This window comes from Ranitomeya imitator, chromosome 3 (genome assembly GCF_032444005.1).
Source record: "Ranitomeya imitator isolate aRanImi1 chromosome 3, aRanImi1.pri, whole genome shotgun sequence".
Classification (NCBI taxonomy): Eukaryota; Metazoa; Chordata; class Amphibia; order Anura; family Dendrobatidae; genus Ranitomeya; species Ranitomeya imitator.
The window spans coordinates 743,977,384-744,121,562 of NC_091284.1; the positions used below are offsets into that span (position 1 = coordinate 743,977,384).

At 44.6% G+C, this 144,179-nt stretch overlaps 1 protein-coding gene across 1 annotated transcript; it reads left to right on the forward strand.

The window, feature by feature from the left end:
* The first annotated feature begins 5,423 nt into the window (after positions 1-5,423).
* MRPS31 (mitochondrial ribosomal protein S31) lies at positions 5,424-84,325 on the forward strand. Its single transcript, XM_069758911.1, has 7 exons — positions 5,424-5,596; positions 7,328-7,645; positions 14,129-14,287; positions 25,396-25,494; positions 61,922-61,992; positions 73,914-74,057; positions 83,932-84,325. Exons 1-7 carry the CDS (start codon positions 5,526-5,528, stop codon positions 84,162-84,164), a joined length of 1,095 nt encoding a protein of 364 aa, XP_069615012.1. The 5' UTR covers positions 5,424-5,525; the 3' UTR covers positions 84,165-84,325.
* The last annotated feature ends 59,854 nt before the right edge of the window (positions 84,326-144,179 follow it).

Below are 144,179 nucleotides of genomic sequence, written 5' to 3' on the forward strand. Positions count from 1 at the left end.
CAAGGATCATCAAGCTACGACTTGCCTACTTTGGACACATCATACGAAGAGTGCAATCACTGAAGAAGGACATCATGGTCGGAAGAATAGAAGAAACAAGGCGAAGATGAAGACCAGCAACCCGATGGCTTGATACTATCAAAACAACGGTGGAGAAGACCCTGTTGGACCTATCTTGGCTTGCACAAGATTGATCCTCCTACAGATCATTGGTCCATCAAGTAACCATGGCTCAGATCGAGCCAAAGGCCGATAAAATAAGAATCTCTGGCTCTATGAAGCCAGAGTTGTTAATCAAACAAGAGGGGAAAAAAGAAAGAGGGAAGGTGTATTAAATGATTGGCAACGAGTGGTGGTACTTAGTCATCCATGTTAACAGAGTCCCTGTGAGGTGGTAAAGACCATCAGCATTTGGTGTAGTCATGTCTGGATTATTGGGAGTGCACAAGAGACACATGCTCTGAACCATCTATTTTGGGTCCTTTTTACCACCCACTCTTCCTATCCAAGCTAATTCTTACAAATTAGCTGTTTGATCATAGCTGGATCAGGAGAACTGGTTGTTCATCGTGTGCTAAGGCGCCCATCATACACCTTGTAGGCTGCAGCTCATTCCCTTTGATATTCTATAATACGTCCACTTTCTACCAGGCTAGCCATGCAGGTCTTGCAATCTCTCTTTAGGCATGTGGGTAGTGTATACCCTGCTTATCTCAATAAAACTGGAGCCACCTTATACCCATTGATTCTGTCCAGCCAGAGATGGAGAGATGACCAAACATACATCTGACTTTGTCCATTGAAATCCAAGGTACTTGCTGGCTGTTATCTCTTAATCTCCCACAGACTCCTGTATAGCGGGCCACATGCATAAGCAGCTACCTCTTCTATATGTGTGGGAAGGGGCCCAAACTTTGATCGGGATGACACCGAATTTGTAATTCTGAGGGTTTCAATGAAACTTAATCTGTCCCTCTGTTCAGTGTTGCAAAAATACTGGAAGTCTGTGTCACTGAGTGGGTCACAAAGAACTCGAGGGTAACCAACATGGTTATTTGGGTGTGATTAGGTTTTTAAATGGGTTTAATTATGGGTAATCTTAAAGGTTTTATTAGAACTATTGGCGGACATTTGTGGCACATCCACAATGTATCATAGCTTCTGACTCCCAGTTTCTTAGACTATGAGGCTGCGACATCCAGGAAATGATTAGATGGAGCGATAAGACTCCAAAAAAATCCCAATGGGTTAGTCACCACCTGTATAATGGCGTGCTGACCAAACCACATGTAAAACATATGCAACTAAAAAAGAAGGAAAGACAGGTTCAAAAGAAAAGAAGGAAAGACAGGTTCAAAAGATCAGTATACTTTATTATATAGCAAGCACTAAAAACTAAACAGGACAAATAAAAACATTTCAAAATGTGCACATTGCGTCGGAACTAGTGATGAGCGAGTATACTCGGTACTCAAGATTTCTCGAGCATGCTCGGGGGTCCTCCGAGTATTTGTAAGTGCTCGGAGATTTAGTTTTCAGAGCCGCAGCTGAATGATTTACATCTCTTAGCCAGCATGAATACATGTGGGGATTTCCTAGCAACCAGGCAACCCCCACAAGTACTTATGCTGGCTAACAGATTTTCAACATTTTATTGGGGGTTCAGGTTTGTCAGGTAAGTTATGTGAGAAGATAACTGACTTAAATCTTAAAGTTCTAAACACAGATTTTTATTACTTGATCGAGAAAAACTTTAATCAGTAAAATTTTAGGGTACCGTCACACTGAAACGAAGCTGTAGCGATACGACAACGATGTCGATCGCTGCAGCGTCGCTGTTTGGTCGCTGGAGAGCTGTCACACAGACCGCTCTCCAGCGACCAACGATCCCGAAGTCCCCTGGTAACCAGGGTAAACATTGGGTTACTAAGCGCAGGGCCGCGCATAGTAACCCGATGTTTACCCTGGTTACCAGCGTAAACGTAAAAAAAAAAAACATTACATACTTACATTCCGTGTCTGTCCTTCGGCGCTGTGCTTCACTGCTCTGTCAGCGCCGGTCAGCCGTAAAGCAGAGCGGTGACGTCACCGCTGTGCTTTCTGGCTGGCCGGCGCTCACAGCCAGTGCAGAGGAAAGCACAGCGCAGGAGGACAGAGCGGCCCTGGGTTACTAAGCGGCCCTGCGCTTAGTAACCCGATGTTTACCCTGGTTACCCAGGGACTTCGGGATCGTTGGTCGCTGGAGAGCTGTCTGTGTGACAGCTCTCCAGCGACCACACAGCGGCGCTGCAGCGATCCGGATCGTTGCCTATATCGCTGCAGCGTCGCTAAATGTGACGGTACCTTAAGGAGCATATGATGTAAATTCCCTGACAGCTTCACCCATATAGGTCAGGGTGTCAAACTCAAATACACAGAGAGCCAAAATTAAAATCTCAGACAAAGTCGTGGGCCAACCTTGATATTTATTACAAAAAATCTTGAAAAATTGAGGAAGTTTTTCCTTATCATCAAATATAACTATGAACTTTTTCATGTGGAAACCAACTTAAAGGGGTTGTCCCATGAACAAAGTACATTTTAATTAATAGATCTTAAAATACAATATAGGAAAAATATGTTATGTTTCCTAGAAAGCTCCCAGGCTCGAGATCATAAGAGGCGCCCTCTGCTGGTTGTCCTCATATGAACTCGAGCCAGGGAGCTTTCTAGGAAAGTTCCCACGATCTAGGAACAGCCAGCAGAGGGCGCCTCACCGCAAATGCAGGTAAATATAGGTCAATGACCTACTTTACCTACATTCTCGGGGGTTTTGCAGACATGAGCAGTTGCATTAGCAAAGCTCGTGGCTGCAAAATATTTTAACCCCTTCAGATGGATTTACATCGTTGGACGTGACAGATCCTCGGAAGGTATGTATATTGTTGGTTTATTATTTTTTTTTTCTTTACAGATCAAGGGTCTTCAGTGAGTGGATTGAGAGTAGAATAAATTATTACAACAGCCTTTGTGATTTTTTCATTAAATTAATTTTTAATAATGTGTTTGTGCATTTTTTTAACCCTTTACTAGTATTGGATTAATAATGGATAGGTGTCAGAATTGACGCCTCTCCATTATTAATTTGGCTTAATGTCACCTTACAATAGCAAGGTGGCATTAACCCTTCATTACCCCATATCCCACCGCTACACGGGAATGGGAAGAGAGTGGCCAAGTGCCAGAATAGGCGCATCTTCCAGATGTGCCTTTTCTGGGGTGGCTGGGGGCAGATATTTTTAGCCAGGGGGGGCCAATAACCATGGACCCTCTCCAGGCTATTAATATCTGCCCTCAGTCACTGGCTTTACCACTCTGGCGGAGAAAATTGTGCGGGAGCCCACGCCAATTTTTTCCGCCATTTAACCCTTTAATTTACTAGCTAGAATGGCCAAATTTTGCATAGACACACTACTGACATTAGTAGTGTGGAATATGCAAAAAAAAATGGGGATATGAGATGGTTTACTGTATGTAAACCAGGTCTCATATCATGTCGGGTTTAGGAAGGAGAAAGCTATCTCGCGCTGTATGAAGTAATAATATATATACATATATGTGTCTACTGACATATATATATATATATATATATATACCTATTCTATGTGTACACAGTTATTCTACCTATTCTACTGGAAGCTGTCAGTGTGATTTTACTGTACACCGCACTGAATTACCGGCTTTTCTCTCTAACAGCGCTGCGTATTTCTCGCAAGTCACACTGCTGGTCCGTGTGTAATCCGTATTTTTGGGGCTTCCATAGAATTTCATTGACGTTTTATTTGCGCAATTCGGTGACAAGCGCAGCATGCTGCGATTTTCTACGGCCGTAGAAAGCCGTATAATACTGATCAGGAAAATACGGCAGATAGGAGCAGGGGCATAGACAATAATTGTGCCGTATTTTATGCGAGTTTTACGGACGTAGTTTCTGCGCTCTTACGTCCGTAAAACTCGCTAGTGTGAGGCCGGCCTAATAAAAAACATATGGCCCAATGTAATAACAAAGAATAAAACCTTGAATAATACAGATTATAAAGTATGAAGAAAACAAAATTGTACCCAAAGTATGATACGGTACCTCCAGTTTCTCCACATGCATGGTATGATGACCCTACTGTACCCCCTCTCAATCCCCCCGACAAAGAAAGGTGACCCCATCACAGTATGATTCTCCATCTGTAATCCCCACACAGCCCTCCATACAGTATATTGGCCACAAAAAGTGTTCCATTAAGAATAATGATCCCCACATAGTGCTCTATACTGTATAATGACCCCCACATAGTGCTCTATACAGTATAATGGCCCTCACATAGTGCTCCATACAGTATAATGGCCCTCACATAGTGCTCCATACAGTATAATGGCCCTCACATAGTGCTCCATACAGTATAATGGCCCTCACGTAGTGCTCCATACAGTATAATGGCCCTCACATAGTGCTCCATACAGTATAATGGCCCCCACATAGTGCTCCATACAGTATAATGTTCCCCAAACTGTATAATGGGCCACATTATGCTCCACACAGTATAATAGACCCCACATTTAAAAAAAAACTTCTCGCCTTTACCCGTTCCTTCGGTCTCTTTATGGTGTCCCCAGATCCTCTGTACACCTCGGTACAGTGAGTGCTTTGTAACGCCATAGAGCCCGCTATGCTGAGGGGTCAGACGCAGAGGGGGAAGGATGAGAGAGGAAGCGTCTGCTGATGCCTCCTCCTCCATCATTGCTTTCACCTGTCTCGCCATCTATGATGTTGAATGTGTGATGTGAGGACCTGTCCGGCATCGTGGGCCAAATATACATGGGGGACCTGTCCGGCCTTGAGGGCCAAATAATATACTCACCCAGCCGGCCAGAATTTGACCTATGTGGTACAGGGGGAAAGAAGTGAGCGAGCAGTAAGTTGGCTGAATGAGCATGGTGGAATGTGGCCCGTAAATACACGTCAAGAGTCACAGGTTTAACCCCACAATGGGGGGGGGGGACCCATCACTAATAACTTGGCTGGGGGCATTCACAATGCGTTGTCAAGGCAACAACTGCATCCACCAGGTACCAAGACCCAGCTGAGAGGCATTATTGGTGGAGCAATTACAGGTGGTGGGCAGACACAAGGGATAACATGAGGGGGATCCTTTCGCAGCCACTATGTGCTGTGTGGGGATGTGTGGGCAGCTCAGCGTCCTGCCTCCTACCACACAGTACTGTCTATGTGGTCATGCTGCAGGACTATCCTGTGCTTCCATCATTAACCCTTTATAGGCAATGATCGTGAAGGACTTGTCGCCCGTATGAGCCTTTTTGTCGCCATCCTGAGATGCGGCGTCTCTCTCCTGTGCCGTGACGTGCACCATCCCACAGGGGGAACCTTTCACCGAGCGCATGTTCCCAGCCGGGGCATCCATGGTGCAGGACGCGTGCGCTCTTCTTTGTGTTCCCCCAGGTCAGGGTCACGCTGTGTGCAGTGCGGGCTGGAGATGTATCGGCGGGCTGTGCTGTCGCTGTACGGAGGCGGCATCATCTCCTGTCGGCGCCTCACAGGCCTCAGGTAGGAGCCTCCATGACAGCAGCCCCGGGGGAGGACGGCGGCGGGGTGCAGGGGGCTTCTCTGAACCCAGGGCTGTGGATCATTGGAAATGATTGTGTTGCATTCAGTTATTCCCTGTCACTTCGTTTTTAAATTCACCATTGTCTGTGAGACTCATATCATCAGGCCATGATGGTGCTGAGAGGAGTGCAGTACACAGAGGGTTAACCCTGTATCCCGCTCTGTGGCCTCCATAATGTTCTGAAAATCAGTGAGTCCACAGTGAGGAGTAACCGCAGTGTGGTGTGAATGTTACCGCGTGCATTGGGCAGTGTGGCATGTACGAGCTGGCGCCACTGAGACTGCTGCTCGGTGTGGGTGCTGGTGCCAGTGAGCCCGCAGTGAGGGGGTTTCTGGCACTGGTGGGCCTGCAGTGCGGTGTGGGTGCTGGTGCCAGTGAGCCCGCAGTGAGGGGGTTTCTGGCACTGGTGGGCCTGCAGTGCGGTGTGGGTGCTGGTGCCAGTGAGCCCGCAGTATGGGGGTTTCTGGCACTGGTGGGCCTGCAGTGCGGTGTGGGTGCTGGTGCCAGTGAGCCCGCAGTGAGGGGGTTTCTGGCACTGGTGGGCCTGCAGTGCGGTGTGGGCGCTGGTGCCAGTGAGCCCGCAGTGTGGGGGTTTCTGGCACTGGTGGGCCTGCAGTGCGGTGTGGGTGCTGGTGCCAGTGAGGCCGCAGTGAGGGGGTTTCTGGCACTGGTGGGCCTGCAGTGCGGTGTGGGCGCTGGTGCCAGTGAGCCCGCAGTGAGGGGGTTTCTGGCACTGGTGGGCCTGCAGTGCGGTGTGGGTGCTGGTGCCAGTGAGCCCGCAGTGAGGGGGTTTCTGGCACTGGTGGGCCTGCAGTGCGGTGTGGGCGCTGGTGCCAGTGAGCCCGCAGTGAGGGGGTTTCTGGCACTGGTGGGCCTGCAGTGCGGTGTGGGCGCTGGTGCCAGTGAGCCCGCAGTGTGGGGGTTTCTGGCACTGGTGGGCCTGCAGTGCGGTGTGGGTGCTGGTGCCAGTGAGCCCGCAGTGAGGGGGTTTCTGGCACTGGTGGGCCTGCAGTGCGGTGTGGGCGCTGGTGCCAGTGAGCCCGCAGTGTGGGGGTTTCTGGCACTGGTGGGCCTGCAGTGCGGTGTGGGCGCTGGTGCCAGTGAGGCCGCAGTGTGGGGGTTTCTGGCACTGGTGGGCCTGCAGTGCGGTGTGGGTGCTGGTGCCAGTGAGCCCGCAGTGTGGAGGTTTCTGGCACTGGTGGGCCTGCAGTGCGGTGTGGGCGCTGGTGCCAGTGAGCCCGCAGTGTGGGGGTTTCTGGCACTGGTGGGCCTGCAGTGCAGTGTGGGTGCTGGTGCCAGTGAGCCCGCAGTGTGGGGGTTTCTGGCACTGGTGGGCCTGCAGTGCGGTGTGGGCGCTGGTGCCAGTGAGCCCGCAGTGAGAGGGTTTCTGGCACTGGTGGGCCTGCAGTGCGTTGTGGGTGCTGGTGCCAGTGAGCCCGCAGTGTGGGGGTTTCTGGCACTGGTGGGCCTGCAGTGCGTTGTGGGTGCTGGTGCCAGTGAGCCCGCAGTGTGGGGGTTTCTGGCACTGGTGGGCCTGCAGTGATGTGTGGATGCTGGGGCCAGTGACCCTGCAGTGCAGTGTAGGTGCTGGCACCGGTGGGCCTGCTGTGTGGTATGGGTACTGGAGCTTGTACTGTTATGACTTGCATGTTCCGGTCTTGTTCCTGTAGATTTCTGGATCTGGCCTGTAGACGACTCTCTGTTGGCAATGTCCTCTGGTCTGAGAAATCTCCCCCTGAAGACAAAGGCACAGGCAAGCCATCTGATGAAGCTGAGAACAAGACAGCGCACAAGGATGATTCATCCAAACAACCCGAGCCGAATGGCCTCGCTGCCCTGCTAAGTGGCATGAAAGTTGAAGTGACCTCAAAGAAGACATTCCAGGCGTTAAAGAAGAAAAATCCCAAACTGCAAAGTCAAGAGAATCCAGACAACATAGAAAGCGCCAGCAGAATGTTCCAGATGGTTGCAGAGGAAAGTCACCCAGAGTAAGAGATTTGTCCTGATGATGCTTCTGGTGTAGAACTATGAAGATTAAAGGGGAATTCCCATTTTGTTAAATTTACGTCATAAGCACAGGATTTGCCATCAACATCTGATAGATGTGGGTCTCACCAATTGGATCCACTTCTATCTAGAAAAGGGCTTTATTGTTCTATGAAGTAGCCGCACATGGGAGCGCCGAACATTGCTCAGCATAGAAAGTAATGGAGAGCGCTTTCCTTGTTCGACCACCTCCGCTCTGACAGTGGTATGTGACGCCGTAGTTCTAGATCTCAGCTGTAGGACGCTCATCTTTGATGCATTTTTGGCTTATCCGGTGGATATGCATCAGTGTTAACCCTTTAAAGGGCCTGAATTACATTTTGAGCTGGGGTGTGTTCACAAGTTCTGAAATTGCACATCTGAAATGTAATTTCTTTATGCTCCGTTGTTGCACTCCTATGCAGTAGTGGACCGAGGATTTCGAGACTTACTGCAGCTTTTATTTTATAGTAGACTGACAGGAGAATTAGCCGCATTAACACTAAGGTGACTAATCATTGGCTTTTTCATACAAGATTCACAGTATTGTGTAGCATGCTACTTATTTCTGCAGCATTTTTTTTGTAATGGTGCACTTAAAAATCTGTGTGTGAATTTTCAGAAAGATGTACCGTATATACTCGAGTATAAGCCGACCTCCCCCTAATTTTGCCACAAAAAAACTGGGAAAACTTATTGACTCGAGTATAAGCCTAGGGTGGAAAATGCAGCAGCAACCGGTGAATTTCAAAAATAAAAATAGATGCTCCATACCGTTCATTATGGCCCCATAGCTCTGCCATATAATGCTCTGCACCGTTCATTATTGCCCCATAGATGTACCATAGAAAGGTGTGCCATATAGTGCTCTGCACTGTTCATTATTGCCCCATAGATGTACCATAGAAAGGTGTGCCATATAGTGCTCTGCACCGTTCATTATTGCCCCATAGATGTACCATAGAAAGGTGTGCCATATAGTGCTCTGCACCGTTCATTATTGCCCCATAGTTGTGCCATATAGTGCTCTGCACTGTTCATTATTGCCCCATAGCTGTGCCATATAGTGCTCTGCACCGTTCATTATTGCCCCATAGCTGTGCCATATAGTGCTCTGCACTGTTCATTATTGCCCCATAGCTGTGCCATATAGTGCTCTGCACCGTTCATTCTTGCCCCATAACTGCGCCATATAGTGCCCTGCACCGTTCATTCTTGCCCCATAGCTGTGCCATATAGTGCTCTGCACCGTTCATTCTTGCCCCATAGCTGTGCCATATAGTGCTCTGCACCGTTCATTCTTGCCCCATAGCTGTGCCATATAGTGCTCTGCACCGTTCATTCTTGCCCCATAGCTGTGCCATATAGTGCCCTGCACCGTTCATTCTTGCCCCATAGCTGTGCCATATAGTGCTCTGCACCGTTCATTCTTGCCCCATAGCTGTGCCATATAGTGCTCTGCACCGTTCATTATTGCCCCATAGCTGTGCCATATAGTGTTCTGCACCGTTCATTATTGCCCCATAGCTGTGCCATATAGTGCTCTGCACCGTTCATTATTGCCCCATAGCTGTGCCATATAGTGCTCTGCACCGTTCATTATTGCCCCATAGCTGTGCCATATAGTGCTCTGCACCGTTCATTATTGCCCCATAGCTGTGCCATATAGTGTTCTGCACCGTTCATTATTGCCCCATAGCTGTGCCATATAGTGCTCTGCACCGTTCATTATTGCCCCATAGCTGTGCCATATAGTGCTCTGCACCGTTCATTATTGCCCCATAGCTCTGCCATATAGTGCTCTGCACCGTTCATTATTGCCCCATAGCTGTGCCATATAGTGCTCTGCACCGTTCATTATTGCCCCATAGCTCTGCCATATAGTGCTCTGCACCGTTCATTATTGCCCCATAGCTCTGCCATATAGTGCTCTGCACCGTTCATTATTGCCCCATAGCTCTGCCATATAGTGCTCTGCACCGTTCATTATTGCCCCATAGCTGTGCCATATAGTGCTCTGCACCGTTCATTATTGCCCCATAGCTCTGCCATATAGTGCTCTGCACCGTTCATTATTGCCCCATAGCTGTGCCATATAGTGCTCTGCACCGTTCATTATTGCCCCATAGCTGTGCCATATAGTGCTCTGCACCGTTCATTATTGCCCCATAGCTGTGCCATATAGTGCTCTGCACCGTTCATTATTGCCCCATAGCTGTGCCATATAGTGCTCTGCACCGTTCATTATTGCCCCATAGCTGTGCCATATAGTGCTCTGCACCGTTCATTATTGCCCCATAGCTGTACCATATAGTGCTCTGCACCGTTCATTATTGCCCCATAGCTGTGCCATATAGTGCTCTGCACCGTTCATTATTGCCCCATAGCTGTGCCATACCATATAGTGCTCTGCACCGTTCATTATGGCCCCATAGCTGTGCCATACCATATAGTGCTCTGCACCGTTCATTATTGCCCCATAGCTGTACCATATAGTGCTCTGCACCGTTCATTATTGCCCCATAGCTGTGCCATATAGTGCTCTGCACCGTTCATTATTGCCCCATAGCTGTGCCATACCATATAGTGCTCTGCACCGTTCATTATGGCCCCATAGCTGTGCCATATAGTGCTCTGCACCGTTCATTATTGCCCCATAGCTCTGCCATATAGTGCTCTGCACCGTTCATTATTGCCCCATAGCTCTGCCATATAGTGCTCTGCACCGTTCATTATTGCCCCATAGCTGTGCCATATAGTGCTCTGCACCGTTCATTATTGCCCCATAGCTCTGCCATATAGTGCTCTGCACCGTTCATTATTGCCCCATAGCTCTGCCATATAGTGCTCTGCACCGTTCATTATTGCCCCATAGCTCTGCCATATAGTGCTCTGCACCGTTCATTATTGCCCCATAGCTCTGCCATATAGTGCTCTGCACAGTTCATTCTTGCCCCATAGCTGTGCCATATAGTGCTCTGCACCGTTCATTCTTGCCCCATAGCTGTGCCATATAGTGCTCTGCACCGTTCATTATTGCCCCATAGCTGTGCCATATAGTGCTCTGCACCGTTCATTATTGCCCCATAGCTGTGCCATATAGTGCTCTGCACCGTTCATTATTGCCCCATAGCTGTGCCATATAGTGCTCTGCACCGTTCATTATTGCCCCATAGCTGTGCCATACCATATAGTGCTCTGCACCGTTCATTATGGCCCCATAGCTGTGCCATATAGTGCTCTGCACCGTTCATTATTGCCCCATAGCTGTGCCATATAGTGCTCTGCACCGTTCATTATTGCCCCATAGCTCTGCCATATAGTGCTCTGCACCGTTCATTATTGCCCCATAGCTGTGCCATATAGTGCTCTGCACCGTTCATTATTGCCCCATAGCTCTGCCATATAGTGCTCTGCACCGTTCATTATTGCCCCATAGCTGTGCCATATAGTGCTCTGCACCGTTCATTATTGCCCCATAGCTGTGCCATATAGTGCTCTGCACCGTTCATTCTTGCCCCATAGCTGTGCCATATAGTGCTCTGCACCGTTCATTATTGCCCCATAGCTGTGCCATATAGTGTTCTGCACCGTTCATTATTGCCCCATAGCTGTACCATATAGTGCTCTGCACCGTTCATTATTGCCCCATAGCTGTGCCATATAGTGCTCTGCACCGTTCATTATTGCCCCATAGCTGTGCCATACCATATAGTGCTCTGCACCGTTCATTATGGCCCCATAGCTGTGCCATATAGTGCTCTGCACCGTTCATTATTGCCCCATAGGTCTGCCATATAGTGCTCTGCACCGTTCATTATTGCCCCATAGCTCTGCCATATAGTGCTCTGCACTGTTCATTATTGCCCCATAGCTGTGCCATATAGTGCTCTGCACCGTTCATTATTGCCCCATAGCTGTGCCATATAGTGCTCTGCACCGTTCATTATTGCCCCATAGCTGTGCCATACCATATAGTGCTCTGCACCGTTCATTATGGCCCCATAGCTGTGCCATATAGTGCTCTGCACCGTTCATTATTGCCCCATAGCTCTGCCATATAGTGCTCTGCACCGTTCATTATTGCCCCATAGCTCTGCCATATAGTGCTCTGCACTGTTCATTATTGCCCCATAGCTGTGCCATATAGTGCTCTGCACCGTTCATTATTGCCCCATAGCTGTGCCATATAGTGCTCTGCACCGTTCATTATTGCCCCATAGCTGTGCCATACCATATAGTGCTCTGCACCGTTCATTATGGCCCCATAGCTGTGCCATATAGTGCTCTGCACTGCTCATTATTGCCCCATAGCTGTGCCATATAGTGCTCTGCACCGTTCATTATTGCCCCATAGCTCTGCCATATAGTGCTCTGCACCGTTCATTATTGCCCCATAGCTCTGCCATATAGTGCTCTGCACCGTTCATTATTGCCCCATAGCTGTGCCATATAGTGCTCTGCACCGTTCATTATTGCCCCATAGCTCTGCCATATAGTGCTCTGCACCGTTCATTATTGCCCCATAGCTGTGCCATATAGTGCTCTGCACCGTTCATTATTGCCCCATAGCTCTGCCATATAGTGCTCTGCACCGTTCATTCTTGCCCCATAGCTGTGCCATATAGTGCTCTGCACCGTTCATTATTGCCCCATAGCTGTGCCATATAGTGCTCTGCACCGTTCATTCTTGCCCCATAGCTGTGCCATATAGTGCTCTGCACCGTTCATTATTGCCCCATAGCTGTGCCATATAGTGCTCTGCACCGTTCATTATTGCCCCATAGCTGTGCCATACCATATAGTGCTCTGCACCGTTCATTATGGCCCCATAGCTGTGCCATATAGTGCTCTGCACCGTTCATTATTGCCCCATAGCTCTGCCATATAGTGCTCTGCACCGTTCATTATTGCCCCATAGCTCTGCCATATAGTGCTCTGCACTGTTCATTATTGCCCCATAGCTGTGCCATATAGTGCTCTGCACCGTTCATTCTTGCCCCATAGCTGTGCCATATAGTGCTCTGCACCGTTCATTATTGCCCCATAGCTGTGCCATATAGTGTTCTGCACCGTTCATTATTGCCCCATAGCTGTACCATATAGTGCTCTGCACCGTTCATTATTGCCCCATAGCTGTGCCATATAGTGCTCTGCACCGTTCATTATTGCCCCATAGCTGTGCCATACCATATAGTGCTCTGCACCGTTCATTATGGCCCCATAGCTGTGCCATATAGTGCTCTGCACCGTTCATTATTGCCCCATAGCTCTGCCATATAGTGCTCTGCACCGTTCATTATTGCCCCATAGCTCTGCCATATAGTGCTCTGCACTGTTCATTATTGCCCCATAGCTGTGCCATATAGTGCTCTGCACCGTTCATTATTGCCCCATAGCTGTGCCATATAGTGCTCTGCACCGTTCATTATTGCCCCATAGCTCTGCCATATAGTGCTCTGCACCGTTCATTATTGCCCCATAGCTCTGCCATATAGTGCTCTGCACCGTTCATTATTGCCCCATAGCTCTGCCATATAGTGCTCTGCACCGTTCATTATTGCCCCATAGCTGTGCCATATAGTGCTCTGCACCGTTCATTTTTGCCCCATAGATGCTCCGTATAAAGCTCTGCCATTGCTGCTGCTGCTGCAATAATAAAAAAAAAAATGCCATACTCGCCTCTCTTGCTTGCAGCTCCTCAGCGTCTCGTCCCGGCGTCTCTCTGCACTGACTGATCAGGCAGAGGGCGCCGCGCACACTATATGCGTCATCGCGCCCTCTGACCTGAACAGTCAGTGCAAGAGGACGCGAAGACAGCGGCGTCGGGAAGATGGAGCAGCGCCCGGCGGGTGGAACGCGGACAGGTGAATATAAAATACTCACCTAGTCCCGGCGCTCCTGACGCTCCCCCTGCCTGTCACACTGTCTTCGGGTGCCGTAGCTCTTCCTGTCAGCGGTCACTGGCACCGCTCAGAGCAATGAATATGCGGCTCCACCCCTATGTGAGTGGAGTCCATATTCATTTCTCTAATGAGGGGTCCCACGTGACCGCTGTACAGGGGAAGAGCTGCGGCACCCGGAGACAGTGTGACAGGCAGGGGCAGCGTCAGGAGCGCCGGGACTAGGTGAGTATGCCTCAGCGCCCTCACCCGCCGATCCTGCCGCCCACCGTGACTCGAGTATAAGCCGAGAGGGGCACTTTCAGCCCAAAAATTTGGGCTGAAAATCTTGGCTTATACTCGAGTATATGCGGTAAACAGGGGTGCTGAAACCTCATCTACTACATGTGATGCAGACCGATGAGTGTGCAAGCTGCGCTGAAATCCATATTGTAAAGTACTTTTGTTTTTGCAACTTTTGTAACTTTTGTTTTTCTTTTTTTTTTCCATTTACATTTGTACAGACTTCAATGTGACCTGATGCTATTTGCCTCTTTCTTGTAGGGAGAAGCCAGGGAGCAAAGAACTATCGGATGCAGCATCTGCAGTGGCATCAACCTATCCTTCCCAACAAAAACAAGTGGAGTCTGAACTGCTGCAACAGCTGCGCCTGCACAAGCAAATGGCTGAGGAAATCAGAAGGAAAGGAAGTGATAACATCAGGTTAGGAGCTGATGTGTTTGTGGCAAATTCATATTTTATGTGGTGTCATATGCGATGATGCAAATCTGACATATGTAGATATGTTTGCTAGTGAGCTGGTGATCATTGGTGACCTTGTAAGCTTCACGGACCCTTGCAGATGTGACACAGGGTTTGGGAATAATCGTATTTTGTGGATAACGTCAGAGAATATAAGTCACAGGTCCCAGTTCATCATGCTTTCTGTTCCTTTTGTTGGTGTAACAGTTTGCAGGCATTTTTATTTTTTGTTCTAATTTCATTCTGGCTTTCCTATCATTTGTTTTTCCTAGCTTTCTTTCTGTACTTGTAATTTTTGGGGTTTGTTTTACAATGTGAATGAGTTTCATTATCCAGATGTTTCTGGTTGTTGCGAGGCATATAAATATCTTTTCATTTGTGCCATTTTCCTCAAACATCAACGAAAATCGATGAATTTGGCTCAGATTTCACCAGCAAAAACAGAAAAGCAAGATAGGAAAACAACCTATGAAAAACAAACCCCCCCAGAGCTGATGAATTGGGGTCACAGTTTATACAAATCATACACTGTTGTAACCATTGAGTTATAAGGGTTCTCTTGTGCCACTCCCTCATCAGAAGGTGATTGGCGCAGATTATTATTTATTTATATAGCACCATTAATTCCATGGCGCTGTACATGAGAAGGGGTTACATACAAAATACAAATATCACTTACAGTAGACAAGTTAACAATGGTAGACTGCTACATAGGGGAGATGACCCTGCCCTTGCGGGCTTACATTTTACAGGATGGTGGTGAAGGAGACAATAGGTCGGGGGGTTGCGGTAGCTCCGATGGTGTTGAGGTGGCAGCGCGGGTCAGTGCAGGCTGTAGGTTTTCTGGAAGAAGTGGGTTTTCCATCTAAAGGATCCAAATGTGGTAGATAATTGGACTTGTTGGGGCACAGAATTCCAGAGGATGGGGGATATTCGGGAGAAGTCTTGGAGGCAATTGGGTGAGGAGCGAATAAGCGTGGAGGAGAGGAGGAGGTCTTTTGAGGACTGGAGATTACATGAGGGCAGATGATGTTACGTTGGTAGATGCTAGGATATGTGGATAATCGGCAGGTATCATACAAATCTTTTATTCTAATGAAGAGGATGGGCCTAATGCAATGATACTGGTGTCCTGGCCATGCAATGTCATCAGGGCTGCCGAGTGCCTTGCAAGCCTAATAAAAGTCCATCTAATAAAAGTCCATCAGAACTCCTGCTGAGGCTGGACTGCTCTCCCACTCACTTCTGTGTTAGGGCTCATTCACACGACCGTATTTTCAGTCTGAGTGCTGTCTGTAAAAAAACAAACAAAAAAAACAAACAGTACTTGGACCAACTTTATTCAATGGGACAGTGCAGATGAGCCATTTATCTTTTCTTTTTTTACTGACCCAATCTGCGTGTGAAAAAAATTGCAATATGCACTAGTCTCTTACTTAAATTAGATAAGACTCATCTAATCAATTCTATGGGTGGTCAAATCGTTATACACTTTAAACACCAGGTGGCGCCATAATGTCAGAGAATATCTTGTTCATTTACTGATAGTTTTGGGCAGTTATCATGATATTTAATAGTTGGCATGGAGCGCCCCCAGACACAGGGCCACAGGTTACTCAGTACCGGTCCTTTCTGTCTCGGTTCTGGGGTTGCCACGGTGGCTGGACCCGGTCCGTGACCCTGCGAAGGGATGTCCAATAAAAGGGTGATGGTAGTTTGTCAAGGTTTCATGACGCCACCTGTGGTGTTCGGTCAGGGCGACCGACGCTGCCCGGGGTCCGCTGGGGTGATGTGATGGCAGCTAGATGGTATACCTTCCCACAGGTGAAGTATGTCCCCAGGGCTTCCCAGTAAGGTAGATGGTAATGGTGTGAGGTGCAGTCAATAACGAGGACACAGGGTTGCAGTCTCTTTACCTCTTTACTGAAGACTTCAGGATCTTCAATCCAGAGCACGCTTAACAGGGCTATCAGAGACCGGCCGGTCCAATGGGCAAATCCAGAGTTCCCTTTGCAGGTGGAAATCGTTGCCTACCACTAGCGCCTGTGTGTTGTAGTGCTACCCTGCTGAGCATTCGGAATAGTCCTCACAACTTCTGTTCTCGTTCGTTCGTTCTTTCTAATTCGTTCCAGACCTTTCTAGTTCTCCGTCCCCCAGGTATGTTATGGCTAGGACGCACCCGTTTGACGGGACCCTAGAGATGCCCCTCTCCACGCGTTGCCCCCTATGTCTGCTTAGGTGATGTAAGGTAGACAGCCAACCTATAATTAACTGTCCTGCGGAGTTTGAAGTAAGGCCTAGAGTCAGTTACTTCCTCGGTGTTCCGGCCACCGGCTACGCGCCTCAGTAGGATGTTGCCGTTCTCCGGGCACGACTCCTACTGGTTCTCCTTTGTGCTTGATCTCGTTTCTCACTGTCTACAATATCCTTCGCTTCGTGTCTTTCTTAGGATACCGCCGCCGGGTGTGCAGGCGCGGTTCCGTAGCGTTCTATTCTGGTCGCTAGGTACCTGCCAGGTTCCCACGCCTGACAGGGACCCCCCCTGAATCTTCTCCCTGCAACACCCCCTGCCACGGGATGTTGCCTGAATCCAACCCAGTCAGCTTCTGACTAACTGCCTATCCAACCCCTAGTTTTACCAGTGTGAGGAGTGGCCTAATAAATAAAACCTTTTTCTCCCCCTAGTGGCCGGAGTGTGAAGTGTAATGTGTGCTGGTGAGACCTGATCAGAGAACTCCTTTAGTGCCATCAGACGTACCATCACTCCCCTTAGCGGCAGAGCGTCATACTGCAACGACCAGGTCTCTGGGGCGCTGCAGGGACATCCCCTTTAAACATGCTCATAAGGTAGCCATCAGCTTGACAAGAAGTATATCCTCCAAGTTCCCAAACCTGGATTTTCATTTAGTAGAGTTGTACCTGGAGTAAATGGAGTGCACCTTCAGGACAATACACAGAGGTCATTCAATCTGTAGGTGATGCAATCGCCCCTGTGAAGCTATAATGGCTTCTGGTAGTGGTTACCACTCTGTGCTTGGGGATATTATGCATTTTATGCTGGAGTTTCTTTGTGACTTTTTGTAGAAATGGATGGGTATCCTCAGGGAGCCTCAAGTCTATGGGGCCACAGAGGATTCTGAGTACAGACTTTCACGGTTCAAAAGGCGTGAACTAGCCTTAATGCATGTTAGAGACCAAATAATTCAGAGACTGGCCATCAGTAGGGATGAGCGAACGTGCGCGGTGATACTCTACTATCACTTGAGGCCCTGGGGCCTTCAGGACTGCACGTGCAGGTTATGTATTACCTCCATTTTCTCCACCCTTAATATGCATTAAATGTGGGCCATGGCTTGCTGGTAAGCCTTTTGTGCACAGCCATATCTTGATTACTATTAACTGTTCACTGGCAGCTATGTAAGCTTATACAGCACTAAACACTTTATTTATTGTTCATTTTTTGTATCAGTCCATGTTTACTACAATACTGGGTACGGAGACCCCTACAAGTAGAGATATGTACTATTGATTATGGATTGATCTTTAATGACAATTTGCACTACTTTGCTTATTAATCCACTGTTTAAAGGTTATTTAACCCCCTCTGCATACTGATTTTATATATACTTCAATGGTTGTGATGCATGATCTGCACATCTGCAGTTTTATTTTGCATGTGTATTTCCATTTTTGGACGGTATATTTTTATAAAAAAGAAAGTGTTTTAATTAGTATTTAATAAAGCTTTGTTGTTTGTGTACCTATGACATTTGCTTCCATATAAATGCTTCCAACATGCTTGCCAGCACCACCCAGTCTTCCCCGCTGTCCATTCTCACCTGCCAACAGTCTGGATCACTTCATCTTCATCCTGATCCTCCTTTATTCCACCATGTTAAGTCCTGGTAGACCAGTGATCCCACGCTTGGACAATACTAGGAGCTCTTTACAATATCACTTCTTGATTGTGGCCTCTTTCCCTGCATGTTCCAAGAGGGACAGTAGAACATGCTGTTTAGTAATTGCACAAAACTTAGAGCAGCCACAAGAAAATGACGGTGAGGAATGACAAATTTTGTCTAAGGAGGTAGATAACGATGAGACACAGTTGCCACTAAGTCAGTTTGTCAAGTCAGAAGGACCAGGGTGCGGCGGTGGAAGACAAGGTGGTGGTTGACGAAGTCGCCAGCCCAACCTGGGAATCTGGCATGCAGAGCGAGGCCAGCAGCGCTGAGGGGGAGAGATCAGTAGCACTGAAGCAGGCAGGAATAGACAGTGGGGGAAGAGACTGAGAAGGCGGGCAACTGTTCCACAGAGCATCTACGCTCATGAATTACTCTGTCAAAGAGTTAGGTGTTCCCCAGTCTGGGACTTTATTAAATAGCTTAATTAAAATGGTCATTTGCAACCTGTGCCATGCCACGATCAGCAGGGACCTGTGTTATGATCTGGTGGCCTTGGAGCAGCATGAGACGTACTCTGGAGAAGGTGGCACCTGTACTGACCGCAAATCCTGAACCTAGCAGCGCAACTAGAAGTAGCCGTGGGGGGTACCTAACACTCCCTAGACCCCTCGACACAGCCTAAGAGACTAACTACCCCTAAAGACAGAAACAGGAAACCTATCTTGCCTCAGAGAAAATCCCCAAAGGACAGACAGCCCCCACAAATATTGACTGTGAGAGGAGAGGGGAAAAAACACACGCAGACATGAAATCAGGATTTAGCATAGGAAGCCATACTAGCTAAACAGAAAGAAAAGAACAGAGAACTATGCGGTCAGTATTAAAACACTAGAAAATATCCACCACAGAAAATACAAAACACCACATCTGACTAAAGACATGGAGGGTATATCTGCATCTCCAGAGACACAGCAAGGCTGCAAAAAATACTTCACAGACAAAGCTGGACAAGACAAAACATGGAAATGCACAGAACTATAAGGTCCACAGCAGGTGGACAGCAAAAACAAAGCCAGGACTTATCTTTGAAGAAAAGCACAGCGAACAGGAGAGACCAGAAGGGATGTGAATCCTCCAAAAACAATGGACAACTGGCAGGGACTAAAGAGTCCTGCAAAGCTATATACCCCAGTCAGTCTTGCAATTAGTAGATACACCTGTCCAATCCTGCAGTCCAGGCACAACTGCATTACCCTCTACAACCATCGGAGGGAGCCCGAAAGCTGAATTCACAACAGACCTGACCACTAAGCACCTAACCACCACCAGCCTGATCAGGGGCATGTCATCTAAGCACCCGACTCTGGGACGAACGATTGGGTTCATGATTGGTATCAGCAGTGCTAGCGAATGGCACCACTGCCTCTTACCCGTTCTAAGTTCTTCTTCCCAGTCCCCTGAAGACACAAAAGAGAATAGTAAAACCAAAAACACTCAGTTTGAAAAAATGTTGCAGTAATCCGCAAGTGCTAGTAAAAGATGTAAAAAACAGGGTATTTGGTTGATACGTTTTTTGCAAAAAATGTATACTAAGCTGCTCTACCAATCTTCACGGTATACCCTTATCAGAGCAGTCCTAACTAATGTATGCAATCCCTATCTGATGTATTTAAAAACCTGATCATCTGTATATAACCTGTGTGAACAGGGTTCAGAGAGGAAAAATCCATGTGTGCATACAGGGTAGAACAGCTTTTGTGCAGATAGCCCAAGATAGCCCCTGTCTGACATTGGCACAGATACCTCCCGCTCTGCACCTATCCTTGCACATTCTGACGCTCCATCATCAGGCCCTTCCAAAGCCTTGCCCCAGCACAGCGTTTGGCTGTCCCTACCACCAGGCTTTGGAAAGAAAGAAAACTTTTCCATCCTCCTATAGGTCCAAAGCAGTTTAGGTTTGTTGACATCAAGGGTTTCAGCCGACTCGTAGGCATCCCAAGGTACTCAATCCCAGCTGTCACTTTTTTTTCCCAGTGTGGCGTCCCTGCCTTGTACCACCGTGTGTCCAGGAACATCACCTGTGCCCTCATCAATAAAGTTACTGGCATTGCCCACTTAAAGATTGACACCTGGACAAGCTCTTGTGGCCAGGCACGCTACATTTCCCTGACGGCACACTAGGTGAATATTATGAAGGCTGGGGTTGAATCCCACCTTGGCCCGTCACGTGCTACCGACGCCGAGGGTTGCCTGCCCTACTTATTTCGGGGTTTCCTCCACCTCCTACAGCAGTTTCTGTACCCCCTCCTGCTCCTCCTCATCTTCCATCTGTTATGTGGTATCTGAGAGCACGTCGTCCACATCAGCTGGAAGCTCTGCAGCACTGTCTCAACAAAGAGGCAACAGGCTCTACTGAAGCTCATTTGTCTAGGAGACAAACCGCACACCATGGCAGAGTTGTTGAAAGGAATATCAGAGCAGACAGATTTGTGGGTCTCTCCTCTGATCCTACAACAATGCATGGTCACGTGTGATAATGGCCGTAACCTGTTGGCAGCTGTGAAGCTGGTGTGCGACGTCACCATGTGCTGGAACTCTACAATGCACATGTATGCAAGGCTTTATAAGCACCAGAGGTCAGTTGTGGAATGCCAGCTCCAACATGCCTGTCCTTATTCTGGTCAGCCCCCGCACATATCAACTGAAGAGTGGGTATGGATTACTGACATTTGTGCGGTTCTCCAAGACTTTGCATGCGAAGCAGGTGGGGATGGAGGAAGACATGCAACAGAGAGATACTATCCTGCCCAGCCTCATCTCATCTGCTCAGCGCGGATTGTGTAACATTGAGGAGGAACAGGAGCTGGCATGAGCTGTCCCTCTATGCCTTGGAGGTGTTGTTTTGCACTGCTGCTAGCTTCTTGTCTGAGCAGTTTTTAGTTCCATAAAGGGGGTCACAACGGACTGGCGCTTTTGCCTGTCAGCAGAGAATGCTGACAAGTTCACTGCGATAAAAAGGAACAAAGACCGGATTAGATCCGACTTTTCAACATCACTAGATGACAACAGCACAAAAAGTTTGTAATATTCAATATTTGAATGAGGCCGCCAGTTGTTGCCTTCTAGAGTCTACAGTCATGGACAAAAATTTTGAGAATGAGACAAATATTAATTTTTCCAAAGTCTACTGCTTCATTTTTTTTCTAATGGCAATTTGCATATACTCCTGAATGTCAGAGTGATCAGCTTAACAGCAATTACTGTACTTGCAAAGTCAATATTTGCCCAGAAAATGAACTTTAACCCCCAAAACACATTTCAACATCATTGCAGTCCTGCCTTAAAAGGAGCAGCTAACATCGTTTTAGTGATTGATCCATTAACACAGGTGTGGGTGTTGATGAGGACAGGGCTGGCGATCAATCAGTCATGATTAAGTAAGAATGACATCACTGGGCACTTTAAAAGGAGGCTGGTGCTTGGTATCATTGTTTTATCTTCAGTTAACCATGGTTATCTCTAAAGAAACACGTGCAGCCATCATTGCACTGCACAAAAATGGCCTAACAGGGAAGAGTATCGCAGCTATAAAGATTGCACCTCAGTCAACAATCTATCGCATCATCAAGAACTTCAAGGAGAGAGCTTCCATTGTTGTCAAAAAGGCTCCAGGGCGCCCAAGAAAGACCAGCAAGCACCAGGACCATATCTTAAAACTTTCAGCTGCGGGATCGGACTACCAGCAGTGCCGAGCTTGCTCAGGAATGGCAGCAGGCTGGTGTGAGTGCTTCTGCATGCACTGTGAGGCGGAGACTCTTTGAGAAAGGCCTGGTTTCAAGGAGGGCAGCAAAGAAGCCACTTCTCTCCAGAAAAAACATCGGGGACCGACTGATATTCTGCAAAAGGTACAGGGAGTGGACTGCTGAGGACTGGGGCAAAGTCATTTTCTCTGATGAATCCCCTTTTCAATTGTTTGGGACATCTGGAAAACAGCTTATTCGGAGAAGAAGAGGTGAGCGCTACCACCAGTCTTGTCTCATGCCAACTGTAAAGCATCCTGAAACCATTCATGTGTGGGGTTGCTTCTCAGCCAAGGGAATCGGCTCACTCACAGTCTTGCCTAAAAACACAGCCATGAATAAAGAATGGTACCAGAATTTCCTCCAAGAGCAACTTCTCCCAACCGTCCAAGAGCAGTTTGGCGCCCAACAATGCCTTTTCCAGCATGATGGAGCACCTTGCCATAAAGCAAAGGTGATAACTAAATGGCTCATGGAACAAAACATAGAGATTTTGGGTCCATGGCCTGGAAACTCCCCAGATCTTAATCCCATTGAGAACTTGTGGTCAATCATCAAGAGACGGGTGGACAAACAAAAACCAACAAATTCTGGCAAAATGCAAGCACTGATTATGCAAGAATGGACTGCTATCAGTCAGGATTTGGTCCAGAAGTTGATTGAGAGCATGCCAGGGAGAATTGCAGAGGTCTTGAAGAAGAAAGGTCAACACTGCAAATATTGACTTGCTGCATTAACCATTCTGTCAATATAACCTATTGGTACTCCTAATATGATTGCAATTATATTTCTGTATGTGATATAAACATCAGACAAACACTAATAAAAACCAGAGGGCAGCAGATCATGTGAAATTATAATTTTGGTGTCATTCTCAAAAATTTTGGCCATGACTGTATGGATGACTGGATGACCCTCCTTATAATTTTTTCCTGGCTTTGCACTTTTTGTGTAGAAGTACCACAACTACACTTTCTTAATTTTCTTTCAATGAGGCACACCAGTTGGTGCTTTCAAGTGTGTATGGATAACCCTGCTTGTAATTTTTGGCAGGCTTTATACCGTGTGCTGAGCTTTTATGAGTGTAGGCGTAGCACAGCTACACTTTCTTCACAATAATTAAATGAGTCTCTACAGTTGGTGCCTTCAAGGCTGTATGGATGACCCTGCTTGTAATGTTTGGCAGGATTTGCACTTAGTGCATAGCCTTTATGAGTCTAGGAGTACCTGTACATGACAATTTGAACAGACTGTGTATGAGGCCCTCTTTTATCTCTAATACAAGGTGTATCTGAGTTCCTAATTTTGGACATTTCTTGCTTTCTTCATAAATTACACTGACATTTCCAAATTTTTTTTTTATAAAATTCCATTTTTGTTTATTTAAATTAAATATTTTTTTAATCCTTCTTACACTTTGCCTTCTAGGCAAGTCATTATGTAGGGAAAATGTTTCTAAGGCTAGGTTCACATTGCGTTAGTGCAATCCGTTTAGCGGATATGCTAAATATAAGTATAACGGATTGCGCTAACGCAATGTCCAAAAAGGATTGCGTTTGGCAATCCCGCTAGCGCAGATGCCCGATCTGCGCTAGCGAAGAACGGACCCTGAACGCTGCAAGCAGCGTTCGAGGTCCGTCCGAAACTAACGGCACATCGCTGACGCATGCCGAAAAAGGCATACGTTTAGCGATGCGTTACAATCCGTTAGCACATTGCAGTCAATGGGTGCGCTAATGGATCCGTTACATAGCGTTAATTGCGCCAATTTAGCCATGTAATGGATTCTGTTAGCGGACACCCACTAACGCAATGTGAACCTAGCCTTAATTTTTTTTTTTTTTTTCCTGTAAACTCAAATTTTTGAATGTTTTATTGTCACTTCTTAAAGTGGAGTAAAAGTGTGACACCATTGTTCTCAGCAGTGATCTGGGAGTCAGAGATGCTTCCAGGGGTCTTCCCCACGCTGTTCTCCTTCCATTTACCACTTTTTCCATCCATTTCAACATTTTCACTGCTCTCAGACCTCCTTGTAAGGTCTGCTGGAAAACTGCTTGGCTTATTACTCATTACTCAAAACGAGCATCAAAGCACTAGGAATCGTTTGGTCTCAGTAACGAGCAGAAAAGTGTTTTAGTGCTCGCTCATGTCTAGGGAGCAGAAAATGCATGAAGTCTTATTTTCACCACTTGGGGGCAGTAGTGCTCCACAGCTATAAATCATTTTTTATTACTTTGAATTTCTGATATTGCCATTACTGGAGGTTTATTTTGTGCTTGTGAATTATACGTCAAGCTATCTCATGGCAGATTTCAGCGTTCAGTAACATTTTGTGTGGGTTTTGTTGTACCTTGCCATATAAGCGAATCCATATGGATGGCAAATAAGAAAAATAAGGAAAAAAGTACTTGAAATATTGTCCGGATCTCTTCTATATGCTGCTCCTGGTAGGACTGGTATATGTGTAGGCAGGCTGTGGTCTGTTGAAATGGATTTTTACCATTTTCTTAATGATATTTATATGCAGTATCAGCCAGTCTTCAAGCAGGGGCTGAGTGCACATTACAGGGCTTGTTTATATTATGTGGTGGATCCTGGCCAAAAAAAATAAAAATAAAATATCAAGAAATTGAGCAATATTGTATCAGCAGTGTACTTATTTCTCACTCCCCACCTTTAACCATACCCACCACCAACCAATGCATCCAACGGCTGCAGCAACCCTTTTCAGAAAAATGTTCTTTCCAAGTAGGCGAGAAACCCCTCAGATGCTGCAGTCAATATTGACTGTGACACCGAAGTGGGTTAGTTGAGTTACATAAGGCAACTTCTTCCTCTGTTTCCGTGAGGTGGTTGTGGTGATCATGGGTTGCCAACACAGCTGAGGGTCTAACATCGGTCACTGCAAGACCGAAGAAAAGCAGTGTATTATCTAAGCAATCAAAATCCCATAGTGAGGAAAAGTATCAACAGTCATGTTACTTGCCACAAGTGAGTTTGTATGAGCATCACATGCTTGAAACAAAGTTGCTTACCCACAATTTTGGAAAGGTGACAACAATTTTTTCTGGACCGTTTGGGGGGTTTTGTGTGAAATGATGTCCAATTTGCCTTTTTTTCTCTTTGGTGTTGTTCAAATATACACAAAGGAAATAAACATGTCTTTTACTAAGCGTGTCATTGCATTAATTTTCTGGAACAAATAATAATATTTTTTTTGGGAACAATTTCAAGGGTGCCAACACTTCTCACCTCTCCACGGTGGGGCAGATTCTGTAGTTGTAGTCATACAGGAATGTTTCATGGACATTGTTGTCTGCTTGTTCACTTCTGCTTATCGTCCCATTTATTGTTTGTCTTGCAGTAAAGTCATCTCCGGGATGAAGGTGAAAAAACAATCGCTCAAAACCAGCAAGCAAATGTCAGCTGAAGAGCGAGGGTTCATGAGGGAGGCCTCCAAAAAGTAAGTGACAAGGAACAAGTTTATACATGTATTTATTTTACTCTCTTATACAGAAGCATTAAATCCACAGCACTTTATCATCACTGTACCCATTGGGGCTCACAATACCTCTAGGAATGAGACTGTGTTCACACGTGGAGTATTTGCTCAGGATATACTGATGTACAATACTGGCCTTATTAGAAGCGATTTATCCACCAATAATTAATGTGTCATACCTAAATGTTACATGTGTGTGTTGAAAAAACGATGTTAAATCCTCCCTGCCTGTGCGTAGCAGACCAGTCGGGGAGAACATGGGCGCTAGTATCACCTACAGTGGAGTGATTGATATCTAAGGGGTGAGGAGCAGACGGACTCCTCTCTTTGGATATTCTGGAGGGTCAGGAACGCCGCTGTGGACCAGATCCCAGCCAAGCTGTAGCAATGACTGACCGCACTCCATGACTGCACAAGGCAGGGAGGGGTTAATATCACCTTTTAGCACAAATATTTAGCGTTTTGGGTATAACTGTGATTATTAATAAAAGGTATAAGGAGGCCGATGGTTGTCAGCTCAATGGGTGAAATTCACTAGGGGCAGCCATGAAAGTAAATCGGTACAAGATGGCATACTCGCCCCTGCATTCTGGTCCCGTGCTGTCAGCCTGGGGGGAGAGTGGTGACGTTGCCCACCACCAGTGAATAGAGCGCTGCCTCCACTGATTATCTGCAGGTTCACAAATCCTGCTGTATTTTATGGGTTTAACCCCATGACTGTCCATAGGTAAGTAGGAAGTATACGTATTGTGCAGAGAACCCCTTTATACACATTACTTAATAATATTTATTCCCTTAAGGGATAGGTAAAATATTAGACACCTGAGGACTCCACCTATCCACTATTAGTGTGTATATGTTAGGCGATCCCAGTATATAAACCTGGGCCATTGTACAGTTATGATGCTGCCAGTGCTATCGGGTCATTTAATGGGAAATCTTGGTTGTCTGACAACTGAGTACACAGGAGAGAAGGCAGAAGAGTTGCTTTTTGATAACACTTCTGTCTTGTCTGATTCTTATGAGTGGCGCTCAGCAGCTGGTAGTTATGAATGTAGCCAGTGTCTCTGAACCTGCAGTGCTGCCCCTGGCCTGTTGGTGGCAGTCACACACCACACACCGGGGTAGGACCTGTCCCGAACAGCTGGTAGTTATGAATGTAGCCAGTGTCTGTGAATCTGCAGTGCTGCCCCTGGCCTGTTGGTGGCAGTCACACACCACACACCGGGGTAGGACCTGTCCCGAACAGCTGGTAGTTATGAATGTAGCCAGTGTCTGTGAATCTGCAGTGCTGCCCCTGGCCTGTTGGTGGCAGTCACACACCACACACCGGGGTAGGACCTGCCCCAAACAGCTGGTAGTTATGAATGTAGCCAGTGTCTGTGAATCTGCAGTGCTGCCCCTGGCCTGTTGGTGGCAGTCACACACCACACACCGGGGTAGGACCTGTCCCGAACAGCTGGTAGTTATGAATGTAGCCAGTGTCTGTGAATCTGCAGTGCTGCCCCTGGCCTGTTGGTGGCAGTCACACACCACACACCGGGGTAGGACCTGTCCCGAACAGCTGGTAGTTATGAATGTAGCCAGTGTCTGTGAATCTGCAGTGCTGCCCCTGGCCTGTTGGTGGCAGTCACACACCACACACCGGGGTAGGACCTGTCCCGAACAGCTGGTAGTTATGAATGTAGCCAGTGTCTGTGAACCTGCAGTGCTGCCCCTGGCCTGTTGGTGGCAGTCACACACCACACACCGGGGTAGGACCTGTCCCGAACAGCTGGTAGTTATGAATGTAGCCAGTGTCTGTGAACCTGCAGTGCTGCCCCTGGCCTGTTGGTGGCAGTCACACACCACACACCGGGGTAGGACCTGTCCCGAACAGCTGGTAGTTATGAATGTAGCCAGTGTCTGTGAACCTGCAGTGCTGCCCCTGGCCTGTTGGTGGCAGTCACACACCACACACCGGGGTAGGACCTGTCCCGAACAGCTGGTAGTTATGAATGTAGCCAGTGTCTGTGAACCTGCAGTGCTGCCCCTGGCCTGTTGGTGGCAGTCACACACCACACACCGGGGTAGGACCTGCCTCGCAGTGGCGTCTATGGACTGAGACTAATTAGTTACTCACATTAAATGGAGATGACAGGATTCTCAGTGGTGGGTATGGTATAATGTTTGGGTTTTCTCCCTTCTAACCTGTCGCAGCTAATTATAAGACACAGACAGCCTTGTCCTTCAGGCTCTTCTGTAGTGTGAGGCGTGAGATAGACAGAGATTACTGTGTTCACAGGAGTTGGGAAAGTAAATAATTGCCAATGTGGCACAATAATACTCAAGGCTGATCTGTAAGTGGCTGCAGAACTTCTCTGTCTGGATAAACAAAGAGGTTCTGTGGCAGTGATAAGCGTGACCCCTCCATAGCTCCGGGATTATGGCCGGCGGACGATCAGCCTAGTGTCGCTGCTCTTATGTGTCACACAGCAGGGGGCCAAGTGCCATCATTTGCATGAAAATTCATTTAACGCCTAAATTAAGAGGACGTAAATCCTATTTTATGCAGTCAGACATGTTGGTTTTAGTTCAAAGAGAAATCCTGTGATGCTTCTCCGGATACGGGGATTTATACAAAGCGTAAACCTATTTGCTCGTTCATCAATAATCTGATCTTTGAATTTGCTTTTTTTGCCATTTCTGAGAGAGGAATATCTAGCGTCTGCTCCGTTACAGGTAGCGGCTCTGCAACAATGGATTTACACTAATGACCACGGCCATTAAAAAACCGCCAGTTGGCTACATGCCAGCCTATCTGCCGTCCTTTAATAGCCCAAGTGCGCAGAGAGTATCCTTGTTCTCCGCAGCACGTCATGATTGCACAATGTGCTGCCAAGGACAGTGGTTTTTAGCTCCTTTGCATGGCCATTTTCAGTCTTTTTTTTTTTTTTTTTTTTTTTTTTCTTCCCCCTTATTCCAAGAGCCATACGTTTTTTATTTTTCCATCAGTATAGCCGTATGAGGGCTTGCATTTTTGCAGGATTGGTTGTACTTTTGAACGACACCAATATTACAGATGCTACAGGAATTTCTGACAATTATTATTTGTATACTGCATGTGGCACCCGTCTCCCTTATTCTTCTTATGCCTGGGGTGAAGGGGGGGCAACATGGAGCTTTTATTTCTAAGACATTAGAAACCATGGAAGACTGTGAAAATATTTTCCGCAGCATGTCAATTCTTTTTGCGGATCTGCAGCGTTTCTGCACCCATTGACTTCAATTGAGGCAGGCCAAACCGCAGATGTAAAAAAAGATCTGCGGTTGTGGGTTCGAGAAACGCTGCAGATCGGGAGGAGGGAAGTGTGTGGGCGGTGTGCGTGTCTGTGTGTGTGGGGATCTGCGTGTATGTGTGTGTGCCGGTGTCTGTGTGCGGGGCTGTGTGTGTGTCTGTGTGTAGGCAGGCATCATCCGATGGGACTACTAATCACATCCGTGGACAGCAGATGCGACCGCTCTCTAGGGGCTCTGGTGATACAATGACGGAGATAATCCTCCGCACTGCATCACTCCGCCGCCAACAGGTCACCTGACTTCACCTGTCACTTGCGGCACTACAGCGTGAGAATTTTCTCACGGCTGTAGTGCTGTAAAGTGAACTCCGATGCTACACTGCGGGAGGGTTATCTCCGGTCAGTGTGTCATCGGGGAGATCATCATGGGACACTCGTTATTAAAGAGGGGCTACGTCGGAACAGGGAGTATTTGTGTTTGCTTGTTTTTTTTATTTTTTACAGGTGATCGATGGCTTCGATTGGATTAGGCATGGAATAAAAATTATGAAAAAATGTGTACTGTTTTTTCATTAAAATACTTTTTTCTGGCTTTTTTTTTTTAACAGATTAATAATTATAGGATTAATAATGGATAGACATCTTATTAACACCTCTCCATTTTTAACCAGGCTTAATGTCACCTTACAATCAACCGTGACATTAACCCTGCCCCTACAGGGCAGTGGGAATAGATAGGCTAAGTGCCAGAATTGGCATATCGTACAGATGTGCCAATTCTGGGGCAGCTGGTATTATAAGCCGGGGGGGGGGGGGCAATATCCATGGCCCCTTTCCAGGCTATGAATATCAGCCCGAAGCTGTCTGTGTAGTCTTTCTGGCTATAAATTATATGAGGACCCCACGTCATGTTTTGGGGGGTCCCTCTATTTTAATAGCCAGTTAAGGCTAATTATACAACTGTGGGCTGATATTCATAGCCTGGGAAGCTCCATGGGTATTAACCCCTTCCCTGGCTAAAAATATTGGCCCCCGGCCGTCAGGTTTCCCTCTCTGGCGCAGAAAATTGTACTGGAGCCCATGCCATTTTTTTTTTTATATATTAAAGATATCGCTTGCAGATTTTGTGTGTGTGTGTCTTTATTTATGTACCATTTTTTTTCTATCTCTGTATGTCTGTGTGTGTGTGTGTGTGTGTGTGTGTGTGTGTGTAAACACTATTCTTCCATGGAGTATGTAAAATAAGAGATTGGTCAAAGAAATTACATCACAATTTTATTTTTTTATTTTTTGAATAATAAGATCTTTAGGTTACAAAAACGCATACAAATCCCCGTCAAAAACGCTCAGATTTTTACCTGCGTTTTCTACCAAGAGGTGCAGGTTCTGAGCAGAAAATTCTGCAGGCAAATCTGCAACTTGTGCACCTACCCTGACAGCATAAAATCAATGTAAAGGAGGAAATATCAGACTAGTAATCCCACAGTAATGAATCCTAAACCTACTGTTGAGAATAAGATCAACAGCAATATTTCAGATTAATAGATTATGAGAATAACTTCTACCTATACTGCACTGTAAAGTGGATATAACAAAAATTAGATTAATCTAGTACACGCCCCTGGTTGAAACGACTGCGAAACGTACGTTGGGGGTGAGGGGGAAGTGCCATCTATCCACACTTTGTGCTCCAGCTCCGTAGTTGGGTATCGTACCCTGCTATTTTTCTAATTATCCATTTATTGTTCGTCGGACACTCCTTTCTGATCTTTCATGGGTACTTGTGTCACTGCCTTGGATAAACTAGTAGGCTATATATGGTCTATATATTTTTATGCAATAAGAAAGAAGAGAATAATGCGGCACTCACCCCGACTTGGCTGTGAAGATTGTGATCTTTATTGAAGAAAAAATAGAGATTACATCCGTCTGGACATCAGGTATGGGAGAGGGTGCGGTATAGGAGTACGGACGACGGCCGTTTCGCACACACAGGTGCTTCGACGGGTCCGGGTAGTTCTTATTGCATATGGATTACTTGCTGGATTCTATGCTGAGCACCAGTACCCTTAATGATTGTGACGCCTTATTACACAGCTGTCCACTACCAGTCCTACTTGTTTGAAGACGTCTTAGCTCTAGTGCCGTTCTGCTCTATATTCTACTATATATTTTTATACTCTACATGTATTTTACATTTGATATATTTAGGATTTGGTTATTCACTTTGACTGTCTAGTGATTAATTTTTTGTAGACCACAAATATTCCACAGGCAGGCACCCTGTATCAGCTGGATTTATATTTTGCTTGGCTTGAGCACACGAATATCATATATTAACTCTTTATGTACCATACAGAATAGCATGCCCCCCTCCTTCTGGAATCTCTGCTATTGAGATTCCTTTATGTGTTATTTTAATTCTGATTAATACAATTTTGGTTTTATATTTAATTTTCTGGTTCTCTTTCTCGGTTACTGTTATGTAAGTCTGAATTTATTTGCATCCCATGGTATGAAGTGCCAGTTACTCACTTTATGGACAACATATGATAAATGTACAAAGTAATGTAATCAGCGTACAGCATGTATAACAGTGTACATTTGGTGTGCCCTCTAAAGACCTCCACACTAGTGAGTCACTTTACACTGGCGAGGAAAAATGGCTAATTGGGCATAATTTGTCCACTTTCACTTAGGGGTGTACTCACTTTCGTTGCCAGTGGTTTACACCTTAATGGCTGTGTGTTTGTTGACTTATTTAGAGGGCACACCAAATTTACACTTATACAAGCTGTACACTGACTACTTTACATTGTATCAAACGGTCATATCTTCAGAGTTGTCCCATGAAAAGATAAAAAATATTTCCAAAAATGTGAGGGGTGTACTCACTTATGAGATACTGTATGTCACAAAAGTGTTGGAAGAGCGTTAAAATGTTCCAATGTTTGCACAGCGTGATGTTGCACAAAATTGTTGTGACTTTTTAAAGCTTTTACGCCACTTAGAACCAACTCCGCTAAAATGGGAGGAGATGGGGAGGAGACGTGGCGGGGTGGGGAGCATGGCTACGCTCCCCTTTAATTTCATCAAGTCTGCCAATGTTTTCGATGCCACAAATTCTACTCCAGTTTCAGACTTTTGGGCAATTTGCCAAAGAAGAGCGACATCAGCAGTGATGTCAGAGAACAAGCTGTGGCTGCTCCACAATTTGGAAAAGGGTGATTAGGCAGTTTCCATACAATTTGGAGACCATCAACGCACAGTGGGAAAGGTTATTCACAGTGGAAAACATTCAAGCAGTTGACGATAATCTTACCAGAAGTGGGTGTTCCAGAAAATTCACCCCAAGGTCATAGCATGCAATGCTTAAGAGAAATTGTAAATAAACCCGATGATCTACAGCCCAGACTCAAAAGATTCAAGTTCATGACCGTACAATCAGACGAAGACTGAACAAGTGTCGCTTGTTTGGAAAGGTTTACGGGAGAGAGCCTGTTCTTTCTAAAAAAAAAAAAAAAAAAAAAAAAAAAAACATGGCAGCATGTCTAAAGTTTGCAAAGTTATATATGAACAAATATACAATAATTTCCAGAACAATGTCCTTTGAACAGATGAGTCTAAGGTGTTCATGTTTGGCCATAATGGTAAAGTCCATAAACAGCATATAAACATAGGGATGAATGACCTCGGGGAGATCAAAACATCCAACACCGCGGAGACACCATCACGTTTTTCTCAACGCAGTGATCCAGAACACTGCTCCCATCTCTTATGGGAAATATGCAAATGCATGTAGAAAAGCCGTGGAGACACCATCACGTGTTTCTCAACGCAAGCAATAAATAGCCAGGTCTTTCTGCTGAAACCTGGGCACCTGGCCGCCATTGAGTTGACAACAAACTCCTTTATATAATAAAGTATTCTACGCCAAATTTGAGGACATCTATACAAAAGTTAAAGCTTTGCCTAAACTGGGTCAAGCAATGGTACAATGATCCCAGGTACACCAGCAAATCCATATCCGGCTGAAAAAGAAAATAATTAAGGTGTTGCTTGGCTCAGCCCCAGTCCTGACGTCAAACCTATTTCAATTCTGCACCTTATGAGAGCAATGTGTAAACTAATGCCCACAAGCCCCAAGGAACTTGCAGATCTCCAAAAGTGTAATAAAATGGCACGACACATAATTCAAACAGCAGGCCGCCCTAATCATGTGTCGGGACGGGCTTCAGTCTGAAGAAATGCAGCTCCTGCGACCTGTATCTCAACTGAGCGAGGAACTGTATAGTAAGAAACAATACCGGAGCTGTGGGACAAGCGTTGTGACAGTAGAATAAATAACTCGCCTACTTCTCCTACCCTGTGCTATTCTGCATTCTGGTGAGGGACCTCCGGGATGCCAGGTGGCTGTGAACTGTGTTCATATGACTGGACTTTTGGGATTCAGGGAGTTTGTTGACCCTGGTAAGGGCCACACTTCCACATGTTCTAGCCTATGCGAAAGGGGTGGATGTAAGGTGCATCTGGAGACGCCAAGAACTATCCCTTGGCCCAGGTTGACATACGCTCAGACTGTGGCTCCCTGTTCCGCCAAGTGGGAGTGGTCAATGACTTGTTGGATGCTATTGTTATTGGTCTACATTTTCCTTTGTTCAGGGACTTATGGACTAAAGCTGTAGCACCCAGTAGTCCGGTATGCCGCCAGTAGTCAGCTATGGTAACAAGGTCACATGATGTAAACAATAAATTTAATTTCACTGTATAGGCTAGAGATGAGGATGTAGTGTACTGAGCACAGACCAGCGTCAGTGCATGTGTAGCAGAGGCTGTGTATCAGGAGAGGAGTATGGTGCCGGTGAAAGTGTTGTACAGTTAAGTCCGTATATATCTGGACAGAGACAACATTTTTCTAATTTTGGTTATAGACATTACCACAATGAATTTTAAACAAAACAATTCAGATGCAGTTGAAGTTCAGACTTTCAGCTTTCATTTGAGGGTATCCACATTAAAATTGGATGAAGGGTTTAGGAGTTTCAGCTCCTTAACATGCGCCACCCTGTTTTTAAAGGGACCAAAAGTAATTGGACAATTGACTCCAAGGGTATTTCATGGACAGGTGTGGGCAATCCCTTCTTATGTCATTCTCAATTAGGCAGATAAAAGGCCTGGAGTTGATTTGAGGTGTTGTGCTTGCATTTGGAAGGTTCTGCTGTGAAGTAAACATGCGGTCATCCAATTTTAATGTGGATACCCTCAAATGAAAGCTGAAAGTCTGAACTTCAACTGCATCTGAATTGTTTTGTTTAAAATTCATTGTGGTAATGTCTATAACCAAAATTAGAAAAATGTTGTCTCTGTCCAAAAATATATGGACTTTAACTGTATGTTTTCTTGTAGTACTAGACTGACTGCATATAGTAGGCAGTGAGAGTCTTTGTAATATGCATATAGTAGAGCCTGTGTGCTGGACGTGCAGGCGGCAGAATATGCGTGTGTGATGTGCAGGCGGCAGAACATTGCATGTGTGATCTGTAGGCTCTATGTATTGGAAGATGGTGCCCAGCTCCCAGCTTTAATTGTGGGAGGGGGGGATTTAGCAAAGCCAAGCCAAAAAGGACTTGGTTAAATACTAACAATGACTTACTTAGATAATAATAATAATAATCTTTATTTTCCCGTCTCCCATGACAGCACACCTGAGAGAGGGGATCCGCCCAGTCAGGACAGGAAACCTACTGAAATAAAAGGGCGGTACCTCTCCCTCGCTTCAGTTGGGTTTCCTGTCCTGAGGGGAACCCTTGTACTGAATGTACGGCGGTACGTTGATTGAAGATTCCACTCACCCACTCCTGTCCCGGCTCTGGAAGAACAGGCAGAATGCCTGTAAGCCGGCCTTCAGGTGGTGGAAGCGCCGTTCGCAGGTCCTGGGGCCTTAGCGCACGTGCGGGCGTTGGCAGCGCGGTCCGGAGTCCTGGGGCTCTTCTGCGGCTGTCACGCCGCTCTCTTCCTCCTCTGCTGCCGCCTGCTCTGATTTCCGGGTGCGCGGCGGTGATGCGCGCGGGGCACGCTGGGAGTAGGCGTGGCCTCGTGACGTCGCTGCTGCGCGCCGGATCCAAGATGGCGTCTCAGGAATCCCCTGGCGGTCTCCGGTGGGCGCAGAGGTGGGGGAGGGGCCAAAAAAGAGTACCGGAAGAGGCGGTGAGCAGTGTGGATTACCCCTTAAAAGGGTGTGGATCCACAAGAAAAGTGCTCGTACGTACAGAGCTCAGCTATGGAGGACTGTACTGAGCAACACTCAAATCAGTCATCACCACAGCCGCAGCAGCAGCAGGAGAACTTATCAGGTGCCATGTCTGCTCACCAGCATACTAGGAGGAGAAGCAGCAGTCGTCCGGATCGGAAATCGCAGGACTCCTCAGCTTCTAGGAGGGACGTTGTCCGTACTCCAGATCAGCCTCAAAAGCCGGTACCCTTGAGTGTCAGCGGGTGGTGAGTGATCTTCGTGAATGTCACATGGTGTTAATGGGCGTCATATCTCTGCTTACTTATCAGGCGCCGAGGAAGTCTAGTGCTAAAACCAAGAACAAAGAATGTGCCCTCTGCAAAACCCCGCTAGCAGTCCAATGGCAGAAAAGCCTCTGTGCAGACTGCATTCAAAAAACTATTCAGGATGAATCCCCTGACTTTACCACTAGCCTCAGAGCCATGATTAGAGCAGAGGTTAAAGGGTCTTTAAAATCAGCCCTTAAAAAGAAGAGCAAGGTCTTAGAGACTGTTCCAGATTCTGATACCCCTCAATCTGATGAGGAATATCAAGAAGGACCTCTGTCTCCCGGTTCATCCTCTTCTGTGGTCTCTGGCTCCTCTTCAGATAGTGACGTTGGGGGCAGACCATGCTTCCTGACTGAAAATACAGATAAACTGGTTAAATCTGTTAGGGCTACAATGGGCCTTAAGGACGAGAAGGAGTCCAGATCAGTAGAGGACGTTATGTTTGGTGGTTTGGAGGAGAAGAGGAAGCGTACCTTCCCTGTAAATAATAGAGTTAAAAACCTTATAGAAAAGGAGTGGAAAAAGCCAGAAAAGTCGGGTAGTCTTCCCTCAGCCTCCAAGAGACGTTATCCTTTTGATGATAAGGATTCAGAAATATGGGATAAGGCCCCTAAAATTGATGGTGCAGTGGCCAGATCTTCTAAAAGATCTTCCCTACCCTTGGAGGATGCAGGTGTCCTTCGAGACCCTCTAGACAAAAAGGCTGATGCTTTTTTAAAACATACCTGGGAGGCAGCCGCAGGAGGATTAAAGCCGGCAATAGCTAGTACATGTGTTGCCCGCTCCCTTATAGTCTGGCTGCAACAATTAGAAGATCAGTTAAAGTCTAGAGTGCCGAGAGATGAAATCATAGCCAATATGGCAATGACACAAGGAGCAGCGGCCTTTATAGCGGATTCCTCAGCCGACTCTGTAAGACTTGCAGCTAGGGCAGCAGGATTGTCGAACGCGGCAAGACGTGCCTTGTGGTTGAAAGGGTGCCCAGGGGACTTACCCTCAAAAAATAGACTCTGTTCCATCCCGTGCGACGGCAAATTCCTCTTCGGTCAGAAACTAGAGGACATTTTAGAAAAGGCTGGCGACAAGAAGAAAGGTTTTCCCCGTTTCCCAGTAGATATCAGACGGCCTTATTTTCGGAGGGGAAAATTCAATAGAGGTCGCCCCCCAGGAGATAGAAGAAACTGGGATTATAGGGATAGGAAAGGATCAGGGTACATGTTTAAGGGCCCCTCCACATCCACAAAAAAGCCCCCCCCCAAATGACGCCATGCCAGAAGTAGGGGGAAGGCTTTCTTACTATCTTCATGCCTGGTTAAATATCTCCCCCAGTCGATGGGCGTTGGATGTTGTCAACGACGGACTAAAAATAAAATTTATTCATCTACCTCGAGAGACTTTTGTGTTAACACCATGCAGGAAACTTCCAGAAGAACAGCTAGCTCTGGAAACAGAGGTATTGGGGCTAGTTCTAAAAAAGGTCCTAGTAGAAGTTCCAAAAGTAGAGGAAGGAGAAGGGTTTTATTCTCCTCTCTTCTTAATACGAAAACCAGATGGCTCACTAAGGACTATTGTCAACCTAAAAAAACTAAATCGGTCAATAAAAAATTACTCCTTCAAGATGGAGTCGGTAAGCTCAGCGATAAAGATGCTGTTTCCAGACTGCTTCATGGCAGCTATAGACTTAAAGGACGCGTACTACCATGTCCCAATTCATCAAGACTATCAAAAATTCCTGAGGGTGGCAGTGTTTGTCCAGGGTCAGCTCAAACACTACCAATATGCCGCCCTTCCATTTGGTCTATCAATAGCGCCAAGGATATTTACAAAACTGATGTCAGAGGTTATGTCCTTCCTCCGTTCCCGGGACATAGTCATCGTCCCGTACCTAGACGACTTCCTAATAATAGGCAGATCAGTGGATCACTGTCTTGCACAAGTAAAAGAAGTGACTACGACCCTAGCCATATTAGGTTGGGAGGTAAATGTCGCCAAGTCGAGATTAACACCAGTGAAGGTTCAATCCTTCCTGGGGTTGAATCTGGATTCCACGCGTCAACTCTGTCTCCTGCCAGAGAACAAAATTCTCAAAATTCAAAGTCTTGTAGAATTGGCAATACATCAACCTGTGATGACACTAAGGAAGGCGATGTCCCTGTTAGGGTCACTAACATCCTGTATTCCCGCTGTAAAATGGGCACAACTTCACCTGAGGCAATTACAGTGGGAGGTCCTGTCAACACAGAGGTTGTTAAAAGGGCATTTAGAGGGAAAAATTCATCTCTCAATGCGCGTCAGAGATTCCCTAACCTGGTGGTCAGTAAGGGATCACTTGAGCTCAGGGGTTCAGTGGCTGACTCCAATAGAGGACGTGATCACAACAGACGCGAGTGGCACAGGATGGGGTGCACATCTGAGGTCCCTTTCCGTCCAGGGGTCCTGGTCCCATACAGAAAAACATCAAACATCCAATATAAAAGAGTTATGGGCTGTAGAAAGGGCAGTAAAACATTTCCTTCCAATTCTTCAGGGTCGCCATACCAGAGTAATGTCCGACAATTACGCGGTGGTAGCCTATATCAACCATCAGGGGGGAACGAGATCCTATTCACTCATGAAGGCAACATCGGCGCTCCTTCAGTTAGCAGAATCTCACCTACTGTCTCTCACTTCTCTACACATAAAGGGGGTCGAAAACACGAAGGCGGACTACTTAAGTCGAAAAAAGCTAAGACAAGGAGAATGGTCACTGAATCCCAGGGTATTCCAACAAATAGTGCAGGCCTGGGGAGAACCGGTAATAGACTTGTTTGCCACGCTTCACAACAGGAAGGTGAACAGGTTCTGTTCGCTAGACCCGAGGGGGAACCCGGTTGCAGTAGATGCCCTCCGAATACCGTGGGAGTTCAGCCTCGCTTATGTGTTTCCACCAATAGCATTAATTCCGGTTGTAGTGAGGAAGATCAGGACGGAGCAGGCAAGGGTGATTCTGATTGCTCCATTCTGGCCGAAAAGGCCATGGTTCTCTCTCCTGAGACAAATGTCGGTAACCGATCCATGGATCCTACCAGAGGTCCCGGACCTGCTTACCCAAGGTCCAGTATGCCACTCTCAAGTGAAGGGCTTCCATCTGGCAGCCTGGAATTTGAGAGGGCATTACTGAGCAGACAGGGATTCTCGCCAGGGTTAGTTTCCACCCTGTTGAAAAGCAGGAAGCCAATTACATCAAAAATTTATGGTAGGACATGGAAGAGGTTTCTAGAGTTTCTAGGACAACCTTTGTCGGACGAGCCTCCTGTGGGTGCTATCTTGGAGTTTCTTCAAGCAGGCTTACAGTTAGGCCTGGCTACCAATACACTCAAGGTCCAAGTGTCAGCGTTAGGAGCTTTATACCATTGCAATTTAGCTTCCAATAAATGGGTGGCCCGTTTCATTAGGTCATGTAGTAGGTCTAGACCGGTAGTAATTCAAAAAATTCCTCCTTGGGATTTAAATCTCGTGTTAGACGCTCTAACTAAGAAACCGTTTGAACCCTTGCAAGAATTATCAATTAAATTTCTCACTCTAAAAACAGTGCTATTGGTAGCCTTGACGTCCGCACGTAGAGTGAGCGATTTGCAAGCCCTGTCCATTTGTCCCCCATACACTCAGATATATGACGACAGGGTGGTCCTAAGACCAGACCCGGCTTACCTGCCTAAAGTAGTCCTTAAATTTCATAGGAGTCAGGAAATTGTGTTACCCTCTTTTTGTGTTAATCCAAAAAATCCAGGTGAGGAGAGGTTTCACACTCTTGATGTAAGAAGGTCTATGTTACAGTACATATCCTTAACTAGTCAGTGGAGGAAGGATCAGTCTCTGTTCGTAGCTTTCCAGGGTAGCAGGAAAGGTCATGGGGTATCTAAAGGTACTATTGCCAGGTGGATTAGAGAGGCCATTAGCTTATCCTATACTGCTTGTGGCGTTCCGATCCCTGAGGGCATCAAGGCACACTCCACCAGGGCCGTGGCTACTTCCTGGGCAGAAAAAGCAGAGGTATCGCTTGATCAAATATGTAAGGCTGCTACCTGGTCCTCACCATCTACCTTTTTTAAGCACTACCGACTGAATCTATCCTCCTCGACTGACCTTACCTTTGGTAGAAGGGTGCTGGAAGCGGTGGTCCCTCCCTAAGGTGTTCCTTTCTCCAAAAATCTCTCAGGTGTGCTGTCATGGGAGACGGGAAAACACCATGGTTACTTACTGGTAGCCGGTTTTTCCGGAGCCCATGACAGCACCTGTATATTCCCTCCCTTCTTTTTTTTCACCCTTGGGTGCGCACTTTTAGTTGGGTGTTTTTTGTTATTATTATAATGTGGTGGTGGATTACCATGTATACTAACCAAAGAGGCCTCTCATGCTCTGGAAAACCAACTGAAGCGAGGGAGAGGTACCGCCCTTTTATTTCAGTAGGTTTCCTGTCCTGACTGGGCGGATCCCCTCTCTCAGGTGTGCTGTCATGGGCTCCGGAAAAACCGGCTACCAGTAAGTAACCATGGTGTTTTTATATAGCGCTAACATATTCCGCAGCGCTTTACAGTTTTGCACACATTATCATCGCTGTCCCCGATGGGGCTCGCAATCTAGAATCCCTATCAGTATGTCTTTGGAATGTGGGAGGAAACCGGAGTGCCCGGAGGAAACCCACGCAAACACGGAGAGAACATACAAACTCTTTGCAGATGTTGTCCTGGGTGGGATTAGAACCCAGGTGGATTGCTAACCACTGCGCCACCGTGCTGCCCTTAGATGCACTTGGCTAGCTTCAACTAAGAACTAGGCCCTTTGGTCACTAGGTGTGTCAGTCTGCTGGAAATTAGTGGTATTTCCTGATGAAGGGGGCATGAGACCCCTGAAACGCATTGAATAAAACCACTGTGAATCAACTATACTCTCCTGAAATTCATCTTAGCGGCAGCGCAGAATTTGAACTACAAATCTCTCTTTGAAGACATTATAGTCTGCTTGAAATTAAGCAGAGTCAAGTGTGCTGTTGGTGAGTGACCAGTCAAAATGTGACCTATATCAGGGAGACTTACATACTATTATCCGTCTGAATGGAGACTGCATGAGTCAGCTAGGAAAGCTGAGCGTTCTGTTTGTTGGAGCTGCAGAGAACTGTGTGTAAGATGCAGCCTGTTCAGTATGAACTGTGCCCAGAGTTGAACACTTCTGTTTGGTGCTGGAAGAAGCTACTGAAGCTTGGGCTGAAAGGGATACAGAGACTGGTGGGATTGAGCCTTTTCTGTATATTACCGTAAGTTTGCTCCTGGAGAAAGGACTATAAGGGCAGCACGGTGGCTCAGTGGTTAGCATTGCAGCACTGGGGTTCTGGGTTCAAATCTCGCCAAGGGGGCCTGTATGTATGTACAGTACAAACCAAAAGTTTGGACACACTTCCTCATTTAAAGATTTTTCTGTATTTTCATGACTATGAAAATTGTACATTCACACTGAAGGCATCAAAACTATGAATTAACACGTTGAATTATATACTTAATTTCAGTTGTTTCACACTTTTTTGTTATGTCTTATATTCTAGGTTCTTCAAAGTAGCCACCTTTTGCTTTGATGACTGCTTTGCACACTCTTGGCATTCTCTTGATGAGCTTCAAGAGGTGGTCACCGGGAATGGTCTTTCAACAATCTTGAAAGAGTTCCCAGAGATGGATAGAACTTGTTGGCCATTTTGCCTTCACTCTGTGGTCCAGCTCGCCCCAAACCATCTCGATTGGGTTCAGGTCTGGTGACTGTGTAGGCCAGGTCATCTGGCGTAGCACCCCATCTCTCCTTCTTGGTCAAATGGCCCTTACACAGCCTGGAGGTGTGTTTGGGGTCATTGTCCTGTTGAAAAATAAATGACGGTCCAACTAAACGCAAACCGGATGGAATAGCATGCCACTGCAAGATGCTGTGGTCGTCATGCTGGTTCAGTATGCCTTCAGTTTTGAATGAATCCCCAACAGTGTCACCAGCAAAGCACCCCCACATCATCACACCTCCTCCTCCATGCTTCTCGATGGGAACCAGGCATGTAGAGTCCATCAGATTACCTTTTCTGCGTCGCACAAAGACACGGTGGTTGGAACCAAAGATCTCAAATTTGGATTCATCAGACCAAAGCACAGATTTCCACTGGTCTAATGTCCATTCCTTATGTTCTTTAGCCCAAACAAGTCTCTTCTGCTTGTTGCCTGTCCTTAGCAGTGGTTTCCTAGAAGCTATTTTACCATGAAGGCCTGCTGCACAAAGTCTCCTCTTAACAGTTGTTGCAGAGATATCTGTCTGCTGCTAGAACTCTGTGTGGCATTGACCTAGTCTCTAATCTGAGCTGCTGTTAAACTGCGATTTCTGAGGCTGGTGACTCGGATAAACTTATCCTCAGAAGCAGAGGTGACTCTTGGTCTTCCTTTCCTGGGATGGTCCTCATGTGAGCCAGTTTCTTTGTAGCGCTTGATGGTTTTTGCCACTGCACTTGAGGATACTTTCAAAGTTTTCCCAATTTTTCGGACTGACTGTAATGATGGCCACTTGTTTTTCTTTACTTAGCTGCTTTTAATACAAATTCACCAGACTTCTGCACAACACAACTGATGGTCCCAACCCCATTTATAAGGCAATAAATCCCACTTATTAAACCTGACAGGGCACACCTGTGAGGTGAAAACCATTCCCGGTGACTACCTCTTGAAGCTCATCAAGAGAATGCCAAGAGTGTGCAAAGCAGTCATCAAAGCAAAAGGTGGCTACTTTGAAGAACCTAGAATATAAGACATTTTCAGTTGTTTAACACTTTTTTTGTTAAGTATATAATTCCACATGTGTTAATTCATAGTTTTGATGCCTTCAGTGTGAATGTACAATTTTCATCGTTATGAAAATACAGAAAAATCTTTAAATGAGGTGTGTCCAAACTTTTGGTCTGTACTGTACATACAAACAAACATACATACATACAGGCCCCCTCCACGTCTCCTGGTGACTGGCCTGTCTCCTGGTAGTGCCTCCAGCCTCTGGACACTACGCTGACAGACACACCAAACCTTCTTGCCACAGTTTGCATTGATGTGCCATCCTGGATGAGCTGCACTACCTGAGCCACTTGTGTGTGTGTTGTAGAGTCCGTCTCATGCTACCATGAGTGTAAAATCACAACCAACATTCAAAAGTGACCAAAACATCAGCCAGAAAGCATTGGTACTGAGATGTGGTCTGTGGTCCCCATCTGCAGAACCACTCCTTTTTTGAGGGTGTCTTGATAATTGCCAGTAATTTCCATCTGTTCCTATTCCATTTGCACAACTGCATGTGAAATTGATTGTCAATCAGTGTTGCTTCCTAAGTGGGCAGTTTGATTTCACAGAAGTTTGATTTACTTGGATTTATATTCTGTTTGTGTTCTCTTAATTTTTTTTGTGTATATGTGTGGATATTATGTAGAATTTAGATGAAATCGCCCTAGACTTTGAGTGGTTAAATTAAGGTCTAGAGGGAAAAAGCGAGTCCTGGATGCAATGTTTAATCCGGGCAGTTAATTTGGGCTGTAGGTGTGAGCGCAGACAGTGACACAGCATTATTTCATCTGTCTCGCTGCTAGCCGTGTATTTTCCTGCCATCCTCCACTTGAGTTAAGATGTAAACTGAATTAAAATAGGTCAGAGATGCTGGCATGTTCTCCGATATTTGAAATGGCAGCTGCAACCTTTATGCCAAGTCAGAATTCAAAACAGCGGGGGAAGCAGCGCTCCGGGCAGGGAGGGGACGGGTTACTGTGGCAACGACAGAATATCTTATAATGAAAAGTTTTCAGTGGAAATGTACAATGACCGAGGAGAGGCCGGACAGGATGTGTGCGGCTCAGGATATTTGCTTGGGCTTCAAAAGAGAATTCTTAAACTTTATTTTCATTTTTTTCCCCTCTGTCATTGGTGCTGTTCCATTGCCGAAGTGTTAAGGTGGCCCTAGCAAAAAAAAACATTTCCAAACTACGTAATGCATTTCTCTTCTGTGGGCAAAGTCAGGGGTTATGTAACTGTCCACTGGGTTATTCACATCCTGCGTGAACTTTTAAGGGATCAGAAAAAGAGAACAATAATAATTTTTTTTTTTTATTATTATTTTCTTTGGAGAGGGGGCATTTTACAGCCAAACAAGCAGTTGTTCACATCCCCATAACTATTCATTGCTTAAGTGTAAGCGTGCAGATACGTCAAGAGAAATTGCACTAAATGCAATAAAGCGTATAGTATACACAGCCTACTTCTTCTGCAGCACCACACTTTTCTCCTTTAGATCTCATTCACATGTTATTTGGTCAGTATTTTACCTCAGTGTCTGTGAGCCAAAACCACAAGTGGGAGAAAAATACAGAAGTGGTGACGTGTTTCTAATATATTTTTCCTCTGATTGTTTTACTCCAAATTTTAGCTTACAAATACTATCAGAGGAAAAATATATTAGAAGCACGTCACCACTTCTGTATTTTTCTCCCACTCGTGGTTTTGGCTTATAAATACTGAGGTAAAATACCTACCAAATACTGAACGTGTGAATGTGGCCTTATACACAGCCTCCACGTGCAGCTCCTCACTCTTCTCTATACACAGCCTCATACTGCAGCAGCTCCTCACTTATCTATCTATCTATCTGTGTGTGTGTGTATATGTAAGTGTCTATATCTCTCTCTATATTATATATATATACATACACACACACACACACACACACACACATACACATACACATACACACACACATATATATATATATATATATATATATATATATATATATATATATATATATATATATATATATATATATATATATATATATATATATATATATATATATATATATATATATATATATACTAGATGGTGGCCCGATTCTAACGCATCAGGTATTCTAGAATATGTATGTAGTTTATTTGTGAAGTTTTCAGAATAATTCAATTTATACACAGGATTCAGCAGGCCGGCCATGACGAATAAGCGAAGCGTGGTTCAAATTCCGCGCCAATTCACGGGCGGACTGCGACTGTCACTGATTGTTCGCGGCCGGGCGTGACCAATCAGTGAAGCCAGGGCCGCCCCCCTCTTTAACACATACCACGATTCATGATGCACAGATACAGCAGAGAAATATAGCACCGCCAAGTGGCATATAACACAGCCCACGTAGTATATTGCCCAGCCACGTAGTGTATAGCACAGCCACGTAGTGTATAGCACAGGCACGTAGTGTGTATAGCACAGGCACGTAGTGTGTATAGCACAGGCACGTAGTGTGTATAGCACAGGCACGTAGTGTGTATAGCACAGGCACGTAGTGTGTATAGCACAGGCACGTAGTGTGTATAGCACAGGCACGTAGTGTATAGCACAGCCCACGTAGTGTATAGCACAGCCCACGTAGTATAGCAATGTGGGCACCATATCCCTGTTAAAAAAAAAGAATTAAAATAAAAAAATAGTTATACAGGTCCTTCTCAAAAAATTAGCATATAGTGTTAAATTTAATTATTTACCATAATGTAATGATTACAATTAAACTTTCATATATTATAGATTCATTATCCACCAACTGAAATTTGTCAGGTCTTTTATTGTTTTAATACTGATGATTTTGGCATACAACTCCTGATAACCCAAAAAACCTGTCTCAATAAATTAGCATATTTCACCCATCCAATCAAATAAAAGTGTTTTTTAATAACAAACAAAAAAACCAACAAATAATAATGTTCAGTTATGCACTCAATACTTGGTCGGGAATCCTTTGGCAGAAATGACTGCTTCAATGCGGCGTGGCATGGAGGCAATCAGCCTGTGACACTGCTGAGATGTTATGGAGGCCCAGGATGCTTCAATAGCGGCCTTAAGCTCATCCAGAGTGTTGGGTCTTGCGTCTCTCAACTTTCTCTTCACAATATCCCACAGATTCTCTATGGGGTTCAGGTCAGGAGAGTTGGCAGGCCAATTGAGCACAGTAATACCATGGTCAGTAAACCATTTACCAGTGGTTTTGGCACTGTGAGCAGGTGCCAGGTCGTGCTGAAAAATGAAATCTTCATCTCCATAAAGCATTTCAGCCGATGGAAGCATGAAGTGCTCCAAAATCTCCTGATAGCTAGCTGCATTGACCCTGCCCTTGATGAAACACAGTGGACCAACACCAGCAGCTGACATGGCACCCCACACCATCACTGACTGTGGGTACTTGACACTGGACTTCAGGCATTTTGGCATTTCCTTCTCCCCAGTCTTCCTCCAGACTCTGGCACCTTGATTTCCGAATGACATGCAAAATTTGCTTTCATCAGAAAAAAGTACTTGGGACCACTTAGCAACAGTCCAGTGCTGCTTCTCTGTAGCCCAGGTCAGGCGCCTCTGCCGCTGTTTATGGTTCAAAAGTGGCTTTACCTGGGGAATGCGGCACCTGTAGCCCATTTCCTGCACACGCCTGTGCACGGTGGCTCTGGATGTTTCCACACCAGACTCAGTCCACTGCTTCCTCAGGTTCCCCAAGGTCTGGAATCGGTCCTTCTCCACAATCTTCCTCAGGGTCCGGTCTCCTCTTCTCGTTGTACAGCGTTTTCTGCCACATTGTTTCCTTCCAACAGACTTACCATTGAGGTGCCTTGATACAGCACTCTGGGAACAGCCTATTTGTTGAGAAATTTCTTTCTGGGTCTTACCCTCTTGCTTGAGGGTGTCAATGATGGCCTTCTTGACATCTGTCAGGTCGCTAGTCTTACCCATGATGGGGGTTTTGAGTAATGAACCAGGCAGGGAGTTTATAAAAGCCTCAGGTATCTTTTGCATGTGTTTAGAGTTAATTAGTTGATTCAGAAGATTAGGGTAATAGGTCGTTTAGAGAACCTTTTCTTGATATGCTAATTTATTGAGACAGGTTTTTTGGGTTATCAGGAGTTGTATGCCAAAATCATCAGTATTAAAACAATAAAAGACCTGACAAATTTCAGTTGGTGGATAATGAATCTATAATATATGAAAGTTTAATTGTAATCATTACATTATGGTAAATAATGAAATTTAACACTATATGCTAATTTTTTGAGAAGGACCTGTATACTCACCTTCCATCGGCCCCCGGATCCAGCCCAGGCGTTTACTGATGCTCCTCCAAGAGTGCATTGATGACGTAGTGAGATGATGATGTAGCGGTTTCGCGAGACTGCTACGTCATCATCTCGCGAGACCGCAATGCATGGACCGGACCGTCGCGGGAAAGGCGCCAGAAGGTGAGTATATAATGATTTTTTAAAAATTTTTTAGCGTTATATCTTTTTACTATTGATGCTGCGGCATAACGCGGTCCGTTAACGCTGCCATTAACCCTGTGTGAGCACTGACTGGAGGGGAGTATGGAGCGGGCACTGACGGCAGGGGAGTAGGGAGCGGCCATTTCGCGGCCGCACTGTGCCCGTCGCTGATTGGTTGTGGCCGTTTGACCGCGACCAATCAGCAACTTGGGATTTCCGTGATAGATAGACAGAAAGACGGAAGTGACCCTTAGACAATTATATAGTAGACTAGATGGTGGCCCGATTCTAACGCATCGGGTATTCTAGAATATGTATGTATGTATATAGCAGCCACATAGTATATAGCACAGGAACGTAGTATATAGGAGCCATGTAGTGTATATAGCAGACACGCAGTCTATAACTCAGACACGCAGTATATAACACAGCCCACGCAGTATATAACACAGCCCACGCAGTATATAACACAGCCCACGCAGTATATAACACAGCCCACGCAGTATATAACACAGCCCACGCAGTATATAACACAGCCCACGCAGTATATAACACAGCCCACGCAGTATATAACACAGCCCACGCAGTATATAACACAGCCCACGCAGTATATAACACAGCCCACGCAGTATATAACACAGCCCACGCAGTATATAACACAGCCCACGCAGTATATAACACAGCCCACGCAGTATATAACACAGCCCACGCAGTATATAACACAGCCCACGCAGTATATAACACAGCCCACGCAGTATATAACACAGCCCACGCAGTATATAGCAATGTGGGCACTTAATGCATGGTTAAAAAAGACTTAAAATTAAAAATAAACATATACTCACCCTCCAAAGGCCCCTTGTAGTCCTGGCGCCTATGTGCAGTGCACACGGCAGCTTCCGGTCCCAGGGTTGGTATGAGCGCCGGACCTGTGATGACGTTGCGGTCACATGACCGTGACGTCATGGCAGGTCCTTCTCGCATAGCATCCTTGGCACCGGAACCTGCCGCTTGCACTGCCGAGGACAGCGCGCACGGTGGAGGGTGAGAATAACCTTTTTTTTATTATTATTTGTAACATTAGAACTTTTTACTATTGATGCTGCATACAGTGCGTCAATAGTAAAAAGTTGGTCACACGGGTTAATAGCTGCGTTAATGGAGTGCGTTACACCGTGGCGTAACGCGGTCCATTAGCGCTGCCATTAACCCTGTGTGAGGGCTGACTGGAGGGGAGTATGGAGCGGGCACTGACTGCGCGGGAGGAATGAGCGGCCATATTGCCGCCGGACTGTGCCCGTCGCTGATTGGTCGTGGCAATGGTCGTGGGCGTTTTGCCATGTCCAATCAGCGACTTGGATTTCCATGACAGACAGAGGCCGCGACCATTGAATATCTGTGACAGACGGAAGTGACCCTAAGACAATTATATAGTAGATATCCTATCTATCTCTCTCTCTATCTATCTATCTATCTATCTATCTATATCCATCCATCCATCGATCCAAAGGTCGGTAACTTTTATCGTAGGTATACTTCAACTATGAGTGGCAGAATCTTAAAATAAAAAACAGAAATCACATTGTTTGATTTTTCTTTTTACATACGGTAATTGCATTTTATTGCATGAAATAAGTATTTGATCACCTACCAACCAGCAAGAATTCTGGCTCTCACAGACTTGTTAGTTTTTCTTTAAGAAGCCCTCCTACTCTGCACTCATTACCTCAATTAATTGCACATGTTTAAGCTCGTTACCTATATAAAAGACACTTGTTCGCACACTTAATCACACTCTAATTTCTCCACCATGGCCAATACCAAGGAGCTGTCTAAAGGCCCCTTCACATTAAGCGACGCTGCAGCGATACCGACAACGATCCGGATCGCTGCAGCGTCGCTGTTTGGTCGCTGGAGAGCTGTCACACAGACCGCTCTCCAGCGACCAACGATGCCGGTAACCAGGGTAAACATCGGGTAACTAAGCGCAGGGCCGCGCTTAGTAACCTGATGTTTACCCTGGTTACCATGCTAAAAGTAAAAAACACTAGATACTTACCTACCGCTGTCTGTCCTCCAGCGCTGCGCTCTGCTTCTCTGCACTCCTCCTGTACTGGCTGGGAGCCGGAAAGCAGAGCGGTGACGTCACCGCTCTGCTTTCCGGCTCACAGACAGTACAGGAGGAGTGCAGAGCACAGCGCTGGAGGACAGACAGCTGTAGGTAAGTATGTAGCGTTTGTTTTTTTAACTTTTAGGATGGTAACCAGGGTAAACATCGGGTTACTAAGCGCGGCCCTGCGCTTAGTTACCCGATGTTTACCCTGGTTACCAGTGAAGACATCGCTGGATCGGTGTCACACACGCCGATCCAGTGATGTCTCCAGGGAGTCCAGCGACGAAATAAAGTTCTGGACTTTATTCAGCGACCAACGATCTCCCAGCAGGAGCCTGATCGTTGGTCGCTGTCACACATAACGATTTCATTAACGATATCGTTGCTACGTCACAAATAGCAACGATATCGTTAACAATATCATTATGTGTGAAGGTACCTTAAGGACACCAGGGACAAAAATTATAGATTTGCACAAGGCTGTGATGGGCTGCAGGACAATGGGCAATCAGCTTGGTGAGAAGTCAGGAGTCGGCACAGAGCTACACAGGTGGACCTGGCGAATGGCCTGAAGAGATCTGGGACCACAGGCTCAAACATTACAATAGTAACACACTACGCCGTCATGGATTAAAATCCTGCAGGACACGCAGGGTCCCCCTGCTCTCGCCAACACATGTCCAGGCCTGTTTGAAGTTTGACAATGACCATCTGGATGATCCAGAGGAGGAATAGGAGGTTGTCATGTGGTCAGAGACCAATGACCTTCACCAAAATAGAACTTTTTGGTATCAACTCCACTAGTCGTGTTTGAAGGAAGAAGGCTGTGTACAACCCCAATTACACCGTTTCAATAATGAAGCATGGTGGGACAGGACAACTGCACTGTATTGAAGGGAGGATTGATGGGGTCATGTATCACGAGAATTTGGTCATCAGCTTACTTCCCTCAGTAAGAGCAATGAAGATGCCTGGGTCTTCCAGCATGACAATGACCCAAAACATACAGCCAGGGCAACTAAGAAGTGGCTCCGTAAGAAGCATTTCAAGGTCCTGGAGTGTCCTGGCCATTCTCCAGACCTGAACCCAATAGAAAATCTTTGGAGGGAACTGAAACTCAATGCTGCCCAGCGTCAGCCCCGAAACCTTAAAGATCTGGAGAGGATCTGTATGGAGGCGTGGGCCAAAATCTCTGCTGCAGTGTGGGCTAACGTGGTCACGAACTACAGGAAAAGTCTGACCTCTGTAATTGCAAACACAGGTTTCTGTACCAAATATTAAGTTATGTTTTTGTATTCTCTCAGATACTTATTTCATGCAATAAAATGCAATTTAATTACGGTATTTAAAAATCATACAATGTGATTTTCTGGATTTTTTTTTTAAGATTCTGTCTCTAACAGTTGAAGTATACTTACAATAAAAATTACAGACCTCTCCATTCCTTGTAGGTGGGAAAACTTGCTAAACTAGCAAAGTATCAAATACTTATTTTCCCCAGTGTGTGTGTATATATGAAAATATAATCTGACAAAGACCATGCTTCCAGCAATGTGTCACTTAATGGGCTACTTGATACAGTTTTGATGAAATCACTGTTTTCTCTGCTGCAGACCTACCGGCTCTGTGAATGCTGAGCTCTGTATAACCCAAGCCACACCCCTGTTTGGCAGCTTTCTGTATACACTGTGCATAGGCAGAAAGCTACCTATCAGTGTGTGTGTGGTTATACAGAACTTACGAATATGGAAGTATAATATTGTTCTATGGATACAACTAAATGTGAAAACCTGTCCTTAGCTGAGTTATATCCACGTTAAAGAAAATAAATCATCAAAATATAATTTACACCTAGAATTGACATCCTTTGTCGTTTCATTGCAAAGTCTAATATTAACTTCATCTTTATTACATCTATTTCTTCCCTCCGTTTTCCAAATGCAAAATTAGGAAATGGCTTCTGCTGGGCTTATCGCCAAATGCTCCTAGTTTTTCTGCTGTATAGGAGTAGGCAGGGCTGTGGGGTCGGTAAGCCAAACGTTCGACTCCTCAATTTACGTGGGCTGTGTTATATACTACGTGGGCTGTGTTATATACTACGTGGGCTGTGTTATATACTACGTGGGCTGTGTTATATACTACGTGGGCTGTGTTAGATACTACGTGGGCTGTGTTAGATACTACGTGGGCTGTGTTAGATACTACGTGGGCTGTGTTAGATACTATGTGGGCTGTGTTAGATACTACGTGGGCTGTGTTAGATACTACGTGGGCTGTGTTAGATACTACGTGGGCTGTGTTAGATACTACGTGGGCTGTGTTAGATACTACGTGGGCTGTGTTATATACTACATCTCTGCTATATGCTACGTGGCTGTGGTATAGATTACGTGGCTGGGCAATATACTACATCGCTGTGCTCTACTACGTAGCCTGTTATGTACTGCATAAGCTGTGTTATATACTATGTGGCTGTGCTATATATGACGTGGCTGTGCTATATATGACGTGGCTGTGCAATATATGACGTGGCTGTGCAATGTATGACGTGGCTGTGCAATGTATGACGTGGCTGTGCAATGTATGACGTGGCTGTGCAATGTATGACGTGGCTGTGCAATATATGACGTGGCTGTGCAATATATGACGTGGCTGTGCAATATATGACGTGGCTGTGCAATATATGACGTGGCTGTGCAATATATGACGTGGCTGGGCAATATATGACGTGGCTGGGCAATATATTACATGGCTGGGCAATATACTACGTGTCTGTGCTATATACTACGTGGGCTGTGTTATATACTACGTGGGCTGTATACTTGGCTGTGGTATTTCTCTGATGTATCTGTGCATCATGAATCGTGGTATGTGTTAAAGAGGGGGGCCCACTGAGACTATTTCGCCCGGGGCCCTCAAAAACCTGGAGCAGGCCCTGGCTTCACTGATTGGTCACGCCCGGCCGCGAACAATCAGTGACAGGCGCAGTACGGCCGCGAATTGGCGTGGAATTTGAACCACTATTCGCTAATTGGTCGCGCCCGGCCGGCCGAATCCTGTGTATAATTTGCATTATTCTGAAAACTTCATAAATAAACTACATACATATTCTAGAATTCCTGATGCATTAGAATCGGGCCACTATCTAGTGTGTGTGTGTATATGTATATGATCTGCCGGCCGGCAGCTAGAGGAGTTGGGCTAAAGTTAGGGTTGGGGCTAAAGTTAGGGCTAGGGTTGGGCTAAAGTTAGGGTTAGGGTTGGGGATAAAGTTAGGGTTAGGGCTAAAGTTAGGGTTAGGGTTGGGGCTAAAGTTAGGGCTAGGGTTAGGGCTGGGGCTAAAGTTAGCACTAGGGTTGGGGCTAAAGTTAGGGTTAGAGTTCGGGTTAGGGTTTGGATTAGGGTTGGTATTAGGGTTAGGGTTGGTATTAGGGTTACGTTTGGGGTTAGGGTTAGGGGTGTATTGGGATTAGGGTTAGGTTTGAGGTTAGGGTTGAGATTAGGATTAGGGGTGTGTTGGATTTAGGGTTTTGATTAGGGTTATGGTTAGGATTAGAGTTGTTTTGGGGTTAGGGTTGTGATTAGGATTATGGACCGGGTTGGGACTAGGGGTGTGTTGGGGTGACGTCACCGCTGTGCTCTGCTTTACGGCAGGCTGGCGCTGACACAGTCAGACAACGGAATGTGACAGACGTGACAGACAACGGAATGTGAGTATGTACTGTTTTTTTTTTTTTTTTTTTTACTTTTACAATGATAACCAGGGTAAATATCAGGTTACTAAGTGCGGCCCTGCGCTTAGTAACCCGATGTTTACCCTGGTTACCAGTGAACACATCGCTGGATCGGCGTCACACATGCCGATTCAGCGATGACAGCGGGTGATCAGCGACCAAAAAAAGGTCCTGATCACTCACAGCGACCAACGATCTCCCAGCAGGGGCCTGATCGTTGGTCGCTGTCACGCATAACGATTTTGTTAACGATATCGTTGCTACGTCACAAAAAGCAACGATATCGTTAACGAAATCGTTATGTGTGAAGGTACCTTAAGGGGTTGAAAAACCTGCCTAAAGACACCCCCCCAGATAATTCTGTAGGCCACACCCTCTTGTTAAAAAAACATAGACATATCACCATATAAAGAGGCCCATATCTCTAGAAACGTATAGTGGATTAAAAATATATAAAAACGGGAGCAGCGGGAGTGAAATACTGTAAGAGCAAAAACTGGACACTTGTGACCTGGTTACAGGACCTCTTTTAAATCGAAAATTGCTGCTGCTCGTGAAGTGGTCGTACTTGTTGCTGCTGTACGTCGCAGCGTGATCCATTTTGGAGGAGACTAATCTGAACTCTTGGTAATTCATGAAGCATCTGTGTGTGTGTTTTTTTTTTTTTATGGGAATTGAAACAACAGTTGTATTCATGGGCAGCGGGGAGAAAATGAAAACCCTGCTTTGTAATCGGCTTATCCCAAACTGGAAGAATTCAGGCTCTCGGCAGCGACAAGTGCTTCCAATGGCTTCTTTAAGCTCTTTGCGGAGAGGAACGCTTAACCCCTCCCAGCCCGGTCCTGCGACTTAGCCGTACGGTGGTGGCGTTGGCTATAATTTTACGTTTTATGTATCTAGACATAAACCACTCATGTCTTCCATGCTCTGCGTGGAGAATATACTTTTGAATGAGAATTGATGAAAGGGCCGTACAACATTTTTTAAGCATTCTCCCAATCTGCTGGAGCCTTTATGGTTAAGATCTGTTTCTTGAAAATCCTATTTCCCATTTGGCTGCCATTAAGTCCTATTCAAATAAATGAGACTTGATTGCAATACCAGACACCACCACTGCCATAAGTGTGGCGCTGTGCCTGGTAAACCGTGGACAGGGTGCAAACCCTTAAATCTGATAATGACAGTGGGGCCCTCGCCGATCTCATACTAATTGTCCATACTAAGGATAGACTGTCAGCTTTGTAGTAGTAGATAACCCCTTTAATTTACACCTTTAAATTGCCTCCTGCTCTGGTAGCTAAAGCCTTTTATTTTAGTACCCAATATGTAATGCTACACTTCCCAGATGTTTAGTAGGAAAAATCTGCAGATTAAAGCTCCTTTTTAATTTTTATTTCATAAATCAATAGTAGACATGGAAGTAAGCACCTTTGTAATGTATCTTATCAGAGTAATCCGCTTTCTCCTCCTGGGTTGAGCTTTCAGTCTCGGTTTATGGGTGAACTCTATTTCCGAGATAGATGCCAGTTGGTGCTTGTGAAGTTCCATGGAATGTGAGGAGGAGCTAGAGGCCGACAGACAGTCCGGTGGGAGGCCGACAGACAGTCCGCTGGGAGGCCGACACAGTCCGCTGGGAGGCCGACACAGTCCGCTGGGAGGCCGACACAGTCCGCTGGGAGGCCGACACAGTCCGCTGGGAGGCCGACACAGTCCGCTGGGAGGCCGACACAGTCCGCTGGGAGGCCGACACAGTCCGCTGGGAGGCCGACACAGTCCGCTGGGAGGCCGACACAGTCCGCTGGGAGGCCGACACAGTCCGCTGCGAGGTCTCCTGAAGTTACTACACTTCTCCATAGAACTCTATGAGCACCAGCTGTCATCTTCTATCTCCGTAATGGGGGAAAGTCTGGATTCACTGAAGGCCGGTTCTACCCAGGAATTGTAAGAAACACCTTTCTCTGATAAGAAGATGTATCACAATGATTCTTATTTCTACTTCTACTATTGATTTAAGAAGAAAAAAAACCCTAAAATAACGGAAAGCTGATTTTTTTTTTTTTTTTTTTGCTTTGTCTTCCATTTGTGGCCAAAACTGCTCCTTCAGTGACTACGGTAGTTAGTACATGATATTGAGGATATTGCCTACTTTTACCTGCAGAATCATGCGGCCATAGGTCACATACATGATGGGTCCTTTTTTAATAAAGTCACCCTCCAGAAAAGAAGCAGTGTTTTTTTTTTTTTTTTTTTTTTTTTTTTTTTTTGTGGGGTGTGGGAAGGCAAGGGAAACTCACAGCCCACCTCCAAACTTTTAGATTGGTCCTCGCTGATTTGGAGATCATTGAGTCCCTGCTCTCTGTTGTGAGCTAGCCAGGAACCTGTACAGGAAAATAGTGATGAGCGAATGTGCTCGGATAAGGTGTTATCTGAGCATGCTCTGGTGCGGAATGTCTTTGGCGTGCCCTAAAAATATGTTCACGTCCCCGCGGCTGCATGTCTCGCGGCTGTTCGACAGGCGTAACACATGTGGGGATTGCCTGTTATACAAACCCTGCATATTTTGTGGCTGTGCGACATGCAACCGCGGGGTCTCGAGCATATTTTTCGAGCATCCCGAAGGCACAAGACACTCAGCACCAGAGCATGCTCAGATAACATCTTCACTTATTACTAGAAGATAACTCTTTGCAAGGCCGGTAGCCAAGATGCACGTGTGAACATGGCCGTAGAGTCCAATAACACGCTGCAGTCAGTATGACTGTATATTGCTGTGATTATTGCTAGGTAATAATAATGATACAATGGCTGCAATTTGATGGTAATGACAGCAAAAAAAAAGTTAGTTACCCTACTGTTTGTCTTCTTTTTGAAGAAAGTCTTTTATTTACATTTTTTGCTATTTTTTTGGGAATTTTTCTGAACTTGTAGTAGGTGCCTATGTCATGATGTTTTAATACCGCGTGAAGACCAGATGATCTGTATGGTGGGCACGCTGCAGGTGTTACAGGGGCTTCACCAAGGACCTGATTTATCCCAGACACCTACTTCCCCAATAAGAAGGTTACGAAATAAATGATGGAAAAATAGTCTTTTTAATGTCTCAGTGTAAAGCGGGGTCCTATCACCTGAGCACGAGGGCGGCGTTACTCTCCATGGTGCCAATAGCTTATTCCTGAGCATCTTTATGAAGTGAATCGCCTGCATTTACTAAACATGCGGCACTGGCAAAGCCAGGAGTGGGCGGCCGGGTAAACCCACGCCAAGGAAACTTGTTCTTCACTCTTCTTATTCCCCCGCTCTAGGACAAGTCTGGGTTAATAACTCGCATGTGACTCACCCCTCGTACCCAATTAGCAGCTGCCCCATTAAAAAGATTTTCTCCTGAGCATTTCAATTACAGGCAATCATATCCAAAGTAATGAGGGCTCCTCGGAGCTGTTTTACGAGACGTATGCTGGGAATCGGCCTGCAAAGCCTAATTGCCCATATTATATATGAAGGATTTAATTCGGGGACATTTTATATTCCTTTGATTTTTGCTTTGTAATAATGCAGCAAAACTTTGCTCATCTTCTAGGCCGTTTGCCAGGGTATCATAGGTACGTATTCCCAGAGATCTGCAGTCAGACCTATGCAGGCTTGCCTTACATGGAAAATTGTAGGAGTTTTTTTAAATCCGTGTCCACTTTTTTTTTTTTTTTTTCTTTAAATATCATAAGGTCAATATTTTGTATTAATCTAAAGGCAATTTGTGGGAAATTACCATTTATTGCCAAGGACATTTCTGTGCATTTTGTGTAATCTTTGCCTATAAATGTAGCTCAGTCCTGCAGCATCAGGCACGGCCTCTACCTAATATATTGTGCTCTGCCTGGTAGACAATGAAGGGGATGCCCTGTCAGTCTGCTGGGGGTCGGACCCCTACCAACAGTCTTTGAAAATCCCTTCTTTATTATGCTCACTTATATAGCACCATCATATTCCACTGTGCTCTACAGGCATCATCATCATCACTGCCCCCACTGGGGCTCACAATCTAGATTCCTTATCACTATGTCTTTAGAGTGTGGGAGGAAACCGGAGAACCCAGAAGAAACCCAGGAAAACACGGGGAGAACATACAAACTCCTTGCACATGTTGTCCTTGGTGGGATTAGGACCCTAGTGCTGCAAACCAGCAGTGCTAACCACTGAGCCGCCGTGTTGCCCCAAAGTCTCGTTTCTCTACCAGATAGTGCTTACTGCCTCCATACTGTGGTCTCATCAAATTTAATTTCTAAATTAGTTTTAGGTGAATAAAAAAATTAAAAGTTAAAATAACTTTAGGTGGCACCTTGATGAAGTGGAAGAGACCCCGATTACAGAGATGTCACCAAATATGCTGTATTCTACTGTTTCAACACAGAATTTCATGCTGATAGAACAATCACTAGAGGACTAGGTGTCTCGTGCATCTTGGTCCAACCAAACCAAATCACTGATTAGCAGCTTTCTGTCACTATACAGTGCACACAGGAAGCTGCCAATCAGGGGTGTGGGCGGGTTACACACAGCTCAGCATTCAGAGCTCTGCTAGATCTGCAGCAGAGACAACTCTGCAACCAATAAACCTAACTTAAGCGTTGGTGGAATAAACGTCTCTGCCCCTACATGAAGCTGCTGTCAGATTACATAGCAAAAGCCTGCAGAAATATTCCCTTAAACGGAATCTGTTACCAAGTTTTTGCTTCCAACAGCCTGATTCCATTGATTTAGCAGTTTCTGGGCTACTTGGTGCAGTGTTGATTCAAAACTGTTTTCTGTGCACTTCTACCAGTTTTCTAAATGCTGATCCTTGTATAACTTCGCCTACACCTCTGCCAATTTTCTGCGTATGCACAGTGTAGACAGAAAGCAGCCAATCAGTAGTGGGGGCGGGGTTATACAGAGCACATGAATATGAAGGACTATATAGCAGCAAGTTTACTAGTCCTATTGTAATAATCTCGTGTTGATAAAACTTGTGATTTTGTCAAAACTACAGCAAACAGCTGAGAAAGTGACACATTGCTGGAATCATGTCTCTGTCTATACCAGGGCTGTGGAGTTTGTAAGCCAAACCTCCGATTTTTTTAATTTCCCTGACCCCACAGCTCTGCCTCACTACTGAGCATGTACATAAAGTGCAGCACAGATTCATCTCAAGTACGACTCCACAGCACTGGTCACTACTGAGCACGTACATAAAGTGCAGCACAGATTCATCTCCACTACTACTCCACAGCACTGTGGTGTCCCGGTGTCCTCTGCGCTGGTCCAGATTCATCACGGCAGGTAATATGCACGGTGGCCCATTGTGTTTACATGCCTCGCTTTATTTTCTTATGGATTACTGATGATATTAGTTTAAACCCCTTCTTCTATGTGGCACTGCTGATAACTATATTAGTAGTGGATAATTGATATGAGGCGATGGGTGTTGTGCTGTGCCAGTTGATGGGTTCTGTTCCGCTGCAGGGGTCACCGTACCTTGGGTGACTGCCTTTTTATGCTGTTTGTGGCATGGCTATTGTCATCTGCTGGTTTTACCTACACTACTTGTCTGGTTTTCTGTATGTATTTTTAGACTTTTTGCATTAATAAAGATATATTTTTTTATTGGATTTACTCACTACTGAGCACGTACATAAAGTGCAGCACAGATTCATCTCCACTACTACTCCACAGCACTGGTCGGTCACTACTGAGCATGTTGATAAAGTGCCGCACAGATTCATCTCCTCTACAACCCCACAACCCTGCCTCACTACTGAGCATGTACATGAAGTGCAGCACAGATTATTCTCCTCTACAACCCCACAGCTCTGCCTCACTACTGAGCATGTACATGAAGTGCAGCACAGATTCATCTCATCTACAACCTCACAGCTCTGCCTCACTACTGAGCATGTACATAAATTGCAGCACAGATTAATCTCATCTACAACCTCACAGCTCTGCCTCACTACTGAGCTTGTACATAAAGTGCAGCACAGATTCATCTCATCTACAACCCCACAGCTCTGCCACACTACTGAGCAACTACATAAATTGCAGCACAGATTAATCTCCTCTACAACCTCACAGCTCTGCCTCACTACTGAGCATGTACATAAAGTGCAGCACAAATTCATCTCATCTACAACCCCACAGCCCTGCCTCACTACTGAGCATGTACATAAAGTGCAGCACAGATTAATCTCATCTACAACCCCACAGCTCTGGTCACTACTGAGCATGTACATGAAGTGCAGCACAGATTCATCTCATCTACAACCTCACAGCTCTGCCTCACTACTGAGCATGTACATAAATTGCAGCACAGATTAATCTCATCTACAACCTCACAGCTCTGCCTCACTACTGAGCTTGTACATAAAGTGCAGCACAGATTCATCTCATCTACAACCCCACAGCCCTGCCTCACTACTGAGCATGTACATAAAGTGCAGCACAGATTAATCTCATCTACAACCTCACAGCACTGCCTCACTACTGAGCATGTACATAAATTGCAGCACAGATTAATCTCATCTACAACCTCACAGCTCTGCCTCACTACTGAGCTTGTACATAAAGTGCAGCACAGATTCATCTCATCTACAACCCCACAGCTCTGCCACACTACTGAGCAACTACATAAATTGCAGCACAGATTAATCTCCTCTACAACCTCACAGCTCTGCCTCACTACTGAGCATGTACATAAAGTGCAGCACAAATTCATCTCATCTACAACCCCACAGCCCTGCCTCACTACTGAGCATGTACATAAAGTGCAGCACAGATTAATCTCATCTACAACCCCACAGCTCTGGTCACTACTGAGCATGTACATAAATTGCAGCACAGATTAATCTCATCTACAACCTCACAGCTCTGCCTCACTATTGAGCATGTACATAAATTGCAGCACAGATTAATCTCATCTACAACCTCACAGCTCTGCCTCACTACTGAGCTTGTACATAAAGTGCAGCACAGATTCAGCTCATCTACAACCCCACAGCTCTGCCTCACTACTGAGCATGTACATAAAGTGCAGCACAGATTCAGCTCATCTACAACCCCACAGCTCTGCCACACTACTGAGCAACTACATAAATTGCAGCACAGATTAATCTCATCTACAACCTCACAGCTCTGCCTCACTACTGAGCATGTACATAAATTGCAGCATAGATTCATCTCATCTACAACCCCACAACCCTGCCTCACTACTGAGCAACTACATAAAGTGCAGCACAGATTCATCTCATCTACAACCCCACAGCCCTGCCTCACTACTGAGCATGTACATAAAGTGCAGCACAGATTCATCTCATCTACAACCTCACAGCACTGCCTCACTACTGAGCAACTACATAAAGTGCAGCACAGATTAATCTCATCTACAACCCAACAGCTCTGCCTCACTACTGAGCATGTACATAAAGTGCAGCACAGATTCATCTCATCTACAACCTCACAGCACTGCCTCACTACTGAGCAACTACATAAAGTGCAGCACATTCATCTCATCTACAACCTCACAGCACTGCCTCACTACTGAGCAACTACATAAAGTGCAGCACAGATTCATCTCATCTACAACCCCACAGCACTGCCTCACTACTGAGCAACTACATAAAGTGCAGCACAGATTCATCTCATCTACAACCTCACAGCACTGCCTCACTACTGAGCAACTACATAAAGTGCAGCACAGATTCATCTCATCTACAACCCCACAGCTCTGCCTCACTACTGAGCAACTACATAAAGTGCAGCACAGATTCATCTCCTCTACAACCCCACAGCTCTGCCACACTACTGAGCATGTACATAAAGTGCAGCACAGATTCATCTCCACTAACAGCCGAGATCCTAATATCAGGAACAGAACAGACATTTGTAGGACATTTCATAACTTGCCCAAATTCTTATGAAGGCATTTACAGCACATCCTGCATTGTACTACTGTACCCAATGTATTCTACAATCTAGATGTCTGTCCATTACCGACTCCACCACAATGTTCACTGACTCCACAGCCCTGGTCTCTACATCATGCTGCTCTCCCATTAGGTTGCAAACACTTAAGGTACGTCACACTAAACGATATTGGTAGCGATCCGTGACGTTGCAGCGTCCTGGCTAGCGATATCGTTCAGTTTGACACGCAGCAGCGATCAGAATCCTGCTGTGATGTCGTTGGTCGCTGCAGAAAGTCCAGCACTTTATTTGGTCGCTGGATCTCCCGCAGACATCGCTGAATCGGCGTGTGACACCGATTCAGCGATGTCTTCACTGGTAACCAGGGTAAACATCAGGTTACTAAGCGCAGGGCCGCGCTTAGTAACCCGATGTTTACCCTGGTTACCAGCGTAAAAGTAAAAAAAACAAACAAACACTACATACTTACATTCCGCTGTCTGTCCCTCGGCGCTCTGCTTCTCTGCCCTGTGTAAGCCCAGCGGCCGGAAAGCAGAGCGGTGACGTCACCGATCTGCTTTCCGGCCGCTGTGCTCACAGTCAGTGCAGGAAAGCACAGCGCCGGGGACAGACAGCAGAAGGTAAGTATGTAGTGTTTTTTTTTTTTTTTTTTACGTTTACGCTGGTAACCAGGGTAAACATCGGGTTACTAAGCGCGGCCCTGCGCTTAGTAACCCGATGTTTACCCTGGTTACCGGGGACTTCGGGATCGTTGATCGTTGGTCGCTGGAGAGCTGTCTGTGTGACAGCTCTCCAGCGACCAAACAGCGACGCTGCAGCGATCCGGATCGTTGTCTAGATCGCTGCAGCCTCGCATAGTGTGACGGTACCTTTAGTGACCGATTCTCTTTTAAGGCTATATTCACACTTTGCGGATTTTGCTGCGGATCCGCAGCGGATTTGACCGCTGCGGATCCGCAGCAGTTTCCCCTGAGTTTACAGTCCAATGTAAACCTATGGGAAACAAAAAACGCAGTGCACATGCTGCGGAAAAAACCGCGCGGAAACGCTGCGGATTACATTCCGCAGCATGTCACTTCTTTTCTGCGGATTTTTACCTGCTCCAATAGAAAACTGCAGATGAAAATCCGCAGAAGAAAACGCAGTAAAAACCGCGATAAATCCGCAGTAAAAACCGCGACGGGTTTTCACTGCGGATTTTGGAATTCTGCTGCGGAAAAATCCGCAGTGGAATCTGCAAAGTGTGAACATAGCCTTAGACATTTCAGCACTTGGGAATCCCGCTGAGAAGACGGCCTCTGTCAGTGATTTGCATTAGTCACTATAACCAGGAGTCGGTCCTCTATTTGGGCTACTTTTTGTATATATGAAGGACGATTTTCAGTCACTGTGTAAAGTCCATTCTAACAATTGTGTGTTTTTACAGATCGCTACACACTGGAAAACGTCTCCGGATATTCCCTGTTTCTGCTCCCGCGGAGGCACCAGTTGTCACAGGTCAGTTATCCAATACTATGCTTGTCATAGAGGGGGCATCCGCTGGGTCAGGCCTGTCCATTTCCTACATGGGTTATGGGAAAATGTATAGCTGCCGCTTTCTGCTTGCTAGCTTTCTGAAGCCGGACCCACGGTGACCATGTTGTATTTTATTTGCTGCCTTTTATTCCTTCCCCTGCCCATTTCTGTCATTGCGTATTTTCTCTGTCCTATGCAGACTAGGTGAAGTCTCTCTAGCGTTTATAAAGCAGCAGTGTGTGCTCTGTGGCCTCGGATTGCCCTTCCACTGACACACTAAGGCCCGATTCATTGCTCGTCTACATGCCGGGCATCATGAAAGGAGCACTGGAATAGGATGCGCCTCATTCATTAAAATGTTCTCGCCTCTTAATGAATCAGATGCATCTTACAGCTGCTGTGCTCCTCTGCCCCAAATGTTACTCCCGCCAGGACCTGGCGTACATTTCTGGCATCATTTACGTCACAAAGGTGGCATACATTTTGGTTAATTTACCAGGTGGGCTTTGTCACACTCCTCCCACCCCAGCTGTGCCCAATTTGGCACTATAAACCCCCAAAAATGACAGATTTTTAGCATTTCAGAATTCTGGTGAAAACACATTGATGAATTGGGCACTAAGTGAACCACTGCAGCTGCATACCCTTCCTCCCCTCCTCTTTTTGTTTTCTGTGTACTGTTCTACACTAGATAGATAATTTTTTTTTTTTTAATATAACACTGTTTACACTACTTTGATCCTCCAATATTGTGGTTTTTAAAGCCTACACACTGCTATGAATCATATATAGGTTATACTTTACAGGGACAGTGCCTCTTTAAATATATTGTCTGCCCTCGGTAATAAAGCCAGGTTATCTGGGAGTGCTGAGCATTAGGAGTTAGTGTCAGGCTTCCTATAATCCGCCCGGGGCATATAGCAGAAAGGTGAGAAAACTCAGGGTGATTTGTCAATTAGTAAGACGGGATCTCGCTTTTATTGGGCTACATGCCCATCAAGTTAACCAGCGTTTCATCTCGTAAAACCAAGCCTTCGTGCATCAGCCTGTATGATCCCAATGAACACGCTGTTTTATGGCTGTATCTGATCAGGCAGGTAGCGGCAGAAAACAGGATCAGCTTTGCTAAATTCTCATTTTTCACGCATTCTTATTAAACACCTCTGCGTTGTGAAGAGCATCATTCAATATTGTGACACCCAGTATACGTTTGTTCCCGTCAATCACCCCGTCTCCTCTTCTGGGAGGGTTGTGGGAACAAGTTACAGCACTTATGACTGTAGAACACTGACACTTCTTAGTTTACTTTCTTTAGGTTGTGACCTCGCGTAGATTTACGAGCTCTCTGTATACTAATAATGCTGTGCCGTACGACCGATCGCCAACACATGAGCCCCAGCTGACCAGTGCAAATCTCGGAGATCTTACAGTGAGCATTGTTCGTTTTGCGATCGGCACTGGTGCGATATAACTCTACGTGGCAGATTTAATGCCATTCGTGTCCTGTGTAAAGCTGGATGATCGCCTTTGTTAGCGCTGTCGTTGCCATGAATAGCCAAGTGCAGCTTCTATCTTAGATTTGGTTTGTAAATATCAGTGCCGCCGGCTGTAACTGTGTCCCACCATTCATTGGATAGACAAATGTAAGTATGGCCAGATATCACATGCATATGCTAAGGGGCAGGCTGGTGGCCATTATCACTGTTGTTCAGTCTCAGAACCCTTCTCCCCTGTTAACAGGGTATTACAGTTGTGGCAAGTGATTATCTATCCACTGCACATGTGTGTGCTATTGGTTTGGATTCCTCTGCTAGGACTCCGTAATCACCAGAACAGGAGCTCTTGTATCCCCTCTTCTGCCCTGCATGTAGACACAGGAGGCGTTGAATGGTGTGGCAGGCTGTGCATGCACTAGTCTATAATTGTATTTTCAGCACTGTAGACTCTGGATGGATCTGCACGGCACATGTCACTCCATACAACTCCTCCTAGCCACAATCCATTGTGTGATCGCTGAGGGTCCTAGCAATGACTTGTCGATAGCTGATAACTTGCATAGACCGAAATACTCATTTAAGGGAAATCTGTCAGCAGGATCATCCTTCCTAAGCCGTCTACATGGGCATGTGGGTCAGAGGAGGCCGAATAAAATGGCGCTTAGATATGAGTGATCTGATGTCTTATTCCAGAGAAATTGTGTTTATGTAAATAAACTTTTAAGATCTATGGGCCGGGCATAGATCTCTCTGAGAATCTGCCTCCAGAGATTATTATTAGCGATGAGCGAGTATACTCGTTGCTCGGGTTTTCCTGAGCACGCTCGGGTGATCTCCAAGTATTTGTTAGCGTTCGAAGATTTAGTTTTCATCGCCTCAGCTGAATGATTTATGGCTGCTACACAGCTTGATTACATGTGGGGATTCCCTAGCAACCAGGCAACCCCCACATGTATTCAGCCTGTCTAGCAGCCGTAAATCATCCAGCTGCGTCAACAAAAACAAAATCTCCAAGCACTTACAAATACTCGGAGACCACCCGAGCGTGCTTGGGAAAACCGGAGCAACGAATACACTCACTCATCCCAAATTATTATAAATAAGAGGGGGCATTACCAGTGTGAGACATGTGAGGGTATGTTCACACTATGCGGTTTTTACCGCGGAACCGCCGCAAATTTTCCATGCAGGGTACAGTACAATGTTACCCTATGGAAAACAAAAACCGCTGTGCCCACATTGCGGAAAATCACGGAAAAAAACGCGCGGAATTGCTGCGGAAAAAAAGGAGCATGTCACTTCTTTGTGCAGAATCGCAGCGATTCTGCACCCATAGAAATGCATTGATCCGCTTACTTCCCGCATGGGGCTGTGCACACCATGCGGGAAGTAAGCGGATAATGTGCGGGTTATACCCGGGGTGGAGGAGAGGAGACTCTCCTCCAGGCCCCGGGAACCATATTTGAGTAAAAAAAAAAAGAATTAAAATAAAAAATAATGTTATACTCACCTCTGAAGTCTCAGCGCTGCACGCGGCCGTCTGGTCTCAGGATTGCTATGCGACCAGGACCTGCGGTGACGTTGCGGTCACATGACCGTGACGTCACGAAGGTCCTGGTCGCACAGCATCTTTGGAACCGGACCGCCGCCTGCAGCGCCGAGGAGATCGGGACGTCAGAGGGTGAGTATATCATCATGATTTTATTATTTTTAACATTACTATTGATGCTGCATATTGCTGCATATGCAGCATCAATAGTAGGGGTAAAATCCCGCAGCGGAACCCGCAGGACAAACGTGATAAATCTGCAGGGATAACCGCAGCGGGTTTGCCCTGCAGATTTATCAAATCCGCTGCGGGAAAACCCGCAGGGACTCGACGCAACGTGTGAACATGGCCTAATAGTTACCAGTGTGATGTATGATGGTTACCAGTATTTATTTACTAGCTGAAGAGTCCGGTGTTGCCTGGGCATAGTAACTAACTGTGGTTAGTTATAACAAATTATGATTATCCTCCATCCCATAGTCCCATGCCCATATACCCATCATACATAACCTCCATCCCATATACCCATCATACATAACCTCCATCCCATATACCCATCATACATCCCATAGTCCTGTGCCGATATACCCATCACACATCCTCCATCCCATAGTTCCATGCCCATATACCTATTATGACATCCTCTTCGCCGTGGCAACCATTCTGAAACCATTGCAACCTATTATGACATCATTGTCGCCATGGCAACCATATGACATCCTCTTTGCCATGGCAGCCTTTATATCATCGTCGCTATGGCAACCATTATGACATCATAGTACACACACACGTTTTTATATATATATATAGATTTATTTTACTCACTTATATAGCGCCATTAATTCCACAGCGCTTTACAGACATTATCGGCACTGGCCCCATTGGGGCTCACAATCTAAATTCCCTATCAGTATGTCTTTGGAATGTGGGAGGAAATCGGAATCCCCGGAGGAAACCCACGCAAACACGGGGAGAACATACACACTCCTTGCAGATGTTGTCCTTGGTGGGATTTGAACCCAGGACTCCAGCGCTGCAAGGCTGCAGTACTAACCACTGAGCCGCCGTGCTACAGTATGATGTGTAATGGCTGCTCCTTGCTCTCCTGATCTCACTGCAGAGCTGTGTGTGATGATACCTAACACATCTGCAGGTTCCTCTCAGCTTCCATCTCACAGGCAGCTCATGTGGCAATACAGCAGAGCTGTGAGAGCTGCAATACAGCAGAGCTGTGAGAGCTGCGGTACAGCAGAGCTGTGAGAGCTGCAGTACAGCAGAACTGAGAGCTGCAATACAGCAGAGCTATGAGAGCTGCGGTACAGCAGAGCTGTGAGAGCTGCGGTACAGCAGAGCTGTGAGAGCTGCGGTACAGCAGAGCTGTGAGAGCTGCATCTTTTATTATGAGACAAAGTTGTATAAGTTACATGTCTCATGTAATGATGGGTCCAGATTAGTCTTAAATCAATTACAGGACGCTGCTGAGGAACATTCGGTGACAGCCGGACACACATGACTAAAGTAATTTCAGTTTTCCCCCACTACATTCTTGGATTCTTATGAGTAGTGGCATACATTAGCTGAAGCAGTGTCTGCGGTACGTTTTACATTCTTTGTATGGGATTTGTAGGCCACTTGTCTTTCTTTTGGCTATACTAATGGAGATGTTGGTCATTGCTAAATAATTTTATCCTATTACTATCCGAATTATCACATTTTTGTACAATTCACGTCTTTTCTGTTCTTTATTATTGCTGTTTAGGATCGCTGGTGATAAGATGATGATGTGATCCTTGTAAATATAGAAAATACCTTGGATAATATTTTTTGTAGATATAAAGCTGGCCATACACGTTAGATGGCGGTCTGCTGAACAGCCGACTCTCCCGTTCTGCCGAGCTCTCCTGCTTTCTCCATGAAAAGCCTCCAAATTGCACGTCGGCCGCCGGTGGCTTATCTCACGAAGAACAATGCTAGCGGCAGTCCAAAATAGAGTATGTGCGGTCAACCTATCTTCCGTCCCTACCATCAGCCGGCCGGTGCCTCCTTACACAGTAGACCGTTGGCGAACCCGTAAATATCGGTGGTTTTGGACGACATTAGTCTTACGTGTATGGGGGCCTTCACTTGTCCATACATATGAAAATGGTGCAATCCCCTGCTAATGATAACCTGACCGTCTCCTGTCAGGGGGTCCCAGTGATCCGGCAGGTTGTATTCCTGCTCACGTGTACCCTCACTTATAGGGGGGTTTCCAGCTTTTTTTACCTCTCTAGCTCAGGGAAGGTTATAAATAATTGGAGGCAGAAGACCGGGATAAAGCAGGATATGCAGAACAGAACGAGTATCTTGGTTGCACCTTTCCCGCCACTTCTCACCGTTTGTGATGAAATCTGAGATCGGGATCTGACTTGGACGCACTTGCTGGGTGTGATGAGATGTCTGTGAGATAGAGTTTCCTATGGAATGTCTTTGGATGGTAACTCGCTGCGTCTGCTGCTGGGCTTCTGCACTGGAAGTGGGATTGCAAAATACATCTTCACAACCAGCAGGAAATACCAAGAGATATTTGATCCCTGACGTCTCTTGCATGATCTCTGCTTTGCTCTCCGTCCCAAAATTAAAAACTAGCGTGACATTTTGACAGTGAACTCGTCTAACTTGTCATAATTATCTGGAGGCTGAAAAGGGGTTTAGTTGGCACCAATATCATAGAGTAAAATGTGTTCATACAGCGCCAGCGCTATGACTGAAGAATGAATGTCATAATTTGTATAAATCCATTGGGTTCCATAGTAAATTCGCAGCTAATCTGTATATAATAAGTCTCTGAGCCATTTCTACTGCTGCTGAGCTGAAATACTCTGTGCTGCCGATTCTGTTTATGGTTGTGTGAATTAAGCATATGTGCATATGTATGAAGTGAGATAAAATAATGCCCATGGATTAAGGGAAGCTGTAATCAGAAAATACATGCCATCAATGCCCAGCAGTTTATGAACAACATAGCCCTCTTTAGTCCCGATCTTCTCCCTCCTGTCCAGACCCGGGCATTGTTATATAGTAGAAAAGATGCGCAGTCCGCGTTCTTGCACGGATGTCGGCTGAACTCGAGAATCCAAGGAGTTGGCAAGTAGCGCTGGGTATAGCGGTAAGTTACATTTCCACCCAGTCCGCGTCTTATTCAAACATCATTATGTCCAGAGAGCCAAGTGCGCTGTGCCGGGAATTTGACGGGCCTCAGAGGTACAGTATATGCCCACGGGTATTGATCCCATTTGTGCACTTTTGTTCTTTGACACTACTATCTTTATCAGCTCATTGCTTTGCACTATGACACTTTGAATAGTTTTTCCCATGCTGGTGGGAATTTTTTTTCCACATGTTTCACCTATATGAATATTATTAATATTTATCTTTTTCACTCTTTTACAAATTTTTTATTTTTATTTTTATATTTAGCTTTTATTTTGGAATTTTATAACTTTACCTGGATCATATAATATGATTGGTTGATTCATTTTTATATCTCCTGGTCCGTCATACCTATACATCAGCATAAAATAATCATTTTATCAACTTTTTATTATATTGTTTATCTGAGCACAGGCACTTGTTTTAATTTTTAATATTTAGTACTACGGTACTAATTGCTATCTGTATTAATACAAGCATTTCTATTTGAATTTATTTTGTGCTCCGATATATTTATTTTGGTCCTATGTCTTTGGGATATTCTCTTTAGTCTATATTGGGCGTGGATGATACTTCAAAAGACATACTGATAGGGAATTTAGATTGTGAGCCCCATCAGGGACAGCGATGATAATGTGTGCAACCTGTAAAGCGCTGCGGAATATGTTAGCGCTATATAAAAATAAAGATTATTATTATTATACTTTGCAAACAGGAGCCTATGCTGGGTTCAGCACAGCTATAATAATGGCAACTATCAGTGAAATAAGCCTGGATAGTTAGTACCCATTGGACTTTTCAGACCTTTTGGGGTAAAATGGCTGAAAAAAGTAAATACGGTAAATCCAATTTTATTTGTAATGTATCAAAATGGATATTTAGTGAAGTTGTGAGATATCATTATTACTAAATATGTGTTGCGTTCCTTACAAACTAATAAGCCTAATATTTGTAAAAGAATTTTTTTTTTTTTTTTACAAAATATCAAGTCACAGGAAAGAAAACACCATAAAATCAAATACAGAAAAAATAAAATAAAAAAAATACTAATATACTAAGAGGCACTAAAATGGCTAAAATATTCGCTCTGAACTCCCACAATCAGAAATGCATGCTTTGTTATTAAATGGGGAGAAGAAAACAAGCCACTTCCTGAAACCACAGTCTGAAGTGTTTTTTTTTTCTTTGTTTTTTCAGCATCTGGTCCTGCGGGGCGTAGGTGGGAAACTGTTGCACAATAGATAGCCATCAATGCTGCTAAAATTGTCAGGATCTAATTTATTTTGTCATCATATAAGAGTTGTCACCAATCCAATTCTCGCCTATCCAAGTTGTCCCCATAATGATGGTGCAGCCGTGCCCATGGTCGTGGTGGACCCGTGCCCATGGTCGGACACTGCACCACTTTTTCCAACTGGCCTGCCCCATAGACAATAAATGGATTGGTGATTCGGTGTAAGACCTCTTGCTCCATCTTAAAACTGGGATAAAAATTCCCCAATCTGCTGATCAGTGCGGACCCCAGGAGGTGGACATCCACGCATCATCAAGTTATCACCCATCCTTTGGACACCCCTTTAAGTCTTCCTACTTCTGTGTTTCATATATACGGACTACTTGGTACAGCAGTATGTGTTTTTGTGTCTTTGGCTATTAAAGGGGTTGTCTGGCCTTCTTCACTTCTGGTGATATTACGAGCCCACATACCTGATGAGAAGCACCCACCATTAGAGAGAATTGTGCAGGTGTCCTGTTCATTGTACCAGTACTCGTGCAGGTATGTGGGGTTTTAACGTCATCGGCACACTTCGCCTCCTATGCAAAAGTAAGCGGAGCAGTAATAGAAGAAGTCAACACGTGATTCTGGGAAAAATTCTCATTTAATTGAATTGGAAATTGCAAAAGTTTTGAATGTGACTCTCCAGAGGAAAAAATAGCAATGTTTGTCTGGAGGTGAGGCTGTACGGTCTTGCTTGTCTGGAGGTGAGGCTGTACTGTCTTTCCTGTCTGGAGGTGAGGCTGTGCTGTCTTGCTTGTCTGGAGGTGAGGCTGTACTGTCTTGCTTATCTGGAGGTGAGGCTGTACTGTCTTGCCTGTCTGGAGGTGAGGCCGTACTGTCTTGCTTGTCTGAAGGAGAGGCCGTACTGTCTTGCTTGTCTAGAGGTGAGGCTGTGCTGTCTTGCTTGTCTGGAGGTGAGGCTGTACTGTCTTGCTTATCTGGAGGTGAGGCTGTACTGTCTTGCCTGTCTGGAGGTGAGGCCGTACTGTCTTGCTTGTCTGAAGGAGAGGCCGTACTGTCTTGCTTGTCTAGAGGTGAGGCCGTGCTGTCTTGCTTGTCTGGAGGTGAGGCTGTACTGTCTTGCTTGTCTGGAGGTGAGGCTGTGCTGTCTTGCTTGTCTGGAGGTGAGGCTGTGCTGTCTTGTCTGGAGGTGAGGCTGTGCTGTCTTGCTTGTCTGGAGGTGAGGCTGTACTGTCTTGTCTGGAGGTGAGGCTGTACTGTCTTGTCTGGAGGTGAGGCTGTGCTGTCTTGCTTGTCTGGAGGTGAGGCTGTGCTGTCTTGCTTCAACCAACGCAAAAAGGAAACTAGTATAAAGTGCCAGTATACCATAAAAATATATTTTATTAAATAATAAAGAGTAAAAGTAACAAGATTTACAAGGATAAACCGCTAAGAAGCAGGGACAGCTCTCCTGACGAAGAAGCGAAACGTGCGTTGGGGCGGCGGGGACGCCACACACTGAGACTTCATTTCCATGTAAGTGCCGCCTGTTAGCGTTCACCTATTATTGTCCTATTACATTGTCACTACTGGTAGTCATAGGGCGTTATGCCTATACACTGTGTACTTTAAGGACTTGGGCTTTTTGGTTAGTCTATGCAGGCATTAGTGTGGAATATTATTGATTTATAAATGAGTGGCTGTCCCTGCTTCTTAGCGGTTTATCCTTGTAAAACTTGTTACTTTTACTCTTTATTATTTAATAAAATATATTTTTATGGTATACTGGCACTTTATACTAGTTTCCTTTTTGCGTTGGTTGATATAATATTCAGTTATTGTGCCCTGGATTTATATATGGGTTTAGTGGTGTAGCTGTGCTGTCTTGCTTGTCTGGAGGTGAGACTGTGCTGTCTTGCTTGTCTGGAGGTGAGGCTGTGCTGTCTTGCTTGTCTGGAGGTGAGGCTGTGCTGTATTGCTTGTCTGGAGGTGAGGCTGTGCTGTCTTGCTTGTATGGAGGTGAGGCTGTGCTGTCTTGCTTGTCTGGAGGTGAGGCTGTGCTGTCTTGCTTGTATGGAGGTGAGGCTGTACTGTCTTTCTTGTCTGGAGGTGAGGCTGTACTGTCTTTCTTGTCTGGAGGTGAGGCTGTGCTGTCTTGCATGTCTGGAGGTGACGCTGTGCTGTCTTGTCTGGAGTTGAGGCTGTGCTGTTTTGTCTGGAGGTGAGGCTGTACTGTCTTGTCTGGAGGTGAGGCTGTGCTGTCTTGTCTGGAGGTGAGGCTGTGCTGTTTTGCTTATGGCAATTCTGGAACTTTACAAAGACACAGTAGATGACCAATGAACTATGAAAGAGTAGAGACTGTGTAATGAGTGTAATGAAATTACCGATGAGAAAAGAGTCATTTTTTATGGTGTCTCTTTAATTATCTCTTTTGATTCACAATTATGCACCCTTGCTACTAAGGACTAGAGGTCACATCACTGGTCTAGATGAAAAGCTCAGCGTTTGTCTGGCTGTAGCATCCTTCTAACTGCTGGTAAAGGGCTCGGAAGTCTTCTTGTAATTTCAGGAAAACCTAAGGAAGACGGTCATTATAAAATGGAAATATAATTTGACCAAGTTTAAATGCCAAAGTCTAGACACGTAATTTCTCAGACTGTTCTCTTCTTGCGGAATATCATGGATCAAAACCTTCGTGCGCCTTGTTCTGTGCTCTCGCTGTAATTCTAGATCCATGTGCAATTTACATGATTTTCCCCGAATTTGTAGGTTATTCCAGTAATTGTAACATCGTATGTCTGTTAGTCACCTGTACAGTATAGGACTAATTCCAAATAAGCTTGCCTTCTACCTGATGGATAGAGAACTTCTTTGACAAGATATTCGTTCGGTATTCACACTCCACTTCTAAAGCCAAAGCCATACCTGACCCTACTGCAATAGTAGTGTGAATGCAGCTCCCTCCTTGGGTTCAGGTGCCTTGGTTCTGCACAGAGATCATGTGCTCTTTGAAGGGAACCAGATGTCCAGAACGTTTTGGAGGAATATATATAACTAGATGGTGGCCGGATTCTAACGCATCGGGTATTCTAGAATATGCATGTCCACCTAGTATATTGCCCAGCCACGTAGTATATTGCCCAGCCACGTAGTATATTGCCCAGCCACGTAGTATAGTGCCCAGCCACGTAGTATATTGCCCAGCCACGTGGTATATTGCCCAGTCACGTGGTATATTGCCCAGCCACGCAGTATATTTCCCAGCGACGTAGTGTATTGCACAGCCCACGTAGTATATTGCCCAGTCACGTAGTATATTGCCCAGCCACGTAGTATTTTGCCCAGTTACGTAGTATACAGCACAGAGCCACGTAGTATATTGCACAGCCTACGTAGTATATTGCCCAGCCTTGTAGTATATTGCCCAGTGACGTAGTATATTGCCCAGCCACGTATGTCACAGGTTAAAAAATAAACATATACTCACCTTCCGATCCGAGGGCCCCTTGTAGTTCTGTCGCCAGCTTCCAGTCCCAGGGTGTGATGACGTCGCGGTCACATGACCGTGACGTCATGGCAGGTCCTTCTCGCGTAGGCGCGTATGACCTGTGATGACGTTGCGGTCACAACATGACCGTGACGTTATGGAAGGTCCTTCTCGTGCAGGTCCTGTGATGACATCGCGGTCACATGACTGTGACGTTATGGAAGGTCCTTCTCTCGCAGGCGCGCAGGACCTGTGATGACGTCGCAGTCACATGACCGTGACATCATGGAAGGTCCTTGTCGCATACCATCCTTAGCATCGGAACGTCGTGAAGAGCGGGAAAGGCGCCGGAGGGTGAGTATATGGTGATTTTTTAATTTTTTTAAAATTATTTTTAACATTAGATGTTTTTACTATTGACGCTGCATAGGCAGCATCAATAGTAAAAACTTGGTCACACAGGGTTAATAGCGGTGGTAACGGAGTGAGTTACCCGCGGCATAACGCGGTCCGTTACCGTCGGCATTAACCCTGTGTGAGCGGTGACCGGAGGGGAGTATGGAGCGGGCGCTGACTGCGGGGAGTAAGGAGCGGCCACTTTCTTCCGGACTGTGCCTGTCGCTGATTGGTCGTGGCTGTTTTGCCGCGACCAATCAGCGACTTGGATTTCCATGACAGACAGGCCGCGACCAATGAATATCCGTGACAGACAGACGGAAGTGACCCTTAGACAATTATATAGTAGATGCTGCAACACCCGATAGATTACATTTTCCTATCCAGTTCCATTGCTTGCATCAGAGCATTCTGTGAATATTTGTGGGGGGAATCTTTTTGAGATACATATATAGTATTAGATCTGTGGTCTCCCTGTATGATTTATGGCCGTTTTTCCACTTCTACTTGTGTTATTTCTTGAATAGATGGCTAAAATGCTTCTGTCTCGTTTACTATTGTCAGACATGCCACCTACTCTTTGGGATCTAGAGCTGGCGAAGGAGATTGCCTTCATCTTTGAGCATCCTCCGAGGAATGGATTTGAAGAGATGATACAATGGACAAAAGAAGGAAAACTGTGGAGTTTTCCCATTGACAATGAAGCCGGTAAGCTAACATCAGGGCATGATTATAATTGCTGTCTGGATTACCATATCCGCTGTCTATACAGGTCAATAAAGAAGGGACCCCGCTGCTGAATCCGGTGCCCCTGCTCCAATGTTTCCAGCTATGATGTCACATTGATACGTGAGACTATTGCACCCAAGTACTGATTTAGGTGATTCTCTACAGCAATCATGCGCGATGACGTGACTGGGACGTAACCCCTTCACGACGTTTGCTGTATATGTATGCCGGATGTCAAGCACGTGTGGAGCTGTACCTTAACACTGCCGGCTCCTGCTCCAGTATTAAAGCAGCATTTAAGTGTCGTGATCCGGCGTCCATTCTATTGCTCATGACTGCCTCATTCCTTGCTATGTGATCGTGAGCTGCCAATAGATTGCAGTGGAAGTCGGGGTCACTGCAGAAGGCTGCCATTGGCGCGATCTTTGTACTCTTATTTTCACCATTTACTGCAATACTGTCATTTTGTTGCACATAATACTTAAAAGATAAAGGAATAGGAAAAAGTTTTAAAGGTATTCAAAAACCAAACAGAAAAACTCTAAAAGGAACCTGTCATGTCCCAAAGCGCTATTAACCTGCTTATTTGGGGTTCATTGGCAGGTTAATAGCATTCTAAAGCCATGTAGCTGCCACGCCAAAAGCTTGACTTCTGGGAGGTAATCAGATTTATTCCTCCCGGCCGTCTCGGCTTTCGGTCATAGAGGAGCGGCCATCGCAGCATTAAGTCACCAATCAGTACATAGTGAGTGGCAGCTGTAACCGTGCCCCAGCACTGACTGACAGCCGGCTCAGCATTGACTCTTTATTCACTCTCCCCTGGGCCCATTGCTGAGTGAGTCTCGGCCGCTGCTCCCAGTGTATTATCTGGAGTGCTGATGGTATGTCGAAATAATGCAACCAATGGATGAGCTGAGAGTCTCGTGTCATCAACTAGGACAGAACCAGTGATTGGCTGCAGCGACGTGACTTCAGCGCTGCAGACACTGGGAACAGCGGGCAAGACTCCGATGATGGACCATGGTAGGGTGAGTAAGGGACAATTTATTTACAAATTAGAAAAATTTATACTGGGAAACAGGGTTTTTTCTAAAACTGGAAAAGCCCTTTAAGGGGTTAAACAAAGGTGAAACCACAGATTCGACCTATGAAATCTGATCTGCACCTATAATCTATTCGTGCAACATCAGTAAATAGCATTGACCCCCAGCTCGCGTGTAAAACTGTATTTTTTAAATGAAGTGGCCTTGGTGACGAATCTCGGCCTTGGGATAGTAGACATCGGCTTTGTCGCTTGTTACAACTGATGAAGTGAGTCCTAATCTGCGAGGCTGGCAGTCCGCGCATTCCCAGGCTGCTACCATACACCAGTGCCCTGCACCCCATTATGCTGCTGTGCAGACGGTTACTGAAGAAAAGATCCGTATGGCTACAAATTGTAAAGGAGCCAACAATCATCAGGAATGTGTGTGGCTGTTAATTACATCCATTCTCTCGGAGCAGCAGGGATCGTTCGGGGTATAAAGCTGGTTCTAGGTCAGTGGTCCACATCCAATTACCAACATGTCAGAAGGCTCATTTGCAGGCTGTGCCAATTGGTTCTCGAGGGCCCGGAGAAAAGCAGAGCCTGGGGAGCCTCTTAGCAGGAGACAGCGCGGCAAACAAGAGAGGATAATATGACATGAAAGTTCCCGGCAAGTGACAACAATACGATAAATTAAAGTAGCAAGAATTATTTGTGGAAGGAAAAGCATTGAAAGCCAATGAATGCTCTCTTACCGTCTATGGGAAAGGAAAATCTGTCCACTACCGGAGCTGTCATCCATTCCGGTGTCTGATTGCGAGTTTTCCACCGTACCGGCCGTGTACACAGAAGTGTTGGGAAAGCCACTTCTTGCTGCATTTACAACTTACTGCCTGACCAAACCCATTATCCTTCTGTCATTACATTACTGTAATCCTGGTTCGGGGTTACTATTTATTGTACATATAAACCAACATTTTTTTTTTGTGGTGGGTGAAAAAGGTGATCCTAGATTCTTTGTGCCATTTTAATCCCTTTGTTTTTCCTTTCTTTTGCCCATTTGCTTTTTCTGTTCTCTTTCCCAAGAGCCATAACATTTTTTTTTCCTATCGACATATCTTTAATGAGGACTTGTTTTTTTGTAAGAGAGTTTTTTGTTTTGTTTTGAGTGATACTATTGATTTTTACCATAGAATATACTGAAAGAAAAAAAACACAGGAAAATTGTTGTGGGGGGTTGGGACAATTCTGCCATTGCATTTGGGGTATTGTCTTTACGGCATTCGTTGTGCCGTAAAAATGAAATGGCTACATGATTTGGGGTTAGTAGTGTTACAGCTACAGCAAATTTGTAGGTTCTTTTTATATGTTTTAGTAGTTACAATATTCATAGTTACATAGGTTGAAAAAAGACGTCAGTCCGTTTCATCCTTTCTCCACCAATTGTTCACTAAATTAACCCATTTCTGACAACAAACAAGACCTCACATGACTCTGTGGGAAAAATTATAGCTCTCAAAATATGGTGATGCAAAAACCATTTTTTGCAATACAAAACGTCTTTTAGTGTGTGACAGTAGACAAACCAAAAAGCCCGTTATAAATCTATCATCGCTGTAATTGCACTGACCCGAAGAATAAAGTTACCTAATCACTTACACCGCACGAGGAACGGTATAAAACATAAATAAAACCACATTCTGCATCCCAAAAATCGCACTAAGGCTCAGGACACATTTATCCTGCTTTCTGCGCGGAGTGCTTGCATCGGGGTTTTCGTGTAAATTTCTGAAATACATGATTCAGATGGAACCTCTGGCTGAAGATACCCTATTATAAGGCAGATGGAGGCACACTGACCTGTGATCTGGCGGTGTCTTTTTAGGATTGCACTTTTTTTTAATAAAAGGACACCGCTGAACAGAGGTCAGACTGTGTCCAGAGTAGAGATGAGAGAATTTGCTCGGGTTCCCCCTTATTCGGCAATCTACAGGGGAAACCCGGCTTCCTGGATCGCACCGGCCGATCAGCTGATCGTCGCTGCAGTTCCATGTGTCGTGGCTGTGTCACAGTCATGACACATGCATGGAGAACCCAACAAACAGGCTCTCCATGCATGTGTCATTACTGTGACACATGCAGCTGTGGCACCGATCAGCTGATCGGCCAGCGCGATCCAGGAAGCCGGGTTCCTCCTGTAGATTGTCGAATAAGAGGGAACCTGAGCACATTTGCTCATCTCTAGTTCACAGTAACTCTGCTACAGATGGATCTGGATAAGTTGGAAACTTGGGCTGAAAGGTGGCAGATGAGGTTTAACAATTATAAATGTAAGGTTATACACATGGGAAGAAGGAATCAATATCGCCATTACACACTGAACGGGAAACCACTGGGTAAATCTGACAGGGAGAAGGACTTGGGGATCCTAGTTAATGATAAACTTACCTGGAGCAGCCAGTTCCAGGCATCAGCTGCCAAGGCGAACCGAATCATGGGGTGCATTAACAGAGGTCTGGATACACATGATGAGAGCATTATACTGCCTCTGTACAAATCCCTAGTTAGACCGCACATGGAGTACTGTGTCCAGTTTTGGGCACCGGTGCTCAGGAAGGATATAATGGAACTAGAGAGAGTACAAAGGAGGGCAACAAAATTAATAAAGGGGATGGGAGAACTACAATACCCAGATAGATTAGCGAAATTAGGATTATTTAGTCTAGAAAAAAGACGACTGAGGGGCGATCTAGTAACCATGTGTAAGTATATAAGGGGACAATACAAATATCTCGCTGAGGATCTGTTTATACCAAGGAAGGTGACGGGCACAAGGGGGCATTCTTTGCGTCTGGAGGATAGAAGGTTTTTCCACCAACATAGAAGAGGATTCTTTACTGTTAGGGCGGTGAGAATCTGGAATTGCTTGCCTGAGGAGGTGGTGATGGCGAACTCAGTCGAGGGGTTGAAGAGAGGCCTGGATGTCTTCCTGGAGCAGAACAATATTGTATCATACAATTATTAGGTTCTGTAGAAGGACGTAGATCTGGGGATTTATTATGATGGAATATAGGCTGAACTGGATGGACAAATGTCTTTTTTCGGCCTTACTAACTATGTTACTATGTTAACTATGTTACTATGCTGCCTCATTAAAGTGACTAGATCCCTTTGGGGGTTTCATCTGAATCGCGTCTCTAAGAGATTTAGATGGAAACCCCAAATTACATGGTCAGCGCAGAATGCTGGATAACTGTGATCCAAAATTTTATGTAAAATGTTCCCAATAAGAGCTTCAACTAAATCCACAAAAAAAGCAAGCCCTGGCCCAGGTCCGTTAATGGAAATATACTGGAGTTCCACATTACTGGTAGTACAAAGGCTCTGGAAAAGTAATATGGCTCCTCACCTGCCAAAAGAAATTCAGCAAATTCTCCACTCTCAAATCCAAATTCCACCCTCACTTATGAGCCCCACATTGTACCTAAACAAATATATTGCGTCCATGTTTGGAATTTCTGAAGCGATGAGAGCCCACCTAACTTGCGGGTGCATGCCTCCAGAAGCACGGGCTGAGCTTAGCGTACTGGTGACTGCAACATAATGGTCACTACAATGGCAGTTTGCAATTTTCACTTGGCAACATTCATTGCTGCTTGTCTCTGGAAAATACCCATGGAGTCAAAATAGTCACTACACCTGTAGATAAGTTCCCCAAGGGGTATAGTTTCCCAAATGGAGTCACTTGAGGGGGGATTCTGCTCTTCTAGCAATTGGGGACTCTGTATATGGAGTCTGCAAACTGTTGTAGGAAAGTCTGTGCACCAAGAGGCAAATAGCACTAGATTGCTCCCGAGTCTCTCCATATGGCTAAGTAGTACTGTACAGCCACATATGGGGGATTGGGGTATTCTCACGTTCAGTAGAAATTGTGGGACAAATTTTGGTGCCATTTTTACCCACTTCTTGGGTGAAAATGTAAAATCTGGGGCTAAAACAAAATTTTGGTAGTAAAAATGTACACTTATGAAAAAAATAAAGGGAACACTTAAACAACAGAAAATAACTCCAAGTAAATCAAACTTCTGTGAAATCAAACTGTCCACTTAGGAAGCAGCACTGATTGACAACCAATTTCACATGCTGTTGTGCAAACGGAATAGACAAAAGATGGAAATTATTGGAAATTATCGAGACACACTCAATAAAGGAGTGGTTCTGCAGGTGGGGACCACAGACCACATCTCCGTACCAATGCTTTCTGGCTGATGATTTGGTCACTTTTGAATGTTAGTTGTGCTTTTACACTTGTGGTAGCATGAGACGGACTCTACAACCCACATAAGTGGCTCAGGTAGTGCAGCTCATCCAGGATGGCACATCAATGCGAACTGTGGCAAGAAGGTTTGTTGTGTCTGTCAACGTAGTGTCTAGAGGCTGGAGGCGCTACCAGGAGGCAGGTCAGTTTACCAGGAGACGTGAAGGGGGCCGTAGGAGGGCAACATCCCAGCAGCAGGACTGCTACCTCAGCCTTTGTGCAAGAAGGAACTGGAGGAGCACTGCCGGAGCCCTGCAAAATGACCTCCAGCAGGCCACAAATGTGCATGTGTCTGCACAAACGGTTAGAAACCAACTCCATGAGGATGGTCTGAGTGCCCAACGTCCACAGATGGGGGTTGTGCTCAAAGCCAACACCATGCAGGACGCTTGGCATTTGCCACAGGACACCAGGATTGGCAAATTCGCCACTGGCATCCTGTGCTCTTCACAGATGAAAGCAGGTTCACACTGAGCAGATGTGACAGTGTCTGGAGACGACATGGAGAGTGATCTGCTGTCTGCAACATCCTTCAGCATGACTGGTTTGGCAGTGGGTCAGTAATGTTTTGGGATGGCATTTCTTTGGAGGGCCGCACAGCCCTCCATGTTGCTCGGCAAAGGTAGCATGACTGCCATTAGGTACCGAGATGAGATCCTCAGACTCCTTGTGAGACCATATGCTGGTGCTGTTGGCCCTGGGTTCCTGCTAATGCAGGACAATTCCAGACCTCATGTGCCTGGAGTGTGTCACCATTTCCTGCAAGATGAAGGCATTAAAGCTATGGACTGGCCCGCCCATTTCCCAGACCTCAATCAGATTGAACACATCTGGGACATCATGTCTCGCACCATCCACCAACGTCACGTTGCACCACAGACTGTCCAGGAGTTGGCGGATGCTTTAGTCTAGGTCTGGGAGGAGATCCCTCAGGAGACCATCTGCCACCTCATCAGGAGCATGCCCAGGCATTGTAGGGTGGTCATACAGGCACGTGGAGGCCACACACACTACTGAGCATCATTTCCTTGTCATGAGGCATTTCCACTGAAGATGGATCAGCCTGTAACTTCATTTTCCACTTTGATTTTGAGCATCATTCCTGCTCCAGACCTCCGTGGGATATTAGTTGTGATTTACGTTGATAATTTTTAGGTTTTATTGTTCTCAACACATTCCACTATGTAATGAATAAAGATTTACAACTGGAATTTTTAATTCAGTGATATCTAGGATCTGGGATTTTAGCGTTCCCTGTTTGTTTTTGAGCTGTGTGTGTGTGTGTGTATATATATATGTATATACATAATTTTTGTTTTCTTGTCCTTTTTTCAGAGAATATGAATGATAACACCAATACTTTTTCTCCAATCACAGTTAGTGGTTGGGTGAAGCCATAAGCCATTTATTGTCAAACTACTGTGTTTTCTCTTTTTAATCATAATGACAACCCAAAACATCCAAATGACCCTGATCAAAAGTACACATACCCCATTTCTTAATACCTTGTATTGCCCCTTCTAACATCAATGACAGCTTGAAGTCTTTTGTGGTAGTTGTGGATGAGGTTCTTTATTTTCTCATATTGTAAAGCTGCCTACTCTTCTTGGCAAAAAGCCTCTAGTTCCTGCAAATTCCTGGTCTGTCTTGCATGAACTGCGCGCTTGAGATATCCCTAGAGTGGCTCAATGATATTCATTGTAAGTTCCTTGGATATCTTTTGGTATCCCTTTCCTGTTTTATACAGTTCAACTACCTTTTCCCGTAGATCCGTTGACAAATCTTTTGCTTACCCCATGACTCACAATCCAGAAACGTCATTGGCTGGATGAAAGATGCAAGAGTCTGTCTGAATCCCAGAAGCTCACTCAGCTTTTATGCACATACCCTGATTACACGCAAACCGGATATTACCTTTAGTAGCCATTCAAACCCACTTGTGTCAACTTTGCTTGTTGTCAGGCCAAAATCACCAGGGTATGTGAACTTTTGATCAGGGTCATTTGAATGTTTTGAGTTGTCACTATGATTTAAAGAGAGAATCCACAGTAGTTTGACAATAAATGGCTGAACCAAACCAATATCCATGAGTGGAGAAAAAAGTTTTGGTGTTATCCTTCATCTTCTTTGAAAAAAGGCCAAGAAAGCAAAAAAAACTCTCTCTCTCTCTCTCTCTCTCTCTCTCTGTCTCTATATATTTCTATTACACACTGTTTTATTGCTTACTGAGGTTGGTGGCTGCTGTGAAGCAGGGTTCCAGGGTCGCTGCTGGAAGAGGCAGGAGTGGGGTGATGCTGAAGGCTGGGATGAGTGGGTGTTCCGATGTGCGGCACGCCGCTGTGGGGGTGTCCAATGCTTTTGCGGGGGTCTCCGGTGCGGCCGGGGCTCTGCTGACATTTTGTGAAAGGCTAGAGCCCCTGCAGTTACATGGTTTCCTGTGGTAGACTCCGGGAAAATGCACACCTGGGGGGTGGCGCATGCGCAGATGGAGATCTCGGCACCATGGAACTCCAGGGGCTCTGACCTTTCACAAAATGTCGGCAGAGACCCCCGCAGCAGCACCGGAGCCCCCCTCAGCCTGCAGCAACGGTACCGGTAAGTTATATCCACATTATAAGAGCACCCCCATTTTCCCTCCAAATTTGAGAAAAAAAGTGCGTCTTGTAATCCAGAAAAATACGGTATTTAATATATTTATCTTTAAAGGGAACCTGTCACCCCGTTTTTTGAGATTGAGCTATAAATACTGTTAAATAGGGCCTGCGCTGTGTGTTCCTATAGTGTATGTAGTGTACCCCGATTCCCTATGTATGCTGAGAAATAACTTACCAAAGTCGCCGTTTTCGCCTGTCAATCAGGCTGGTCAGGTCGGGAGGGCGTGGTGACATCGGTGGTTCTTCCTCAGCTTTACGTTGGTGGTGTAGTGGTGAAGACACAGCGCGCGATCTGCGCTGTAATCCCTTGCATCGGTGGGGGCGGCCATCTTCCTGGGGCCGCGCGTGCGCAGATCGAGTGCTCTGCTGCACGGGGCTTCAGGAAAATGGCCGCGGGATGCCGCGCGTGCGCATTAGAGATCGCGGCGGCCATTTTCCTGAAGCCCCGTGCAGCAGAGCACTCGATCTGCGCACGCGCGGCCCCAGGAAGATGGCCGCCCCCACCGATGCAAGGGATTACAGCGCAGATCGCGCGCTGTGTCTTCACCACTACACCACTACGCCACCAACGTAAAGCTGAGGAAGAACCACCGATGTCACCACGCCCTCCCGACCTGACCAGCCTGATTGACAGGCGAAAACGGCGACTTTGGTAAGTTATTTCTCAGCATACATAGGGAATCGGGGTACACTACATACACTATAGGAACACACAGCGCAGGCCCTATTTAACAGTATTTATAGCTCAATCTCAAAAAACGGGGTGACAGGTTCCCTTTAAAAAAGGACTTCAAGAAAATTTTTAGCTGTGAATGCTCTTATCATTAATGTTGTTCTGTTTCGTAAGAAGAGATAAAAAAAGGCATCATGGCCAATATCACTGCTTTGTTGCAGGATTTTCTTTAAAATATAGCTTTCCCCAGAATGTTCTGGTAATCCTTGGTGTTGGCAAGTGATCCATCAGAGCAGATCAGAAGAGCAGAAGTGTTTGTTGTGCTGACCCGAAGTGACCCAAATCGCTTTTACTTTTGACTTTGGGTGGAGTTACCTATTAATTCCGCTAACAATATTGTGAATTGTTTGGTGGAAGCACAGAGGAGAATAAAGGTGCTATTGAGGATGTAACAGATCTCATGCGGCTTGTGAGAAGCAGGTGATCCTCCTCCTCCTTCCTCTGTCATGTAAAGGCCCTCAAGGCACAAGTCATCATCGGGATTCTGTAAAAGCGGAATGAGAAACCTTATCACTGGTGGAATATAGAAGCCTCAATAGATGCTAAACAGCTTGGGTATTAATTAGAAACATTGTATCTTCTCAGTCAGGCTCATTACTCACTTGTGAGATATATATATATATATATATATATATATATATATATATATATATATATATATATATATATATATATATATATATTCACAAATGAGCTGTTTATTGGTTGTGTATTTTGCTTTAAATTTCATAATAAAAAATCAGGTCAAAGACAAACACTATACATGATCGCATAAGATGCCAACACCTAGCTATTTAATAAGTACAAATGCTCCAATATATTAGTATATACGGATAACTTTATAGTCCGTCATAAAAAGGCTCAACTATGTACAATTTCTGGCCAGAATGCTCCAATAAAAAAAAAACTATCAAAAATTAGCGAATTGAAGAGATGGTATTACCTGAATCCTTGAACACCCGTAGTATGACCCTTCTCCTACAAATAACAACAAATTGACGCACGTTTCATAAAGCGCTTTTTTTTGTAGTATACAAATTCTAAAAGTACAGGGCAGCAAATACTCTGTCCTGTTCTTGAAATGCCAACTTTAGACAGTCATGGTGATATAATTTCTCTTGCAGGTCTTGATGAGGAGCAGAAAGTAGAGTTCCACGAGCACATATTCCTGGAAAAGTATTTGGAAGACTTCCCAAAGCATGGTCCAATCAGACATTTTATGGAGCTGGTAATATGTGGCCTTTCCAAAAATCCGTACCTTACTGTCCAACAGAAGAAAGATCACATAGACTGGTTCCATGATTACTTTCATAAAAAAGAGGATCTTCTCAGAGAATGTGACGTTTACATTAACTGAAGTGGAGGTGCAGTTCCTGCTCTCCATTCGCAACCTTTTTTTTTTTTCTCACTCCTAGTTTTACACAACTGTGTATACTTGGACCCCGAGAAACTTTCCATCTCCAGCTAAATGGCAAATGAAGAACATTGCTTGTTTCATTAATAAAATATATTCTAGCATTTGTTTGTATGTATATCTTTAGAAAAGAGTATTTTCGGGCTTTCCAATTTAGTTGATGTCATACTGTTCTACAAGGTGAATACTACGCTACGTGGTTCAAGCTTGTTATAGATCAGCCGTATTTTATTTAATTGCAGCTTATTGTTCCTTTGATCAGCTTACACTCACACCCAACTCATCATGAACTGGAGAGAAACTCTGCTTATAAAGTTTACAATCCATAAGGAATGAAGGGTAGATCCAAGAGATTGGGAATTGAGTAAACCAATCGGTGCGTGCTCTTGGAAAAGCCGTTTAGGTAGATGTAGTTTAGGTAGATTGTGTGCAAATATGAGGATCCCCAAAGGATTTTGGGTAACAATGTAGTGCCCATGGTCAGAAAACAGAGCTTGCGTCCTAGGTCATGGGTCTTCCAGCAGGACAGGGACTCCAAACATTCTTCAAGAAGCCCCCAGAAATCGATGGGAAGAAAAGCGCTAGAGAGATCTGAAGTGGCCAGCAATGAGTCCTAATCTGAATCTCGCTGAACACCTGTGGAGAGATCTTAAAATTGCTGATGGAAGAAGGCGCCTTCATATATGAGAGACCTGGAGCAGTTTGCAAATGACGAGTGGTCCAAAACTCCAGTTGAGAGGTGTAAGAAGCTTGTTGATGGTTATAGGAAGCGATTCACTGCGGTCATTTATTCCAAAGAATGTGCAATCAAATATTAAGTTAAGGGTGCCAATTTTGTCACAGCTCTTTTTTTTTTTTTTTTTTTTTTTTTTTTGGGGGGGGGGGGGGGGGGGCAGAATCATGTCCAGTTTTCCATTTCTTCCCTCTTTTTTTTGTGGTGTTCCAATGCACAAAAGGAAATAAATGTGTAATAGTGATAGTTTTCTCGGAGAAATACTAGATTTTCTGGAACAGTTTCAAGCTGCAACCCATAATTAGGTGCTGGTTATGGGGGACTTTAACTACCCGGATATTAACTGGGAAACAGAAACATGTGAAACCCATAAAGGCAACAGGTTTCTGCTAATAACCAAGAAAAATTATCTTTCACAATTGGTGCAGAATCCAACCAGAGGAGCAGCACTTTTAGACCTAATACTATCTAATAGACCTGACAGAATAACAAATCTGCAGGTGGTTGGGCATCTAGGAAATAGCGACCACAATATTGTGCAGTTTCACTTGTCTTTCACTAGGGGGACTTGTCAGGGAGTCACAAAAACACTGAACTTTAGGAAGGCAAAGTTTGACCAGCTTAGAGATGCCCTTAATCTGGTAGACTGGGACAATATCCTCAGAAATGAGAATACAGATAATAAATGGGAAATGTTTAAGAACATCCTAAATAGGCACTGTAAGCGGTTTATACCTTGTGGGAATAAAAGGACTAGAAATGGGAAAAACCCAATGTGGCTAAACAAAGAAGTAAGACAGGCAATTAACAGTAAAAAGAAAGCATTTGCACTACTAAAGCAGGATGGCACCATTGAAGCTCTAAAAAAACTATAGGGAGAAAAATACTTTATCTAAAAAACTAATTAAAGCTGCCAAAAAGGAAACAGAGAAGCACATTGCTAAGGAGAGTAAAACTAATCCCAAACTGTTCTTCAACTATATCAATAGTAAAAGAATAAAAACTGAAAATGTAGGCCCCTTAAAAAATAGTGAGGAAAGAATGGTTGTAGATGACGAGGAAAAAGCTAACATATTAAACACCTTCTTCTCCACGGTATTCACGGTGGAAAATGAAATGCTAGGTGAAATCCCAAGAAACAATGAAAACCCTATATTAAGGGTCACCAATCTAACCCAAGAAGAGGTGCGAAACCGGCTAAATAAGATTAAAATAGATAAATCTCCGGGTCCGGATGGCATACACCCACGAGTACTAAGAGAACTAAGTAATGTAATAGATAAACCATTATTTCTTATTTTTAGGGACTCTATAGCGACAGGGTCTGTTTCTCAGGATTGGCGCATAGCAAATGTGGTGCCAATATTCAAAAAGGGCTCTAAAAGTGAACCTGGAAATTATAGGCCAGTAAGTCTAACCTCTATTGTTGGTAAAATATTTGAAGGGTTTCTGAGGGATGTTATTCTGGATTATCTCAATGAGAATAACTGTTTAACTCCATATCAGCATGGGTTTATGAGAAATCGCTCCTGTCAAACCAATCTAATCAGTTTTTATGAAGAGGTAAGCTATAGGCTGGACCACGGTGAGTCATTGGACGTGGTATATCTCGATTTTTCCAAAGCGTTTGATACCGTGCCGCACAAGAGGTTGGTACACAAAATGAGAATGCTTGGTCTGGGGGAAAATGTGTGTAAATGGGTTAGTAACTGGCTTAGTGATAGAAAGCAGAGGGTGGTTATAAATGGTATAGTCTCTAACTGGGTCGCTGTGACCAGTGGGGTACCGCAAGGGTCAGTATTGGGACCTGCTCTCTTCAACATATTCATTAATGATCTGGTAGAAGGTTTACACAGTAAAATATCGATATTTGCAGATGATACAAAACTATGTAAAGCAGTTAATACAAGAGAAGATAGTATTCTGCTACAGATGGATCTGGATAAGTTGGAAACTTGGGCTGAAAGGTGGCAGATGAGGTTTAACAATGATAAATGTAAGGTTATACACATGGGAAGAAGGAATCAATATCACCATTACACACTGAATGGGAAACCACTGGGTAAATCTGACAGGGAGAAGGACTTGGGGATCCTAGTTAATGATAAACTTACCTGGAGCAGCCAGTGCCAGGCAGCAGCTGCCAAGGCAAACAGGATCATGGGGTGCATTAAGAGGTCTGGATACACATGATGAGAGCATTATACTGCCTCTGTACAAATCGCTAGTTAGACCGCACATGGAGTACTGTGTCCAGTTTTGGGCACCGGTGCTCAGGAAGGATATAATGGAACTAGAGAGAGTACAAAGGAGGGCAACAAAATTAATAAAGGGGATGGGAGAACTACAATACCCAGATAGATTAGCGAAATTAGGATTATTTAGTCTAGAAAAAAGACGACTGAGGGGCGATCTAATAACCATGTATAAGTATATAAGGGGACAATACAAATATCTCGCTGAGGATCTGTTTATACTAAGGAAGGTGACGGGCACAAGGGGGCATTCTTTGCGTCTGGAGGAGAGAAGGTTTTTCCACCAACATAGAAGAGGATTCTTTACTGTTAGGGCAGTGAGAATCTGGAATTGCTTGCCTGAGGAGGTGGTGATGGCGAACTCAGTCGAGGGGTTCAAGAGAGGCCTGGATGTCTTCCTGGAGCAGAACAATATTGTATCATACAATTATTAGGTTCTGTAGAAGGACGTAGATCTGGGGATTTATTATGATGGAATATAGGCTGAACTGGATGGACAAATGTCTTTTTTCGGCCTTACTAACTATGTTACTATATGTTACTATGTAAGGGTGCCAACATTTTCAGCCATGACTGTAGTAAAAGAAATAATAATTTGATGGGCCTTATTACTTGCAGGACAAGATGAAGTATTCAGCAATATCATATTCTTTCTACTCCGCTTTTTGATTACTTTTTATTCCGTTTTTTTGCTGCAGTATAATGAGAACTATATTTTTGCAGTGTTTTTTATTTTTTGAATGGTGTTCTCCTATGGATTATGGTACAGTTTTATGGCTTGGATCGTTAAGGATGCGAAACTATTAAACGTGTGCTTATTTTGTTTACCTTAGTTTGTACATAAAACAGCATTATTAGTGTGAAAATATTTTTCCATTATTCTTTCATATTTTTTGATTTATATTTAATTTTTTTTTGTCCCTAATCAGTCCCATACACTAATATTTTATTAAGAATGGCACATATAGTGATTTTGGCCCCATCTTTTAATAATTGCCCCAATCCTGGACCCGTCTTGTAATATTGTCACCTTCCCTGTAATAATGGCCTTCATCTTGTAGTAAAGTCTTCCCTGCATCCTGTAATAGTCCCCTTCCTGTAATAATGTTACTCATCCTGTAATAATATATCCTATAAGCACAAATGTTACCTATATCCTATCCTGTAAGTCTTCCTTCCTGTAATAATGTCCCTCTCCTTGTAACAATGTTCCCCATCCTGTTATAATGGCTTCCATCTTGTATTAATGTCTATCGTATCCAGTAATAATGTCCACCATACTGTAATAATGGCCCTCTTTCTGTAAAAGACAACATCTACAAGGAGTTTGTATGTTCTCCCCGTGTTTGCGTGGGTTTCCTCCGGGTACTCCGGTTTCCTCCTATACTCCAGAGACCTAATGATAGGGAATTTAGATTGTGAGCCCCAATGGGTACGATGATGCTAATGTATGTAAAGCGCTGTGGAATTAATGGCGCTATATAAGCAAAGCATAATAAAGTCCCCCATCCTGTTACAATGTACATCATACTGTAATAATGTCCTCAGTCCTTTAATGCTGACTCTGATAAAATGTAACAAGGAATAGATTTTGCCACAATTTTTAAGCCCTCCAGATGACAGCATCCCAACCTAAAGTCACCCAAAACATTCTTTTATGCTACTGGTGATCACGTCCATCCCTTCCCATACAAACCCCTTTCCTTCTTCTTACATGGGTATCCTACTCCAGCTTCTGCCACATGTACCTCATGGTCAACAAGCTAGAAACAATGTTCCATTCATTAAAGGGAACCTGTCACCCCGTTTTTTCAGTAGGAGATAAAAATACCATTAAATAGGGCCTGAGCTGTGCTTTACAATAGGGTATTTTTTGTCCCCTGATTCCCTACCTATGCTGCCGAAATACCTTACAAAAGTGGCCTTTTTCGCCTGTCAATCAGGCTGGTCAGGTCAGATGGGCGTGGTCACAGCGCTGTTTCTCCCCCACATCTTGCTTATGTTCCCTTTGGTGGCGTAGTGCTTCTCGCATGCACAAGTGCCGAATGCGCTGCGCAGCTGTAGAAAAAGAGCGCGCTTGCCGCTATTCAGCAGTTTCTCGGTGGGCGCGGCCATCTTCCTGAGGCCGCGCGTGCGCAGATGGAGTCTCCTGCTTCCCGGGGCTTCAGGAAAATGGCCGCGGGATGCTGCGCGTGCGCAGATGGACATCGCGGCGGCCATTTTCCTGAAGCCGAGATTCGAACTCTGTTTCAGGAAAATGGCCGCCGCAATGTCCATCTGCGCATGCGTGGCATCCCGCGGCCATTTTCCTGAAGCCCCGGGAAGCAGGAGACTCCATTTGCGCACGCGCGGCCTCAGGAAGATGGCCGCGCCCACCGAGAAACCGCTGAATAGCGGCGAGCGCGCTCTTTTTCTACAGCTGCGCAGTGCATTCGGCACTTGCGCATGCGAGAAGCACTACGCCACCAACGGGAACATAAGCAAGATGTGGGGGAGAAACAGCGCTGTGACCACGCCCATCCGACCTGACCAGCCTGATTGACAGGCGAAAAAGGCCACTTTTGTAAGGTATTTCGGCAGCATAGGTAGGGAATCAGGGGACAAAAAATACCCTATTGTAAAGCACAGCTCAGGCCCTATTTAACGGTATTTTTATCTCCTACTGAAAAGACGGGGTGACAGGTTCCCTTTAAGATTTGCCATCGGAGGCACTTGTGATGAGACCTCCTTCCTGCGTCAACCATGATACAGCCCCTTGGGCTAATTTTTGGAAACACGATGTCTATGCCTGCACATTGGGCACTGGAACTATTGTGCTAGTAGTCCTGGGTTCATAATTGTCTGGCCCTTGAGGCCTCCTTCCTGCATCAACCATTATACAGCCCCTTGGTGCTTTTTACCGCCTGCTTTTAAACAATCATGCACCCATTTCAGCCTTTTCCTCAGGCCCCCAGACTGCTTTGCAGGGTCCAGCAGAAAATTACCCAAATTTCCTATTGACTTGCATTGGACTCGCTACTCGTTACGAATACCCGAGTATTAGGACCTACTCGTTACGAGTATAGCGAGTCCGAATATTTGACTACTCGCTCATCCCTAGTGGTGGTCCTTCATCCACACCTTGATTGACCTAGCTGTGTGGCATGGCGCATTGTCCTGCTGGCAAAACCAATCCTCAGAGTCGGGGAACATTACCTGAGCAGAAGGAGTCAACTTTTTTTTTTCAGGATAACCTTGTATGCGGCTTGATTCATACGTCCTTCGCAAAGATTAACCCGCCAAATTCCAGCCTTGCTGAAGCATCCCCAGATCAAAACCTTGTCATCTAATGGTTAGATGGAGACCTGGAGAGGCGTACAAGCCACAGTGTCTTGCACCCACTGTGAAATTTGGTGGAGGATCAGTGATGATCTGGGGAGGCTTCAGCAAGGCTGGAATTGGGCAGGTTAATCTTTGCGAAGGACGTATGAATCAAACCGCATAGAAGGTTATCCTGAAAAACAGTTGATTCCTTCTGCTCAGGCAATGTTCCCCAACTCTGAGGACTGGTTTTTCCAGCAGGACAATTCGCCATGCCAAACAGCTAGGTCAATCAAGGTGTGGATGAAGGACCACCACATCAAATCCCTGTCATAGCCAGCCCAATCTCCAGACCTGAACCCCATTGAAAACCTCTGGAATGTAATCAAAAGAAAGGTGGATAGTCACAAGCCATCAAACAAAAAAGAACTGCTTACATTTTTGTACCAGGCATGGCATAAGGTCCCCCAAAAGCAGTGTGAAAGACTGATGGCAAGCATGCCAAGACATGATTTAAAAATCATGGTTATTCCACAAAATATTGATTTCTGAACTGTTCCTGAGTTAAAACATTAGTATTGTTGTTTCTAAATGATTACGTACTTTTTTTTTTTTTTTCTTTTTTTTATTATTTGAGGTCTGCAAGCAATGCATTTTTTTACTATTTTGACCATTTCTCATTTTCAGAAAATAAATACAAAATTTAATGCTTGGAACTTCGGAGACATGTTGTCTGTAGTTTATAGAATAAAAGAACAATTTTTACTCAAAAATATACTTATAAAGAGAAGAATCAAACAAACTGAAAATCTTGCAGTGGTCTCTTCATTTTTCGGTCATCACAAACTGAATCAACAACTTATGCTAATTCAGGGGGTGGAACTATGCATCAAATCTTTGCAATACTTTGCATATCAAACGTAATGCTTTTTTTTTCCACCTCCCCATCCCAAAAAGTATATGTTTTTCAATAAGTTATATTATATAGGGTTTGCATGAATTATCCTTGACTTTTGGTGTACATAGCAGGTTTATTATTTTAGGTGACCAGTACAATCTTTATATAGTGAGGTTATTGTACAGTTATTTTGCACAATGTTATGATTGGTATTTTGGTAGAATTTATCCTTTATGCTATTAACCCCTTCCCGACCTTTGACGCCACGTAGGCGTCATGAAAGTCGGTGCCATTCCGACCCATGACGCCTATGCAGCGTCATGGAAAGATCGCGTCCCTGCAGATCGGGTGAAAGGGTTAACTCCCATTTCACCCGATCTGCAGGGACAGGGGGAGTGGAAGTTTAGCCCAGGGGGGGTGGCTTCACCCCCTCGTGGCTACGATCGCTCTGATTGGCTGTTGAAAGTGAAACTGCCAATCAGAGCGATTTGTAATATTTCACCCATTATAACGGGTGAAATATTACAATCCAGCCATGGCCGATGCTGAAATATCATCGGCCATGGCTGGAAATACTAGTGTGCCCCCACCCCACCCCTCCGATCGCCCCCCCACCCCCCCCGATCTGGCCGGTACACTGCTCCGGCTCCCCTCCGTCCAGTGCTCCGCTCCCCCCCGTGCTCGTGTCCGCTCCCCCCGTGCTCCAATCACCCCCCCGTGCTCCAATCACCCCCCTGCACTCCGATCCACCCCCCCGTGCTCCGTTCCACCCCCCCGTGCTCCGTTCCACCCCTCCCGCGCTCCGATTCCCCCCCCCCCGTGCTCCGATCCCCCCCCCCGTGGTCCCCCCCCCACCCTATCATACTTACCGATCCAGCCGTGGTCCCGTCCGTCTTCTCCCGGGCGCCGCCATCTTCCAAAATGGCGGGCGCATGCGCAGTGCGCCCGCCGAATCTGCCGGCCGGCAGATTCGTTCCAAAGTGCATTTTGATCACTGAGATATAATCTATCTCAGTGATCAAAATAAAAAAAATAATAAATGACCCCCCCCCTTTGTCACCCCCATAGGTAGGGACAATAAAAAAATAAATAAATTTTTTTTTTTTCCACTAATGTTAGAATAGGGTTAGGGGTAGGGTTAGGGGTAGGGTTAGGGGTAGGGTTAGGGGTAGGGTTAGGGTTAGGGGTAGGGTTAGGGCTAGGGTTAGGGTTAGGAATGTGCACACGTATTCTGGTCCTCTGCGGATTTTTCCGCTGCCGATTTGATAAATCCGCAGTGCTAAACCGCTGCGGATTTATGGCGGATTTACCGCGTTTTTTTCTGCGCATTTCACTGCGGTTTTACAATTGCGATTTTTCTATTGGAGCAGTTGTAAAACCGCTGCGGAATTCGCACAAAGAAGTGACATGCTGCGGAATGTAAACCGCTGCGTTTCCGTGCAGTTTTTCCGCAGCATGTGTACAGCGATTTTTGTTTCCCATAGGTTTACATTGAACTGTACACTCATGGGAAACTGCTGCGGATCCGCAGCGTGTGCACATACCTTTAGAATTAGGCTATGTGCACACGGTGCGGATTTGGCTGCGGATCCGCAGCAGTGTTCCATCAGGTTTACAGTACCATGTAAACATATGAAAAACCAAATCCGCTGTGCCCATGGTGCGGAAAATACCGCGCGGGAACGCTGCGTTGTATTTTCCGCAGCATGTCAATTCTTTGTGCGGATTCCGCAGCGTTTTACACCTGTTCCTCAATAGGAATCCGCAGGTGAAATCCGCACAAAAAACACTGGAAATCCGCGGAAAATCCGCAGGTAAAACACAGTGCCTTTTACCCGCAGATTTTTCAAAAATGGTGCGGAAATATCTCACACGAATCCGCAACGTGGGCACATAGCCTTAGGGTTAGGGTTGGAATTAGGGTTGTGGTTAGGGTTAGGGGTGTGTTGGGGTTAGTGTTGTGGTTAGGGGTGTGTTGGGGTTAGGGTTGTGATTAGGATTATGGCTACAGTTGGGATTAGGGTTAGGGGTGTGTTGGGGTTAGTGTTGGAGTTAGAATTGAGGGGTTACCACTGTTTAGGCACATCAGGGGTCTCCAAACGCAACACGGCGCCACCATTGATTCCAGCCAATCTCGTATTCAAAAAGTCAAATGGTGCTCCCTCACTTCCGAGCCCTGACGTGTGCCCAAACAGTGGTTTACCCCCACATATGGGGTACCAGCATACTCAGGACAAACTGCGCAACAATTACTGGGGTCCAATTTCTCCTGTTACCCTTGTGAATCTAAAAAAATGCTTGCTAAAACATAATTTTTGAGGAAAGAAAAATGATTTTTTATTTTCACGGCTCTGCGTTGTAAACGTCTGTGAAGCACTTGGGGGTTCAAAGTGCTCACCACATATCTAGATAAGTTCCTTGGGGGGTCTAGTTTCTAAAATGGGGTCACTTGTGGGGGGTCTCTACTGTTTAGGCACACCAGGGGCTCTGCAAACGCAACGTGACACCCGCAGACCATTCCATCAAAGTCTGCATTTCAAAAGTCACTACTTCCCTTCTGAGCCCCGACGTGTGCCCAAACAGTGGTTTACCCCCACATATGGGGTATCAGCGTACTCAGGAGAAACTGGACAACAACTTTTGGGGTCAAATTTCTCCTGTTACCCTTGGGAAAATTAAAAAATTCTGGGCTAAATAATTATTTTTGAGGAAAGAAAACGTATTTATTATTTTCACGGCTCTGCATTATAAACTTCTATGAAGCACTTGGGGGTTCAAAGTGCTCACCACACATCTAGATAAGTTCCTTTGGGGGTCTAGTTTCCAAAATGGGGTCACTTGTGGGGGGTTTCTACTGTTAAGCCACATCAGGGGCTCTGCAAACGCAACGTGACGCCCACAGAGCATTCCATCAAAGTCTGCATTTCAAAACGTCACTACTTCACTTCCGAGCCCCGGCATGTGCCCAAACAGTGATTTACCCCCACATATGGGGTATCAGCGTACTCAGGAGAAACTGGACAACAACTTTTGGGGTCAAATTTCTCCTGTTACCCTTGGGAAAATAAAAAATTGCAGGCTAAAAGATCATTTTTGAGAAAATAATTTTTTTTTTTTATTTTCATGGCTCTGCGTTATAAACTTCTGTGAAGCACTTGGGGGTTCAAAGTCCTCACCACACATCTAGATTAGTTCCTTTGGGGGTCTAGTTTCCAAAATGGTGTCATTTCTGGGGGATCTCCAATGTTTAAGCACACAGGGGTCTCCAAACGTGACATGGTGTCCGCTAATGATTGGAGCTAATTTTCCATTTAAAAAGCCAAATGGCGTGCCATCCCTTCCGAGCCCTGCCGTGCGCCCAAACAGTGGTTTACCCCCACATATGGGGTATCAGCGTACTCAGGACAAACTGGACAACAATATTTGGGGTCCAATTTCTCCCATTATCCTTGGCAAAATAGGAAATTCCAGGCTAAAAAATCATTTTTGAGGAAAGAAAAATTATTTTTTATTTTCATGGCTCTGCGTTATAAACTTCTGTGAAGCACCTGGGGGTTTAAAGTGCTCAATATGCATCTAGATAAGTTCCTTGGGGGGTCTAGTTTCCAAAATGGGGTCACTTGTGGGGGAGCTCCAATGTTTAGGCACACAGGGGCTCTCCAAATGCGACATGGTGTCCGCTAACAATTGGAGCTAATTTTCCATTCAAAAAGTCAAATGGCGCGCCTTCCCTTCCGAGCCCTGCCGAGTGCCCAAACAGTGGTTTACCCCCACATATGAGGTATCGGCGTACTCGGGAGAAATTGCCCAACAAATTTTATGATCCATTTTATCCTACTGCCCATGTGAAAATGAAAAAATTGAGGCGAAAATAATTTTTTTGTGAAAAAAAAGTACTTTTTCATTTTTACAGATCAATTTGTGAAGCACCTGAGGGTTTAAAGTGCTCACTAGGCATCTAAATAAGTTCCTTGGGGGGTCTAGTTTCCAAAATGGGGTCACTTGTGGGGGAGCGCCAATGTTTAGGCACACAGGAGCTATCCAAACGCGACATGGTGTCCGCTAACGATGGAAATAATTTTTCATTCAAAAAGTCAAATGGCGCTCCTTCCCTTCCGAGCCTTACCATGTGCCCAAACAGTGGTTTACCCCCACATGTGAGGTATTGGTGTACTCAGGAGAAATTGCCCAACACATTTTAGGATCCATTTTATCCTGTTGCCCATGTGAAAATGAAAAAATTGAGGCTAAAAGAATTTTTTTGTGAAAAAAAAGTACTTTTTCATTTTTACGGATCAATTTGTGAAGCACCTGGGGGTTCAAAGTGCTCACTATGCATCTAGATAAGTTCCTTGGGGCGTCTAGTTTCCAAAATGGGGTCATTTGTGGGGGAGCTCCAATTTTTAGGCACACGGGGGCTCTCCAAACGTGACATGGTGTCCGCTAAAGAGTGGAGCCAATTTTTGATTCAAAAAGTCAAATGGCGCTCCTTCCCTTCCAAGCCCTGCCGTGCGCCCAAACAGTGGTTTACCCCCACATATGAGGTATCAGCGTACTCAGGACAAATTGGACAACAACTTTCGTGGTTCAGTTTCTCCTTTTACCATTGGGAAAATAAAAAAATTGTTGCTAAAAGATAATTTTTGTGACTAAAAAGTTAAATGTTCATTTTTTCCTTCCATGTTGCTTCTGCTGCTGTGAAGCACCTGAAGGGTTAATAAACTTCTTGAATGTGGTTTTGAGTACCTTGAGGGGTGCAGTTTTTAGAATGGTGTCACTTTTGGGTATTTTCAGCCATATAGACCCCTCAAACTGACTTCAAATGTGAGGTGGTCCCTAAAAAAAATGGTTTTGTAAATTTCGTTGTAAAAATGACAAATCGCTGGTCAAATTTTAACCCTTATAACTTCCTAACAAAAAAAAATTTTGTTTCCAAAATTGTGCTGATGTAAAGTAAACATGTGGGAAATGTTATTTATTAACTATTTTGTGTCACATATCTCTCTGGTTTAACAGAATAAAAATTCAAAATGTGAAAATTGCGAAATTTTCAAAATTTTCGCCAAATTTCCGTGTTTATCACAAATAAATGCAGAATTTATTGACCTAAATTTACCACTAACATGAAGCCCAATATGTCACGAAAAAACAATCTCAGAACCGCTAGGATCCGTTGAAGCGTTCCTGAGTTATTACCTCATAAAGGGACACTGGTCAGAATTGCAAAAAACGGCAAGGTCTTTAAGGTCAAAATAGGCTGGGTCTTGAAGGGGTTAATTAATACTAGAATGATTTATTCTTAAATCTTGTATAATTATTATATTTTTTGTGTTCAATTTCCTTTTTTGTGCCTCCACTGCATTATATATATATATATATATATATATATATATATATATATATATATATATATATATATATACACAGTGGGGCAAAAAAGTATTTAGTCAGTCAGCAATAGTGCAAGTTCCACCACTTAAAAAGATGAGAGGCGTCTGTAATTTACATCATAGGTAGACCTCAACTATGGGAGACAAACTGAGAAAAAAAAATCCAGAAAATCACATTGTCTGTTTTTTTAACATTTTATTTGCATATTATGGTGGAAAATAAGTATTTGGTCAGAAACAAAATTTCATCTCAATACTTTGTAATATATCCTTTGTTGGCAATGACAGAGGTCAAACGTTTTCTGTAAGTCTTCACAAGGTTGCCACACACTGTTGTTGGTATGTTGGCCCATTCCTCCATGCAGATCTCCTCTAGAGCAGTGATGTTTTTGGCTTTTCGCTTGGCAACACGGACTTTCAACTCCCTCCAAAGGTTTTCTATAGGGTTGAGATCTGGAGACTGGCTAGGCCACTCCAGGACCTTGAAATGCTTCTTACGAAGCCACTCCTTCGTTGCCCTGGTGGTGTGCTTTGGATCATTGTCATGTTGAAAGACCCAGCTACGTTTCATCTTCAATGCCCTTGCTGATGGAAGGAGGTTTGCACTCAAAATCTCACGATACATGGCCCCATTCATTCTTTCATGTACCCGGATCAGTCGTCCTGACCCCTTTGCAGAGAAACAGCCCCAAAGCATGATGTTTCCACCACCATGCTTTACAGTAGGTATGGTGTATGATGGATGCACCTCAGTATTCTTTTTCCTCCAAACACGACAAGTTGTGTTTCTACCAAACAGTTCCAGTTTGGTTTCATCAGACCATAGGACATTCTCCCAAAACTCCTCTGGATCATCCAAATGCTCTCTAGCAAACTTCAGACGGGCCCGGACATGTACTGGCTTAAGCAATGGGACACGTCTGGCACTGCAGGATCTGAGTCCATGGTGGCGTAGTGTGTTACTTATGGTAGGCCTTGTTACATTGGTCCCAGCTCTCTGCAGTTCATTCACTAGGTCCCCTCGCGTGGTTCTGGGAGTTTTGCTCACCGTTCTTGTGATCATTCTGACCCCACGGGGTGGGATTTTGCGTGGAGCCCCAGATCGAGGGAGATTATCAGTGGTCTTGTATGTCTTCCATTTTCTAATTATTGCTCCCACTGTTGATTTCTTCACTCCAACCTGGTTGGCTATTGCAGATTCAGTCTTCCCAGCCTGGTGCAGGGCTACAATTTTGTTTCTGGTGTCCTTTGACAGCTCTTTGGTCTTCACCATAGTGGAGTTTGGAGTCAGACTGTTTGAGGGTGTGCACAGGTGTCTTTTTATACTGATAACAAGTTTAAACAGGTGCCATTACTACAGGTAATGAGTGGAGGAAAGAGGAGACTCTTAAAGAAGAAGTTACAGGACTGTGAGAGCCAGAAATCTTGATTGTTTGTTTCTGACCAAATACTTATTTTCCACCATAATATGCAAATAAATTGTTAAAAAAACAGACAATGTGATTTTCTGGATTTTGTTTTCTCAGTTTGTCTCCCATAGTTGAGGTCTACCTATGATGTAAATTACAGACGCCTCTCATCTTTTTAAGTGGTGGAACTTGCACTATTGCTGACTGACTAAATACTTTTTTGCCCCACTGTATATATATATATATATATATATATATATATTTGTTGTGGTTACTGATTTTATTTTGCGCCATTGAGGGATTATCAGTGTGATTACACAGCCTTTATGGGTTCTTAATGGGGTGTTTTTAGCAGGTTTTTCTATACTTAAGTTTATATATTTGTTTGAAAATATAGTATGGTTATGTATGATACATTGGATTTAGAGCTTTAGAATAGATTGTAGGTATCAACTTATTATAGGTAGTCTTTAACCCCTTTCTGTCATATCTTGGGGGTAGTTCCAACAAATGGATATACCAGTAAGTCATGGTGATTATGTGGGCACAGGAGCTGTGCATACAAGATCGCTGCTGGGAGCTTGGCTTAAGTGATAAGTGCTCACACTGCCCCTGGCTGTTTAACCCTCTATATACCATGATCAATAGTGACCGCAGCATTTAAAGGCTAAAAGAGGGAGAGATCCCCCTCTCGCACCTGATTGGCATCCCTGCCATGTGATCGAGGGCTGCCGATGGTAGTCATTGCAACTGGAGGTCAAATAATAACCTATGTGTCTTCCTGCCATGGTGGACTGTTATATCATGTCAGGAGTATAGTCTAAAAGACATTCTGTCTGTCACATTGATGGCTCTAATGTATTCCAATACATGTGTAGTCTACTGCAATGCATTAGAACAGTGGTCAGAGAAATAAATGTTGAAGTGCCATAGAGGGAATAAGTAAAAAAAAAAGTAAAAGTATAAAAAAGAAAAAGTACACATTTGGCATCAACACATCCTGAATGAGCTGATCTATAAAATTGTCTCACTACTTAACCCCTATATTTAACACCATAAAAAGTAGCAAAACTGTTTTTTATTCGTAGCGCCAACAAATAAGTGGGATAAAACACCATCAAAAAGTCATATGTAACTAGACATGGTATCTCTGAAAACATCATCTTGTCCAACAAAAAATGAACCCCTATTCCGCTTCATCAGCGTAAAAATAAAAAAGCTATAGGCGTCAGTAAAATGATGCAATTTTTTTTTCTATCAAATTGTTTTTATTGTGTAAAAGCAGCAAAACATAAAAAAGGTACATAAATATGATATACAGTTAAGTCCATATATATTTGGACAGAGACAAAATTTTTCTAATTTTGGCTATAGACATTACCACAATGAATTTTAAATGAAACCATTCAGATGCCGTTGAAGTTCAGTCTTTCAGCTTTCATTTGAGGGTATCCACATTAAAATTGGATGAAGGGTTTAGGAGTTTCAGCTTCTTAACATGTGCCACCCTCTTTTTAAAGGGACCAAAAGTAATTGGTCCCTCCTCTTTGATGCTCTGCCAGGCCTTCACTGCGGTGGTTTTGAGTTGCGGTTTGTTTGTGGACCTTTCTGTCTGAAGTTTAGTCTTTAACAAGTGAACTGCATGCTCAATTGGGTTGAGATCAGGTGACTGACTTGGCCATTCAAGAATATTTCACTTCTTTGCTTTAATAAACTCCTGGTTTGTTTTGGCTTTATGTTTTGGGTCATTGTCCATCTGTAGTATGAAACGACGACCAATCAGTTTGGCTGGATCTGAGCACACAGTATGTCTCTGAATACCTCAGAGTTCATTCGGCTGCTTCTGTTCTGTGTCACATCATCAATAAACACTAGTGACCCAGCGCCACTGGCAGCCATGCATGCCCAAGCCATCACACTGCCTCCGCCGTGTTTTACAGATGATGTGGTATGCTTTGGATCATGAGCTGTACCACGCCTTCGCCATACTTTTCTCTTTCCATCATTCTCGTAGAGGTTGATCTTGGTTTCATCTGTCCAAAGAATTTTCTTCCAGAACTGTGCTGGCTTTTTTAGATTTTTTTTTAGCAAAGTCCAGTTTAGCCTTTTTATTCTTGATGCTTATGAGTGGCTTGCACCGTGCAGTGAACCCTCTGTATTTACTTTCATGCAGTCTTCTCTTTATGGTAGATTTGGATATTGATACGCCGACCTCCTGGAGAATGTTGTTCACTTGGTTGGCTGTTGTGAATGGGTTTCTCTTCACCATGGAGATTATTCTGCGATCATCTACCACTGTTGTCTTCCGTGGGCGCCTAGGTCTTTTTGCATTGATGAGTTCACCAGTGCTTTCTTTCTTTCTCAGGATGTACCAAACTGTAGATTTTGCCACTTCTAATATTGTAGCAATTTCTCGGATGGGTTTTTTCTGTTTTTGCAGCTTAAGGATGGCTTTATTCACCTTAATGGAGAGCTCCTTTGACCGCATGTTTACTTCACAGCAAAACCTTCCACATGCAAGCACCGCACCTCAATTCAACTCCAGGCCTTTTATCTGCTTAATTGAGAATGACCTAACGAAGAAGCTGAAACTCCTAAACCCTTCATCCAATTTTAATGTGGATACCCTCAAATAAAAGCTGAAAGTCTGAACTTCAACTGCATCTGAATTGTTTTGTTTAAAATTCATTGTAGTAATGTCTATAGCCAAAATTAGAAAAATGTCTCTGTCCAAATATATATGGAGTTAACTGTAGTTGTAATCGTACTGACCCGAAGAATAAAGCTGCTGTATCACTTTGACTACACTGAGTACTTACATTGGGTTTTATGTGTAAATATCTGAAAAAACGTGATTCCGTCAAACCCCCCCCCCCAAAAAAAAAAAAAAAAAAACATGCATATGTGTCGTTTTATATAATGTACAGTAATATGAAAAAGTTTGGGCACCCCTATTAATCTTAAGCTTAATGTTTGATAGAAATTGTTTTTTTGCAACAGCTATTTCAGTGTTGGACACAGTAATGTTTCTGCCTTGAAATGAGGTTTATTGTACTAACAGAAAATGTGCAATCTACATTCAAACAAAATTTGACAGGTGCATAAGTATGGGCACCCTTATCATTTTCTTTTTTTAAATACTCCTACCTACTTTTTACTGACTTACTAAAGCACTTTTTTTGGTTTTCTAACCTCATTGAGCTTTGAACTTCATAGCCAGGTGTATGCAATCATGAGAAAAGCTACTTAAAGTGGCCACTTGCAGGTTGTTCTCCTGTTTGAATCTCCTCTGAAGGGTGGCATCATGGGCTCCTCAAAACAACTGTCTAATGATCTGAAAACAAAGATTATTCAACATAGTTGTTCAGGGGAAGGAAACAAAAAGCTGTCTCAGAGATTTAACCTGTCAATTTCCACTGTGAGGAACATGGTAAGGAAATGGAAGAACACAGGTACAGTTCTTGTTAAGGCCAGAAGTGGCAGGCCAAGAAAAACATCAGAAAGGCAGAGAAGAAGAATGGTGAGATCAGTCAAGGACAATCCTCAGACCACCTCCAGAGAGCTGCAGCATCAACTTGCTGCAGATGGTGTCACTGTGCGTCGGTCAACTATACAACGCACTTTGCACAAGGAGAAGCTGTATGGGAGAGTGATGCGAAAGAAGCCATTTCTGCAAGCACGCCACAAACAGAGTCGGCTGAGGTATGCAAAAGCACATTTGGAGAAACCAATTTCTTTTTGGAAGAAGGTCCTTTGGACTGATGAAACCAAGATTGAGTTGTTTGGTCATACAAAAAGGCATTATGCATGGCGGCCAAAAAACACAGCATTCCAAGAAAAACACTTGTTACCCACAGTAAAATTTGGTGGAGGTTCCATCATGCTTTGGGGCTGTGTGGCCAATGCCGGCACCGGGAATCTTGTTAAAATTGAGGGACGCATGGATTCCTCTCAGTATCAGCAGATTCTTGACAATAATGTTCATGAATCAGTGACAAAGTTGAAGTTACGCAGGGGATGGATCTTTCAGCAAGACAATGATCCAAAACACCGCTCCAAATCTACTCAGGCATTCATGCAGAGAAACAATTACACTGTTCTGGAATGGCCATTCCAGTCCCCAGACCTGAATATCATTGAACATCTGTGGGATCATTTGAAGAGGGCTGTCCATGCTCGGCGACCATCAAACTTAACTGAACTGGAATTGTTTCGTAAAGAGGAATGGTCAAAAATACCTTCATCCAGGAACTCATTTAAAGCTACAGGAAGCGACTAGAGGCTGTTATTTTTGCAAAAGGAGGATCTACTAAATATTAATGTCACTTTTCTGGTGGGGTGCCCATACTTATGCACCTGTCAAATTTTGTTTGAATGCAGATTGCACATTTTCTGTTAGTACAATAAACCATTTCAAGGCAGAAACATTACTGTGTCCAACAGTTATTAGATATATGAAACTGAAATAGCTGTTGCAAAAAAAGCAATTTTTATAAAACATTAAGCTTAAGATTAATAGGGGTGCCCAAACTTTTTCATATAACTGTATGTAAACTTCTGGTTCAACTGTAGATGTGTGGGGAGTGCCTTGAACCCCCCAAATGCCTCAAAGGAATTTATAACTTTGAGCCGTGAAAATAAAAAAATCACATTTTTTCCACAAAAACGTTTTTAGCCCCAATTTTATTTTTACAAGGGTAACATGAGAAAATGGACCTAAAATTTTTTTCAATTTCCCCTGAGTATGCTGATACCCCATATATGGTGAAAAACTACTGTTTGGGTGCACGGAATGGCTCAGAAGGAAAGGTGTGACGGTTTGGAGTGCAGACTTTGTTGTAATGGTCTGCGAGCCTCATGTCATGTTTGGAGAGCCCCTGATGTGCCTAAACAGTGGAATCCCTACACTGGTGACCCTATTTTGCAAACTAAACCACCCAAGATATTTTACTAGACGTATGGTGAGCACCTTGAACCTCCAGGTGCTTCACAGAAATTTATAATTTTGAGCCCTGAAAATAAAAAAAACATTTTTTTTCCACAAAAATGTTTGTTTAGCCCCAATTTTTTTATTTTCCAAAGAGTAACAAGAGATAATAGACCCCAAAATTTGTTGTACAATTTCTCCTGAGTACATTGATGCCCCATATATGATGGAAAACTGCTTGGGTGCACGGCAGGGCTCAGAAAGGAATGACTGATGTTTTGGAGTGCAGACTTTGATGAAATGGTCTGCGCACCCCATGTCGCGTTTAAGAGCCCCTGATGTGCCTAACAGTGGAAACCCCCACACATGACCTTATTTTAAGAACTAGACCCCCAATGAATTTATCTAGGTGTGATGAGCACCTTGAATCCAGAAATTTATAACGTTAAGCCGTGAAAATGTAAAATATATAATTTTTTTACACAAAAATGTTTTTATCCTCAATTTTTTTTTATTTTCACAAGGGTAACGCTCGGCCACAGTAAGAGCATGAATGCTCAGCGGACTACACCATGCACACCAATAAAGCTCAAACGAATGCACCAAAAATACAATTGGATTGGGGAGGGGTGGGGTGATGGGGTGGAACTGGAACAGGGATTGGGGAACTGCTGCTGCTGTAATCACAGTTAGGTCACAGCACACAGATAGCACAGCACAGGAGATAGATCGCAGGAGGCGGGAGATTGCAGGAAACATCGCATTGGCCACAGATAATTTCCTTTCACTCAGGCAGCACAGTACACAGCAGGGCACAGGGACATTTTTTTAAACACATCTAATTATGGAAATTCAAAATTTAAAAACAACCAAGGGCGCTGCACATTCCTCGGTCCTCCTCCTGCTGCAAGTACATGGACACAACTACAAAAATGTCCGATATCAAGTGTAAAAACACAATAGCTATATATATGTATGTAATAAGCACGATTACATACATATATATAATTATGGAAATTATTATTATTCCAAAATGTATTGATTAAAATCATTTTTAAAATTACATTTGCTTGTGGGAAATCCCCTTTACGGTGTTTACATCACGCACAGTGATCAGTAGTGTGTAGTGGAGAAGGTTGTGCGGGCAGGGGACTATGCAGCCATATAATCTATTTTCTGGAATAGTGTTGCTTCATCTGTTACCATGTTAACTGGAGCATCAATTCTTCCATTTGTCCTCACGTTTATCTGTGTGCCATGGTTACTGTGGCATCCAGTTGAAAGGGTCAATCATAGAAAGTAACGCTTTTATTGCTGAGTGTTTTGTTAATATAATGAAAACCTATTACATTTCTTAAGTGCATAACATATATGAGAGAAAACAGAGCGCACAAGAAAACATTTATAGTAGCCTGAGATAACTGAGCTATGCTGCGCTGTATGGCTGCCGATACATAGTGCAGAAAGTGCTTTTACTTAGCAGCACTCTAGTGAGTGTCAAAGGGCTGAAGGTGACAGACAGGTAAGTGTTTACATGGAAAAGATGATGGCTGCTGCACAATTCTCCATGCTTACCTACAGTTCTAATGATTCCTTAAAGTAAAGAGAAACTCCACTTTCAGAAAACTTTGATGTGTTTTAAGCTTTTATCAGTTGGGGTTCAAGTGCTGAGATCCCCATCAGTCGCTGAACAACGCGGCTCAGCAAAAAGTCATCATTTAAAGTCACTTTGTTTTTCTCTTGTCGTATTCGCTGACATTTTTTGCACCAAATTTATCAAAAAGGTGCACACATTCGTGAATTTTGTGCATCATAAAAATGCTCTTTATTTAATTTTTAACCTGTTTTGCAACTTTTTCATAGCGAAAAGTTGCATATTCCTCTATAATGTCACAAAATTAGCTTCAAAATTTCAGTCGTACATAAAATCACTCCAGGGTTGGCGAGGGACTGAAGTATATTTGCAACTTTTCAAAAAGTTGCAAATGATTAATCAAGCAAGGTCAAAAGTGTGTTCTCTTGGCCTCTACAGTATCTGGCCGGTATGGGTCTGCATACTATTTTGTTAACTGGACAGTAATACCCAGCAGACAATGCTATATGTTTTCGCTACAATAGGTCCATATAGTGTATGGACAGCTAGGCATCCATCCTGAGAATGGACACTTTCAGATGTATACAGTATCTCCTGAGCATATGCAGTCGACATTGGCCAGAGACGCAGTTTCCCTAGCCTAAGGCGTCAAATCATCCTGCAAAAAATAAATCTTTAAAGAGATCTGTCACTGAAAATAAATAAAAACTTATTATTCTCTTAATATAGTGATGCAATAAATGACTGAGCCAAGTTTAACCTTAATGACCAAGCCAAATTTTTCTAAATCTGACTAGCATCACTTTATGTAGTAATGGCAGACGCGGTACTGAATAAGGTGCGCGTCTCTGACTGGGGAGCACATAGAGAGCTGCACGTAAAGGTGGTCTGCCAGTTCCCCCCTAGCATCACTCCCCCCCTTAGTGATGCACTAATTGAAAGACCCCCAGCCGGCCAGTGGGCACTAGGCCACTCCTACAGGGGTTAAATCCAGGTGTCCGGCCGAGAACTTTCTCTTTCACTCTCGGCGGACACCTGGAAGCTTTTGTCCCACCCACCCTCCCTTTTAAAGGCTAATTATGATACTAACCCGCAGGAGAATGTAAATGTGTAAATTATGTTGTAATATTTAACCCCTTCCCGACCTTTGACGCATACGCTGCGTCATGAAAGTCGGTGCCATTCCGACCCATGACGCAGCATATGCGTCATGGAAAGATCGCGTCCCTGCAGGCCGGGTGAAAGGGTTAACTCCCATTTCACCCGATCTGCAGGGACAGGGGGAGTGGTAGTTTAGCCCAGGGGGGGTGGCTTCACCCCCTCGTGGCTACGATCGCTCTGATTGGCTGTTGAAAGTGAAACTGCCAATCAGAGCGATTTGTAATATTTCACCTAAAAAACTGGTGAAATATTACAATCCAGCCATGGCCGATGCTGCAATATCATCGGCCATGGCTGGAAACACTTATGTGCACCCACCCCACCCCTCCGATCGCCCCCCCAGCCCCCCGATCTGTGGTCCGCTCCCCTCCGTCCTGTGCTCCGCTCCCCCGTCCTCCTGTCCGCTTCCCCGTGCACCAATCACACCCCCTGTGCTGCAATCAAACCCCCCCGCACTCCGATCCCCCCCCCGCACACAGCGACCCCCCCCCGTGCTCCGATCCACCCCCCCCCGCACAGCGATCCCTCACCCCGTGCTCCAATCCTTCCCCGTGCTCCAATCCTCCCTCCCGTGTTCCGATCCACCCCCCCCCCATGATCCGATCCACCCCCCCGTGCTCCGACGCCCCCCCCGTGCCCTGATCTCCCCCCCCTTATACTTACCTGGCCGCCCGAGGTCCGTCCGTCTTCTTTCCTGGGCGCCGCCATCTTCCAAAATGGCGGGCGCATGTGCAGTGCGCCCGCCGAATCTGCCGGCCGGCAGATTCGTTCCAGAGTGAATTTTGATCACTGAGATATATCCTATCTCAGTGATCAAAATAAAAAAAATAGTAAATGACCCCCCCCTTTGTCACCCCTATAGATAGGGACAATAAAAAAAATAAAGAATTTTTTTTTTTTTTCACTAAGGTTGGGGTAAGAACTAGGGTTAGGGTTAGGGTTAGGGTTAGGGGTAGGGTTAGGGTTAGGGTTAGGGGTAGGGGTAGGGTTAGGGCTAGGGTTAGGGGTAGGGGTAGGGTTAGGGCTAGGGTTAGGGTTAGGGGTAGGGTTAGGGCTAGGGTTAGGGTTTCGGTATGTGCACACGTATTCTGGTCCTATGCGGATTTTTCCGCAGCGGATTTGAAAAATCCACAGTGCTAAACCGCTGCCGATTTATCGTGGATTTACCGCGGTTTTTCTGCGCATTTCACTGCGGTTTTACAACTGCGATTTTCTATTGGAGCAGTTCTAAAACCGCTGCGGAATCCGCAGAAAGAAGTGACATGCTGCGGAATGTAAACCGCTGCGTTTCCGTGCAGTTTTTCCGCAGCATGTGTACAGCGATTTTTGGTTCCCATAGGTTCACATTGAACTGTACACTCATGGGAAACTGCTGCGGATCCGCAGCGTTTTCCGCAGCGTGTGCACATACCTTTAGAATTAGGCTATGTGCACACGGTGCGGATTGGCCGCTGCGGATTCGCAGCAGTGTTCCATCGGGTTTACAGTACCATGTAAACATATGGAAAACCAAATCCGCTGTGCCCATGGTGCAGAAAATACCGCGCGGGAACGCTGCGTTGTATTTTCCGCAGCATGCCAATTCTTTGTGCGGATTCCGCAGCGTTTTACACCTGTTCCTCAATAGGAATCCACAGGTGAAATCCGCACAAAAAACACTGGAAATCCACGGTAAATCCACAGGTAAAACGCAGTGCCTTTTACCCGCGGATTTTTCAAAAATGATGCTGAAAAATCTCATACGAATCCGCAACGTTGGCACATAGCCTTAGAGTTGGGTTGGAATTAGGGTTGTGGTTAGGGTTAGGGGTGTGTTGGGGTTAGGGTTGTGATTAGGGTTACGGCTACAGTTGGGATAAGGGTTAGGGGTGTGTTGGAGGTAGAATTGAGGGGTTTCCACTGTTTAGGCACTTCAGGGGGTCTCCAAACGCAACATGGCGCCACCATTGATTCCAGCCAATCTTGTATTCAAAAATTCAAATGGTGCTCCCTCACTTCCGAACCCCGACGTGTGCCCAAACAGTGGTTTACCCCCACATATGGGGTACCAGCATACTCAGGACAAACTGCGCAACAATTACTGGGGTCCAATTTCTCCTGTTACCCTTGAGAAAATAAAAAATTGCTTGCTAAAACATCATTTTTGAGGAAAGAAAAATGATTTTTTATTTTCACGGCTCTGCGTTGTAAACGTCTGTGAAGCACTTGGGGGTTCAAAGTGCTCACCACATATCTAGATAAGTTCCTTGGGGGGTCTAGTTTCCAAAATGGGGTCACTTGTGGGGGGTTTCTACTGTTTAGGCACACCAGGGGCTCTGCAAACGCAACGTGACGCCCGCAGACCATTCCATCAAAGTCTGCATTTCAAAAGTCACTACTTCCCTTCTGAGCCCCCACGTGTGCCCAAACAGTGGTTTACCCCCACACATGGGGTATCAGCGTACTCAGGAGAAACTGGACAACAACTTTTGTGGTCCAATTTCTCCTGTAACCCTTGGGAAAATAAAAAATTCTGGGCTAAAAAATTATTTTTGAGGAAAGAAAACGTATTTATTATTTTCACTGCTCTGTGTTATGAACTTCTGTGAAGCACTTGGGGGTTCAAAGTGCTCACCTCACATCTAGATAAGTTCCTTTCGGGGTCTAGTTTCCAAAATGGGGTCACTTGTGGGGGGTTTCTACTGTTTAGCCACATCAGGGGCTCTGCAAACGCAACGTGACGCCCGCAGAGCATTCCATCAAAGTCTGCATTTCAAAACGTCACTACTTCACTTCCGAGCCCCAGCATGTGCCTAAACAGTGGTTTACCCCCACATATGGGGTATCAGCGTACTCAGGAGAAACTGGACAACAACTTTTGGGGTCAAATTTCTCCTGTTACCCTTGGGAAAATAAAAAATTGCGGGCTAAAATTCATTTTTGAGAAAATAATTTTTTTTTTTTATTTTCATGGCTCTGCGTTATAAACTTCTGTGAAGCACTTGAGGGTTCAAAGTGCTCACTACACATCTAGATTAGTTCCTTTGGGGGTCTAGTTTCCAAAATGGGGTAATTTGTGGGGGATCTCCAATGTTTAGGCACACAGGGGCTCTCCAAACGCGACATGGTGTCCGCTAATGATTGGAGATAATTTTCCATTTAAAAAGCCAAATGGCGTGCCTTCCCTTCTGAGCCCTGCCGTGCGCCCAAACAGTGGTTTACCCCCACATATGGGGTATCTGCATACTCAGGACAAACTGGACAACAACATTTGTGGTCCAATTTCTCCTATTACCATTGGCAAAATAGGAAATTCCAGGCTAAAAAATCATTTTTGAGAAAAGAAAAATTATTTTTTATTTTCATGGCTCTGCATTATAAACTTCTGTGAAGCACCTGGGGGTTTAAAGTGCTCAGTATGCATCTAGATAAGTTCCTTGGGGGGTCTAGTTTCCAAAATGGGGTCACTTGTGGGGGAGCTCCATTGCATAGGCACACAGGGGCTCTCCAAATGCGACATGGTGTCCGCTAACAATTGGAGCTAATTTTCCATTCAAAAAGTTAAAAGGCGCGCCTTCCCTTCCGAGCCCTGCCGTGTGCCCAAACAGTGGTTTACCCCCACATATGAGGTATCGGCGTACTCGGGAGAAATTGCTCAACAAATTTTAGGATCCATTTTATCCTATTGCCCATGTAAAAATGAAAAAATTGAGGCGAAAATAAATTTTTTGTGAAAAAAAAGTACTTTTTCATTTTTACGGATCAATTTGTGAAGCACCTGAGGGTTTAAAGTGCTCACTAGGCATCTAGATAAGTTCCTTGGGGGGTCCAGTTTCCAAAATGGGGTCACTTGTGGGGGAGCTCCAATGTTTAAGCACACAGGGTCTCTCCAAACGCGACATGGTGTCCGCTATCGATGGAGATAATTTTTCATTCAAAAAGTCAAATGGCGCTCCTTCCCTTCCGAGCCTTACCATGTGCCCAAACAGTGGTTTACCCCCACATGTGAAGTATCGGTGTACTCAGGAGAAATTGCCAAACAAATTTTAGGATCCATTTTATCCTGTTGTCCATGTGAAAATGAAAAAATTGAGGCTAAAAGAATTTTTTTGTGAAAAAAAAGTACTTTTTCATTTTTACGGATCAATTTGTGAAGCACCTGGGGGTTTAAAGGGCTCACTATGCATCTAGATAAGTTCCTTGGGGCGTCTAGTTTCCAAAATGGGGTCACTTGTGGGGGAGCTCCAATTTTTAGGCACACGGGGGCTCTCCAAATGTGACATGGTGTCCGCTAAAGAGTGCAGCCAATTTTTCATTCAAAAAGTCAAATGGCGCTCCTTCCCTTCCAAGCCCTGCCGTGCGCCCAAACAGTGGTTTACCCCCACATATGAGGTATCAGCGTACTCAGGACAAATTGGACAACAACGTACGTGGTTCAGTTTCTCCTTTTACCATTGGGAAAATAAAAAAATTGTTGCTGAAAAATCATTTTTGTGACTAAAAAGTTAAATGTTCATTTTTTCCTTCCATGTTGCTTCTGCTGCTGTGAAGCACCTGAAGGGTTAATAAACTTCTTGAATGTGGTTTTGTGCACCTTGAGGGGTGCAGTTTTTAGAATGGTGTCACTTTTGGGTATTTTCAGCCATATAGACCCCTCAAACTGACTTCAAATGTGAGGTGGTCCCTAAAAAAAATGGTTTTGTAAATTTCGTTGTAAAAATGAGAAATCGCTGGTCAAATTTTAACCCTTATAACTTCCTAGCAAAAAAAAATTTTGTTTCCAAAATTGTGCTGATGTAAAGTATACATGTGGGAAATGTTATTTATTAACTATTTTGTGTCACATAACTCTCTGGTTTAACAGAATAAAAATTCAAAATGTGAAAATTGCGAAATTTTCAAAATTTTCGCCAAATTTCCATTTTTATCACAAATAAACACAGAATTTATTGACCTAAATTTACCACTAACATGAAGCCCAATATGTCACGAAAAAACAATCTCAGAACCGCTAGGATCCGTTGAAGCGTTCCTGAGTTATTACCTCATGAAGGGACACTGGTCAGAATTGCAAAAAACGGCAAGGTCTTTAAGGTCAAAATAGGCTGGGTCATGAAGGGGTTAAAAAAAAAAAAAAAAAAAAAAAGTGTGTTTTTGCATACGTATGTGATATAACTAACCCTGGTAACCTTTATTAAGTCACAGCGGAAGAAGCGGGGGAGGGCAAAGGTCGTAACCGCTCGTTTGGCCAATTCCCCTGTCGATCACGGACAGGAGCTCGGCGCGAGCCGCTCGTTACGATATGTAATTGCCCTTTCTCTGCTTATTAATTAATAAACTGTGACCGACCTGTTCAACCCCCCTAGACTGTGTGTGTTTCATTACGGGATTGATGGGAGGGGGGAAGGCACTGGTTACGACACCCAGGTCTCCACAGTCTAACTGGAATGTTTAAGCGTCTCCAAGTGAGTCTGTTTTTTTGTGTGACAAATTGTACTTTATTTAATGATAAATTTAGGTCAATATGCTTTGTTTATTTGTGACAAAATCGGCATTTTTGAGAAAATTTTGAAATATTGGCAATTTTCAAACTATTAATCTTTATACACTTAAACCAGTTAGTCATGCCGTACAAATTACTAAATAACATTTACCATAGATCTACTTTACATCTGTATCATTTTTCGTTTTCAATTTTTCAGTTTATTTTGCTAGGTTATTAGAGGAGTTAAAAGTTTAGATGCAAAAAGTTTCTCAAGAAATGTACAAACCCTGTTTCTTTAGTGACCTATTCAGATTTAATTGGACTATGCGGGGTCTATACATTGAAACTCCCAAAAGTAATAACATTTTAAAAAACACACCCCTCAAATACTTCAAAACTACTGTCAATATTTTTTTTTACCCTTTTTTTTTGCTACACAGGAATTAATACACGTCAAATGATAAAAAAATGTAATTTTTACTGTAAGATGTTATTTTAGCCCCATTTTTTTTTCCTTGTACAGGAATGGAACATGAAAATGGATCCAATTATTTGTTATCTAGTTTCTTATGAGCATGCTGCTTCCCCACATGTGGTCAGAAACTTCTGCTTGGACAAATGGCAGGGGCTTGGAAGGGAAGTTCTAAATTTTAGAACACAAATTTAGTTGCAGGCACAATGATGCATTTGGAGGACCCTTAACCCCTTCCCGACCTTTGACGCCACGTAGGCGTCATGAAAGTCGGTGCCAATCCAACCCATGACGCCTATGTGGCGTCATGGAAGGATCGCGTCCCTGCAGATCGGGTGAAAGGGTTAACTCCAATTTCACCCGATCTGCAGGGACAGGGGAAGTGGTAGTTTAGCCCCCCGTGGATACGATCGCTCTGATTGGCTGTTGAAAGTGAAACTGCCAATCAGATCGATTTGTAATATTTCACCTATTAAAACTGGTGAAATATTACAATCCAGCAATGGCCGCTGCTGCAATATCATCGGCCATGGCTGGAAACCCTGGTCCGCCCCCCCACACCCCACCGATCGCCCCCCCCAAGCCACCGATCTGTCCTGAACACTGCTCCATTCCCCCGTGCTCTTGTCCGCTCCCCCCGTGCTCCAATCCCACCCCCCGTGCTCCGATCCAACCCCCCTGCACTCCAATCCACCCCCCCATGCTCCTATCCACCCCCCGTGCTCCGATCCACCCCCCGTGCTCCCCCCCCCCACCCCATCATACTTACCGAACCTCCCGGGGTCCGTCTGTCTTCTCCATGGGCGCCGCCATCTTCCAAAATGGCGGGCGCATGCGCAGTGCGCCCGCCGAATCGGCCAGCAGATTCGTTCCAATGTGCATTTTGATCACTGTGATAATACCTATCACAGTGATCAAAATAAAAAAATAGTAAATGACCCCCCCTTTGTCACCCCCATAGGTAGGGAACTGTTGTGAATTCTGTTATCGAACTCCCTCCTGTGGTCAGGAATGGTACTTCGGTGAGTTCTGTCCATGGACTCCATCTGGTGGCTGTGAGTGGAGCTGCTGCTTCTGAGGTTCCTTCCACAGGTGACGTAGTTTACTCTTTTGCTGGCTGTTCTATTTAACTCCACTCAGATCGTTACTCCATGCCAGCTGTCTATGTTCCTGTACTGGTTCAGTTCGCTTTTGGATCTTTCTGGTGACCTGTCTCTTCCTGCAAGAAGCTAAGTCCCCGATTGTTATTTTCTGTTCATAGTTTTCTTGTCCAGCTTGCTTTCATGATTTTGCTTTGCTAGCTGGAAGCTCTGGGATGCAGAGTGGCACCTCCGCACCGTGAGTCGGTGCGGGGGTCTTTTTGCACACTCTGCATGGTCTTTTGTAGTTTTTTGTGCTGACCGCACAGATACCTTTCCTATCCTCTGTCTTTTTAGTTAGTCTGGCCTCCCTTTGCTAACCTGTTTCATTTCTGTGTTTGTGTCTTTCATCTTAACTCACAGTTAATATTTGTGGGGGGCTGCCTTTTCCTTTGGGGAAATTTCTCTGAGGCAAGGTAGGCTTTATTTTCTTTCTCTAGGGCTAGCTAGTTCTTAGGTTGTGTCGAGGCGTCTAGGCCATGTCAGGTACGCTCCACGGCTATTTCTAGTGTGTGTGATAGGATTAAGGATTGCGGTCAGCAGAGTTCCCACTTCTCAGAGCTTGTTCTGTATCGGTTTAACCATCAGGTCATTTCGGGTGCTCCTAACCACCAGGTCATAACAGGGACAATAATAAAATAAAGAATTTTTTTTTTTTCCACTAAGGTTAGAATTTTAGGGTTAGGGTTTCGGTATGTGCACACGTATTCTGGTCCTCTGCGGATTTTTCTGCTGCGGATTTGATAAATCCGCAGTGCTAAACCGCTGCGGATTTACTGCGGTTTTTCTGCGCATTTCACTGCGGTTTTACAACTGCGATTTTCTATTGGAGCAGTTGTAAAACTGCTGCGGAATCCGCAGAAAGAAGTGACATGCTGCGGAATGTAAACCGCTGCGTTTCCGTGCAGTTTTTCTGCAGCATGTGTACAGCGATTTTTGTTTCCCATAGGTTTACATTGAACTGTAAATTTATGGGAAACTGCTGTGGATCCGCAGCGTTTTCCGCAGCGTGTGCACATACCTTTAGAATTAGGCTATGTGCACACGTTGCGGATTGGCCGCTGCGGATTCGCAGCAGTGTTCCATCAGGTTTATAGTTCCATGTAAACCCATGGAAAACCAAATCCGCTGTGCCCATGGTGCGGAAAATACCGCGCAGAAACGCTGCGTTGTATTTTCCGCAGCATGTCAATTCTTTGTGCGGATTCCGCAGCGTTTTACACCTGTTCCTCAATAGGAATCCGCAGGTGAAATCCGCACAAAAAACCCTGGAAATCCGCGGTAAATCCGCAGGTAAAACTCAGTGCCTTTTACCCGCGGATTTTTCAAAAATGGTGATGAAAAATTTCACATGAATCCGCAACGTGGGCACATAGCCTTAGGGTTAGGGTTGGAATTAGGGCTAGGGTTGGAAATAGGGTTGTGATTAGGGTTATGGCTACAGTTGGGATTAGGGTTAGGGGTGTGTTGGGGTTAGTGTTGGAGGTAGAATTGAGGGGTTTCCACTGTTTAGGCACATCAGGGGTCTCCAAACGCAACATGGCGCCACCATTGATTCCAGCCAATTTTGTATTCAAAAAGTCAAATGGTGCTCCCTCACTTCCGAGCCCCGACGTGTGCCCAAACAGTGGTTTACCCCCACATATGGGGTACCAGCATACTCAGGACAAACTGCGCAACAATTACTGGGGTCCAATTTCTCCTGGTACCCTTGTAAAAATAAAAAATTGCTTGCTAAAACATCATTTTTGAGGAAAGAAAAATGATTTTTTATTTTCACGGCTCTGCGTTGTAAACGTCTGTGAAGCACTTGGGGGTTCAAAGTGCTCACCACATATCTAGATAAGTTCCTTGGGGGGTCTAGTTTCCAAAATGGGGTCACTTGTGGAGGGTTTCTACTGTTTAGGCACACCAGGGGCTCTGCAAACGCAACGTGATGCCCGCAGACCATTCCATCAAAGTCTGCATTTCAAAAGTCACTACTTCCCTTCTGAGCCCCGACGTGTGCCCAAACAGTGGTTTACCCCCACATATGGGGTATCAGCGTACTCAGGAGAAACTGTACAACAAATATTGGGGTCAAATTTCTCCTGTTACCCTTGGGAAAATTAAAAAATTCTGGGCTAAATAATTATTTTTGAGGAAAGAAAACGTATTTATTATTTTCACGGCTCTGCGTCATAAACTTCTGTGAAGCACTTGGGGGTTCAAAGTGCTCACCACACATCTAGATTAGTTCCTTTGGTGGTCTAGTTTCCAAAATGGGGTCATTTGTGGGGGAGCTCCAATGTTTAGGCACATAGGGGCTCTCCAAACATGACATGGTGTCCGCTAATGATTGGAGCTAATTTTCCATTTAAAAAGCTAAATGGCGTGCCTTCCCTTCCGAGCCCTGCCATGCGCCCAAACAGTGGTTTACCTCCACATATGGGGTATTAGCGTACTCAGGACAAACTGGACAACAACATTTGGGTCCAATTTCTCCTACTACCCTTGGCAAAATAGGAAATTCCAGCCTAAAAAATCATTTTTGAGGAAAGAAAATTTATTTTTTATTTTCATGGCTCTGCGTTATAAACTTCTGCAAAGCACCTGGGAGTTTAAAGTGCTCAATATGCAACTAAATAAGTTCCTTGGGGGGTCTAGTTTTCAAAATGGGGTCACTTGTGGGGGAGCTCCAATGTTTAGGCACACATATGCTCTCCAAACGCGACATGGTGTCCGCTAACAATTGGAGCTAATTTTCCATTCGAAAAGTCAAATGGCGCGCCTTCCCTTCCGAGCCCTGCCGTGTGCCCAAACAGTGGTTTACCCCCACATATGAGGTATCGGCGTACTCGGGAGAAATTGCGAAAACAAATTTTAGGATCCATTTTATCCTATTGCCCATGTGAAAATGAAAAAATCGAGGCGAAAATAAATTTTTTTGTGAAAAAAAAAGTACTTTTTCATTTACGGATCAATTTGTGAAGCACCTGGGGGTTCAAAGTACTCACTATGCATCTAGATAAGTTCCTTGGGGCGTCTAGTTTCCAAAATGTGGTCACTTGTGGGGGAGCTCCAATTTTTAGGCACATGGGGGCTCTCCAAACGTGACATGGTGTCCGCTAAAGAGTGGAGCCAATTTTTAATTCAAAAAGTCAAATGACGCTCCTTCCCTTCCAAGCCCTGCCGTGCGCCCAAACAGTAGTTTACCCCCACATATGAGGTATCCGCGTACTCAGGACAAATTGGACAACAACTTTCGTGGTTCAGTTTCTCCTTTTACCATTGGGAAAATAAAAAAAATTGTTGCTAAAAGATCATTTTTGTGACTAAAAAGTTAAATGTTCATTTTTTCCTTCCATGTTGCTTCTGCTGCTGTGAAGCACCTGAAGGGTTAATAAACTTCTTGAATGTGGTTTTGTGCACCTTGAGGGGTGCAATTTTTATAATGGTGTCACTTTTGGGTATTTTCAGCCATATAGACCCCTCAAACTGACTTCAAATGTGAGGTGGTCCCTAAAAAAAATGGTTTTGTAAATTTCATTGTAAAAATGAGAAATCGCTGGTCAAATTTTAACCCTTATAACTTCCTAGCAAAAAAAAATTTTGTTTCCAAAATTGTGCTGATGTAACGTAGACATGTGGGAAATGTTATTTATTAACTATTTTGTGTCACATAACTCTCTGGTTTAACAGAATAAAAATTCAAAATGTGAAAATTGCGACATTTTCAAAATTTTCGCCAAATTTCCGTTTTTATCACAAACGCAGAATTTATTGACCTAAATTTACCACTAACATGAAGCCCAATATGTCACGAAAAAACAAACTCAGAACCGCTAGGATCCGTTGAAGCGTTCCTGAGTTATTACCTCATAAAGGGACACTGGTCAGAATTGCAAAAAAACGGCCGGGTCATTAAGGTCAAAATAGGCTGGGTCATGAAGGGGTTAAGGCACCCAAACAGTAGAATACCCCCGGAAGTAATCCCATTTTGTAAACTACACTCTTAATGAATTTTATCCAGGGGTATAGTGAGCACTTTGAACTCACATGTAGCACACAGAATTTGATTAGGTCGTCATATTAACTTTTTTTTTTTCATGAAATTTTTGACTTTTTCAAGAGGTAACATGAAAACGTGGACAGTTTGTTACCCGCTTTCTTCTGAGCGTGGCAATACCCCTCATGTAGTCAAAAAGTTCTGTTTGAACACAAGGCAGGGCTCTGATGGGAAGAAGCGATATTTGGTGTATGGAAAGTAAATTTTGGCTGGAATAGATTGCTGATACCATGTTTACTTTCCAGAGTCTCTGAGGTACCACAGGAGAAACACCTACAAGTATCCTTATTTTGGAAACTAGACCCATCAAATAATTCATCTAAGAGGATGTTGAGATGCTTCACAGAACTTTTTTAAAATGTGGATGTGAAAACCTAAATTACGTTTTTTCACTTAAAATGTTTTAGTCTAAAATTCATAATTTTCACAATGGATTAAAGGAAAAAACGGACCCCATAATTTGTTATACAATTTTTTCCAAGCACAAAGATACCCCATAGTGGTCAAAAACTACTGTTTGGGTACGTGGCCGGACATGCTTATCTCAAAATATTACAGGCCACCATACTCTAGGGTCCATGGCAACAATCAGCACCCACGATTACGTTTGTGGGCCTCAATCCTGTCATAGAGGGTCTTTCAACTCCCTTTTAATTGCTTAGATACCACTGTCACAATCTATAGCAGTATTTAAGGGGTTAATTAGTCTTGATCTTTTCCAAAACCAGCCAGGGTCAATACCACAGGGTGTCGGCTCATGTACACCTGTCTCCCGCGGTAATTGCACCCATGGGTAGGGGAGGTTATTGACTTATTCATGATCAGAGGTAAGGAACAAGGCCCCCTAACGCCAGCCGTTTAATGCGTATTGCTGTTGTTAAAGGGTTAAACGCAATGACAAAATTGTATCCTTACATCTCCCCTCCTCCCAAAAAATTATTTTAAATGAGCAAGTCAGTAAAACTCAAAAGTAATCTGTTATGGAAAAAAATGCTCTTAAGCTGCAGCTATGGAGTTAATCTGCAGGTTAATAGCATTCTTCACTGTCATTTTAAATTTATAAATTAATAATGCACATGAAAAAAACTACTTTGCAATATATCTTATCAGAGAAATTTGATTCTTTCTACACCTGGATTGATATTTCACATTCAGAATTCTCTAGTTACGGTTAACATTTGCTATCAGTAGTGTTAAGCGTTACCTTCCGATACCGGGAAATATCGGATCGGATTGGATCGGACCGATATCCAAAAAATATCGGGTATCACCGATACCGGATACCAATGCAAGTCAATGGTACACAAATATTGTAAAATAAGCCCAGTTTTTCCTTTGCACATCCAGTTCCGGAGGGGGGAAGAGTGTGGGCGGAGACTGCGTGTCTGTGTGTACGGGCGGAGTCTGTGCGGGACCGTGGGAGGGTCTGTGCAGGCCTGCCGGGGGTCTGTATGGGGCTCCGTGCGGGCCTGCCGGGGGTCTGTGCGGGCCTGCCGGGGGTCTGTGTGGGCCTGCTGGGGGTCTGTGTGGCCTGCCGGGGGTCTGTGTGGGCCTGCCGGGGGTCTGTGTGGGCCTGCCGGGGGTCTGTACGGGCCTGCCGGGGGTCTGTATGGGCCTGCCTGGGGTCTGTGCGGGCTGCCGAGTGTCTGTACGGGCCTCTCAGGTGTCTCTGTGTCTGTGTGCAGGCATCTTCCGATGGGACTAGAAGTCCCATCGGGCTATGCCTGCTACAATGACAGTGATTGACACATTAGTCAGTGATGGGACAGTAGTAGTCCCATCATCCGGCTAATGTGTTGAATGTAAAAAACAAAAAAAAAAACCACATACATACTACATACTATATACTACATACATACTACATACCCACTACATACCTACAACATACTACATACATAGATACAACATACCACATGCATACAACATACATACTACATACATACAACATACATACAGTATACATACATACTACATACTATATACTACATACAACATACATACTACATACATACCACATACATACTACATACATACCACATACATACATACTACATACATACAACATACCACATACATACCACATACATACATACTACATACAATACATTCATACATTACATACATGTAGACATACAGAACATATAACAGAGTAAGACGTCAATGTAGGATTATTAATCCTACAGTAGTGAAAGAGCTAAAAAAATAAAAATAAAGACACAGCAGAAAAAAGTATTTTAATATTCTTTATTTAGCCATACTTACAATACTTCAGCGCCTGCAAAAGACATAAAATAATAAACTGTATACTTCCTGTCCACCGTAGTCCAATTAATAACGAGTGTCCCACGACGATCTCCCCTATAGAACAGTGACATTGGGTGATAGGACCTTCAGTGACACACTGACAGGAGACAATGGCTCCTGTAGTGCATCACTGAGAAGTTACCTTAGTTAGGAGTCTCACTTTATGGCATTTGCTGCGTGGGAAATTTCTCACACAGCAATGCCAAAAGTGAGACTAGGGACTATTTTTTTTACAGCGGCGGAGGAATACAGTGTGGAAGGATACCTTCCTCCCATCATTGTATTCCTGGAGCCCCTAGAGAGCGGATGCATCAGCTGATGCTGCCGTTCTCCACGGGAGATCGTCGTGGGACACTCATGGATTTCTGCGGATCAGGGAGTATATTGTTTGGTTTTTTCATATTTTTTACAGATGACACTGGCTTTGGGGATCAAAGTGACAAGTGATGGGGAGTATGTACCCTGTTATATGTACTATATGCCTATGTATGTATTGTATGTAATGTATGAATGTAGTGTATGTATGTTGTATGCATATAGTATGCATGTAGTATATAGTATGCATGTAGTATGTATGTAGTATGTATGTATGTAGTATGTAGCATGTATGTAGTATGTAGGCAGTATGTATGTATGTAGTATGTACAGTTATATGAAAAAGTTTGGGCACCCCTTTTAATCTTTAAGTTTAATGTTTTATAAAAATTGGTTTTTTTTCAACAGCTATTTCAGTTTCATATATCTAATAACTGTTGGACACAGTAATGTTTCTGCCTTGAAATTAGGTTTATTATAGTAACAGAAAATGTGCAATCTGCATTCAAACAAAATTTAAATATAACTGTATGTAGTATGTATGTATGTGGTATGTATGTATGTAGCATCTATGTATGTAGCATGTGTGTATGTAGCATGTATGTAGTATGTATGTATGTTTGTGTTTGTTTGTTTTTTTTACATTCAACACATTAGCCGGATGATGGGACTGCTACTGTCCCATCATTGGCTAATGTGTCAATCACTGTCATTGCAGCAGGCATAGACTTGTCCCATCGGACGATGCCTGCACACAGACACAACCCCCGAGAGGCACGCACAGGCCCCCGGCAGCCCGCACAGACCCCCGGCAGCCCGCACAGACCCCCGGCAGCCCACACAGGCCCCTGGCAGCTTGCACAGACCCCCCCTGGCAGCCCGCACAGACCCCCGGCAGGCCCGCACAGATCCCCGGCAGGCCTGCACAGACCCCCGGCAGCCCCGCACAGACCCCGCCCATGCACCACCCACACACGCAGTCTCCGCCCACGCACCACCCACACTCCATTATAGTGCATGATTGCAATATAGGTACTTCCGATTCGGGTATTCGATATCGTAAAAGTATCGGAACTCCGTATCGGAACTCCGATACAGCGAATATCGTCCGATACCCGATATTTGCAGTATCGGAATGCTTTACACTAGTTATCAGTGAGGAAAGATTATCTCAGTAAGGTAACAGAAGATGGCCGTTACTATTGATGAGGTTCTATGTAGATGGGAGATGGAAGGAAGAGGGGGAGCTCCAGCTTCTCCCTCCAGTTTCCTCCTTCAATCTTCATAACATTTAATCAGAAGCATCTCCTATCTCGGTAATGCAAAAACGTGTCTTCTCTGAATAAAGATTTTACCCACAAATTGAGAATTTTGAGAATGAATGATCAGACCTGGTGGAGATAGAAGCAGATTTCTCCAATAACACAAAGTTTCTTATTTTTACATGTACTATTGATTTCTGAAATAAAAATATAAACTACGGTTACTCTTTAAACTGAGCTGCTTCCATATTAATGGCTTGGCTCCTGGAAGGAAATTAACCTTATTCTTCCCATCAGATGCTGGCTTTCAGTTATGGAGGTGCAGCTAGCATGGCTTCAGTCAACGGTTAGGACATAGTAAGTGGCAACTGTAAGCACGCCCTGGCTCTATACTGATGCACTGCTGTCCGGGCTGTCAGTCAGTCAGAGAGGTGACTGAAGCATCTCCGGCCATGCCTATATGACTGAAAACAAGAGGTTATTGGCACGAATTTACCCTAAAATTGATGCTTTAAAAATCACAATTCACCAAGCCAAAATCCAGCTCTCACATGTCTATATACAGCTCTGGCAAAAATTAAGAGACCACCACATCAAAACCCTGTCATGGGCAGCCCAATCTCCAGACCTGAACCCCATTGAAAACCTCTGGAATGTAGTCGAGAGGATGATGGATAGTCACAAGTCAGCAAACAAAGAAGAACTGGTTACATTTTTGTGCCAGAAGCAGTGTGAAAGCCTGGTGGAAAGCATGCCAAGACGCATGAAAGCTGTGATTACAAATCATGGTTATTCCACAAAATATTGATTACTGAACTCTCCCTGAGTTACAACATTAGTATTGTTGTTTCTAAATGATTATTAACTTGTTTTCTTTGCATTATTTGAGGTCTGAAATCACTTTTTTTTAAATTTTGACCATTTTTCTTTGTCAGAAAAAAAATACAAAAATTATTTCTTGGAAATTCGGAGACATGTTGTTAGAAGTTTATAGAATACAAGAACAATTTACATTTTACTCACAAATATGCCTATAAAGAGAAAAATCAGACAAACAGAACATTTTGCAGTGGTCTCTTAATTTTTGCCAGAGCTGTAGATGGAAAATTGTAAAAATCTATGACTCTGGAAATGCGATGTTGAAAATCATCCTTGGTTTCCATAGGGGGATTTTTTCATAGAAACAAAATAGAGGAATATTCACCCATTTTACATTCACTTGTAAAATCCTAACTTTAAACGAAAAAAAATGATGGGATAAACATTTGGAAAGGAGAAGGTGGATATGATCACACAACCTCCTGTTAATTTGCACTGTATTTGGGTCTATAAATAAAAAGTCCAAATAATTTTCCAAAATTTTTTGTTGCTGGGTGTACATATTGCAAATGTCTCTTCACAATGTGCAGGAACGTTTTTGAAAAAGCCTTGCACATTAATCATGGAGAGTAGTGGAGAAGACGGGTACAAAGCCTGTGTGGCGATATGTAGTGAAAGTATAGTGAGGAAATCATGGAATCGAGTCCAAGGGGAGGAGATGTGTATAACTCAATGAAGGAATTCACATCTGCTTGGGACAAACCCAAAACTATTCTAAGTATGAAAAAATTCAAGAAGAGAACATGGTGTGAATTTCCACAAATGTTTGGAAAGTAGAACTAAAGGAAGTTCCACCCAGCTCCCATCTGCCTTCAATATCAATATTTAGCTGAACTTCATATGGCACAGCAAGGGGGATAGATAATATTTCTTATTTCTCACTATATAGAACAAATCTACTAAAGTGGTTGGATTTTTTTTACATACAGAACCATACATTGTACTGTATTCATGAATATTAATAGGATAGAAAACCTCAAGTGCTACAGATAAAGGATAAGATATTCGGTGTACAGTTTTTAATTTTAGTTAATTTGGAACACAAGAGTGAGAGATCCAGAATCAAAGAATAAGAAGAGACTATATACGACTGCATTTTTCTATATAAAGGATCTTGGCACAGTTTGGGACACCCATGCAAGAAATGTGTTCGGACTCCTTTCCTTTTATGGAGATCTTTTATAGACACCAAGCTACTTATATATTCACCAAGCCACCATTCAATATGCAACACTGCTGCCTGCACCTCTGCATAGTTTATCATGCAGGGACACCGACAATCTCATCACCCTGGCCCGTGCACTCCTTATCCTCTGCTTGCTGTGTACACTGCATGTTTTGTGTATGGATATTGGCCCCCTGAGCCTAAAAATAGTAGCCTGCAGCTGACCACAAAAAGTTCATCTATTCGATGGGCCAATCTTGGCACTTTGCCCAGCTCTTGCCACTTGCCTTGTAGCGGTGGCAAGTGGGGTTCATATTTGTGGATAGACATCCTGTAGATGCTTTTCCATTACTAAGCCGTGGGCTTGATGTCACCTGACAATACAAAGGTGACATCAACCCCACAAATATGAGCCCCACTTGTCACCGCCATGGGACAAGTGGGAAGAGCCGGGCAAATCATCAGAATTGGTGTATCTAATAGATGTGCTTTTTTGGGTTTGGCTGCGGGCTGCTATTTTTTTCTTGGTGGGCCCCTTTCCAACTTGAGAATACCAGCCCCATTGTAATCAGTATAACGGCATTAACCTGACACTGTGTGTAGGTTACTGTGCAGAATAGACTTTGCTAAAAAAAATCTAAAGAAGCCAGCTTAGTTTTGGAAACACATTATTTGGAGAGATGAAACTAAGATCAACATGTACCAGAATGATGGGAAGAAGAAACAATAGATAATTCTTGGAACTAGGGATGAGCTAGCGTGCTCGGTGATACTCAGATATCAATCAAGTATCTGGGTGCTCGGTACTCAACGAGCATTATCTGGGTGCTCGGATATAATAATCTTTATAATAATCTTTATTTTTATATAGCGCTAACATATTCCGCAGCGCTTTACAGTTTTGCACACATTATCATCACTGTCCCCGATGGGGCTCACAATCTAGATTCCCTATCAGTATGTCTTTGGAATGTGGGAGGAAACCGGAGTACCCGGAGGAAACCCACGCAAACACGGAGAGAACATACAAACTCTTTGCAGATGTTGTCCTGGGTGGGATTAGAACCCAGGACCCCAGCGCTGCAAGGCTGCTGTGCTACCCACTGCGCCACCGTGCCGCCCCACTTGAATCCCCACCCCACCTGTTTGGTGCCTGTTACACAGCCAATAAACATGAAGGGATTGCCAGCCAATCACTGCAATGCCGTAGCCATCTTGATAGTGGTATTACTGTAACTGGTTGACCACATCACCTCATCAGAGGTTATAAAAGGGCAGATGCCACCATGCTTGGCACACAAATCAAGGAAAAGACCATTGCATAACAGCCTGTGCACACTCATAAAAATAGAAACACATCTTTATTATTACAAAAAAGTACGCACAAGGTTAAAAAACAAGTAAAGACAATGTACCAACACCCTTCCCCATATATAAACAATAGCGAAATGCCCCTTGCTTACACACAACCCCAAATCATGAAATGGTCGTGCGAGAATATTCAGCAGTACAATGAGTGAAATTACCACACATGATATATAATAATCCCATTATTATCCAATAATAAATTCCGATATTGCATTCATGATGAAAAAAATCTTGAATGTCAGGAAGTTATGGGCAATTAGTGGGAGTCCCCATAAATGCCTTACAAGTATATCAAAATTATGAAAGCTAAATGGCAAAGTGTGGGGGTTGGGTAAGCCTGGTACCACTCCAAATCTCTGTTGTGTGCAAGGAAAGAAGAGAGCTACTGTAAAGAAACGCATATGGAGATGCAGACAAAAACTATGTGAAGTAGCCTGCAAATGGGCCTAGGCAGAGGCGTAAGCTAGGGTTTTAGGTCCGGGGGGCGAAACTTCTGAGTGGGCCCCTAACCAGGTAACTCTGATCACCACTCAGTGACGCACCCTAATAGTGGATGTAGGAGATGACTGCCCTGTTACTGAAAATAATCTCTATATAAAGACCAACATGGATATTACCGCCATATGGTCAGTAGTAAATACCAGTCCTACAAAACATATTAGTGATTACAGCACAGTTATAGTTGGTGACTTACAGCTGACGTTCTTTCTGATGGAATCGTTCACTTTTTACAACTTTTCCATCTGGCCCAGACCGACGCGACAGCTTCTTCCAGCCAGGAAGTCGGCTGCAGAGAATACAACAAAGACACATTTCACTTCATATTGCAGCCCCATGACCATCTATCCCTAACCTGCACAAACACCTCATCCTGCTGATAACCCAAATACTGAGCCACTGCTGCCATATGTGTCCCTAATTCTGCACCTGCTGTTTGGTTCTCTGTGCCCTCTAAATTCAAAAGCAGCTCTATAGAATATAGTAATGCCGGGTGCAAGTGCACTTGAAAACAGTGTCCACACTTTGTCCCATATAAAGTAATATTGCCTTCTGTGCCCCTTTGACAGTCACAGTAACCTGAGTTCCACTATAACAAGTGCCCACTTTACATTTAATAATGCCCCGAGTCGCCCCCCTGTACAGCTCCCCTATACACAGCATGATGCTCTCTTATACACAGTATAATACCCCCTCCCTGTATACGTACTGACCCCTTAGTATCCCCCCAAACTGTTTGATGGCTCCAACACTGTATGATGGTCCCCTCACTGTAATCTCCATACTGTATGATGTCCCCTAGATAGCCTCCATATAGTATACTGCACCAGATAGTCCTCAATATAGTATAATGCAGCCCCATAAGCAGACTCTATATAGTATAAGGAAGCCCCCACAGGCAGACTCTACAGTATAATGCAACCCCCATAGGCAGAGTCTACAGTATAATGCAGCCCCCCATAGACGGACTCTATAGTATAATGCAGCCCCCACAGGCAGACTCTATAGTATAATGCAGCCCCCATAAGTTGACTGTAATGTAAGGCAGCCCCCATAGGCAGACTGTAAAATAATGCAGCCCTCCATAGGCAGACTGTAATATAATGCACCCCCAGGCAGACTGTAATGTAAGCCAGCCCCTCCCAAAGGCATACTGTAATGCAAGGCACCCCCCATAGGCAGACTGTAATGAAAGGCAGCACCCCCCCATAGGCAGACTGTAATGTAAGGCAGCATCCCCCATAGGCAGACTGTAATGTAAGGCACCCCCATAGGCAGACTAATGTAAGGCAGTACCCCCCATAGGCAGACTGTAATGTAAGGCAGCACCCCCATAGGCAGACTGTAATGTAAGGCAGCACCCCCCATAGGCAGACTGCAATGTAAGGCAGCACCCCCATAGGCCGACTGTAATGTAAGGCAGCCCATTAAAAAAATAAATCCAATACTCACCTGTGTTCTTCCTGGCTCCTGCATTACTGAATTGCCCGCCTGGGCCATGGGGCACTCGGTACCGGGTCCGGTACTTAACGGGGATGTCAAGGTTACTGCGACCCGGTCCGTGGCCCTGGGTGCCCAATTAAAGGGGAAAGGTCTTTTAAGGGGTATTGTGAATAAAGTCTATTGTTCGTGATGCCACCTGTGGTGTTCGGTCAGTGGGGATCGACGCTGCTTAAAGCGGTCCTCTGGGGTGATGGTATGCAGCAAGATGCTGACGCTTCCCACAGGTGAAGTGGGGTCCCCAGGGCTTCCCAAGTGTTGGGCACCAATGGTGTGGTGGATGGTATGGCAAAGAAAGAGGACACAGGTTTGCAGTCTTTACCTGGTTTACTGATGATAGCAGTCCTCAGTCCAGGTACCAAGTGCAGGGTAGCTGTGGTCCGGCGAGCTTGGAGGCAGTAGGAGATCCCTCTCCCAGGTGAGGTCCATAAGCCATTCCTACTGGTGCTACTTTAGTTGGCGAGGTCCCTGCCACTTGAAGCTTGGTTGCAAAGTCCCCTCTCTTCTGTCCTAACACAGATGTTTGTATGATAGGAAGTGAGAGCCTGTTTATAGGGTCTCTATCACGACCCGGGCTCTCAGGTTACTGCTTCACCTCAGACTTGATGAGGGCAATTGGCATACAGTCCTATGCCCTCTGGTTCTGTTGCGCATCCTGGAGAACAACATGACCTCGGGCTCCCAGTACCCGGTTTCTGCGCTCTGGCTCCTATGGTGTCCTTCCACTGTTCCCCTCCTGAGCCTCTTCCTCCTCTGTGCTTCTTCCCTCTAAGCTCCGCCACTATTCAACTCCTTCAAGTTATCACTCGGCCCCTCCGTCTGTTCCAGATGTCCTACTCCTCTCCTCTCTCAGACTCCCTGACTCCTCCTCCAGACCAGGATACATAAAGTCTAAGGAAGCTCCCCTGAATCTGGGTCCTGAGCTTCCCCTCCTGGCCTAGATTCAGATGTGTTGAATGTGAGTGCCTTACCTGATAGAAAGAATCTCCCTTGCCTCCAAGCGTGACATCACCCTCCCCGAAAGGAAGGCAACATCACTGTAACAACCGGTTACCTGAGGTGTTACACTACTTCGAGCTCCCGCTCATCTCCTGATAGCGGGTGCCGGGTAGCGACATCATCGCGCCTGCTATCAGTGTCTGCGACTGCGTCAGACACTGACAATTGGATGATGAGAGAAGGAGCATAACGCTCCTCTCATAAATCTGGTCAGCTGTATCGGCTGGATGCCGATACAGTTCACCCTGCGATGATGGGCGGGGGCCTACTGCTGGCATCGGGCCCCCCACCTGCTTAGGGGCCCCATAGCAGCCAGACGACAGAGCAGAGAGATCGATTCTCCCTGCTCTGCTGCAGAATGTAACTGGGCGCACTGTGCACGCCAATGCAGTTACAGTAATGTAGCTCTGGGTGGGCCCTCTCTGCCCCCCGGTAGCTAAGCTACTAGGCCTAGGTAATACTAGGTGTGCCCCATGGGGTATATGAACCAAGTAAAAACAGTCGCTTGAGTAGAGCAAAAACAGATGGTCCTGATAATGATCGCAGGGAGGCCCCAGTATGCAAAAAATGTCCAAGCTAAAAAGCAAGGTGTGCTTGGCACAGTGATACCATTGCATAGCTCAGGGACAGTTCATACTGGACGGAGAGAGTATTTCGCTAGGGCTGTTGATACAATCCTTATAAGGGCTAATCCAGTGCTTTGCTGTTTGTATCAGATATATTCTGCATTCAGCCTAGGTACAGTTGCAGGAAGAGTGGCTGAGGGTTTCACAGTCCATTATAAAATATATAGCAGCTGTACGTGACCAGACTTTTTTGGTGTGAATTTACTATATTGTCACCCAAACAGTGTTATGTGATTTGTGGTACATTTCTGTGTTATATAAAACTGAAAAAATGGTTAGCACTGCAGCCTTGTAGCGCTGGAGTCCTGAGTTCAAATCCAAACATGCTCAACATCTGCAAGGAGTTTGTATGTTTTACTCATGTTTGCATGTAGAATTAAGGCGCTATATAAGTGAGTAAAATAAATAGATAAAAACCTTAACATTTTTTTTTATGTATGCAGTGATTCAACCATGCATTGTAAGGCCTCCTTCACACATCCTGATGATTCTTGTAGAGGAAAAAACTGTATTGGTGAGATACATGGTCTGTGTACGTATGTGACATGATCCATGTATCCGTTTGCTGTCCTTGTGTCACGTCTGTGTGGCATCTGTGTGCCCATGTGACATGTATCGGCACCTGGAAAAAGTAGTACAGTTAGCTTTTCCCAGAAACCAGCTGCTGAAGACAGCTCTGATCATTGTCGCCTGATTGGCGACAATGATGGGAATTGTATTCAGCACCTGCTGTGTACATTGTGTGTAAAATTAATAATTGAATACAAAAATTGGCTCCCACTTAATTTTCATAACCGGCAGCGGGAAAGCCCACAGCTGAGGGCTGATGTTAATAATCTGGAATACAGGATAATATCTCAAAAGGTTCCAAGGCTATTAATAACAGCTCACAGCTGTTTGCTTGGCCTTTACTGGTTATTTTACAGGAGGACGCCAGAAAAAAAATGTAGGATCATCTATAAATTCAAAACAGCAACGGTAAAACACACAGCTGTGGGTTAATATTAATAGCCTGGGAAGGGGTCAGTTATATTGCCCCCCCATCCCAGGTTACCAACATCAGCTCTCAGCTGCCCCAGAAATGGCGCAAATGGGATAATACTATTGGGGTTGATTTCAGCTTTGTATTACCAGCTGACATCAAGCCCAGGGGTTAGTAATGGAGAGGCATCCATAAGATGCTCCCATTACTAACTCCATAGTCAAATTGTAAAAAAAATCCCCCCAAAAATCCCACATCCTGAATAAAGTCCTTTATTTGAAATAAACACCTCCTTCTTTTGCCCATTTACTTGAAAAAATGAACAATAACAAAGCAAAGTTATATTCACCTGTCCAACGAGAAGATAATCCATCAATGCCTATGTCCCCTGTAAAAGAAAAAAATTATAAAAAAACATTTCTCTCCTGTCCGACTATAAGATAATCAATTTTTCCCTTGATGAGTCTAGATCTGCTTCATGTAGATGCTATGCTGAACACTGTCATGCTATAAGCGTTTAGCCTGGCATCCAGCAGAGACACCGAGCTGTGCATGATACAGCAGCATCAGTGTCTCACGGTGATGTAAATTAAGTGAGCGGAGTTCACAGCTGATGAACTCTGTTCACCTTACTGATGTCATCACTAGCAGAGTGAGAACTTTCTCACACCATTAGCGGTGATGTCAGTCATTTTTTCTGGGAAGGGGTCAGTTTTTTCTGGGAAGCAGTCCCATTGTAAATTAACCAATAAAGGCCAAGCAAACAGCTGTGAGCTGTTATTGATAGCCTGGGAACCTTTTGGGATATTGTCCTGTTTCCCAGATTATTAACATCAGCCCCCTGTTGTGAATTCTGTGGTCGGGCTCCCTCCTGTGGTCATGAATGGTACTTCGGCTGGTTCTGTCCATGGACTTCCTCTGGTGGGTGTTTCTGAGTTTCCTTCCACAGGTGACGAGGTTAATTCGTTAGCTGGCTGCTCTATTTAACTCCACTTAGATCTTTGCTCCATGCCACCTGTCAATGTTCCAGTATTGGTCTAGTTCTCTCCTGGATCGTTCTTGTGACCTGTCTTCCCATCAGAAGCTAAGTTCCTGCTTGTTTTTCTTTGGTTTGCTATTTTTCTGTCCAGCTTGCTATTTTTATTGTTGTCTTGCTTGCTGGAAGCTCTGGGACGCAGAGGGAGCGCCTCCGCACCGTGAGTCGGTGCGGAGGGTCTTTTTGCACCCTCTGCGTGGTCTTTTTGTAGGTTTTTGTGCTGACCGCAAAGCAACCTTTCCTATCCTCAGTCTGTTCAGTAAGTCGGGCCTCGCTTTGCTAAATCTATTTCATCTCTGTGTTTGTGTTTTCATCTTTACTCACAGTCATTATACAGGTCCTTCTCAAAAAATTAGCATATAGTGTTAAATTTCATTATTTACCATAATGTAATGATTACAATTAAACTTTCATATATTATAGATTCATTATCCACCAACTGAAATTTGTCAGGTCTTTGATTGTTTTAATACTGATGATTTTGGCATACAACTCCTGATAACCCAAAAAACCTGTTTCAATAAATTAGCATATTTCACCCATCCAATCAAATAAAAGTGTTTTTTAATAACAAAAAAACCATCAAATAATAATGTTCAGTTATGCACTCAATACTTGGTCGGGAATCCTTTGGCAGAAATGACTGCTTCAATGCGGCGTGGCATGGAGGCAATCAGCCTGTGACACTGCTGAGATGTTATGGAGGCCCAGGATGCTTCAATAGCGGCCTTAAGCTCATCCAGAGTGTTGGGTCTTGCGTCTCTCAACTTTCTCTTCACAATATCCCACAGATTCTCTATGGGGTTCAGGTCAGGAGAGTTGGCAGGCCAATTGAGCACAGTAATACCATGGTCAGTAAACCATTTACCAGTGGTTTTGGCACTGTGAGCAGGTGCCAGGTCGTGCTGAAAAATGAAATCTTCATCTCCATAAAGCATTTCAGCCGATGGAAGCATGAAGTGCTCCAAAATCTCCTGATAGCTAGCTGCATTGACCCTGCCCTTGATGAAACACAGTGGACCAACACCAGCAGCTGACATGGCACCCCACACCATCACTGACTGTGGGTACTTGACACTGGACTTCAGGCATTTTGGCATTTCCTTCTCCCCAGTCTTCCTCCAGACTCTGGCACCTTGATTTCCGAATGACATGCAAAATTTGCTTTCATCAGAAAAAAGTACTTGGGACCACTTAGCAACAGTCCAGTGCTGCTTCTCTGTAGCCCAGGTCAGGCGCCTCTGCCGCTGTTTATGGTTCAAAAGTGGCTTTACCTGGGGAATGCGGCACCTGTAGCCCATTTCCTGCACACGGATCAGAGCTGTCTTCAGCAGCTGGTGCATGGGAACAGTGCGAACTGTACAGCTTTTTCTCAGGTTCCTGCACATGTCTCGCTGATGACACATGAATATCATCCATGTGTGACCAATGTGCACTGAGCGGCACGCAGATTGTCCGTGGTGCACATAAAAAACTTACATGTCTGTGGGTTTTTCACACAGACACATGGTCCATGTAAAAAAACATAACTTGTCTGCACCACTATTTAATACAATGGGTGTGAGTGTCAGTATTTGCAATCCTTAAAAACAGATGGTATACAAACAAAAAAAAACCGAACGTGTGAAAGAGGCCTAACACCTTTCTTGTTTCATTACGGTGATAAATAAAACTTGAAAAAACCCTTCCGAAACATTTTATGGGTTCAGTGATTCATCTATTCACTGTAACGCGGTTCTTGTTACATTACGGTGGTATATTAAACTCAACAAATCCTTAAAAAATTTTTATGGATGTAATGATTAATTTATAATTTATACACTGAACGCGGTTCTGGTTACGTTACAGTGCTATGTAAATCTTGAAAAAACCCTTCCAAAATTTTTTCTAGATTCAGTGATTCATCCATACACTGTAACATGGTTCTTGTTACATTACGGTGCTATATAAAACTTCAAAAAACCTTTCCAAAACTTTTTATGGTCAATGAGTCATCCATACCTTGTAAGTGGTTCTTGTTATATTACGGCAGTATATAAAACTGAAAAAACCTTCAAAACTTTTTAGTGGATTCAATGAGTCACCCATACAATGTGAAGTGGTTCTTGTTACATTATGGTGGTATATAAAAGTAAAAAAAAAAAATTACAAAAATTTATGGATGCAATGCACTTCAATTCAAAAATTGACTTTTGCCGAAAAACTGTAGAACTTGGTTTGTGTGAAATTTCAATAAATAAATGCAGATAATGCCCTGCTACAGATGTACAAATTTGGTTGTTCAAAAATTGATTGTTGTCATATAAACTGTAGAACCTGCTTTGTGTGAAATTTCATTTGTTTGAAATGATTTGAAAATATGCCCTGGTACAGGTATACAAATTTGGTTATTCAAAAAATAACTATTGTCATATATACTATAGAACTCGGCTTGTGTGAGGTGTTGTTGGTTAGAAATAAATACAAAAAATGACCTGCTACAGGTGTACACATTTGGTCCATCGCTACTCAGTCCCAAGCGGCCAATATTTCTCGCCTTGTACCAGCACGTGTCTAGGAACATCACCCCTGCCCTTACCAATGCAGTTACTGTGATTGTCCACTTAACGACTGACACATGAACAAGTGCTTGTGGCCAGGGACACTACATTTCCCTGATGGCACACTGAGTGAAAATTGTGGAGGCCGGGCCTGAGTCCCACCCTGGCATGGCACATGTGCTACTGATGCTGAGAATTGCTGGCCCTACTTCTATCAGTGATTCCTCCACTTCCTACACCAGTTCTTACAACCCTTCCTGCTCATCCGTCATCTCCGATGTGCTATCTCAGAGCACATAGTCCACATCAGCCAGAAGCTGAATCTCTGCAGCACTGCCTTAACAAAGCGGAAACTGCCTCTGCTGAAACTACTTTGTCTAGGAAACGAACCGCACAACGCGGCAGAGTTATTGAAAGGAATAACAGACCCGAAAAATCTGTAGTTCTGACCTCTGAAACCTACAACCAGACATGGTGATGTGTGATTATGGTCGTAACCTGGTAACCTTGGCAAGCTCACACGTGTACCATGCTTGTGTAAGGTGCTTGAGCAAGGTAGTTGTGGGTTAGCTGCTGCTTCTGCATGCTTTGGCTCCCTACAGAGAAATTGTGTCCCAGTCCCAGTGTGCTGCAGTATGTGGGGTGCATCAAACTTTTTTGTGGCTCATAGGCCTCCACTTGTTCCAGGCTCCCATCTTCCAGAACCTTTGCAGCAAACAATCCAGTGGAAATTTAATTTGTTAAAACAGTCAAACCTTTACTTGGCAGCTTTCTGTCATTACAAGCAGGCATATAGGATAGGGGCCAAGGGGTAACAGTCTTTTCCACAGGTACCAGATTTAACTTCAGCCGTAGTTCTCGGTATGGGTAGAGTATCCCTCTTTCTAACTCCTCTAACACTAGGAATTCTTCTCCACCACAAGCAGTGCACTCAGATTCCATCACTTCCTGTCTCTGAACATTTGAGTCCATCTTTCCCTGTAGCTCCGTAGGTTTAGTGCACCCAAAGGCACTGCGGTCCATCTCGAGGTTCCCAGGCCAACAGACGGATTTGCACAGATGGGTTCTTTGGCAATCCACTGCCCCAAGTAACATGCTCACACTGTTCCTAGCAGCCTATTGCCTGTGACCCCTGCTGTTACATCACTACACTTTCTTTTACTGAACTTGACAAATGGCACTAACCCTCAGTTCCCCCTCCCTAATCTGTGGCGGCTGTTAAAGTTAACCCTTTCAATACTAGACTGCAGCCCCAGAGAGTTTTACTTTGAAATAATATACATTAATATAACATATACCTGTTGTGAATTCTGTGGCTGAGTTCACTTCTGTGGTCACAAGTGGTATTGCAGTCTCTGGGCTTCCTCCCTCAGGTGTTTTGGTGAGCTCGTTGGCTGCCTTGCTATTTAGCTCCACCTGAGTCTGTCTTCCTTGCTCCTTGTCAATGTTCCAGTGTTGGATCTGAGCTACTGCATCTTTCCTTTGGCCTGCTGCTCTGCTAGATAAGTGCTTCTAGTTTGTTTTCTGTTTTTTCTGTCCAGCTTGCTATTGTCTTTTGCTGGAAGCTCTGAGAAGCAGAGGGGTGCACCGCCGTGCTGTTAGTTCGGCACGGTGGGTCTTTTTGCCCCTTTGCGTGGTTTTCGTTTTAGGGTTTTTTGTAGACTGCATAGTTCTCTTTGCTATCCTCGCTCTGTCTAGAATATCGGGCCTCACTTTGCTGAATCTATTTCATTCCTACGTTTGTCTTTTCATCTTGCTAACAGTCATTATATGTGGGGGGCTGCCTATTCCTTTGGGGTATTTCTCTGAGGTAAGTCAGGCTTGTATTTCTATCTTCAGGCTAGTCAGCTCCTCAGGCAGTGCCGAGTTGCATAGGTAGTTGTTAGGCGCAATCCACTGCTGCTTATAGTTGTGTGAGGATAGATCAGGTACTGCAGTCTACAGAGATTCCACGTCTCAGAGCTCGTCCTATTGTTTTTGGTTATTGCCAGATCTCTGTATGTGCGCTGATTACTGCACGCTGTGTTGCCTGATTGCCAGCCATAACAGTACAAGGAGCCTCACCAATGATTCCCAATAGAGGGAAAAAAGAAATCCTGACATCATTTTTTTTTCTTAGCTCTGTCTTCAGTCTTTTTTTTCCCCTAGACATTAGAGTGCTTCAGGACACAGCTGTGGACATGGATATTCAGGCTCTGTGCTCCTCAATGGATAATCTCGTTGTAAATGTACAAAAGATTCAAGATACTATTGATCAGAAATCGATGCTAGAACCAAGAATTCCGATTCCTGATTTGTTTTTTGGTGACAGAACTAAGTTCCTGAGCTTCAGAAATAATTGTAAGCTATTTTTGGCCTTGAAACCTCATTCTTCTGGTAATCCTATTCAACAGGTTTTGATTATTATTTCTTTTTTGCGCGGCGACCCACAGGACTGGGCGTTTTCTCTTGCACCAGGAGATTCTGCATTGAGTAATGTTGATGCATTTTTCCAGGCGCTGGGATTGCTTTACGATGAGCCTAATTCAGTGGATCAGGCTGAGAAAAATCTGCTGGCTTTATGCCAGGGTCAGGATGATGTAGAAGTATATTGTCAGAAATTTAGGAAATGGTCAGTACTCACTCTGTGGAATGAATCTGCACTAGCGGCTTTGTTCAGAAAGGGTCTCTCTGAAGCTCTTAAGGATGTAATGGTGGGATTTCCTATGCCTGCTGGTTTGAATGAGTCTATGTCCTTGGCCATTCAGATCGGTCGTCGCTTGCGCGAGCGTAAATCTGTGCACCATCTGGCGGTACTGCCTGAGAGTAAACCTGAGCCTATGCAGTGCGACAGGACTATGACTAAAGTAGAACGGCAAGAACACAGACGTCTGAACAGACTGTGTTTCTATTGTGGTGATTCTACTCATGCTATTTCTAATTGTCCTAAACGCACTAGGCGGTTCGATAGCTCTGCCGTTATTGGTACTGTACAGTCCAAATTCCTTTTGTCCATTACCTTAATGTGCTCTTTGTCATCGTATTCTGTCATGGCGTTTGTGGATTCAGGCGCTGCCCTGAATCTGATGGATTTGGATTATGCTAAACGTTGTGGATTTTTCTTGGAGCCTTTGCGGTGTCCTATTCCGTTGAGAGGAATTGATGCTACACCTTTGGCCAAGAATAAGCCTCAGTACTGGGCCCAGCGGACCATGTGCATGGCTCCTGCACATCAGGAAGTTATTCGCTTTCTGGTACTGCATAATTTGCATGATGTGGTCGTGTTGGGGTTGCCATGGCTACAAACCCATAATCCAGTATTGGATTGGAACTCTATGTCGGTAACCAGCTGGGGTTGTCAGGGAGTACATGGTGATGTTCCATTTTTGTCTATTTCGTCATCCATTCCTTCTGACATCCCAGAGTTCTTGTCGGACTTTCAGGATGTATTTGAAGAGTCCAAGTCTGATGCCCTACCTCCGCATAGGAATTGTGATTGTGCTATCGATTTGATTCCTGGTAGTAAATTCCCTAAGGGTCGTTTATTTAATTTGTCCGTACCTGAACACACCGCTATGCGCAGTTATGTGAAGGAGTCCCTGGAGAAGGGACATATTCGCCCATCGTCGTCACCATTGGGAGCAGGGTTCTTTTTTGTAGCCAAGAAGGATGGTTCGCTAAGACCGTGTATTGATTACCGCCTTCTTAATAAGATCACTGTTAAGTTTCAGTATCCCTTGCCATTGATTTCTGACTTGTTTGCTCGGATTAAGGGGGCTAGTTGGTTTACTAAGATTGATCTTCGTGGTGCGTATAATCTGGTGAGAATCAGGCAGGGAGATGAATGGAAAACGGCATTTAATACGCCCGAGGGTCATTTTGAGTATCTGGTGATGCCGTTCGGACTTGCCAATGCTCCATCTGTTTTTCAGTCTTTTATGCATGACATTTTCCGTGAGTATCTGGATAAATTCTTGATTGTTTACTTGGATGACATTTTGATCTTCTCAGATGATTGGGAGTCTCATGTGAAGCAAGTCAGAATGGTTTTCCAGGTACTGCGTGCTAATTCCTTGTTCGTGAAGGGATCAAAGTGTCTCTTCGGTGTGCAGAAAGTTTCATTTTTGGGGTTCATCTTTTCCCCTTCTACTATCGAGATGGATCCGGTTAAGGTTCAGGCCATCCAGGATTGGACTCAGCCGACATCTCTAAAAAGTCTGCAGAAATTCCTGGGCTTTGCTAATTTTTATCGTCGCTTCATCTGTAATTTTTCTAGCATTGCCAGACCATTGACCGATTTGACCAAGAAGGGTGCTGATTTGGTTAATTGGTCTTCTGCTGCCGTGGAAGCTTTTCAGGAGTTGAAGCATCGTTTTTGCTGTGCCCCTGTGTTGTGTCAACCTGATGTTTCTCTTCCGTTCCAGGTCGAGGTTGATGCTTCTGAGATTGGTGCAGGGGCGGTTTTGTCACAGAGAGGTTCTGGTTGCTCAGTGTTCAAACCATGTGCTTTCTTTTCCAGGAAATTTTCTGCTGCTGAGCGTAATTATGATGTGGGCAACCGAGAGTTGCTGGCCATGAAGTGGGCATTCGAGGAGTGGCGTCATTGGCTTGAGGGTGCTAAGCATCGCGTGGTGGTATTGACTGATCATAAGAACTTGACTTATCTCGAGTCTGCCAAGCGCTTGAATCCTAGACAGGCCCGTTGGTCGTTATTTTTTGCTCGTTTTGATTTTGTGATTTCATACCTTCCGGGCTCTAAAAATGTGAAGGCGGATGCTCTGTCTAGGAGTTTTGTGCCCGACTCTCCGGGGTTATCTGAGCCGGCGAGTATCCTCAAGGAAGGAGTCATTGTGTCTGCCATCTCCCCTGATTTGCGGAGAGTGTTGCAGAAATTTCAGGCTAATAAACCTGATCGTTGTCCGGCCGAGAAACTGTTCGTCCCTGATAGGTGGACTAGTAAAGTTATCTCTGAACTTCATTGTTCGGTGCTGGCCGGTCATCCAGGAATCTTTGGTACCAGGGAGTTGGTTGCTAGATCCTTCTGGTGGCCATCTCTGTCACGGGATGTGCGTGCTTTTGTGCAGTCCTGTGGAATTTGTGCTAGGGCTAAGCCCTGCTGTTCACGTGCCAGTGGGTTGCTTTTGCCCTTGCCGGTCCCGAAGAGGCCTTGGACACATATTTCGATGGATTTCATTTCTGACCTTCCCGTTTCTCAAAAAATGTCGGTTATTTGGGTGGTCTGTGATCGCTTTTCTAAAATGGTCCATCTGGTGCCCTTGGTTAAATTGCCTTCCTCCTCTGATTTGGTGCCTTTGTTCTTCCAGCATGTGGTTCGTTTACATGGCATTCCTGAGAATATTGTTTCTGACAGAGGTTCCCAGTTTGTCTCGAGGTTCTGGCGAGCCTTTTGTGGTAGGATGGGCATTGACCTATCTTTCTCCTCGGTCTTCCATCCTCAGACTAATGGCCAGACCGAACGAACCAATCAGACCTTGGAAACATATCTGAGATGTTTTGTTTCCGCTGACCAGGATGATTGGGTGTCATTTTTGCCGTTGGCTGAGTTCGCCCTTAATAATCGGGCCAGCTCGGCTACCTTGGTCTCTCCATTTTTCTGCAATTCTGGGTTCCATCCTCGTTTCTCTTCAGGACAGGTTGAGTCTTCGGACTGTCCTGGTGTGGATTCTGTGGTGGACAGGTTGCAGCAGATCTGGACTCAGGTAGTGGACAATTTGACCTTGTCCCAGGAGAAGGCTCAGCTTTTCGCTAATCGCAGACGCCGTGTGGGACCCCGACTTCGTGTTGGGGATTTGGTTTGGTTATCTTCTCGTCATATTCCTATGAAGGTTTCCTCTCCTAAATTTAAACCTCGTTTTATTGGTCCGTATAGGATTTCTGAGATTCTCAATCCGGTGTCTTTTCGTCTGACCCTCCCAGACTCCTTTTCCATACATAATGTATTCCATAGGTCGTTGTTGAGGAGATACGTGGCACCTATGGTTCCATCTGTGGAGCCTCCTGCCCCTGTTTTGGTGGAGGGGGAATTGGAGTATATTGTGGAGAAGATTTTGGATTCTCGTGTCTCTAGACGGAAACTCCAGTATCTGGTCAAATGGAAGGGTTATGCTCAGGAAGATAATTCCTGGGTTTTTGCCTCTGATGTCCATGCCCCAGATCTTGTTCGTGCCTTTCATGTGGCTCATCCTGGTCGGCCTGGGGGTTCTGGTGAGGGTTCGGTGACCCCTCCTCAAGGGGGGGGTACTGTTGTGAATTCTGTGGCTGAGTTCACTTCTGTGGTCACAAGTGGTATTGCAGTCTCTGGGCTTCCTCCCTCAGGTGTTTTGGTGAGCTCGTTGGCTGCCTTGCTATTTAGCTCCACCTGAGTCTGTCTTCCTTGCTCCTTGTCAATGTTCCAGTGTTGGATCTGAGCTACTGCATCTTTCCTTTGGCCTGCTGCTCTGCTAGATAAGTGCTTCTAGTTTGTTTTCTGTTTTTTCTGTCCAGCTTGCTATTGTCTTTTGCTGGAAGCTCTGAGAAGCAGAGGGGTGCACCGCCGTGCTGTTAGTTCGGCACGGTGGGTCTTTTTGCCCCTTTGCGTGGTTTTCGTTTTAGGGTTTTTTGTAGACTGCATAGTTCTCTTTGCTATCCTCGCTCTGTCTAGAATATCGGGCCTCACTTTGCTGAATCTATTTCATTCCTACGTTTGTCTTTTCATCTTGCTAACAGTCATTATATGTGGGGGGCTGCCTATTCCTTTGGGGTATTTCTCTGAGGTAAGTCAGGCTTGTATTTCTATCTTCAGGCTAGTCAGCTCCTCAGGCAGTGCCGAGTTGCATAGGTAGTTGTTAGGCGCAATCCACTGCTGCTTATAGTTGTGTGAGGATAGATCAGGTACTGCAGTCTACAGAGATTCCACGTCTCAGAGCTCGTCCTATTGTTTTTGGTTATTGCCAGATCTCTGTATGTGCGCTGATTACTGCACGCTGTGTTGCCTGATTGCCAGCCATAACATATACCATACATGTAACCAATTGGGGTGTCAAGGAGTAGAAAATTTCCATCAACACTCCTACACTTGGACCACGTGTCTAACTTGGTAGTTCTGTGGTTTCTGAAAACCTACCCAGATTTGCCAGAGCTTCTTGTCAAGATACACCGCGTCAGCTCCCATTTCCACAAGTCAGCTACAGCTGCCGACACTCTGGCAGTACTGCAGCAGTGCATGCAAGTGCTAGCTCACGGACTAATTGCGCGACATGACCATGCACTGGAACTCCACACTGCACATGCTGGAAAGGCTTTGTGAGCAGCAGAGACCTCTTAGAATATGAGCTCCAATTGGCCTGTTGGTATTCTAGTCAGCCTCCGCATATAACAACTGAGTGGAAAAGGATGACTGACATTTGTGCGGTTCAAAGAGTTTGAGGACTCCACAAAGATGGTGAGCAACGATGACGACATCATCAGCACAATGATCCACTTCTGTGCCAACTTAAAATGTCACTGCTGGCAAATAAAAATTAATCATTGCATGTGGACCAGATGAAGTTGGAGGAAGACATGAGGCAGGGAGATACTACCCAGCCCAGCCTCATCTCATCTGCTTAGCGCGGATTGGGTAACCATGAGGAGGTAGAGGCTGAGGAAGAGAAGGAACAGGAGCCAGCATAGAGAAACAGAGGTTAGTACGCCCATAAGCTTCATCTCGTCTCTCCTATTGGGATGGGCTGAAGAGGGGAATGAGTAGGAATAGATGGAGGAGGAGGAGAAGATGCAGAGTAGTCATTATGGTGGAGACAATGAACTGTTGGCCGGAGGGAGCTTGGCACATATGCCAGACTTTATGTACTACTGCCTTTCCCCTGACCCTTACGTTAGATTCATCTTAGCCAAAAAAAGAATACTGGTTGTTCACTCTGCTAGAGCAACGCTATTAGGAGAACGTTGCATCTCTCCATCCTGAGGCAGAGAAGTCTACTAAAATGGAGCTGCATGTATACCAACTCAAGTCAAGCTCAATTTTTGTATTTTTTCTGTGTATTATTGCATTCTGTGCAAGCCGGGGTGTGTCCTCCCTTTTCTGAGCTACAAATTGTATATAAGGCTTCCACAGACTGGTGTTCTACTGGTTGGGCCCAGTCCTTTTGTCTGCCCTTATTCACACTGAGGTCAACATTGACACATGGTAAGGTTTTAATATTAGACAATGTAGGACTGTCCAGATCAGAGTAAGGCTATGCTCACACTTGCGTACTGGGGCTGTGTGGACGGCTGCTTACTTCCTCCATGAAACTCCGCCCACCTCCGCACTTCATCCTTTTAGGTCCACCTACTTCTGCATGCATCCTGCGTACCTATAATTAACATTGGGTACGCAGGACATGTGGATGTATGCAGATGCGTCATTTTGATGCGCCCGCCGAGCACACGGGAAAGCAACTTGTTGCGACCCCGTGCGGTCGGCAGGTGCGTCAAAGCAACGCATCCGCATACATCCACATGTCCTGCAAACCCAATGTTAAAGATAGGTACGCAGGACACATGCAGAAGTAGACGGACCTAAACGGAAAAAGTGTGGAAGTGGGTGGAGCTTCACAGAGGAAGCACGCAAAGAAAAAAGAGAAACAGGAGGGAGGAGCTCCAGGCAGAAAGAAAAAGAGGAGGCAGGAGCTCCAGGCAGAAAGAGGAAGGAGGAGCTTCAGCCTCTAGCTCCTCACTCCACCCAACTATGCAGAATCTACACAGTGTTCCCAGTCTACACAGAATCATTTAAAGGGAACCTGTCATCCCCAAAATCGAGGGTGAGCTAAGCCCACCGGCATCAAGGGCTGATCTACAGCATTCTGTAATGCTGTAGATATGCCCCCGATGTATCCTAAAAGATAAGAAAAAGAGGTTAGATTATACTCACCCAGGGGCGGTCCCGGTCCCAGTCCAGTCCGATGGGTGTCGCGGTCCGGTCCAGCACCTCCCATCTTCATCAGATGGCGTCCTTTTCTGGTCTTCATGCTGCGTCTCTGGCGCAGGTGTACTTTGCACTGTTGAGGGCAGAGCAAAGTACTGCAGTGCGCAGGCCCTGGGCCTCTCTGACCGTCCCCGGCTCCTGCGCACTGCAATACTTTGCTCTGCCCTCAACAGGGCCGACAAAGTACGCCTGCGCCGGAGCTGCAGCGTGAAGACGAGAAGAGGACGTCATCGTAAGAAGATGGGAGGCCCCAGACCTGACCGGCGACGCCCACCGGATCAGACCGCCCGCCCAGGTGAATATAACATAACCTCTTTTTCTCATCTTTCAGGATACATCGGGGCTTATCTACTGCATTACAGAATGCTGTAGATAAGCCGCTGATACTGGTAGGCTTAGCTTACCCTCGATTTTGGGGGTGATAGGTTCCCTTTAAGTAACAATTGCCATCTGAAATCTCAACAATGTATTAATCTGTCTTCACTGAAAACAAATTTTACCCAAGAATTGAGAATTTTGAAAATTAGTGATCAGTCCAGAAGCTGATTTCTCTGATAAGATATATTACATATATTTTCAGGTGTACTACTGATTTATTAAATAAAAATTAAAACAGCGGCTACTTTTTAAAAGGAAAAATAAATTACCAGTTGTTTAAAAACATGAAAAAAATAAAAACACATTCCAAACCTTTGCCTGTTTCTGAATATTATGTATTTTGAGCAATAAACTTTATCTGGAAAGTCTGCTCAGATTTTTTGTTCTGTCATTAGTTCACATATATGATTTCAAAGAAATACTAAAATGTGGCAGGGAAAGTCATTGAATGTTTCAATCTGTCATTTTTTCCCCTCTTATTAGAAATAATAAAAAATTCATGCTGTCATTAAGTAACCATAAAGCACTTATTATGTTGCCAGACGATATCTCCAGGGAACAATTTCCTAAGGAAGTAAAATAATCATTAATGGACTAAAAGCTACTTTCATAGAAAATGTCAGTGTTGTTGGTGCGCTACAGAGCTGTGTGATAACATCTGGGATCATCATAGCCGTTGCATTTACTGTTTTGCCCTTTTTCATTAGGATAATACATTTATCATATTGGAAGAAATTTAAAAAGGGAAATGCAACAAAAATTCTGGTTCAAGTTATGGTTAAAAAAACTATCCTATACCCTGTGCAGTGTGCACCCAATTTATTATTTGTTTTGGTCACTTTTATATCTCATTCAAAAGTTTTGAAAAGTGGATGTGAAGTTATAAAAAACATCGCAAAAAAATCATATTCACGGTGAACCATTCTTGTGGAGTAAAAAATAGGTGTATAGTATGGCTGCAAAAAGGTGGAGTAAGAAGGAGCAAACTAACATGTGTAGGATAGTTTTTATCATCAGCGTTTGAGCGTTTGAGGTCAGCGTTTGAGGTTCATGCAGATGTCCATGCAAATCAGTTCGAGATCGTACCGAAATGCAGTGGCTGGCAGCCTTGTAGAAATACATGACGCTGTCGCGCTCAGGTCAGAAGACCCTCAGCCAGCTTGTGCATTGCGAGCCAATCTCGGACCAATTTGCATGAACCCTTAGTTTTTACTATCAGAGTTTGGTCAGAGTGTCATTAGCTTTTCTCTTACCAGTCTGTAAAAACACAGACAGTGCTAGGATGGCATCTGGGTGCAGTCGGATTTTTGCACGGATCTATAGATTTGCATTGACGAGTTTTATCTGACACTAGGATTAATATCGGACAAGTGTTTGTGCTTCGAATCACTCAGTCCCATGAAAAAAATAATCAATGTGAACTATCCCCTAGAATATTATAGGTGTGAAAAATAGCACTTGATCTAATACATGGTTATCTCATTCATCCAACCACCTTCACATTGATGACAATTCAGAATTTGAGGGGTTTTTTTATTTTAGAAAGGGCAGGCGATAAATGTGCTTTGTAGAATAAGTAAATAAAACATTACACATTTTTCTTTTCCTTACATGGTGCATGAAGGTTTTCAGTAATGTAATCAATAAATCCAGTCTAAAAGTTCTCGACCCTAGTGCCAATGGCTCACAAGCTGGATTCCTGAAGGCTGTGAAAGCTTTTAGGCCCCTTTCACACATCAGTTTTTTGCCATCAGTCGCAATCTGTCGAATTTTGAAAAAAAAACCGGATCCGTCGCAGATTGTGAAAAATTGATGCGACTGATCCGTTTTTTTCGCTAGATCTGACTAGCTTGATCCAGCTAATTTTGATCCTAAAAAAATCGGAGCGTGCTCAGTTAAAAAAAAACAGAATCCGTTGCTGGATTCCATCATTTGATGGATCCGACGCCATAGGCTTCCATTCTAGCAAACGACGAATGGCAACGCATCTGTCGCTGTCCATTTTTTGACGGACACAAAAAACGTTACTATGTGCGTTGTCTCTGGCCGCCGGACAAACAATTTTTGATAGATCCGGCGAACGACAGATGAAACGTGAGGCCATCCGTCGCTATTAGTGTTGAGCATTCCGATATCGCAAGTATCTGGTATCGGCCGATACTTGCGGTATCGGAATTCCGATACCGAGATCCGATACTTTTGTGGTATCGGGTATCGGTATCGGATCAATAGGGATGTATAAAATAAAGAATTAAAATAAAAAATATTGATATGCTCACCTCTCCGGCGGCCCCTGGACATCACGCTGGTAACCGGCCGGCTTCTTTGTTTAAAATGAGCGCGTTTAGGACCTGCGAATGATGTCGCGGCTT

What these genes read in the sequence shown, in the direction of transcription:
- MRPS31 (XM_069758911.1), top strand. Translation starts at nt 5,526, where the DNA reads ATGTATCGGCGGGCTGTGCTGTCGCTGTACGGAGGCGGCATCATCTCC. An exon ending in ATGAGGGAGGCCTCCAAAAA is followed by an intron (nt 25,495 to 61,921) that starts GTAAGTGACAAG and finishes GTGTTTTTACAG; the next exon opens with ATCGCTACACACTGGAAAAC. An exon ending in GGAGGCACCAGTTGTCACAG is followed by an intron (nt 61,993 to 73,913) that starts GTCAGTTATCCA and finishes TACTATTGTCAG; the next exon opens with ACATGCCACCTACTCTTTGG.